At 46.1% G+C, this 127,049-nt stretch overlaps 1 protein-coding gene across 5 annotated transcripts; it reads left to right on the forward strand.

Annotated features, from left to right (window-relative positions):
• Nucleotides 1-3,441: 3,441 nt before the first annotated feature.
• On the forward strand, nt 3,442-104,049 carry Itpkb (inositol-trisphosphate 3-kinase B). Of its 5 annotated transcripts, none has more exons than XM_027954756.2 (8): nt 3,442-3,721; nt 5,037-7,187; nt 88,160-88,259; nt 89,581-89,794; nt 94,593-94,797; nt 97,161-97,262; nt 98,954-99,025; nt 100,719-104,049. In XM_027954756.2, the coding sequence occupies exons 2-8, from the start codon at nt 5,244-5,246 to the stop codon at nt 100,932-100,934; spliced, it is 2,853 nt and encodes a 950-aa protein (XP_027810557.2). In that variant the 5' UTR covers nt 3,442-3,721; nt 5,037-5,243; the 3' UTR covers nt 100,935-104,049. The 5 variants fall into 5 exon arrangements, with proteins under 5 accessions (XP_027810557.2, XP_071456118.1, XP_071456117.1 ...); XM_071600014.1 differs by lacking the exon at nt 3,442-3,721 and adding an exon at nt 4,382-4,506; XM_071600015.1 differs by lacking the exon at nt 3,442-3,721 and adding an exon at nt 4,682-4,902.
• Nucleotides 104,050-127,049: the final 23,000 nt, after the last annotated feature.

The following is a 127,049-nucleotide window of genomic DNA, read 5'->3' on the forward strand; positions in this document are numbered from 1 at the left end:
TTACAGTAAGTCTTAACATCAGATAGTATTAGCCCTTCCACTATGTTTTTTTTCAAAGTTGTTTTAACTACTCTAGATCTTTTGCATTTCTCTAAGAAGTTTATAAAATAAAACCAAGCCAGGCAGGTGGCACACACTTGTAATCCCAGAGGCTTGGGAGGCTGAGGTAGGAGGAGCTCAAAGCCAGCCACAGCAATTTAGCAAGGCATTAAGCAGCTCAGTAAGACCCTGTCTCTAAAGTAAATACTTAAGAGGGCTGGAGATGTGGTTAAGTGCCCCTGAGTTCAATACCCAGTACCAAAAAATAAAAGAAAATAAAGAAAATAAAAACTACTGGGATATTGTGATTATGTTGAACCTATACATAGATTTCAAAGTTTTTATGTTATTGTAAAGGTATTGTTGATTTTAAAATATTTTTTTTAACTCTCCATGGTTGGTACATAGGCATAGAATTAATTTTGGTATATTGATCTTGTGTCCTGAAAACTTGTTGTTATGGGCTGTTGTAGTTCTAATGCCCAGCACCTCAGAATGTGACTGTATTTGGAAACAGCGTTTTACAATGGCAATTAAGATTAAATGAGATGATCAGCGTAGATCCTAATCCAATATGATTGTATCCTAAAAGAAGAGGTTATGAAGTAAAGATGTACAGAAGGAAGGCCATAAGAAGATACAGGGAAAAAATGGTCACTGAAAAGCCAAGGAGAGTATTTGGGATATAGCTCAGTTGGTTGAATGCATGTCTCAACATGCACACGGCCCTGGGTTCAATCCCCAGCACCACAAAAAAAAAAAAAAAAAAAAAAAAAATCCAGGGAGAGAGGCCTTAAAATATATGAACCCCAGCAATACCTTAACTCCATATTTTCTGTCTCTGGAACTGTGAGAAAATAAATTTTGTTGTTTAAGTCACCCAGTGTGTGTTACTTTCTTATGGCAGCCCTCGAAAAACAAATCATTTGCTAAACTTACTAATTTTAGTAGTTTTTTTTTTAAGATTTCATGGGATTTTCTGTATAGACAATTACATCATCTAAACACAATTTTACATCTTCCTTTCCAGTTTGGAATCCTTGTATCTCTTTTTCTTTTCTGATTACACTGGCTAGGACTTCAAGTACAATGTTGAATAAAAGAGGCAAGAGCAGATGTTCTAACCTTGTTCCTGATCTTAGAGAGTGTTTAATCCTTCATTTTTAAGTATGATGTTGACTGTAGGTTTTTCTAGATGCTTTTTACAAGTTAAGTACGTAATCTCAATTTCATAGCTTTGATATATAAAATTCCATTCCAAAAGTAGGCACATGGAAAACCTAAAACATTAGTGAAAACTTTCCTACAGTTGTAGATAGCTAGTATAGGGAAAAGTTGTGACAAGCAAGGATTCTGGACCCAGGCTGCACAGGCTCAAGTCCTGGTTTTGCCACTTACCAAAGCTGCAGGATGTGGGAGACAAATGGCTCACCTCTTTGTACTTTTATTTATTCCTCTGTAAAATGAGGTTTGTAGTAATACCTACCTGATAATTGTTAAGGGAATAAAAATGTGCAAATATTGATAGTGTGCCTAGAACAGTGTCTGGCAAATAATAAGCAGTATATAAAAATGTTTGTGTTCATTTAAAATCATGGAAGACAACTTGCATCCTGTTGCAGGATGCAAGCCCACTCTGCTGGCTTCCAAACATGGGTTTTGCTCCATCTTTCTCCCATCCCTTGCTGCTCTTGGTGGCACAATTAGAATTTCAGACTGGTAGAATTACCATCAAGTCCTACCTCCATACAAGGCAGAAATTCCTTGTCACACCTGACAGCTGCTGGATGTTCTGACCAAGAATTCTTCATTCAGGAAGCCTGAGTTTTTCAAGTAGATAAGCCTGAAGATGTCTGACTGTGAGGTGACAATGATTGGGAAATTTAACTGTCCAAGGGTTGGGAAGCAAAGTTTCTGTGCCTCTTGTATATGTCGCTAGGTCCTTCGGTTGCTTCTACCATGACACCTGACATAGGTATAAAGTTAGCCTCTCGTAGGATGACAGTCCCTCAGACTGAACTCCAATAAGTGGGTATCCTGGAATCTGAAAACTCCTTTTTGTTATCATTAGAGAGCAAAATTAGGAAAAAATGATAGGGCAGGCTTCTCTTAGGAACTTCCCAGATCTTAAGTTTAACACCTAAATAAACTCAGGGCTTTTTCTTTAACCCCACCGAGGGTGGGAGGGGAATTAGGTTCAATCCTTTCATGGCATGTTTTTAAAAATTAGGAGGGATTCAACAGTCTCTGTTTTCCTAAGAATCCTTGGCTAGAAGATTTCATGGTTTCAGCATTGCCATGAATCTTTTCCTGATTGAGCAGCAGGTTGCTTTGCTCACTTAAACAGCATTGTTACATAAACAAGTAGCAGATCTGTTTGCTTCAAGCAAAGTCAAAATTTCCATCTGAATTTTAGTTAATCAGAATATAAGGACCGATTCAGCCTTTGGATTTTTAAATCTCCTTGCAGCTGTGTTTCCCTGTTACCACTAAATGCTGTAGTTTAAGATTTAAGGAATTATGCAAAACACACTTGCAGTGCCAGGGCCTAATCAGGGTTGGATACCCTTCCCAGTAATGTTGGCTGGCAGTTCCTTCCCCTCCGGCTGATGGTGGGGGAGAGATCTCTTGAAAATAATTCAGTCCTATAACAGACTGTTCAAGGGGTTTTCAGACATTGCTTAGGTCTGCTTAATTCCAGGACTATGCTTTTTCTTAAAATAACCTTGAGAATTAAAGTGCAAAAGTATGCAAATATCCCATTTACTGTGTGCATCTATAGATAAAAGTGCAACAAAAAGGCGAGTTTACACCTCTAACAATTGCACTGCAAAGCCTGTACAGTTCACAGCCCAACCAATCTTCCAAAATACTACTGTGGTGCACTTAAAATCTGCAACTTTGCAAGGAGGTGCCCACAAAGTACCTTCTTTACATTTGCATATTTTGTGTACAAGAACACAAACCGTTTTGACAAGCTTTTAGTCCATTTTAAATGCCAAAAAGTCCTCAGGAGCTGCTTTGTTTAGATCACACACTCAATACTTTATTAAAAAACATTTTTTTCAAAAGTAGTTTCATAAAGCTAGCCATCAGCAAGCCTTGAGAGAGGGGTGGAAAATGAATCGTATATCTTTAACCAGCAGAAGTCAAAAGGCTTTTTTTTTTTTTTTTTTTGGTTAGCTAACAATGGAAACTTTTTTTTTTTTAAGTGTTTCCCTCCCTCGGTCTTGCCAAGCAATAGAAAAAAAAAAAGAAAAGAAAAACTTGTTCCGCTGAGTTCAACCCCAGACGGGCTCACAACTTCCTTCCTGCTTTCCTCCCCCTAGCCCCCGCCTTCTGCCTCCTCCCCCCACCCCCGCCACCAACTTTTTTTTTTTTTTAATCTTACATTGAACAAACACTGAAGTAGCGCGGAGCAGACACTGACAGGGGTAGTATCTCCACCGCGGAGAAGGGCGTGCAGGGCCGGCCTGGCGTCGCCACCGCCGGGATAGCCTGGCCCTTGCGCGGCGGACCTCCCCCAAACCCTCGCTCTTTCGCACTTTTTTTTTTTTTTTTTTTTTGTCTTCCATAGATTGTTGAGGAAATCATTTCTGAGCATTTCTGCCTTAAATGCATCTCGACCCTACTTGGGTCGGCGTGTAGTCCACACAGGACCCGAGAATCTGAGAAACTGCAGGTAAGCTTGGCGGCTCTTCAATGGCTCTGGCCTCTGAGCCCTCTCTCCCCTCACTACGCTCTGGAGCGGATCTGCCATTCTGGGTTCTGAAACTGCGAAAAGGGGTGCGTTAGGGAGACGGTGACGAGGTTTTGATTTTTGGAGGGAGGCGTTGGAGTGGGACCTGGGGCCGGAGAAGGAGAGACGAATTTTCGGCGTTTGTTCAGCCCGCCTTCCGGGCTATTCTCTCCGCGCCACCTCCCCCAGGCGTGCTGCAGAGCACCGGGGCTTGGGCCGCCGGGAGGCTCGGCTGGCGGCGGGCGAGGCTGCCCGGGATGAGGAGAGGCCCGGCCCTCCGCTGCACTGCTCCCGGGGCTTATATCGCCGCCCTTAGATTGCCTTCCTCCGGGTTTGCGCACCTAGTCACCCGTCTGCAGCCACGCAAAGCCCGGAGTTCCTTGGAGCGGCGCGGGTCCTGAAGCCCGCAGGCACAGCGCGTCCTCGGTAACGGGGCGCGCGGAGGGTTGAGTAGCTGTGCGCGCGCGTACACACACACACACACACACACACACACACACCACCGCGGGGGGCGGCAACCAGAGGGGCGGTGAGTATTGGTTCCGGTACAATATACTGCAGAGTCCCTGTCCCGGGCGTGCGCAGGCGCGCCCCACACTCAAAAAACACTTGTTTGGGGACAGGCGACAAGGCCAGTGCTGAAAATGCTTGGGCTGCAGCCGGGCAGCTCTCTCAGGCCTTAGTAGGCCGAGAGACACAGCCCCAAGTCCAGGGTCAGGGTCAGGAAGGTACGCAGGCGCCCTCCAGATCCGGGCGCTGGCAGCTATTTGGGGAAGGCAGGTCTTGCTCAGGTTCCCCCTGACTCGGTCTCTGATGTCCCGAGAGGGTGGAGCAGGGCTGCGCCGTTACCCTCGATAGCCAGTGGTTGCTCAGGCCGAGTGTGACGGGTCAGCGGCGCTCCGCGCACAGCACCCTTGGGGACCAAGTAGTTGCACATCCTCCCTCGCCCATCCTCACGGCTTCAAGACTAATCTTAGAATTTGGAATTTGAAAGGACTTCAAAGCCGGTCCAAACCCGAGAGTAGGGGGGCGGGTTAAGCACACCGGGGAAACGCGTACCCAGAACCGCGCTGACTCTGAGGGAGCCGGGCATGGGTTCCCCCGGAGCCTCGTAGTCCCTATAGGTGAGACGTCCTATGGCACCCGGTCCCGAACAGATTGGGGTCCTAGGGCTCCCTCTGGGCTTTGCCGGCGGGCTCTCCCCACCCTCTCCTTCGCGCCCTCTGGGGTCCTGACTTTTCTCCTTGTGTCTCCACAGAAGCGCGGTTGTTTATGGAGCTTTGGGCGGGGGCCGAGCCCGCAGTTGTGCCCCCAGCCCGCCGCCGAGGCCATGCAGCCCCATCGGCGAGAGGAGCTGCTGCCGCCGGGCCTCCGGGGCTGATCCAGGAGCCGCGGGAGGAGGAGGCGCCAGCGGCGGAGCTGGAACCCGAGTCGCGGAGGCAGGCAGCGCGGCGGACCCAGTACTATGGCTGTGTACTGCTATGCACTCAATAGCCTGGTGATCATGAATAGTGCCGACGAGGTGAAGAGCGGCGGCGGCCCGGGGCCCAGCGGCAGCGAGACGCCCCTGCCCCCTGGGAGGGCCGTGCTTAGCCCGGGCAGCGTTTTCAGCCCCGGGAGAGGAGCTTCTTTCCTCTTCCCCCCCGCCGAGTCGCTGTCGCCAGAGGAGCCCCGGAGCCCCGGGAGCTGGCGGAGCGGCCGGCGCAGGCTGAATAGTAGCAGCGGCAGCGGCGGTGGCAGCAGTAGTAGCAGCAGCAGCAGTAGCGTGGGCAGCCCTAGTTGGGCGGGCCGCCTGCGAGGTGATGGGCAGCAGGTGGTGGCCGCCGGTACCCTTTCTCCGCCGGGACCGGAGGAGGCCCAAAGGAAGCTGCGAATTCTGCAACGCGAATTGCAGAACGTGCAGGTGAACCAGAAAGTGGGCATTTTCGAGGCGCACATTCAGGCGCAGAGCTGTGCCATTCAGGCGCCCCGAAGCCCACGTTTGAGCAGGGCTCGCTCGCCCTCCCCGAGCCCTTTCCGCAGCAGCAGCCAGCCCCCTGGAAGGGTCTTGGCTCAATGCGTCCCAAGTGAGGAACGAAGGACAAAATCTTGGGGTGAGCAATATTCAGAGGCTTCAGATGCCCACTCTGTGAGAAGAGGAGGGCTCAGTCTGTGCCCCTCAAAGGACAAGGAGGGAGTGGCACCTCTTCCTGGCCAGGCCACCACGACAGGATCTGGGGCTCAGAGTGCAAAGGATTCCGTGAGGATGGAGAAAGGGACCCCTGCTAGTACCCCTTGTGACTCATTTTTAGCTATGGAAACTAACAAGAGGGTCGCTTCTTCGGGAACTCAGAGCTGCCAAACTCCCCCAGAGGAGCTGGTGGGAAGGAGTTTAATGATGAACACAGCAGTGACTGCGACAGCCACATCCACTGGACCACACCGTCCACAGGATCCTGCTCTGGTTGATCCAGTCTGCAAGCTTGGAAGCCTGCACCCCTGGGAGGCCCTGGTTGAGAGGCAGGGGCAGTTCCTGGGCAGTGAGACAAGCCCAACCCCAGAGCAGAGCGGGTCCCAAGGTGGAGAGCCCCCTGGGAAGTTGGGGAAGGGAAATCTGCCCTGTGGCCTGCCAGGCTCCAGAGAGCCAGAAGTCGGTGAAAGGCCAGAGGATGCGACTGTGAATGCTCAAAGCTCAGAGCCATCTGAAGCCCTGAGCTCGTCCAGGCCTTCTGGAGACCTGGGCTCTCTAGGTCCTGCAGAGACCCAAAGTGAGGTCTCAGTGATCCATGAACCCCCGCAGCTCTCTGGCAGAGTGGGGGAAGGGTCTTCAACACTGGGCTTGCTTGGTGTCAGCTGCACAGTGCAGCCAGGGACTGGAGAAGTGGAGGCGGGAATTTCTTCTGGCAGAATGCTGGAGCCTTTGCCCTGTTGGGAAATGGCAAAAGATCTGAAAGAACAGCAGTGCCTTCCTGGGGACAGAGTGGATGTGCAGCCTGGGAGCTCCAGGGCTTGGCTGGGCCCCATGGAGAAAGCTGGTCTGGCTTGGACGTGTGGAACAGGGGTACAATCGGAGGGGACTTGGGAAAGTCAGCTGCAGGACAGAGATGCTCACCCCAACAGGGAGTGGCTGCCCCAGAATCAAGAGGACAAACCTTCTCTGGGAGAGACCTGCAGTGCCAGCAACATACCAGCTATACCTGCAGTCATCATTACGGATGTGGGTGCCCAGGAAGACAGGGGCTTGGAGGAGGTGCAGGGAAGCCCTCGGGGCAACCTGCCTCTGAGGAAACTGTCCTCTTCCTCTGCCTCCTCCACGGGCTTCTCTTCTTCCTATGAAGACTCAGAAGAGGACATTTCCAGTGACCCTGAGCGCACCTTGGACCCTAATGCGGCATTCCTGCATACCCTGGACCAGCAGAAGCCCAAAGTGGTAAGTCTTGCCTTGAGATTTTTCTAGAACTCTTGCTACTTTCAGCAGACCTTTGAATCCTTATGTGTCCCCAGTTTTATTACTTTTTAATGAGTAATGACTCTGACCAAGGTCCTGTGTCAGTCACAACTAATATTTCTCTTCAAGTGTCTCTGCTGGGGAATATATAGGCAAGGATTTTATAGATTGGACTGTGAATCTGAGTCACTCCCACTGTTATTTCCATGGACATCTTAAAAAACAAGTTTTTGAGGTACTTCCCATAGATCATCACTCCTCTTGGGAACATAATATTCATGTCATCCAAAACTTCCTGATTAATCCCCAAAGATAGTGAACAGAGCTGCTGAGTGTAGCTTTTGTCTGAATAAGCAAAACATTTTATTCTGTGATTCATTCAGATTGTTAAGGATGCCATCAAATTAACTCAGTACCCACCACTAGGCCAGGAAAATGAGTGATGTGATTCTATGACAGGGCTCTGAAACCTGTAGATGTGGTTGTGGCCCATTTATGTATGAGCAACCTGTGAGCCTTAGTTAGGATAGGACATTGCAATATTAGTGTGGTCAGTGTACTAAGGTGTAATTTGATGTATGAATTAAAATGAAAACCATGCTCTGGGCCAAGCAGTCAGTTTCTTTAAAAAGTTTTTTTGTTTAGTTGTTTTAAGATTTTTTTTTTAGTTGTCATTTTAATATTTTTAGTGGTTATGCGGTACTGGGGATTGAACCCAATGCTAGGCAAGCGCTCTACCACTGAGCCACAACTCCAGCTCCCAGACAGTTTCTTTCGTAACAATTTTATATTAGGTTGAGTTGCTTGAGATAGGCACCTGGGTGGCATCTCCAAAGGCAGGTGGGCTGGAACAGGTTCATTTCAGGTACATTTTCGTGTGCATCTCTTTGGAGTCTCATACAGACATCTTGTTCTGGCAATGGCAGTAGACAAGAGTTTATTTCTATTACATGGTTAATCTCAGCTGAAGGCTGTTTTCACTTTCCAGAGGATCAGAATATCTTTCAGAAGACATATGCATTGAAGCTAGCACTTCTTAAAAGGTCTGGCCTTTCTCTTAGCTTTTCCAGAGAGCATGGGGAATTTCCTAGCTCAGGGTGTGAGGGGTTATAGTGCTACCTTGGGTGAAAGGCTGAATGATAGGCAGCCTTCTGATTTCATCTTGAATGCCAAATGCTATTCATTGTACCTCAATAACTTTATTCACCATAACTGGGTGCTTTATATTTCTACTCAGCAGCCTTTACTATGATTTTGGACTCCAAAACATGTTTTTCTCTTACTCCCACCTCAGAAATCACAGTATGAATTTTTGAAGACCAGGAATTTCTTTTCCTGAAACTCTGCCTTCTGCTGATGATCCAGAGGCAAATATATATGCAAACTCTGATCCAATCAACCTGGAATTTTGTGACCAGGACAGGTTCCCAGGCATTGTGCACCTGTTGTCAGGTGTGGGCACTTTTCGGGGAGGGGGGATCCACCTGGAGGGAATGGTGGTAAACTGCAGGTAGAAAATGCTTCTCTTTGAAGGTGTGACCCAGATTTCTCTGCCCTCTTGCCCAGCAATCAGGGGCCTAGGGAATAACAGGTGGTCCTCTATCCACTCCTCTCATTTGCTTTTGAAACCCTGAAGCACTGCTGGCACACCCAAAATTGCTTTAACTTGTTCTCCAAGTTTCCATTTGCCCTTTCTAGTGGTGGATTAGCAGCTCTTGTTGGCTGGTTATTGAAACAGTTTATGTGTCCTGATGTGTGAAAAGAGGTCTTGTCTGGAAATAAGTTAAAGAGGAGACAAATAATGACAGGTGATAATTTTTTTCCCCTTTGCCAGAGGGATGCCAACTGAGAAACCAGAGGGATAAGTGGTGTTTTTCAAGTTAGCTAACAGGTCCAGAGGGAAATGAGGGCGACCTGTTGTCCAAACTACCTCCCACTTTTAAACAGGTTTTCAGACATCCATGGAGTAGAACCAGGGAAAAATTCCCTACCATCTCTGCTCTCTGTATCATTTGAAGCTAATGGGGGCTGGGCAGGGGAGGAGGGAGAGGGGAGAATGTGTGTGCGTTGGGGCAAGGATGGATAACAAAGTGGAAATTATGGGATCCTAGGGGCTTTTGAGCTTTAGTTGAGTTTTGCAGGATCAGCAAAAATTTCTTGTACAGATTGTGACACTGGAACCTTATCTGTGATACCAAAACATCTGCTCATTGGGTCAAAAAGTTAACCTGATTACCTGAGATTGATATTTTGTCTACCGAAGTCCAGACATCTTTATTGACCAGGCCTGTTGGCTGGGCTTGTCAGTGTTTGGTAGATAAAACTGAACCTGCACTGTCTGTACCATAATCTACATGGAGTTCTTTTTTGCACTTGGCTGTCTCTATCGACACTACTGTCTACACGACAGCTGGACACACTCTCACACTGCTCCGGCATGCTCATCCTCACTCTCATGATGCTTGCACCCACTCTAATACATGCTCACATGTGTTTGCACTCACACGTACCCACACTCATATTCACATTCATTCTTGTGCACACTTTACATGCAGGTTCAGTGTCCCAGTCACATACCCAATTCCTGGCCCTCAGACCTATATTAGACCCTGAGAATTATTCATTTATACTGCTCTACCTTCCTACAAAGTTACCCCTCTCCTGCGTACATCCTGTAGCACATTTTTCTTCCTGTTGAAGAATGATCCTGTGCAAGGTGATGTGCAGGCTGGGCGTGACAGCTTCTAAAGGATCAGACTCTTGAAGTTTGCTCAGAAGTCATATCACACACCTGATCTGCAGTGGCTTAAATTCAGGCACACTCGCACTGTTTTGAGCAGAACTTGATTCCACTGAGCAGGGATGGTTTCTCTCCTTTAGAACAACTAAGCCTAATCATCAGTTCTTTATTTTCCTTTATCACTCCATGTAAGAGTATCTGGGCCATTAAGACACCAGATGGAAAGTACTACATTAATATATGGACATTAATATAAAAATAGGTTTTATTGATTTGTTCCAAAAGTCTTTTTCCAGGTGTAAAAACAGCAACAACAACAAAACCTGGGGGTCAGTATTAGGAAGTATACTACTGCCAACCTCCTGACTTCTTGACATTTAACACTTTTAAGGGCCATTGGGATTTTTTTGGGGGGGGGCTAGTTTTGCTGTTTTTTTTTTTTAAATACTGAAAAATTAACTCTTACACATAGCAGAAATATTCAAGCAGTTTAAAATGGCTGTGGTTTTGAAAAGTATATACAAATTTTATTTTTAGGTAAACCAAACTAAACTTTAAGGGGCACTTAAAAGGATGCATCTGGTAGTGAGTATTTTTAAGTGGAAACTTCTTTTATGGATGAGAACGTTGAAGGCCCAGATTTGTGGGGTTATGAGTTCAGGCTGCACAAGACTGTTTTCTGAAGGTGGGGTAGCCCTCTCTCTGGAAAGGATTCTTCTGGCAAATCCTCAGCAGCTTCTAGATCTGGGAGGACTCAAGTCATTTATGTGAGTTTCCAGGTGTTACTGGTTAGGGATGAGGAAACCAAGACCTGGGAGGCAGCAGCACCCCAGGACACTCATGGGCTCTGCCTCTCTGGCTCAGTTTTCTCCTTTTGCAGGAGTAAGATCTCCTGGGGTCCATTTGTTATACCTCTCTATTTAATTGTAGACATGCTATTTGAAACCCAGTGTACATGAAGTATGCCTCAGGGCGATAAGAGGTGTGACAAGATTCGTCTGGCCCTTGGCACCAAGGCAGAAACTGAGCACCTTTAATTTTGTGCTTTTATTTGAGATCAATTTATTGATCTACCTGTCTTCTATTTCTTTACTGGAAGAATGGTTCTTTGTAATTTCACATTTAAAAAGCATCATCAAAAGAAATCAGCATAATATCTAAGGCTTTCATTAGTAATCCGACAGCTCTTAGAGACTGCTGGTAGGATGCCCAAACCGTTAAACTAAAATGTGTACTCTGTTTACCAAAAACAAAAACAACAACAACAACAACAACAACAACAAAAACGGAGGGAGGGGATCTTTGATTCCCTCCAATGTTTAAGTTTGGAAACTGAGGCTTTGCTAACAGAGTCAAAACATCACTTCAAAGACCGCATCTCATCAAAGATGAACGTATTTAGACAGCTTAAAATCCTTTCAAATAAAAAGAGGAGTTGATTCTCAGCATTTTCAGGCAAATGCTTAGATTTTTGCAAAAATATGGCTCAAGACTTATCTAGGCTTTAGGTTTTATAAGAAAACAGTAAATCATTTGGCTGCTGCTTTTAGAGAAATAGATTCCAGTTTGTAAATGCTAGTTTGAACTTTAGTTTGCTGCCGAGTCACTTTCCTAATTTTGTCAGGCTTCAAGTTATTTACCTAAAGTTAGATTTTTAAAGTATTTAATGGAAGGGATTTTATATCTTGGTAGAAAAAAAACAATAACGCTGTAGACTTCAGATATTTAGCAGGTGATTTCAGAAGTAACTAAGGAGCTCTTCTAAATTATGTTGGGGTACACTATTGGTGTGGCTAGGTCTGTAGATTTTGATAGGAGAGGAGACCTTGGCATGGGAGGTTTTGTACATTGTGCTGTCAATCCCACGAGAAGTGTGCCTATCAGTGATTTTTTTTTTTCCTCACTAGGTAAAATTGACATTGGGAATGACATTTTTTTGTGAGTCATTCATTGTTCATTGCCTTAAAAAAATCACACCAAGCCCAATTATGACCTCTTTGGTCATATGCAAAGTCCTTTAGAGTGCCAGCTGCCTGTTTAAGATTTTACATGACCGACCAATTCTTCTGAGTGTCCTGTGAAGGTATACTGTGACGGTATACTTACTGAACCAAGTAATGACGGTGCTACAGATGGTTTCCGTATACAGAGCAGAAACACCCAGCATTTCCATCAGAACCATGGGGCCAGACTATGGAAGGCCACATTGGAGAGCTGGAAGAATCTGCCAACCTGGTCTCCTGACTCTCGTCAAACTTAACTTGCTGTAATACTGTCACCAACCCCAAATCTCACCACGATCCTTTTAGACTCCTTGTTATCTGCTCACTAGTCCCCCTTCCTTTACCACATCTTCCTAATGGAGATAGCAGCCCTGATCCACTTTTCTAGGAGAAAACTCTTAGTTTAAAGAGTTCAAGTCTCTGGCTGAAAGACATTAGAATATATATGATCTCAATAGGGATTAGACCTTTGTGCTTGTTATGAAAAAACAACTTTTCTAGAGTTTCCATAGTGAACATTATCTAGATCTGGCTCTGGGAGAATCTTTAGAGCTCATTTTCTCCAACATTCACATTTAAAAAAAAAAAATACTTATTTTTTAGTTGTAGTTGGACACAATACCTTTATTTTATTTATTTTTAAATGGTACTGAGGATCAAACCCATGGCCTCACATGTGCTAGGCGAGCACTGTACCTCTGAGCCACAACCCCAACCCCAACATTCACATTTTAGAGATAAAGAAAGCAAAGCCAGAAAGATTCAGTAGAGTCACAGGACCCGCGTTTCCATTCTTTTCACTCAAGAAACTTCTTTAGTAGACAAGTTCTTTACTCACCTTGGAAGATCCACATTGGCTTTGAATACAGTGTGTGCTCTTGAAACATTTGTTAGAGGAATGAGTGAATGAATGAATGAATGAATGAAAGTATCTCACATTACCTACCTACTAACCACCTAAAAGATGAAAAAAGAGAAGGAAAAAAAAAAAAGTCCAGTCAAGGCAAATTCATTGCTAATTCCTATGACCTTGCTGCTTTAGTAAGTACGCTGTATTTGGGTTTAGGAGACCCAGATTGAAAACCTAGTCTACACCTGGCCTGGAAGCCCTCTGAAAAAGTGGCATGAGTCGGCATGACCTCATGGGGTGGCAAGAGTTCAGTGACATAATGTTTATGAAAGTGCCTAGCATAGCATCTGGCACTAGTAGAGGCTCAATACATGTTAGTGTACATGGAGTTGGGAGACATTGTGAGTACCAGTGAGGCAATGTCTGTCTGGAAAACTCATTGGGCCCCTTGGAAGAAATCCTGTAGTAACCCTAGGATTTTGTTTTTAGTTCCACTTTCATCCCAATACAATCCTGGAAAATTATTCTGCCCAGCCAGAAAGGCTGGGGTGAACTTCATTTCTCAAAGACTTATATTCACAAGCTGTTGTGGGACCATAGTTGTTTTCCTGAAATGCAATTTCATTGATTGTTTAGAATAAGGCTGGTCTTACCTTAAAGTTTCTGTTTACTAGTGTCTTTTCCTTTTGATTACTTTAAGGTTTGGACTCAAAGATGGGGGTGAAGGGCTTGGTCAGCAGAAGTGCCCACTGCTGTATATAAGTCTCAAGGTCAAGGTCAAGCATGCTACATTATTGCAGAGTGTTTGTGCAGGGCAGACCACTCTGATATTTCTTACTTAGAGACAAGGGCCTTCCAGGCTATGGGCGAGGACAATTGACTTAGGATAATCATTTCACTGGAAAGCCAACACTTCAGCTTGTGACTTACTTGTCTGGTGTGTTTCTCGATAATTCCATTATACTATTTTCTGTTTACTGTTAAAAATCTGATTTTCTCCATTTATTGAGCTTTACTTGGGCATTTTATTGACTTGCTATCATGTCATGGAAACCAATTCAACAAAAGGTATCTCTTTGGGCTACTAACCAATATTGCATTTAAAAAATTTCCTGCAATTATTTCTCTTGTTTTTGACCAGCCATTAGATTTTATAAGTAACCAGTGCTGGAGTGTTGCTCAGTGGTAGAGTCTTGCCTAACAAGCATGAGGCTCCGGGCTCAGTCCCCGGCATAGCCAAAAGAAAAAAAAAAGTAACCCAAAAATAGGAGCTATAGATGATAAGGAAACAGAATGAACCTCTGCAAGTCATACTTGTGTATGATTCTTTCAGAATAGCGGAGGATATGTTTTTATTTCCCCATCTCTGAAAAGTAGAAAAATGACTCAGTCAACTTGGAGTGGAGATGGTTAATTTTCAGCTAAAGAGGATCCTTCCTCGTGAAGCTCAGTTATCCTGTTAATCTAGCATTTTACTTTTGTGGTAAGATTCTGGGTGGAAAGGGAAAATGAAATGATAGAGGATCACAAACAAAGGCATTGAGATTATTTCCGTTGACCTGGTGACCAAGATTAACCCAGATAGAGTGATGTGTGTTCATGAGGCACAGGGTAAAGGCCAGACCTTGGCCAAGACCTTTCCCGAAAGGGTGGTCCATTTGCTACTTTTTCAAGTTGTTCTCAGTGAGTGCATCCCACGAGGGCAGGAATGAGGTGTTTTGCCCTTGGCTTTGGAGAATGGGCAAAATTTTCTTTCATTACCTCTCCGCATTTGGACCCCTCCCACTCCCATCCTTTTAATCAGAATGAATAAACCAATTGTACTGTTTTCCAAGAAGAAGCTGTAATAAATTTTATATTACCAGCACTTAATAGTTTCATACACTGCAGGGAGTGTTCTGCCTACTGTGGGAGGGAGGAATTTGGTTCCCTGGTGACTGGCCATGCACCCAGCTCTGATCTGCAATCTCTCTTGGTATGCTGTGAGCTGGTGGGACCTGGGCAATTACAAGGGAGGTCACTGCACCCCCAGGCAGTTCCCAGCAAGTGTTTTTCCAATTTCACTGACATTCTTTCCAGGCTCAGCTCAATTTGTTTTTCTCTTCTCTATGGCAATTGGTGACTGGGTGGTAAAATGTATAATTTGGCAGAATCTCCTCATGAGTGCTGCTTCTGCAGTTGTATAGAGCTGGTGTTTGTCTGATCCCCTGCTTAGGCATGGATGTATACTATTTTCTGTTTACAAGTTGGCTATCTAAATACTAGATTAAAAAAAAAAGAAAGAAAGAAAACAGGCCTTGTAAATGTGTGGGGAAAGGATGCCAGCTGGTATGCAGAGGAACTTGGGAGTATCACTTCTGTAATCCTTATCTAACCTGAATGTATTAGCAGGAAACTGAAAAAGCCTGTGTATGACAATGAGATAAACAGTTTAATCTCTTAACAATGTCAAGTGGAAAATCCAACCGCCTGCCAGTGGCTTAAGAAATGGCTAGGAGATTTTGTTAGGGACGAATAAGAAATTCTTACAGATTCAAAATGTGCTAGGGTTGGGGACATTTTGAATGTGTTGCAATTGATTTTTCAATCTGTATGAGGCTAGTGAAGCCTTTTCTTCTTTCTCTCATTTTCTTAACCTCCCTCATTCATCATCATAGTCATCACACCATTAAGCACTTACTAGAACAGAGCATCTTGCTAATTCCAAGTAATTTGGGAGACTCGGGGCCTTCCTCTAAGAACTTTTCTGGATGTACCCTAGGTGTGCAGTGTGCTGGAAGGACTAGTGACTCACATTCAGCGCTTGGCCTCTTTGGACTTTGGTATCCTCATCTGTAAAATGGGTATATTTTTGGACTTTATCTTCTTACCTCATGTGGTCTTTAAGAGTCTGGAATGAATTAGTGTGTAGAGAGACATTTTGGAAGAGTGTATTTTTGCCTTCTTAGTTTTAATTATGAATATTATGATATTGCTTTTAAATTTTCCTGAAAAGAGGATGGACCAGGGCAAGCACCACACTAGCATGAGGTAGTCTTGCCTTTGTGTGCTTAAAAGGAAATTGCAAAGGACTATATCCCAAACAACCTTTCTGCCCACAGAGAGCCAGTTTTGAAGGGTACATGGGGTGGAGGGTAGGGGAACAGGGAAGAACAGACATTCTAGATAATACCCTGGTTCCTCTTCAGCCGAGATATTGTCTCCTCTTGCCTAAGTGACCATTCCAGCCATTGCGGACCTTGCATGCAGCCCCCTCTAGCTGTGGTTTGCTCACTGTCACTGGGGAGGGACACAGGGTAAGGCTGCCACAAAGCGGGTGGGAGCCACAAAGTGCAGGTCCAATCTTCCTACAACAGGGCTGTCAGCTCCTGAATAATTGAGGGGAGAGTGCACAGAGTGCCCTGTGAGTTTGTGGATACTTCATGGAGCACTGATTTTTCTAGTACCTTGTAGTGGTTTGCTCATCTGTGTCCTGGAATGTGAAAGAGGAATTCAGCAAAGTCTTAAGTATTTTAAAGCAAATACTACATTCAGCAACTCTATGCTGGGTGCCTTTTATGTATGATCCTGGACTAGATCTAGAAACTTCGGTCTCTTTTTCTCATGGAGCCTGGGAGCTGCCCATGTTGAGAAGTGCACATTGCATATTGCAGCTGCCTAAACAGTAGGCACTGATATAACATCCCTGTCTGCAGGTACCTGTGCTGAAGAGAATGTCTTAATTGATGCTGTCCCTGCCCTTGGGGATCTGCCCTCGAAGACAAAGCTGATGCCCGCAGGCATACTTGAGATTTGCAAAACTCAAGAACAAGTTGTATCACCTTTGAACAAGCACATTCATTAAATATGAGTTAATAAATAATGAATCGGTGTGGGAATGTGAAATGCAGAAAACTTCGGTGTGTGTTGTGGAACAAGGAGCAGAGAATTGCATTTGGTAGCAGCCATCGGGGAAGAAGTCTGGGGAAAAGGCCTTGGGGAATTTGCTACCTCTGTTAGAAGTGGTCAAGCAAAGATATCATTCTGGATTCAGTGATTCTGGGAAGTTGGCATGGAAGAAGGCGCTGTCTCCACCAGACCTTGATACACAAATGGATGCTCAGTGGATGGAAGATGTAGAGTGTGGGCAGCTGCCCTGTTCCTTGTGAGGCTAAAATGGGCCTGAGATTGCCCTTAACTCCATTGCAGCTGATCAGAGGGACATGGTCTGGTAGTAGTGGGGCTTCTGCTCAGCAAGTGTTACTGAGTCTATGGAAGAGCACCGAGAGAAGAAGGGGTGGGAGCAGCATAATGCTGGGTAGAGAGCCTGGTCATGGAGACAGGGCAGTCCTGGAGTTGAGCTTCAACTCTGCCAATTCCTGACTGTGTGATCCTAGAGAAATGTCGTACCTTTCTGCCCCCAACTTCATCATCTGTAAAATGGGACGGATAATACCAGACTTATGGTTTTGTGGCTTAAATAAGGTAATGTGTGAAGTGCCTAGTACACTATCTGGTCATAGTAAATGTTCAATAAACAGTAACTGTGTGAAACTGACAGGCAGTCGTGATGTCCTTCCTCAGCCTTTTTGGCTGGGCTTGCAATCTCCACTATTCTCTTCCATTTGAAAGTGAAGCAGGATACTAAGGGAGTATTCTGACATATTTACCTCTTCCCCCTCCAAGAAATAACGAGGTCTGAGAGCTCTGATGTTGCAGGTTTTAGGAGGTCTGTGTTGGAGTAGGCTTGCTCTGCCAAGCAGAGAAGCAGGATGATCTTGCAGGAGAATGGGCAGCTGGAGCCAGAGAGACCTTCACACCCTTCACACCCTTGCTCTGTTTCAGACTTTGCAGAGACTTAACTTCTCTGAACTTCAGTTTCTTCATCTCTAACATGAGGATAATGTCCCCATCTCATGGTCTAGTGTGGACATAAAAATGAGATAATATGACTCAAGTACCACCTGGGAATAGAGGGAGTCCTCTTCTTCTGCCCCTTCTCTCAGTTGTGAAAAGTGCTTCTAAGTGGGTCCCTAACTTGCCTTCACCAAGTACCCTGAGTCACTGCAGGTCATCCCAAGTCCAGGATGCTGACAAAATAGGCAGCAGGAATTATTTTTCCAAGGAGGTCCACCAGGAAAGGCTCACTTTGTTACCAGGCTCAGAACTTGAAGTTTAAAAACAATCCTTGGTATTCAGCTGCTGGTAGAGGGTGTCAGGTTACACACCCTGGGACCCACTCTTTTCATTCTGTTTTAGAGGTGGAGACTGATCAGATCATCCAGACATAGAAGGCCCAGCATTTGGATGTGGAAGGCTCCATCTCTGCTCTCCTCCCTTAGTTCCTCTGTTTTCCTCACGTGTCTTTTAGAGTCACTATAGCCATAAGAAAGCAGGTGACTGAGCTAGAGATTGTGTGTGTGTGTGTGTGTGTGTGTGTGTGTGTGTTTTAAGTGGCTTTCTCTCCTCCCTGTGTCCAGTCTGGTGGCTGGGTGGGTGCGTGCCCTTCTGAGGTTGGAGAAGCTTTATTTTCTGTAGACAAGGCCGCAGCACATGTACCTTCACAGGGATTCAGGACCCGGCGGCTCTTGGGTTTTCAAAGCTCACTTTACACAAGAGAACCTGACCAGCACTTCCTCAAGTCCCAAGGCTGTGCTTTGCCATTGTCCTCAGATGATAGAGTGGAGGCAAAACCCATGCAGGCGACTGGTGTGAACCCATGAACCCCGAGCTCATCAGCTCACTTCTGAGTCCCCTCAAGGCCTGTGGGAATGCATGTAGACACTGCAGGAGTTGGCACTGTGTGGTGACAAGTTCCACCGGAGCAGCACAGACTGACTGCAGCTCTGGGTACCCCTGCCTGCCAAACACAGGCGTCTTCTCAGCTGTGGCTACACATGGATGTGTGATGTGGAAATCCCTCTTCGGTTTGGCCCTAGTATGAGGCAGAAAGCCTGGGGTGTTAACCCTTGGGGTTGTCCTCTTTCCTGCGCACAGGTGGTCCACTCAAGAGAGCCTGCTCCAAAGCCCATTAGGCTCATTTATCTGAGTGCAGCTTCCAGGCACTCAACTTGCTGTGTGGGGCTGGAGGCTCTTCTGGAGAGAATGACTCAGGCCTGGTTACACATGCACATCTCCTAAACCCCCAGCCTCCTCCTGCCCTTTGCAGGATGGAGGGGTTGTCTTCTGGGAGGAATGAGACCATGGAAAGAGCTGGTTAGCATGTGGCCATGTGGATCTCAGAGGTGGTCTGATGGCGAGTGCACTGGACAGTAGTTGCCTTATTGCCCCAACCTGGAAATGTACACAAAACGGCAATTAGTTTCGATCTCAGGCAAAAGCCATATGGAACAGTGTGGTGAAGCTATTTACCTTGTGGTATTATACTCTACATTAAAAATTTCTCCCCAGAGCTGCTTCCTGCCTCCTGCAGACTATGGGTTAACACTGAAAAGCTACAAGTCCTGCAAGTCTAGAGCTGTGGGTGTAACTCAGTAGTAGAAGACTTGCCTAGTATGCGTGAGGCCATGGGTTCCTAGCACTGAAAAAAAAAAAAGACCTGCAGGTCCTGAGGTCTTTCCAGGCATCTTTTCTTTGCTACTGTGACCTGGCCTAGAGTTTTTGGTCTCTCACCATTGGCCTCAAATGTCACAATCCCCAGGGAAGGCAGGAGAATCTCCCAGGGGTTGTTGCAGGGAACACTGAGGACCCATGTAGGTTATCCTAAAGGGAGTTCCCTGAATGGTTCAGGTGGTGGATTGCCGGGTGTCACAGTCTGTAGGCCTCTGACTGTAGTATGAGGATATGTGCCACTGACTTTGAAAAGATTTTAAGAACTTCAGAAAATAATTCAACATGCCTTCAAAGGAAATGTGAATCCCAAATACAGATTTTTTAAAAAAATCATTTGCATGGAGGGACAGGATGGCAGAGACCTGTCTCATCAAATATTTCTTAGGGAAACTCCCCTGGAATTACAATTTTATTGAATTAATCTAATCATGCAGCTGTTAAAAATGCTGATCAGCCTTAGGATGCACATAAGCAGAATAATAGAAACTATGATTTTGGAAGCATTTCTTGTATGCCAAGCATACCACATAATTGCTTCATTTAGTTTTTGGAAGATATGTATCAGTTTTCCTCCATTCACAGCAAGGAAGTTGAGTGTTAGAAATTAAATTGTCAGTCCCGAATCCACAGCTGGGGTTTGAACTCATCTGTGTTTCCCAAGTGCCTGCCTGGTTCTCTCTGCCACACACTGATGGTCACTTGGAGAACAGGGGAAGGTGGCAGGCTTCTGTGCAGAGTGAGCCCTGAGTTGGTTCTGGGCTTTGTGCTTTAGCTGGACTGGGGAATAACTGTATTGAATACAGAGAGAGATGAGCAGAGTGCTGAAAGCTGAACCTTTGTGCCTGGGAGATGGTTGAGAAGAATTATAGTTGCTTTGGAAATATTAGAGCTAAGGGGAAAAGTGTGCTCAAATAGTTACCCTGGAGAGTGTTTGAGTCTGGTTAAAGATCAATATTCTGTTCGCAGAAGTGGGACGAAGAGAGGATTCTTTTCTTTCTAAATGAATGGGCCTTTGTTTAAAAACATGGATTCCATAGATGCATCTATAGAAAAAGTGAACTTCTGGAGCTACCTCGCTGCCCCAGTACTAGTGGAAAGGAAAAGAGAACTCCTAACCCTAAAGGTCAAAAAAAGGTTAAAAGCTCCTGGCTGCTGCAGAAAGAGGTGCAGTGAGCTGACAGCAGGGCACACTCAGCACTGATTCTGCAACCCTGCCCCCCAGGAGGTCAGCCTGCCTCTAAAGGGAGTCTTGTCTGCAAGATGGGGGGCTCATCAAGTACAGAGGCAAGATAGGGGGGCTCATCAAGTACAGAGCATAGATCTTTGCATGTCCAATTGCCTCAGGCTGTGCTGAGAGAGCATCATGGGTCTCTCTATTGCACAGGGCTCCCTGGGCACTGTCATACTGTGTAGCACCCAGACATCCTGGAGCAAGGTGGTCCAGGCACCTCTAAATGACACTGACGTGGGTTTATAAAAGTAGCTCCTAAATTGGAATTGAATGCCATCCAGGTGGTTTACCTGCTTACAGATGTCACTTACAGATGCGCCACTGACTTTGAAAAGATTTAAGAACTTCAGAAAATAATTCAGCATGTCTTCAAAGGAAATGTGAATCCCAAATACAGATTTTTAAAAAATCATTTGTATAGCGGGACGGTTGGCGGAGACCTGTCTCATCAAATATTTCTTAAGGAAACTCACCTGGAATTACAATTTTATTGAATTAATCTAATCATGCAGCTGTTAAAAATGCTGATCAGCCTTGAGACTTGGGTGATGGAAGAGAGAAAGTTTCATTCAAAGGGGTCAGTAGATAGGAGACCAGGCCTTTAGTAGCTGATCACTTTGGGGTTCCTTACAAGAAGATTGGAGGGCCTGAACTCCAGGCATACCATTGGCCCCTCCTTAGAAAGGAGCATTTCAGCCAATACCATGGTGAAGCGATGGCTTCCTTGGGGGCATTGTAAAGGCCACGTGGGACAGTGAATGACCAGCCACTAGATGCGGTTAGTTCAGGTGGAGGACATCAGGAATTCCTGAATTTGAAGTTGGGTTACTCAGCCTCTGCCTTGTCTTCCTCTGAGATTTTGATTAAACCATCACTTTTAGGAGGAGACACCTATGTTATTTCCAGTATTTGGTTATTTTAAGTGAAGCTGCTGTGAACATTTGTGTGCTTGGTTTTGTGTAACTGTAAACTTTCATTTCTCTCTGATAAATGCCCAGGAGTGCAAATGTTGGGTCAGATGGATAGTTGTATTTTTACTTAGTTTTTAAAAGAAACTGCCAGACAATTTTCCAGAGTGGCTGGACCATTTTATATTTCTCCAGTAATATGAAATATTCTTGATCCAGGTTCTCAACATCCTCACCAGCATTTGGTGTTATTCATTTTTTTTTAAATTTTTTATTGTGGGTTGTTCAAAACATTACAAATTTCTTGACATATCATATTGGTGTTATTCATTTTTTAAAAAAATTTTTAACCATTTGACAGGCATGTACGGGTATCTCATTGTGGTATTTTTGTTTGTTTGCTGTGCTGGGGATTGAACCCGGGACCCATGTTAGGCAAGCACTTTGCCACTGAGCTATATAGCTATAAACCCAGCCTCTCATTGTAGTTTTAATTTGTTTTTCTATAATGGCTAATGATAATGAATACCTTTTTTTTTACATTTTCACAATATATTTATAAAATACCACTAAGGAAGGATTTAAAGAAAAACTGAAACTAAAGAAATGAACTAACTTTTTGGTAAATATTTAGATACTAGTATAAGTATATAATTATGAAAGCAATGGAGAATCACCAGAGATCATAAAAAGTACTCTTTAACAACCAGTGAAACTCCACATCATGTACAACCACAAGTATGAGACGTTATACTCTATGTACGTGTAACATGTCAAAATACATTCTACTGTCATGTATAACTACCAAAAGACAAAAAATTATGCTTCAAATAAAAACTGGAAACATAACAATGAAATTTCAACTTGAATATATATGCAGTATTCCAATCAGAAAGGCAATCACCAAGAATAAAAATAATAATAAATGCTGGAGAGGATATGGAGAAAAAGAAACATTTTTACACTGTTGGTAGGATTGTAAATTAGTACAACTACTAGGAAAAATCTGTGAGGAGTTTCCTCAAAAAACTAGGCATGGAACCACATGTGACCCAGCTGTACCACTCCTCAGTATTTGCCCTGAAGAATTCAAGGCATCATGCTAGAGTGATACATGCATATCCATGTTCATAGCAGCCAAACTATGTGACTAGCCTAGGTGCCCATCTGCAGATGAATGGATAAAGAAAAATTGGTGTGAACACCTTTTTAATGTGTTTCCCTTCCAGTAAGTAATCTGGCTTTAAAAGAAACAAACAAAGGGCTGGGGTTGTGGCTCAGTGGTAGAGAGCTTGCATGGGTACTGGGTTCAATCCTCAGCACCACATAACAATAAATAAATAAGTTAAAAAAATAGGGGATACTTTATTAAAAACAAAAACAAAAAACTAACAGACAAAAACAATTCCATCAAGGTGCTGTGAAAACGGAAGCAGGGTGTCCAAAGCCTTGGGCCTCCAGAGTTCTGCCTCTCAGGGCTTCAGGTGAGGGTGCTTGGTCATTTATGAGGCACCTTTGTGCCCTCCCTGTCCTCAGACTCCAAAATAGAATAGTGCTCCTTGGCGGGCACCCTTTGCAGAGTACAGTGTGTAGGGAGCCAGGGTGGCGGCCCCAGCCCATGTACCGACACTTCCCAGCCTCCACAGGATCCACCCAGGCTGATTCACAGGTATTTCAGGAAAGTTGTCTATGTATTGTCAGGCCTGGAAAGAAAAAGAAAAACAAAGAAAGAAATGTAGAGCGTCTTTCTGCTTCCTCCCTCCTCCTCCCACTGGAAGAAAACAGCCCTGGAGAGGAAGACAACACTCCTGCCACTTTAGGAAGTCCCCGTGTCTCTTCATTCTTCCCTGCTTTGGTGTTTGTGGAGCCTTCTATTCCATGTACTCTCTTCCCTTTTCTCTGACTAGGTGAATTCCTCTAAAATTCAACTCAGAAGTGTAAGAGCAGGCCCCACTGTGCGTGGGGCTCCATTCCTTCCCCTGAGGCTTCCTTGGAAGTCTCTATGCTTGGGCCTATGATTTAGGTTTAGTTTTGCCACATGGATGTGTGCTAAAAGCCCCCAGAAATGCTTTCACTCTTTCATTTTAATTAAATAGAAAAGAAAAAGTATGCATATAATTCAGAACTGCTAATAACAGCAGCTGGGGACTGAAATCATTCTTCCTTTTAAAACCAGCATTGAACTTCACAGTTTCACCATAGCCCCTACGAAGTGGTGTCCATCTCACGTCTGTTCACCTGTCTCAAGAAGGGACTGCAAGAAGTGGTCTTGGAATGGCTGCTAATTTGAGAACCAGCTGGAGGGCTTGGCTTCCCTTGGGCAACAAGGAGATATCTTGTGTTTGAGAATGGATTTGTTTTTCTGCCTAGTCCTGTACGAGGGGCTTCATAAAGAAAAGCATCCTTAGTCCTATTTCAATGAGTCATAAGAAATGAAAAGGTATGTTGTTTGTTTCTTGGTGTAATGAAGTATAATATTTGAAAGATCTCCTTTGGTGAATTTGGATAAACAGTCTATCAGAGAGAAAGTATTATTTTCTATGTGGGCTTAAAGGATTTTTGGAAAATGAGCAGAGGATTTTCACATGTATCCCCTGAGCCCAGGGAGTGGAAATAGTCTCATGAAGACAGATGATCACAGAGTTTCCACACAGTCCTCAGGACCCTTTAGAATTGTCCATCCCATTTTAGCAGTCAGTTGATTAGGCCCAAGACCAAAGGTGCAACTGAATCAAATAACGACTTGGGTCAGAAATTTTGGTTCATTACTTTTATTTTTTTGGTCCTGGGGATTGAATGCAGGGGCACTTTAACGACTGAGCCACATCCCCAGCCTTTTCATTTTTTATTTTGATTTTATCTTGCTAACTTACCTAGGGTATAGTTAAATAGGTGAGGCTGGCCTCAAACTTGCAATCCTCCTGTCTCAGCTTTCTGAGTTGCTGGGATTATAGGCATGTACCACCATGCCCAGCTCTGATTCATTACATTTTGAGGAGCTAGTTTGAGGTGCCAGTTTAATATTGCTCAATAGATTTTTAAAATTCTCTTGTTATATTTCTGACTCAAATTAAAATATGGTGTTTGTGCTATATTGCATTAGGGCTGTTGGTAAGTAGCTCATTTTGATTTGAGTCACTCCAGATAGCATCATTGGTATAAAATTTATTTTTCATGAACTTGCTTTTTTTTTTCAGGATGGTTGTGTGTGTTTATCTTCTGATTTCTTAAATATTCTTGCTGAGAATTTCTGTCCTTGAATTTGTACTTTGCAATGAACTACAAATAATAAATACACTAAAACCAGCAGAGGTTTTGCCATGACAGACTTTGTCTTTTTGGTACCTGGCAGAAGGTTTTACCTTTTCCTTGCAACTGGCTTAACTTTCAGAAAGGGGTGAATGCTTTACTTATATAGCCTCTGAACATTCATTGTGTGCTGGCAGGTAGGGATACAAACATAAGTAAAGCTTAGTCCTCCTAGGAATTTGCATTTCAATGGAGGAAGCAAATTATAATGCTTAACATCTATTACATATTTATTATGTGGCTGGTGTTGCAAAAGTGACATGCCTCAAATCACAGTAAAACAAGAGTCAGGATATGACCTCAGATAGTCTCACTTTAGAACAGAGTTTCTCAACCTTAGTACCATTGACATTTGGGGCCAGATAAATTTTTTTGTTGTTGTTGTGGGAGGCTGTTCTGTGTCCTATAGGCTATTTAGCAGCATTTCTGGCCAATAGCACCTCCTGCCACTGTGAAAACCAAAAAACTCCCCATGTCCAAGTGCCATGGTGCTCACTTGAAGTTCAAGCAACTCAGGAGGCTGAGGCAAGAGAGTGACTTGAGCTGTGGAGTTCAGAGGCAGCCTGGGCAACATAGTGAGGCCCTGTCTTAAAAATAAATAAATAAATAAATAAATAAAAATTATAGATATAGATATATATTATATATACACATACATATATGTATATAAATGTATATATACATATATGAATGTGTATACATACATACATATGTGTGTGTGTGTGTGTGTGTGTACAGAGATAAGTAAGTACAGATTCCTGCTGTAAGGGGGAGAATTTTGGAATAGAAGGACTCAAATGCTCAAAAAAATGAAAGCTTGAGAAAACAAAGCAGGTTCAGGGAATGGCAGGGAGTTTGCTCTGAACTCTTCTTTTTCCTCTTTATTGCCTCTCTCTTGTTTCCTCCTTGCAAGCAGCAAGCCAGGTTCTCAGCAGGTATATAATTATTACCTCAAATTCTGTATCAGTCAGGATGCGTTAGGTTATATTTCAGTGATAACCAGCAAACTCCATAATCAGTGGCTATAAACAACCCAGGGTTATTTCTTGATCATAATACTGCATACCTGATCTCAGTCAACTTTGATTTTTCTACCTGTTAGCCTCACTCCATGACCCAGGTTGATGGTGTTAGTCACCAAGCAGAGGGAATGAACATGGCAGATCACATCCTGGCTGGTAAAGCTGCAGCCCAGAGAATTGACAAATGTCACTTCTGCTCACATTTAGTTGACCAAACAAGACTCATACTGTCAATTTTAAGTGAGCAGGAGAGTAGAGCCCTACCATATGCCCAGGAGAAGAATTGAAAATATTTGGGGGATAGCATTAATGTCTACCAAGATGTTAAAACCTATACCTGGAATGTGCAAGCATGCACAACTCATTGTCTTCTCTCAGAGCCTTCTAGCTTGGCTTTCATAGATGGTCTTTTGCCAAACTTGGTGAGAAATTGACAAACAAAAAGAGAAAATGAGACTGTCAAGATACAAAAAAACTTTAATTTTCTAAATAATTCAGAGAAGGTCCTTATGGGTTAAGACAAGTTCACAGGCCTCATTTTTTATTTTTTGGAATTAGGACATTGGAGGCAGGATTGGTAGATTTTTTTTTTTTTTAATGTGAATACAGGCTGCATGCAGTGGATTGTTTTAATGAGGTAGGGTTGTTGTTCAGGACACTGGTAGTTATCTGAACACCCAGGATGTATTCTTTGGCTGGGAATGTGGTAGAAAGGACAGCTTTAAAGCCCGAGCCAAGTGTTAAGTAGCAGAATGCAATTCTTTGTGAACTATAAATTTATGGGGCCGTGTCTTAGATAGAAGACATGCCAACAGTAGCAACTGAGATCGTTTTAGAAGCCTAAACAAAATCCTCATAAACCAAGGCGTGTTCTTTTTGCTAGAAACTCCTTCGAAGGACAACTCTGCCCCAGGCCCTGGCTAAGGAGATAGAGAGGGAGCCTGGCTACAGTGGATCTAAAATGGGACGAGACCGGAAACCTGTGGGGAGGGCACAGTCCTTGTCACTCCCGACAGAGGGGGCACAGAGGAGGTCTTAGAAAAACAGATAAAAATAGCAGTTGTTTCTACTTCCCTCCCCAATGAACTGTTCTCTCCAAACCTGGTTTCCACTTTATTTCTGAACTGTTTCTCACCATAATGTGAGGTGGACATGAAGTGAGGGTGTGGGACAGAGGGTACAAAGTAGGCATTTGAGAACTCGGTGCAGGGTGGTCAGGACTGATCCAGAGAAGAGAAGAACCCGAAAAAGTCAGCTGGGTCCAAAGTCTCCTCACTCTGGGGTCTTATCAGAGTGTGTGTGTGTGTGTGTGTGTGCTTGTGTGTATGTGCATGTGGGTGTGTACATGTACGTGTAGTATATACATGTACACATGCACATGTGGTTATGTATATGGGTGTATACGTGTGGGGTGAGTATATGTGTATGCATGTGTGTTGAAGTATGTAATATGTGTGTGCATGTGACTGTGTGTATGTATGTTTAGGTGTGTGGCTGTGTTTGTGCATGCACCCTTGAGAGGGGTGCGAGGGAAGCTGAGTGCAGTTGGTGAGCGTTACTGAAGGTCCTGTGGTTTGCTGATAGCTGCCTGAACTGTGTTGCATGTGTTTCCTCCCTCCTCTGCCAGACACTCTAGGGCATGTTGTGATGCACTTAGGCTCCTGCTATCTTCACACCCTCAGCCTGTACTGTTCTTTTCTCATTGAGGGCAGCAAGGCTGACATTGACCTTTTGGTAGCTTAAGCAGGCTACATAGGACCATATAACACAAGAATTAGATGAACCTGAGAGCTGGTGGCCTAAAACAGATAGAAGGGCCTGTGTAAGGTCACAGCTGGGGAGTGCAGGGCCAGGACAAACACCAACTCTCCCTCCTCCAGGATAGTGCTCCCCACACCATGTTCTGGTCCCTTCAGCACCTTTGTTTTCTGCTGGAAAAGGGCATGCTGCATGCAGTGAGCAGGCAGTGTTTGCAAATGTCCAGGCTCTGGGAATTTGAGTATAAGAGGCCTGGGAGGGGTGACACGTGCAACCTCAGCTTCTTCCTCAGGTGCCCATCCCGTGGCATTGCTGTGAACACTTGCTTACCTTTGACCTATTCTCAGATTGAGGTGTGTCCATAGTGACCAGGAAGGCCAAGGAGCCAAATGGCTGGGGACCTTACTGGCGCCTGACATTCCCAGGAGAAGTCTCTGGGGTGGTGGGCCATGCTGGCAGCAGGACTCAAAAAGGGGGTTGCCTTCCAAGCCAGCCTCCCCATGGCAGGAGGGTGGTTAAAACCCTGCTTACCCCATGCTCTGAGGTCTCCGGAAAGCACAGGTGCTATATATAAAACCACGACTGTTATCTCACCCTTGCTAAGTTTCCACCCTCGAGGCTTACTGTACACTGCTGGGGAGATTTCTTGAAGCTCTTGTCCCAGAGCTTGGGGACCAGGCTGAAGGATGCTTTCTGTGAGAAGAAAACCTTTCCTTGGGTGGGGCTAGGGGAAGCCTGATGCTGAACTGGCTTCAGAAGAGGGAAAATAAAGGTGTCCAGGAAAACAAATGCCCCACCTTTCTCCAGTGAACTTCCTTCCCCTGAATGAGCTGGGGACCAACGTGGTGCCAGCCTGCCGGGAACCCCTCAGAGGAGGTGATGGGCAGTACTCCTGAGGAATTCTGTGCTGCATATGTCATCTTCATGACAAATGGTGGGAGGTCCAGATGGGTAGGTTTCCATTTAAACTTTGTTTACTTAAAGTTTCCCTGGGGTGGTTTTACCAAATTGGCTTGATTGGCATTTGGGGTAGGACAGATCTGGTTGTGGGGGATTGTCTAGTCACTGCAGGTTGCTTAAGGTCTTTGCTCCTTGAGTAACCATCTCAGCCATTGTGCAACTACATCTCCCCCAACCCCTCTTTCTCCCTCTTCTGAACACCCTCTAGGACTTGGGCCAGATACTGCCTCTGGTTAGCAACCACTGCAAGGAATTATTTTGGCAAAATCTCAAGAAGATACCCAACAGGATTGCAAGGATTTGGGGGGTGGAAAGGAGGTAGAAGATAGGCCCAGATATGTCCTGTTATCTTAGGGTGTTGGGTTAATTTTTTTAAGTGATAAAGATTTATTTTTCACCCAATTTATGAGCACAAGGCACCTGCAGTGAATTGGAGAATCTTTTGTTTTTTTAACTTTGTTTTCATCCTTTCCTCATCTTAATAAGCACTGTGACTTCTGGGGCTGCCTTCTTGGGTATATGACCAGTGCAGTCATGCAGGTCCTGTACTCAGAAGAAGAGCCTCACTTCTGGGGCCACATGCTCTGCAGTAGCTGACTGGAAATTCCCAGTAATTCTGTCTTTGAGTCTATGTTTCATAAGTGGTGGCCAGTGCGACAATGTAATATAAACTCCCTGGGTTGGGGGCCCAACTGGCCTCCCTCTTCCAATCTAGCAACTGCTGAACCTCTGACCCCATCAGGAGAGCCTGGGTAAGGATTCAGGGAGGGACACAGTTTTGTTGGTGTCCCAAGGTAAGCCCTAGTGGCCATCCTTACTCCAGGCTGGCAGGGTCACAACATGGGTAATTTGGTGGGGCCAAACCTCCTCTTCACTCCAGATCCAGATACCAAGCACGTCCCCGTATGATGGTTGCAATCGCTTGGGTGCTGCCCATCTTCTGGTGGGTTGGTGGGGAGAGATCTCTGTTCCTGGCCTAACACCTTTTGGGAGGAAAGCTCTATAGACATCCTGAACCCTGTAGTGGCCAGAGCCAAGGGATCAGCCCCTGGGTCCAGTGAGGGACTGCATTCACCCAGAGAGCATCCTGGTGCTCCAGGGAGAAAGGCATCAAATAGCAAGTAAGAAACAGGCATCAGGTTTGGGGTGGGGGCTATGGATGTGGCAGAAAGGATTCAGTTTGATATTTTGGTTCCTTTTATAAAACTTTTCCTGATTATTGAATGAGAGATACTGCAAATTATATAGCCAGTCTTGCTTCTTTCCTTCTTGCCTGCAGTTTCTGTTTGATTTTCCTCTCCCATTTCTAGAAAGAAAAAAAGACAAACTATTAAAAGGGATTGCTGTGAACATAAGTACTTCCATTTTCTTTTTTTGTTTTGTTTTGTTTTTTTTTTTTTTTTGCTTCTAGTCTTTTGAAGGTCATGGTCATCAGTCATCCAGCCCCAAATTTCATTTCCAGTGCTTCCTGTTAGCACAGCAACTTCCAGAAGAAGTGAACCAGGGAAGGAGACAGAGGCAGTGAAAACAAATTTATCTGTCACTGGCTTAATTTCGGGATCTCTTGGAGGTGAAGCTTTCTGTGAGGGAGATATGTCTTCACAGGTACTTACTATGTCCTCAGTTCTGGGGTAGTGCTGATCCTGAGCAGGATGCTGTGGGGACATGAAACTGGAACCATAAAGCAGAGTTCCAGGAAATGAAGCTCTGCTCTCATCCCCAAGCTTTATTAAGGGAGTGTTTTTGAACAGGGAGCCAGTGTCACACCATGCAAGTTAAACATTGTCCTTGGCCCCAGGGGGTCATGCTGTAAGACAAGGCCTGATGCAGAAAGACTGTGAGAACATGACCACAGATAAGGTAAGTCTATAGACTGGCCCGAGAGCACCAGAGCCCTGCCCACTGCCACTTCTCATCTCTGGTCCAAAGTCATGGATATCAGGGGATGCTCATCTCTTCTGCTTCATCTGAGAAATTCTTTTGAAAGAGAGATGGATGTCAGGAGCCACTGTGTCCCTCCCTGCTGCTCCCAGACCCATCTTGTCTTATAGCCTGCAGCATAGTTTCCAAACCTCCCAGGACCACAGTAATGTCTGCTCCACCCTTACATTCCAAGTGTCAGCCACTTCTTGTCTGTTGCTGTAAAATGCACTTCAGACATTCCCAGACTCACTGGAGACCTCAAGTGAGGTCTGGTGTGTGGGCTCAGGCCTTTGTCCCTAGCCTGATGCCTGGAGAAAGCATCACACGAGACATGCCTGCGCTTGGAGGTTATTCATTGTTTATCTGAAGTTCAAGTGTAACTGTGCATCTTGCATTTTTCTGACTTCCCTACCTTAGATGATAGTTTTAGTTGCAACTTTGTGAAATGGGTAAATCCAGAAATGAGAGTATTAGTGGTCAAGAGGAGCCAGATATCTGGAGCTCTGCAGCCCAGTGTTGCTGTCTGCTTGCTATACCATCTGGTGTTGTCCTCAGGCTTGGGCATAGCTCTTTTGTACACTAGGGGTGGACATTCCAGTGTCTTTTCTTCTCCCATCTCTCTTAGGCTGTCTCCCAGGACGGGATACAATGAAGTGTCCTGGCAAAATCCTGGTCCCCTCCTAGGATGGACTGGCCAGCCAGGCCTTCATGCTTGGGTTCCTGCCTCATTAGTTAAGATGCTTTCAGCTGTAGGGAACAGAAAACTGCAACTCTACTGATAAAGTTAACAATAAAGCAAACATATTCTTTCACCTTAATTAATAAGTCTCAGCATAGGAAGCTTCAACATTGGCTAATTCTTGGGCATAGAAAAGTTACTCAAAGACCTGTATCCTTTGCATCTCTCTGCCCTGTCCCCACAGCATATTGACTCTTCTCATGGTCACAGGGTGACTGTTGCAGGTCCTGCTGTCCTCTGGGGATACGATATGATAGCATACCATGGAGGAAAAAGAGGGGATGGCTCTTCCTGATGTCTAAGGCTAGGGCATCTTTCTCAGAAGGCTCCCAGCAGGCATCCCCTATGTCTCAATGACCAGAAGGTGTCACAGATTTGTGCCACAGTCAGCCTATGGTGTAGGAGTGACTTATAATAATTGGTATTTACGCCTGGAGTGATTCCATGCACACACATTTTTACTGAGTCCCTGGAGAGAGATGTAGACACCCAAACAAAATCAGGTCCCTTGTACTGTTCCCTGTCGCATTCTGGAAAATCTTTTAGGTCTTTTTCTTTATTATTTTTGGTTTATCATAAAAATTTAAACATTGCAGGGGCTGAGGATACAGCTCAGTGATAGAACAAATGCTTCACATATGTGAGGCTCTCTATTCTATCCCTAGCACTTAACAAAACAAGATTGCATAGAAAGAAGCTAATGAGAACCATGACTAAATGAATGATTTAACTCATTCTAAGTACACTTTGGTCTTTGATAAACTAATTTTATTTTACATAATTGTAATCAGATTGTACTAGTTTTATCTGTTGATGTTATCAGTTTAACATGATTTCACATTTTCATTTTCAAGTATTGACATAGGTCATCTATTTGCATTGTTTTTGCAGTACTGGGAAATCTGCTTGCAATTTTAAATGAACATATAATAATAAATTCAGCTAACCTTGGTCAAATACTTATGTGCCAGGCCCTGTTCTAAATGTCTTTCATGGATTATCTCATTTAATCCTCATAGCAACCCATTTTCAGGACAGGAACTGCACATTCCTCATATAGTAATGAAGCACAGAGTGTCCAGTAATGAACTGCGATCTGATTCCTGAGTCTGAGTTTTGAATCTCTACATCATTTACATTGTCCTTTTATTGTGTGGGCACCTTCCACTTTTGGTGGCAGTGGTTGCCATAAGCAGCAAAGAGCTTATTCATAAAAATTACCTCTTTTGCTCTCCATTTGGCTCCTTTCTTGAGAAATGTTCCCATAGGAGTAGTACTGAATCAAAGCCCAGGATCCTATAGCTTTGTTTGTTGCATCTTCCACACTGCTGTCTGGAAAGGCTGACCCAGTTCACTACAGCGGCATCTGCAAAGTCCAAGTGCTGCTCTTTCTCTGCCACCATTGGATCTTCTTTGTAGTTTGCAATTGTCCAATTATCCCTTAAAGTTTTAATTTGTAATTCTTCTGTTTTCAAGGAGACTCTACATGTTTCCTTGTGCTAATAGCCTTTAATTACTCACGTGTTAACTGCCTGTTTATTCCCATGGAGCAACCACTGGCCGCACATTGACAGCATTTTTGTATAGTAAATTATCAGTTACATTATTTACAATTTTTTTCCCATTCAATGATAATCTCTGGAAATTGTACTTCATTTTGCAACAAAATTTTTTTATTCTGGATTACTATAATAGGGCCCCTTTTTTTCTGTCATAAAATTGGTTTTAATTGGCCTGGCTTGGCCTGGAAATACAGACCACATGGTACTAGGGGGCGATGGTTTTTACTGATTTTTTTTCTTTATGCAACCAATCTTTGTAAAGTGTTCTTGGAGCATTCAACTGTGCCTCATTCTGTAAAGACTGGGCTTTTTGAACCCCCCCCCCCCCGATGAGCCCCCAAAAGTAATTTGGCTAAGAGCTAGTCCCTAGGTGCTAGCTGATTGGCTTTTGGCTATATCCAACCACCCCAGTCCTCTGGCCATCTCTACGCTTTGCAAACAGAATGACAACTGACACGCCCAAGCCCAGAAAGCCAGACAGAGTGGCGGCTGGAGACTTCACGGAATCTTGTAATTAGAAATGGAAAAGGCCTGTTGGCTCATGTGGTGTCCTCCTCCTCCTCCCACGGAGCCCCAACCAGCGTTAGAAGGTGACATATAATTTGCTCTGTCACCTGGAGCACTCAATTGAGTTTTTTGGGCAGTATCTGTGAAATCCAAGAATTGAACCAGATTAGTGGTTTCAACTCCTTTGGGGTCTGGTGCCATCTTGGAAAATGCTTGAAAGCCAGACACCCTCTTCCTGGAGAGATGAGCACTTCACAGGTCATTCTGCCCTTTCAGGACATTTATAATTAGAAGCCTGTTTCCATCCCAGACCACAGTCTGCGGGTTTAGAACCCAAAGATTTACTGATTTCTGACGTCTCTCTCAGTTCCCAAAACCCACATTCTAGGTTTCCCATCAAGGAACCTAGGGATGGAAGTGGAAAAATGGGAGTCTTTTGTAATTAACTTGGAGAAAACCACTGTTCAGGTCAAAGGGTTTTACTATCAGATATTTTTTTTAAATTTTTTTTTTTAGTTTGTTGATGGACCTTTATTTTTATTTATTTATTTATATGCAGTGCTGAGAATCAAACCCAGTGTCTCACATATGCTAGGCACATATGTACCACTGAGCTACAACCCCAACCCACTATCAGATATGTTATGTATTGTTTTATCATTTGTTATTTTTCAGTGTGGAGTTCAACTTTTTGATACCATGCTCTTTCCCTTCAATTTATTCTTTTTAAATTTGGTACTGCTTCTGACTGAAGCTATTGATATTTTCCAGTTTTTTTGGGGGGGTGGGGGTGGGGGTAGGGATGGGCTTGATGTGCCCTTTGCCTTTCACCTCACAGAAAGGGGAAACATCTGCTCAGGTGTTCCTGACAACTCCCAGAAGCCTCTGCCTGCTGACTTACTTAGCCTCCTCTCAAAGCCCTTTAGCAGCTTGGAGCAAGAGAGAACAGGCTGGTCAGGTTGATGTTTATATGAGCAGATGAGTGCTTAGGAATTGGAAGATGGGAGAAAAATTCCTTCCAATTGCTCCATGACTACTTTCCTAGCACTCTGGGCTTGCTTGCTTAAGAGGCTTTGCTTCAGTTCCCAGAGACTTAGAGTTGTAAATTCCTCAAATGACCTGTCTGACAGGGATCCTAAGGAATGACTTCCGTCTCAAAGATGTGTTCACAGAGGGCAGGAGGAAACTCCCAGTGTAAGTCGATATTGTTGGAGGGAAAGATGATTGCAGCCTCCTGCTGTGAAGACCAGCCTAACCTCCTGGCATGAATGGAGGCAGCTCTAGATATGAAGTCTTTCTAATGGGAGATTGAAGGTATATGTTCCTGTGTGTGCAAACAGGCTTGGGTTTGAGCCAGAAATTGATAGGGTCTGGGGTGAGAAGGACAGAATCAGAACCTTAACTGCAGTTTTATTTTTCTGGAATTTCTTCCCTCCCTCTGGTTACTAGACTATTTCTGGAAAATGTGTAGTGAAAATAAAGGAATTAGCTTTTAATATTTTATAAAATTTTAGGATGATTTTGCTATGTGAGAGAGTGGCCTCAAATGTGGGGAGCCTTTGGGTCATTGACTTTGAGCTTATTTGCTACCTATTCTGGAATTCAACTCTGAACATTTAACACTTTTGGCCAGGCAAGAGTAATGCTGTGATTCTTTTTTAAAGCACATACTTTTTGCCAGTAATTCTTTCAAACTCTGCGTTTTATGAGGAGTTTGTTCCACAGTGCAAGAGAATCTATGACTTTACAAAAGTTCATTCCAGCTCAAGATTTAAAGGAATTTGAAATTGGACAAAGTTACCAGTTTTCTCCTATGGCCTGCGAAGGTGAAAGTTTCTTATTACTAGACAGGGAACAGCATTGTTGAACCGTCCATCACTTACTGTTTAAGTAGCCAATGAACTCTGAATAAAGCTTGGCTGTCAGGTTGCCAGAATTATGCACTGCTTTGTTTCAAGCTCCTGCAAAGACTTTCCTCTGTCATTTTTACCTCCAGTGCTGTTGTCACATAGCTTTGATTGTTTCCCTAGAGAGAAAATATTACACTCTCCAGAAAAGGCAATTTTCATTGTTGTCTGCTACATTCAACTTTTCATAATGACCCAGGAAAGGAACTAGCAGGGCTCTTCTCCATCTTCATACATCTTCATCCGGACACACACATTTCATACAGGAAATGTTCACAACATTGACCAGTTATGTTGGCTGTTGGGGTGTGGCTGGCCTAAGTTATATAACGTTTTTAAAAGATAAGTTGGTTTCTTGGTCATGTATAATTACATTGGGAATCTAATATAAATTATTAATAAGGGTTAATAATTTATAATTGGTACTTAATGGCATGCCCAACATACTGAAGCGCATTTATTCCTAATGTTTGTACTAATTAGTTTAGCGGCTTTTTTTAAAATAATGCAAAGGTAAGTTTACTACATCTTAAGATTCAATTATCACAAGTTCTCCGCATTCTAACAAATACTGTTTAGAAACCGACCCTCATAAATCTGGGGAAACAGAAACTGGGCTGAGTTGTCGGTGGCATTGGACATTGTGGCATCCGAGGAGATGAAATAGATTTTTAAAAAATCAACCCTTGCACAAAATTACCTCATAGTAGGACCAAGAGCTGTTGCTCCTGGGGTGAAGGGATTGTAGAGAAGACTTAAGATTCAAGGGCCCGCTGACCTACTGTGTCCCTTTCTCAAAAACCCTCCAAACGTTTTATACCCATTTTACAAATTTACTTATTTATTCTTCCAAGACCAGGGAGCTGGCATTAGCCTTGCTGGGGTGGTTTCCCTAAGGTGCAGCGCATGGCTGGACTCTTCTCACCAAGAGGGCTCGGAGAGACCATTTCAGGGACCCCTGTTGCCTAGGTTACCGGGCTGGGCCCCCTCCCGGCCACGTGACCGCCCCAGCCGCGGAGCATGACGGGAGGCGGTGCCTCCTCTCGGGCCGCGGGCTTCCGCGCGTGGGCGGCGCGGCGGGCTGGGCCAGCGCAGGAGGCGGTGGGGGCCCGGAGGGCCTGGCCAGGCTGAGGTGGGGGAAAAGCGGCGGAAAGGCAGAGCTTGGGCGGTGCGAGCCGCGCCTGAGTTGAGGGCGGAAGGCCCGCGGGTCTGTCGGTTAGTTGTAAATTGGCTAATTGTAAATAAGAGTAATGAGAGATGAAGTCCAGGCCTGTCCCCTGTCCCCGGGGTCTCCTGGTGCGGATGCCTTTCATTTCAGAGAGGTGCAGTGCTTCACTCTGGGGTGCCGACATGCGGTCTTTCTCATGCTTAGAGGCCAGGAGTATGAGTGCAGTCAGATTTTCTAACAGTATCTGCACATTTTTTTCCCCTTCACCCACTCAGACATTCCCCGTTTTCCCTCATAATCACTTTCTCTCACTTAAACATACACACTTAGCCCTTGGCAAGCAAAGTGGAATCTCGGGTCCTTGTTAGACCTCAATGTTTAAGCTGCTGAAAACACAGGGCATATTTGGTTTAGATATTTTACTGTTATGAAAATAAACCACCTCTTGCAGTTACACCAGCTCAGATTTTTCCTCGATAGGTCAGTGTAGATTATCTATTGGGTGGTATGTGTGTAGGGGAAACGCTTAATTAGAAAGGAATAAAAGTGTAACTCCTAGTTCTTGAGGTTGGGGGAAGCTGGGTCAAGAAATAGAGATAAGCAAAGACAAAAAAAAAAAAAAAAAACCAGGGATAGATGAACCACTACCGCAAAATCTGCTGGGGAACATGGATGGACTTTCCTTAAGCTTTGCTTTTTTTGATCTTGGCATACTTCCTCAGGTTTCCCAATTCAGACTAGTCTTGGAGGGTTCTAGATTGACAAAATGGTTAAGGCATCCTGTGAATGGGTCTTCCTTACCACCGGCTTAGTAAAGAGACTGCTAGGAGATGTGTTTCATGGGTTTCTGGGGTCAAATGCTTAGTCACTTAATTGATTGATTGAAATAGAGATAAGCAAAAAAAAAAAAAAAAATCTAGACCCTTTGAATGCCAAGTTTAGCCAACTCCAATCATCTCTCTGTAGGCATAATGCCAGTTGTTTTGTAATAGACATAACTCCCTAAAAAGAGTATAGGCAGCTCAGGAAAACAGAAACTTTTTTTTCACACAGTGAAATAGGGGGAGCCATCAAATTGATCTTTCTCTTGGAACATAGTAATCCTACTCAACCAGGCCTGATCCAATCGTCTTGCTGTTTTCTGTTCTTTGGCATTTTCTCTGCTCTTAGGCAAGAATTTTCTGCCCTTTTTGGTTCCCTCCTTGTGTGTACTTGGGTGTTAGGGGAAGAAGGAGGAGGAAGGGTCTTGATAAGAGAGCCACTGGTGAGCAGGAAATGTCTATTTGGTACTGATTGTTCGGAAGAAATTAGGATTGCCAGTGCTGGTGAGGAATCAGAAGCTGATCATGACATGGAGCCCTCTGTTCACAACTTAAGTGAGTGTCCCTTATGCATTCTCTTTCAGGCCTTGTCAGTAGCAGGCTTAGGAATAGGTCTTCCCACACCTCTCTGCTGGCTGACAGTTTACTGAGCTGATCTCTTTGGATCTTTGAAGCATTAGTGTTAAGGTCCTTGGAGCAAATGGGATAAGTCAAATTTTTGAAGTGGAGCTATTGTTAGCAAGATGTAGAGCACAGGGATCCTTAGAGGAATGCTCTAAGGATTGTATTTGTCGAACTGTAGAAATGACACTCCTTCCAGAAACAGAAATTCTGGGCCTTTCCAGCAGAGAGTCTCAGTGCAACTCACACAGACCCCACATGGCTGTCTGCTCAGTGTCAAGAGCATTTGTAGCTCTGGGGAGTATGTTAACATGAACAATATCATTGGGAAACTGGGACATGGGGAGAAGTCTTATTCAAGCCCATGTTCATAAAAAGTTTCAAACTTGCTGAATTCTCATTGCAGAGTTGCCTATTGTGCCCTGTGTAACCTAAAATCCGAGTTAAAGGAAAGGTGCAGATGATGAGAAGGCCACAGGCTTTGACAAGGTAGTGAATGTCTTCAGAAGATCCCTGTGTCTCTTGCAATCTCCTCTCTTGCTTGAATTCTCCTGGGGAAATTGCTTCTGTCTTGCTCTATTCAGGTGTGGGACTCCAAAGGTGCGGTTCAGCAGTCAGGCAGTGCAGCCTTTGGGAAGAAGTAAACTTTGGGGTTAGAGGCCAAGTTTTGCTCACAGCCTGGCCAATCACCAGCTTTATTTTAGGTAAGACACTTACCTTCTCTAAAAACACTTCTCACATTGTTTTTTTGTAGGTACTGAATGATATAAGTTAAGTGTGTTGCATATGTAGTGAATACTTCTTGTTTATTTTATTATTATTACTATTATTATTTTGATTAATGAGGCTGTGCTACCCTGGGTGCTCTGGAGAATATCCCAGTAAGGACTCTTATAAAAAAAAATTGCCTGTAGCTGGGTACAGTGACACTTGCCTATAATCCCAGCAACCTGGCAGATTGAGACAAGAGAATGGCAAGCTTGAGGCCAGTCTGGGCAACTTAGTGAGACCTTGTCTCAAAATTTAGAAAGGCTGGGGATATAGTTCAGTGGAGTACTTTCTTAGCATGTGGAAGGCCCTGGGTTCAATCCCCAGTAACCCCCCCCCCCCCCCCCCCGCCAAAAAAAAAGAAGTGGAGCTTTGGGCTGGAGCTGAAGTTCAGTGACAGAGCGCTTGCCTAGCATGTATGAGGCAATGTGTTTGATCCTTAGCACCATATAAAAATAAACAAAATAAAGGTATTCTGTCCATTTACAACTACAAAAAAGAGTATTTAAAAAAACAACCAACAAACAAAAAAATTAAAGCTGCCAGTAACTATGATACTTCCCAATGTTTCTTGAGTGCTTAATGTATGCCAGGTACTATTCTGAGCTTAATTGTAAACTTTCAGTACTTTGACTTATTCAATCCTTAAAATGGCCCTGAAAGGTAAGTGCTGTTCATTTGTCTATTTTGCAAATGAGGAAACTGAGACAGGTTAAATAATTTCTTAAGTGTCAGAGAAAATTCTAGTATGTGAACATAGGCTGTCTGGCTTCATAGTCTGGGTTCTTAATGGCTTTCCTCTACATTGCCTTTAGCATAAGTGATTGGGTTAGGGAAACAGTGTTTTCAGCAGCCTGTGGGGATGTCTGGTAGTGCTGAGGCCCTTAGAGATGATCCTCCAGATCCACAGCCTGAGCATTCATCCTTCCTTTCTGTCTTAGTGCTGCTTGACCAGGAGGCTGCTGCCTTTGCCATCCTATCAACAGCCCGTTTTACTTTCCTTTTGGCTGAGACCTTTCCCTCCCTCTTGGCCCGATATGCCCTTATTATCAGCATGTTAGAAAGCCAGGGCTGTTTCCTCATGGGAGGTGGTGGGGGCGAGAGGAGGCCAGAGGGCCATGAAGAGTTCAAGGAACCCAGGGAAAACTTAAGGCTTTGTTCCTTACCCAGCAGCTCTTCCCTGTTCTTCCCTGCAGCTGTTAGTGTCCAGATGAGACCGGTTCAATGCTGGTTTCCTAGCTTTTTCTTGGGCTGGCAGTAGCTCAGTCCTCTTAATTTTAAGCAACTAGGTACAGCAGTGGGTACCAGCTTGAGAGATGAGCAGAGTAGCAGAGGTGGCCCTGCCCAGGACTCTTCCTGGAGACCCAGTGGACCTGTAAGTATGCAGTTAGCAGGGTGCTGGGCAGGCGAGCAGCCAGTGGGAGGGGGTTTTCCCATCTGGAATTCCACTTTCTATCACCTCCTGCACACCTTGCTTGTACTTTTTCTGCTCTGGCTTCATTTAGCAGCTACAAAATTTGGAGATTGCCCCTTGGCTCCCTGAAAGCCTTCCATTCTTCTCCAGCCTTTGGTGATTTAGTAAGGACCCATTTATATATAAGCGAATAATACCTGTCACCTGGGGCTCTGTCTTTTCCAAGGATGGTTTATTTAGTTCAGCCTGTTCTGAGCCTGAGGAGAGTCAAAACGAAATGTTGAGGCCTACACTTCCCAGTCTTATGATTCTGAGTGGTGGATCCTCCTCTAACTGGCCCAGAGCACCTATATTATAAGGGACGTTTCTCAACACCTGTGTTGCTGGCTCCCTTGCCCTGCTCTTCTGGCCTCTGAGGTCAGCCCTGTTCATTCCAGAAATGAGCTGCTGCTTTGGGGATCTTAAGGAGTCAGTGACCTTTCTCATCTTTCACATCAACAGAAATTTCCTGAACATCTGCCTTATGCCAGGCACCATGCTAGGTGCTGTGGAAACAAAGGTAAATCAAACAGAACTTCTGCCCTTAAGGAACTGTCCAATTTGGGTGATTCTCTTTGGCTCCTTGACAGGTATACCCATGACACTTAGAGGACAGAAAACAAGACTTAAACTGGTAAGGCAGACACTACCAGAGCTGTTTTTCAGCCCACAGTACTGTTTTGTGCTTGGGGCAATGTTTCTTTGTTTGTGTGGACAACATGGTGCATGAGACCCTATCTCTGGGTCCGGAAGCTCCCAACCTGCAGGCAGCCCTCTGTGGTGGTGACCAAGATTTCCCCAGGATGATTTGGCTTCTCTAGGGGACCCCTTAACACATCTGCCAGTCAAGGCAAGAGAACTGTGGCATTCCTGAGGCAGCTTGTATGAACAGTTCTGGATTCTGTGCCTAGGAAACCAGAGAATTCTTTCTTGTACTAATGCCACTTGCAGCAGGTTGCCAGTGTCTTCACCTGGAATCACCTTCCCTCTAGCTGCTGTAGTCACAGGGAAATTAACTTAAATGCCCATCAAAGTGTTTAGTTTTTACCAAAGTCCAGTTTTTACATGAAAGTTGTGTTCAGCTTCAGCTTATCCTTCAGTAGAAATATGCAGCCATTGTTTGCAGAGTTGGAGAATTAGGCACAGATTCCCCCACTTGACTTCCAGGTATCCATCCTAGCATTCCAAGAGTGAGGAGAGCAGGAGCTAGGTCCCTTCATGGCTGGTGTGGAGCTATGTCTGCCTTGAATATTTGCTTGTCAAAAAGGGGAAAATGTTATTTCTCATGTTTTTTGGCAGTGTGTATTTTTGATCTTTTCACATGTGCTTGTTGGTTGAGAAAGGGGAAAAACCTGAACATTTCTGGAATATTTGCCAAACACTGTACCATGCCCTTAAATACATCATGTCTTAATCATTCCTTACAACAACTATTATTACCTTCACTTTTCAGACAAGGAAGCTATTTCAGGAAGATTAACCAAGTGGCAACAGGCACTGTAGCCTGATTCAGTGGATTTATTTCTGGACCTACCAACTTTATTGGATGCTTGCCCATCGAGGATTCTGGTTTGGTGGATAATTCTATGTTGCACTCAGATCATAATACCTCCAGAGTAGAGTGAACTAGTTTGTTTGGTGGTTGCTGGTGTGATTTGTTCCCTAAAATCCTGGAGTGATGAACTTCCTGGATGTGCCTTCTTCTTAATTACCTATTCTATGTGTAGGAAGTGGATGTTTTGATTGATTCTGGGCCTATATGATTTTTCTTTTTACCCCTAGTAAAGCAGTGCAGGGAAGACTCAGGTCCCAGGTCAGGCCTCAGGGGAAGGCTCCAGCCAAATCACCTCTGCAGTATCTCAGTTCTGAGATGCTGGGATTTTAGCAAGAGTGATGAAGCTTAGAAAATATCCAGAGCTCTAATTGGATATAAAGGTATTGTGGTCTCATTGTTTTTTCTGTTTGCTAATGCCCGTTGTGATTCTTTGGGGGAAGTCAGCCATCTTAGTTTTGTCTCCATACCAACCCTAAGAAAAAATAGCAGCTGATATTGCTGCAAGCTAGCAATGCTCCACCTAGGAAATGGTTCCCTCAGGAAACTGTCCTCAGGGGCCAGGCCTATGCTGTTTCCTCTCTAAGACTGGGCCTTATCAGAGGTGGAAACTTGTGTTTGAGATAGTAAAATATACGGTTATTATCTACCTGCCAGTATTGTATGTTATAACTAATTCAAGCTACCAGAGAGTACTTTCTGTGTGCCAAGCACTCTGTGTACACACACATACATGGAGCTGAACAATTGTATATGTATAGATAATTTAATTCTTGTTTAATCCCATGCCCAAACCATGAGGTAGATATTATTATCCTAGCCTCACAGATGTGGAAACTAAGACTAGAGAGATTAAATAATTGACCCAAATTTACACAGCTAGTAATTTGTGGAGCCAGGATATTTTTTATTAGTTGCTCGAAACATTACAATGATCTTGACATATCATACATTTGATTTAAATGGGGTATGAATTCTTATTTTTCCACATGTACAGATTGCAGGATCACATTGGTCATACAGCCACGTTTATACATACAGCCATACTAGTGTCTGTTGTATTCTGCTGCCCTTCCTATCCCCCCTCCCCTTCCCTCCCCTCCCCTCACCTCTCTGTACCCCATCTACTATAACACATTTCTTTCTCTCTTTTTTTTTCTTCCCCCTCACACCTTCTTATATGTAATTTTGTATAACGATGAGGGTCTCCTTCCATCTTCCGTACAATTCCCCTTCTCTCTCCCATTCCCTCCCACCTCTCGTTCCTGTTTAATGGTAATCTTCTCATGCTCTTCCTCCCTGCTCTGTTTTGAGTTGCCCCCCTTAAATCAAAGAAGACATTCGGCATTTGTTTTTTAGGGATTGAGCCAGGATTTTTTACTGAGTATACTGAGTTACAGAGATTCCCAGGTTAGAGGGTTAATGGTGGGTTGTAGGCTAAGCTGGGTGCCCTGGATGAGAGGCAAGAAGAAACTGGATAGGAGAAAAATAATGTGGGAATTGATGTTGGAGGGCAGAGCAGTATCAGTCTTTTCCTTCTGCTCTGCCTTTGTCTCCTCCTTTTCCCTCTCATGGTCCTAAGTCCCCTTCCTTTCTCCTGCCCTCCCTTCTTCTTTCTCTTTACCCTTGTCCTACATTGGGGGTTTACTATGGTGTTGTAGGCTCTGCCGTAGTTACTGCATTTTCCTTCTCTTCTCCTCCCCCATTTCTCTCATCTCCTTCCTTTCCTTCTCTTCCTTCTTGCCTTCTGTCTTCTAATCCAGCCATAGGCCATGTGCTGGTGCCACCAGAAGGGCCAGGTTAGGATGGTCAATGCCCCATTCTGTAGGAGGGGTGGGAGACTTCATAGGAGGTGTCGGGGTCTGCTGCTTTGGATGAGAAGAGATAAGAGGTGGTAAGAAATGCCTTTGACTGGCCTGGGTTGGAGTATGGGAGATACCAGGGTGCTTTCTTCATCAGGATAGCCCAAGGTAATGTTGGCATCTGCAGAGTCATATGGGGCTGCTGCTTATGGAGCTGAGGTTCAGTGGATCCCCCACCCCATACATAATTGCTGTGAAACCAGTGCAGCCTCCCTTTTCCCACTTGATTTTCTTAAAACCAGAATATGAGCCTTTGCACTCTTCTGTGGCTGATTTTGGCCTTGCATTTCCATCAAGACAATTTTGACTCTTGCTTCTGTGATTTATTGTATTCACTGTCCCTCCCAGCTTCTTGCAAGGGAAGGAAACATAAGGAGCCTATGGTCAAATACTGTCCTGGCAACATTTTAATCCTGGACCTTGATCAAGGCTTGATTAACCCAGTGGCTTTCACTTGATTAAATCACTTGATTAATCCAGTGGTTTTCAACTGGGAGTGATGTGGGCCCCTAGAGCATGTTCAGCAATATTTGGCGACATTTTTGGTTGTCACAACTATAAAGGTAGTGCTACTGGTCTATAACAGGTGGAGGCCAGGGATGCTGCTACCCATCATACAGTGCACAGGACAACAGAGAATTATCCAGAATGTCAGTATTGTGGAAGCTGAGAAATTCTGGTGGCTGAGCTTGAGTGTCTTCAGTTGTAATGTGAGCATAATGATTCCTGGCTCTGTGACTAAACAGGCCCACATGAGATAAGATGTAGAAATACTTGATGCAACTGTACAGTGTCACCCACTCATCACTTTTTGTTGATAGAGCATTCTATGCCAATTAATACTGTTACTCTTCACAAATTAAAGTCATTGATAAACAGGTTGACTAGGATTAGACTCAGGAAGGAACCTTCTAGGTCCCATTAGAAAAGTCTTCAGGTTCTTAAGGCCTTGGGAGTATAGTTGTTCAAACAATTTTAAAACTACTCAACCACATTTTGATACAGATTTTATTTTTTCAGTCTTTTATGCAGTTTGATGAAATCTGAACACATCCTGAAGCCTGCATCAGAAGAAGAAATGAGATTGGTTTATTGAGATTTTCTCAGTGAAACCATGAAGACTGTTAGTGATTTCTACCTTTCCCTGTAAATGCTCACAAATCACTTGTTGTATAATCGTGTCCTATGTTTGCCAATCTGCCAGAATCCAGTTTGACAAAACATTAGGCAAATATTTACCCATCTTTAACATTCTGACCCTTCTCATATTCTCTATGGTATCTTAAAATTTATTAGCAACAGCAGGGTGCACATGCCTGTAATCCCAGCATCTTGAGAGGATAGGCAGAATTCAAGGCCAGCCCGGGCAACCTAATGAGTGTTAAGGGCTAAGGGTGTAGCTCAGTGGTAGAACACCCCTGGATTCAATCCCTAGTACTGGGGAGAAAAAAGGAAAAAAGGTTGTTAGCAATGGTTTTGTGAACATATAGTCAAATTCTTTTAGGGTTGCCCTTGGTGAGGTCTCTTTGTGCCTAGGACCACTGAATAAGTTGAATTCTCTTAAAAGCATTGGTGGGGGACTTTTGGATAAAGTTGAATTATCCAGGACAGGAAAAGATACAAATCAACCTTCTGTCTGGCCCATGATGTCAGCACAGACCTTTAACTCAAAAAGGTCTCTGCTCCCTCCCTTACCTTCCTTTTGGCTCTCCTTAGACAGTATATTTAGGACATTAGTGATTCTACATTTGAAGACTAAATCCTTTGAACAGCATGCTGCCCTTAGCTATCACTCTTGGGAGCAAACAGGCTGGTGGTTTGCTGTGACTTTTCCTTACAAAAATAGCCAGCACAATTATCACCCAGACCAAAAGGCTGTGCGGGTAGGACATAAACACTGGGACACAAGTGCAGCCTCAGCTGCTCTGTGGTAATGGAGGGTGAGAACTGGAAGTGTGTTATGGTGAGGAGCCCAGAGCTATAGACGGGAGAGGGCTTCTTTAGATGCTTATTCCATTACAGATGCTTATTCCACTTTACTATCTGTTTAAGGAGGCTTTGGGACTTGTGTTTTTGGAATCTCTTCTTACTATTTCATGTGACTTGAGAGGCAGCAGCTGGGATGATGCTCTTTTTACCCAGATGGAAAATTGGGCTGGGCTGGGGCCTATGGAAAACTTGGAGAAGCCGAGAAGCCAGGCAAACAGGATTAAAAAGAAAAATTCATTCTGAGAAGTAGCCTCATGTAATGGAAAGAGTCAGATGACTTAAGGTTGAATCTTAGCTCTGCTTCTTGGGCACATTGCTGAATTCTTCTATTTTATCATTTATAATACTCAAACATTATAGGATTTTGAAGGTCCAATGAAAATATAGTTTCATACACATAATAGACTGTCAGTAAATACTGATTGACTTGCAGATGTTTTATCCTTGTTTCCCCAGGGCTATTATTTTTCATCCTGGCTTATAGGTCACTTGTTTAGGGTTCAGCAGGTACCTGGGAATCTGCAGACTCCTGGGGAGCTCTGGGCCTGAGCCTGGTGACACTGTGTGTTCGTGATTAGGGCCATGCAACACAATGCTGCTTCCTGAGCTCTTATTGGCTTATTTTTGGTCTGGGGTAGTTCATAATTGAACTCATTAAGTACGATTATGAGGTGAGAAGGGGTAAATGGCAACACAAACAATCTCTGGAGGCAAAGTCAAATTGTTGAGATGTCATGACCGACTACTTAACATTATTATAGTATTGTGTTTTTATTAGGAAAAGTTGAAATTGGTCAGAGAACCAAGTTCTTCTAAAAGAGAGAACTTTAGGACTACCAATCTTTTTTCATTGTTTCTTCATTTTTTTTTTTTTTTTGCTCCGCCCTATATTGGGCCAACTGCATTAGCCAGACTACTGTTTTGCAAATTTGGGGGTAGAGGGGGATGTTTGCTAATTCTAGTTCCTCTCTTTCCTGCTACTGATTCAGGCTCAGGCTAAGGAGTCCATATATATTTGGGGGATTTTCTGGGGTTGATTTTAGAAAACCTGCTTACTGTGTGTGTGCAGAGATAACTCCTAGGACTGCCTCTGCCCAGCCTGGTTCTTTTCTCTTTCATTTAAAGCCTCAGGTTGAAAAGAGAATAGAAGAAACTGGTTGAATGTGTCTGAAGTTCTTTTGAAGAAAAGAAACAATTTTTTTTAAGCTATGGTAAAATAAAACATAAAATTCACCATTTTAAGAGTATAGTTCAGTAACATTAAGTCCATTCATATATAACTATCGATCCTACTATTCAGAACTCATTTAATGGTACAAAACTGAAACCCTGGGGGCTGAGGGCATATTTTAGTGGTAGAGTATTTCCTAGCATGCATGGCCCTGGGTTTAATCCCCAGCACTGCAAACAAAAACCTGTACCTTTAGTTAATAACTCCCATTCCCCAGTCCCTAGAAGCAACCATTCTACTTTCTGTCTCTATGAATTTGATTACTCTAGGTACCTGCACAAGTGGAATCATGCAGTATTTGTCCTTTTCTGTCTGGCTTATTTCGCTTAGCATGTCCTCAAGGTCCATCCATGTTGTAGCATGTCTCAGAATTTTGTCCCTTGTGAGAAGGCAGAATCATATTCCCTTGTATGTATGTACCACATTTTGTTTATCCATTTGCCTGTCAGATGACACTTGGGTTGCTTCCACCTTTGGGCTATTGTAAGGAACTAGTTTTGACGTATAGAAACAAAAGCCTGATGTCCCTGCCTCCTTGTATGGTGGGCAAGCTGAATAGACAAACCGTCCTCTGTGTGAGTGAGGTATGTTTGTAAATGTGTCTGTGTGTCCAGCTCTTTCTCAGCTGACGTAAATAGTAGGAGTATAAAAAGCTCTGTTTTTTATCTGAAGAAACTCTCCCTTCCCACTAGGCTTGTCAAAGACTCTTGATGAAAGGTAAACAGGAGGCCAGTGCTTGACGCAGGACGAGACACGTGGCAAGCGACCCAGATCAGGTTGCTCTGCTCTGAGGCCTCTCCTGAGTCAGCCTCCTGCTTGGAAGATCTGTTTATTGCTGGGTGCTGCCCTGGTGTGGTGACAGCACCAGCATTCCTATGACAGCCAGGTCCAGGACCAGTCCTGTAATTTTCTGGTTGTGTAACTTTGGCTAAGTCATTTTAGCCTCTCCAGATCTCAGTCTTTGCTTTTAAGATTTTGGGATGCATATTAAATATAACTTATCAAAATATGTTGCCCAGGACCTGGCTTATGGTATATGTTCTAAAAGCCCTTGTTTTCTTTTTCCTCCATCCACTATTAGACAGCCATTGCCTTGTAGGAGAAACCTTGTTTCATTCCCCTGTGGGAGCCCTCCACCCCAGGCCTACCACAGTGCCTGGGACGTAGAAGCACCTGCCAGTTGAATGCTTGTTAACTGTATCCTACACAATGCTATGGGAAGCAAAGATTGTTCCATAACAGGACTTTTCCAAAAACATTCTAGGCAACTACAGCCCCAGGGGAATAAGTGCATTCTCATAAGGGGAGACCACTTTGAAGAAAACCTAATTTTTTGGATGGATAAATTCTGGCTTGTTTGAGAAACAAAAACCTAATACTGACCCATTAATTTTTGGTCATTCATTGCCTCTTTGTGTGTAGAGTGCTTTTAAGAGATCATTGGTTAGGACTTTAAAAATAGGCCAGTTGTCAGTTTTGGCAAGAGAACATATCCCAGTGGCTTTAGGAATTTTTGTAAAGCTAAACATCTCTCCTTAGAGAGAACTGTTTTGAACACTAGTTGTTGAATACCCTGAGGAGGTCACAGAACAAACTCAGTCCCAAGTGAGGGGTATAGACTCTAGATATCAGTAAAGTGGGGGAAAATTTGTATGTTGGGGGAAACTGAATGGTTATTAATGGAAGCAAGGAGATGTTCAAATCATTTTTTTATGGCCCCCTGACCCCCTTCCCTATCCTTATGCATCTGTCTGTGGTTTGGCCAATGATAGGACCAGCCTCCTTGGGTAATTTGTGGCTCAGGTAGAGAAAAGGGGACGAAGATTGTTGATGTGGTTCCAAATAGGAAGGCTGAGGAGAAAGCTCTAGCATCAAAACTCTGCTCCAGCACATCTGAATGTCACACCAACCCTGTGGTCTGGGCTGCCCCTGAGGCGCCTACTAATTTTGATGGGCATCATTATTAGCATTGGGCAGCCTCTGCCTGCTTGCAGTTGCCTTGGTGATGGAGACTTTCTTGCCTCTCTTGGCTCACATTATTGTGCATTGCCAAACAGCAGAGTTAGGGTGACTCTTTTCTTGGCTTACGTGGGACCCTAAACAAATGGGCGGTCCTGGCTGACCTGGAGGTTTACATCCTGGGTCTCTAGAAACAGCTCTATAAAGCAGCTCCCCAAGGGATGTTGTCTGATTTCGTCTTTGCATTACCAGTGCCAGCATGTCACCTGTCACATACAGGGAAATGCAATTAAGAACATTCTTTACTTTTCTGGAACTATCAAGGGCTATAGAGATCTTTTATTACAATAACACCACCAGCCTGGTTTGTCATTTCAGAGGGACTCAGAACACTCTCAGGGGTGTTAATGCTTTCAGAAATAAATATTGTATCCTTTTTTCCCCTTTATTTTCGGCTTAAGCCTGAGACTTGGTATTTTTCCTAAGGAAAATTTAGGACCACTTTCTTGTTTAAAATAGGAGAAACTTATAGAAATGAACATTTCAAAAAGCTGGAGGAAAGAATTTTGAAAGTTTTTACCAAGAAGAAATAATACATGTTTGAGGAGACAGAAATGTTTAATGTGATTTAAACATTACACAATGCACCTATGTATTGAAACATCTCATGGTAGGTAGCCCATTAAAATGTACAATTTTTATCTATCAGTTAAAAATAAACTTGATTTTAAAACACAGAACCCATTCTCTGTAAATGTTATTTGTATGACATTCACATAAAACATACAGTAAAACAGAGTAAACATGTAACGTGTACAAAAATAGGGGGCAGGGAAGTTGTTGTAAAGTATGCCTTGGCTAGACTTGGCAAAGAGCCCTGAGGTCTAATGAGCAGCCCTATGCCCCTCCCAAAGTCTGTGGAACTCATGAGCTTGGTGGGTGTCTTTTTACCTCCATCTCTGTTGGTTAGGGAAGAGGACCATATGTAGGTGGCCCCTTGAAAATTAGGAGCAATTATGGTGTTGCCCAGGCTGGAGGATTTGCCCCCTCCCTGCCATTGGCATCTGTGTGGTCCTGTGTGTACCAGGAAGGTCCAAGGGAGAGGAGGTGTCTCTGGGTAGGTGCCCAACATGGTGCGGAAGCTGCTGGAACTGGGATTTTAAGGAATTTTTCAATCTTCTAGCTCCAAGTTGGCAAATTCAGAGGCAGATTCTGTTGCAGTTCTTGCTTGTGTTCCTTTCTAGTGTGTCTTTGTTGACAGAGCTGTTCTTAGGGATAGAAGGCAGAGTATAACTCCCAGGCTGGTACCTGAACTGGGAGACCAGAAACAAGGGATCTGTGTGCATAGAATCAGTGCAGACTCCAGGCCCTTGTACCCTCTTTTTAGGCTCACTTTTGGTAACTCCATGTGGACAGTGGATGAGACTTTTGTTTTCATCCAAGATTAGAAGTCGTAGGTCCTGACTCTGAGAGTGTTCTGTTCATGAGTAATTTATGGTTCTGGATCTCATGGTCTAAATATTTGGCAGTATTCTGCACTCACTATTTCTGCCTTCTCTTCTTGACCAGAGTTTATTTTGCTCCACACTGAACTTATTTCAGCTCAAGTGTAAATGACGCTATAGAAAGTTTCCTTTTTTAGGTATTCCTTTTTGCTCACTGTCTACAAATATATTAGAAGCCCATGGAAACAAATGAGTTGTGCCACATCAGTGAGGCAGGGAATTGGTCCAAGGTTATGTCACTTTCTGGAGGTTTCAGACTGAGGCAGTTGCTCCAGGGGGCTTGCTTGTCAATCTTCCTGGGCAATTACTCTTACTTTCTTTGCAAGCCTTTGGGCATGTTGAGCTCTGTCTGCTTTTTCTCTCCCCTTCCCATCACCATATAAGCTAGCCACATATAGTCCCTATGGTACTGTGGCAAGCACTCACTCACCACCCCAGGACAACCCTTAGGAAAAATGGACACACACCCAAACCCTTTGAGATATACTTTTTCAACATGGTGCATAGCTAGCTACATATTGTTTTACCAAAGAATCCCAGTTAGACAGGAGGCATATGGCCAGAAGTTATCCTTTTACCTCTGAGTAGGTACTAAGATTTCTGGCTGGTCATCTTTAATAAGGCTTATGTTGTGTTAGGTCTGTGCAGGGGTGGAGGAGGATCAGGGCCCCAGAGGATAAAGAGAGGTGTACAAGATACTTGCGGTTTCTATACTAAGCTTAAGGGTACTTGAGTAGTTTGATCCTTTTGAATTTCCCCCATTTTCTCCAAGGCGAAGTTGGATCCCCGGCTTGGAACTTGTCACTTACCACTGCAAAATGCTTGAGAGGACCTGAATCTAGTAATAGTAACTCTGTGAACCCCAAGGAATTTTTCCACTATTTTTGCGGGGGTGGGGGGCTGCTGGGGATTGAACTCAGGGGTACTCGATCCCTGAACCACATCCCCAGCCCTATTGTGTACTTTATTCAGAGACAGGGTCTCACTGAGTTGCTTAGTGCCTTGCTGTTGCTGAGGCTGACTTTGAACTTGAACTCCTCCTGCCTCAGCCTCCCAAGCAACTGGGTTTGCAGGTGTGTGCCACCGCACCCACTTTACTTTCTTTTAAAACTAATCATTTCCTCCTTTCCAATCAATTACCAGACATGCCCAGAAGTGAAATTAGGCCCACTGGATAGCTAAGGAATTGAGAGAGATTCTTTGGCCAGGAGATCCTCTCTGTGAATTCAAGGGCAGATGCTTCTGTGACCCTCCCCCTGCCTACCCACCTCCAGCACTACATTAGAGCAGACAAAACCAGTTTGGAAGCCTGCTGGCCCACATGGCTTTCCCTTGGGTTCTCCTCAGGTTCCCTGCTAAGTGCTCTGTGTGTATGTGGATGGGCTGTTCTTGTTCCTGTAGCAACTTGTCTTGTTAATCTGGGGTTGGTTTCAGCACTAATGCCTCCCATTGGTATCTTTATCTTGCCCCATTCTTCTCCTCTTCTTCCCCATGCTCCTCCATTATCAGCTATAGGACAACAGTAAGGAAAACCTTACTGTTGTCCTATAGCTCCCTGAAGCTCTCAGCAGCAAGCTGCTTCACATCTCCAGCTCTAGAGTAACCAACAAAGTGGAATTTTTAAAAATATTTATAGGCTGAGCATCCCTAAACCAAAAATCCAAAACCCAACACATTTTGAGCACTGACATGATGCCAAAAGTGGAAAATTCCACACCTGACCTCCTGTGATGAGTGGCAGTCAAAATAGACATACAAAAAATGTTGTATAAGTTACCTTCAGGCTATGTGCATAAGATGCATATGAAATAAATGAGTTTCATGTTTAGACTTAGGTTCCATTCCCAAGATATATTTTTATGTATATGCAATATTCCATAATCAGACCAAAATAATAAAAAATCCCAAACACTACTGACCTCAACTATTTTGGATAAGGGATCCTCAACTATAGTGTCTTCAGGCTTTTGTTAACTTGTATGTTCATTTTATAAACATCGAACTAAACACCTGTTACATGCTAAACATTCCAGGCTGAGTGAGTCCTAGTACCTGCCCTTGGGGAGCTGGAGGTGTTGTTGGTCATAGACTACTGAATGGCAGAAGTGGTAAGGAGGCCTAGGAGGGCAGGGCCAGAGTGGTGTGGGCACAGACAGGGAGTGGTGACTTCTGCCCCAGGGCTTGCTGGGAGGCGTCCCGTGCCAAAGCTCATCTGTGAAGGCTCTGTGGAAAAGGGGACAGGAGCAGGTGTGTACTGCTGAGTTACACTTCAGTGGCTGGACACGCAGGGTAAATACAATTCCAAACTGAAAGATCTGTGAGAATGGCCAAGAGACCAGAGAGAATTCGACAGGACCGGGAAATGGTGAGTGGGCCAGTGCTACCAGGACCTAGGAGCAGGGGTGGGGCTGAGCTGGCATGTGTGGTGTAAAGAAGGATACTGAACATTAAACTTGTCATGAATTAAATTTTGAAGTGCTACATTTAAGGCAGTTAAAATATCCTTTGGATGATAAGAGGACATGTCCAGTTTTGAAAGGGACGTTAATAGGTAACTCTGTTGTCACTGACTTCTAGATGAATACCACATTGTGTTGTCCCTGTTGAAGGACCTTTTCCCTCCAAGCACAGGGAGGAAAGTTACCTCCTTCCTTCTCTACCTTCTCCACCATTCAATGTCCTTGCAGACTTAAAAGGGAAAAATAATTCTGGTGCAGTGATGGGCACCTGTAGCCCCAGCTAGCTACTCAGAAGGTTGAGATGTGAGAATTACTTGAACCCAGGAGTTGGAGGCCAGCCTAGGCAATATAGGAAGACCCTGTGTTTTAATAAAAATATTTTTTAAAAGGAGGAGGGGGAAAGAAACAAATAGTTTCTCCTTCTCTGTGGGGAACTTTCAGATTAGCTGATTCTGGGTTCAGTATTCTGTTGCCTTGGGGGATGCTGGCCCATGGGTGTGAATGGTGGAGATCTGGAGGCTGGTTGCTATGATCAGCGAGGCAGCCCAGTGGCCTTGGCAGAGTCGGATTCTGGTTCCACCTGTGTACCTCCAGGCAAGTGGCCTGGACCCTCAGTGTTTAGGCTTACAAATGAAATCATAGATGAGAATATCATTTTAAAAGCATCAGGCCTGAGACCCTTGCATGCATTCATCTGCGTCATGTGGCTGATTGCTCCGAGGAGTTGTTTACCAGTGTCCTCTGTTGTGGAAAGTATTCCACCCGAGAAGAGGAACTCTTTAGGATCCAGGGTCAGGTTTGTATATACTACAACTGTGAGTGCCCCTCTCTGAGATATATATGTAAAATAGTGCTGATTCCTCTCCCCGCTCACTGAAGAAAGGATGCTCTGTGAACCCAAATGTAGGCACTCCATAAAGGCCCTTGAGAGAGGCCAGTGGGATCTGTAGGCTGACCGCTCTGTTCGCAGGCCGGTATTTCTTTCCTTCTGGAGAATCATGCCAGGCAGGGTGGTTGGAGAGGGTCTGGTAACAGATAAACAAGTGCTTCCCCTGCTCTGAGTTCTTTGAGGTCCTTCTTCCTTGCTCCCATGCTCCCTTCTGGTCATATTTGTGCTGCTTCCATTGCTGCCTTCTTGGTTTTGTTCCTAGTGAGTCTGGCATCAGTACATCATCCCAAGGGTGGGAAGATAAATCCAAGTTAGCGAGAATTGGGGGCCATTTTTCTCCTTTTCCAAGTTCTTTTACTCTTTTGACTAGAAATTTCCTTGCTACTCAGAAAAACAGGTTTTTCATTATGAGACATGCTGTGGGGAATTAGCAGGCTATCTGTACTTTCTTTGAAGGAAATTTAACATTGCATGCTTTGGTCCACCAATGAATAATCTATCTTTGTAAAATATTTTATGATACCCTCATTTCTTTACTTGTTTAAAAAGAAGTTTGGTAAGATAAAAGCTACGTTCTGGGGCACAGGTGTTGTAAGATGCTTGGTGGTTGAGTTTTGGTCTTCTTTCACCCTCCTTGGGCAGGTGGCTTTGCCATTTTCTCAGATGAGGAAAGAAGAGAGGCACAGAAAAGGGAGAGTGATGTGTTGCCCAAAAATCACAATTTCAGGACAAAATATCTAACCAAGGGAAATTTGAGCTTGGCTAGAACTTAGATTAATTCCAAATCTATGCTCCCTTGCTTCCACCATCCTCCCCATTTCACAGATGGCTTATGCTGTACAGCTTTCAGTAAGGTCTTTGAAATGGGTAGAGGGCAAGGAGGCAGAGCATGATAGAATGGGTTCTCAGTACTAAGACATGGATTCAAGTCCTAGTTCTGCCTGTGATGAATTCTAGGACTTTGACTAAGTCCAGGAAACTGAGATTCTGTTTCTTTAAGGGTAATTTTAATCCTTGCCATCCCCTGCCTCACAAGGCTATTTTGAGCACCACAAGAAATAATGTATGCAAAAGGGTTCTATCAGCTCTGTAGATGTAAAGGGAGAAAAGGAAGAGGAAAAGGAGAAATAGTCATGGTGGCAGCAAGTTATTTTGTGCTGGGCTATTTAGAGCATGAATGGGGAGCCATTGTTGCAGGCTTTGATGAGGCTTTTTCCTCATCCTCTCTGCCTTGGGAAACCTATTACAGATCCCCAAAGTATGTCTCTTTTAGCCAGGTTCACACAAATTTTTAAAAAACTGGTAACAGGTAGCAGTGCTGGCTGCCCCTTCTGGGCCTGGCTTCCCTCAGTACATCTTGGTAAAGGAGGAAGAAGAAGGTAGGCGTGAGTACTTGGGCAGACAGACCTGTCTTAGGCAGAATGGCATAGGATGGCACAATACAGTGTGATTGCCACCTACTTTGGGAGGTAGAACTGTTGGACTCTCCCTCTAAATATACACCTCCTCCTGAGGCAGAACTCACAAGTGACCTGGAGGTGGGGAACAAAGGCTGGAGGTGTCCTGGATGCTTGAGCAGTTGCCTGGCCTCCTCCCACACCACTTTTAGTTTCTTTTAGCTCCCGTAGCTCCTGTCGAGGAAGAAGGAATCTCCCTCACTGAAGGGGTCCCCTCGAAAGGGTACTGTCAGCCCATAGCATCTCCATCTATTTCAAACACAAGTTAATCCCAGGGGCAATTTGTTTATTCAGAATCATAGAATCATTTACTTGAGACCTAGTATGGTGTCAGACAATGTCCTAGTACAGCTAATTCTTAACCTCAGCCTTGCCAGGCAAGTATTATTATCATTCCCATTTTACAGATGAGGATGTTTAAGTGACTTGTCCTTGGTCACAAAGTGGGCAAAGTGCTGGAATTAGGATTCAAATTTCTGCCTGCTTTGCTCCCAAGGCTTTGCTCTACCTTGCCACTTCACCTTCATTGCCAATACATACAAGTCTCTTTGGGTGTTGCCTGTTCTCAAGAACCAGAATGTCTTGCTGAATGTTATTTATGTTTTTCTAGCTCTCTTAGGGCACTTTGACCAAACACCAAACCAGTGGTTCTCACCTAGGCTGCACTGAGACATGCAGGAGCTTTAACAAATCCCTGTGCCAGTCTGTACTCCATGCTGATTAAATTAGAATCTCTGGAATTGGGACACAGGCACAGTGGGTGTAAAGCTCCTAGGTGATGATGATGAGCACCTAAGGCTAAGGACCACAGTACTGCCCACCCGGCCTTCGGCTGATGATGCTCCTTTGGCTAATGGACATGTGAGCTGTCTGGAATTAATTGTGTGTGTGCGGGGGGAGGTTTGATTCATTTTTTTTTTTCAGCCAGCCCTTTAGGTGGCCTACTTACATTGCTGCTGTACCATTTCCAGATAGTTTTTTTTAATACTTATTTTTTAGTTTTTTTTTTTAAATGGATACAATATCTTTATTTGATTTTTATGTGGAGCTGAGGATTGAATACAGTGCCTCAGGTGTACTAGGAAAGCACTCTACCACTTGAGCCACAACCCCAGCCCCCCCACTTCCAGATAGTTTTGTGAGTGACTTTTCATTTAATGACATTGTTGGTCTTATAAATTACAAGCAGCATTGACCTCCCAGCTTGGACTTCTGAGACACAGATGCTGGAATATAGGCATTTTTTTGAAGGATGAGGTTGAATTATTGCCTGGAAAGTTGGAAATTGTGTTCTGCATGTTGCTAAAAATGATGGCCAGTTAGTAGACCTGTATTTGCTCTTTTTTTAGTGCCAAGGTGAGACATTTAAATATTGTTGAAGGTGGGAAAGAATAAAGCACAACTACAAATCTGCACAATGCAAAACTATGTAAATTGGGTTTAAAATAAAAGATTATGTTTAATTTTGGAATCAAATCTTTTACCTTGATGTGCATGTTTTTCCATATGCCCCAGGTAATTGCAGGAAAGCAGTCTGACATCCTTCAGGTCTCTGTTGGATCTGAGCTCTGGATTTATCAAATGCTCTACACTTGTGACTCTGTCCTCTAGCCAGGATGTCTGTGAAGCAAACTTAAGATACAAGCTCTCTTGCATAATGCCAGGCACAGGGCATGTACCCAACCCATACTAATTCCATTCCCTTCTTCCTGTGAACTAATTTAAAGATGGAGATGTCAGCAATAGTCTAACCTAAAGATAACAAAATACAGTCTAGTAAGAGGAAAAAAGGCTGGTTTTAGATGGGGCTGTTATTTCCTGGTTGGCAAGAAAGGAGCCACCTAGCTTCTCCCTGGGAACCAGCAGCAGGAACTATGGGCTGCAAAGTACACTCTTAGGTCTCTTTAGGCCACTGGGCTTGATGGCGTGAGGGGAAGCTGATGGTTAATTTTTCTGGGCAAGGCACTCAGCTTGAAAGACCACCACCACTGGCATGAATAATTTTTGCTAAATGGAGTTTTCAGAGGGCTAGACTGACCACTTAGCATTTGGGGCCTTTTTCTTGGCAAAATGAGATAACACAGCCACTTAGATTATTCACAAGTTGTGTTCATGTTGAGGGTGGGAGAGGTCTTGGCCTTAACCAAGATAGGATAGAACTTTTCCCCTTGTTTACCCTAGGGACAGGCTAGCTCTTCTGTGCCCAGATAGCTTCAACACAATGGGCAGGATGAATCCTCCAGGTGAGCAAAGGCACCTAAAATGTCTCTCTGACAGCAGTGCCTTTGACTTTGGCTTGAGTTGCATCTCAAACTAGGCTGGGTCTCTGAGAAGTTCCTATCACAGAAGTCGGGCTTTTGTCCCTGCTGAAAAACCTGATCATCTTTTTTTTTTTTTCTTTTCTTCCTTCCTCTCCCTACTGTGGGGTTGTTGCTTTCCTTTTTCATAAGAATCGTGAATAACTTCATACTAATCCTGGTAAAGGTGCCTCGTTCCCCAGCTGTTCCCGGGGTGGGGGTGTGTGTGGGGGAAAGCCCTAAACCATTTAGCATTTCCTCTTCTAGGGGAAAAGGTGACATATTCTGCTGCTTTTGTTTATTCGCGGGTGCCCAACTCCCACTTTTAAATAGGTTTAAAACTATACTGCCTTTCAGATCTCAAGGAAGGCGAATTAAATTTCAGGAGTGCGGCTACTTTCAGAGTCTCCCTGATTCGGGACTTTGGGTCGCCCGGCTTCGCTTGCTCCGCCTCATCCTCCTAGCGCTCTGGCCCTGTCCCACTTGCTTCTCCCCATGCTCCGCCCCGCCCTCCACGTCCTGCGTCATGGAAAGGCGGGGCGGGGCCGCGCTCCTGTGGTCGCGGGAGCCGGGAGGCGTGCTATGGCCCCTCCGCTTGCAGAGTGGGGAAGCTCCATCCTGATCCCTGTCCGGGACCGCGGTAGGGTTGACCCCAAGCTGTCAGTAATCCGTGTTAAAGTCGGAGGTGGTGGGTCTTCGTGAGGTGTCCGCATCAGTAGGAAGACTACAGAATCTTCGGACAACCCCCCCCCCCCCCCCCTTCTGCGTGGCCATCACTTTAACCCTCCTTAGGTTTTCTTCCTGCTTGGGAAATGAGAGCTTTTACACTAATAAAAGGGATTTTCCAGAAGTCACACGCTTTCTTAATCCTGTCTCTGGAAAAACAGAATTTAAAACAAATAACCTTTATTTAAAAAATGTTATATGTACATTGTGATAACAGGATAAGTCCAGAAGACTATACAGTGAAAATCACCTATATTTACCCTCTTAGATTTTCCCTTACCATTGAAAACAAAAACAAAACAAGAACAACAAAAAACTGCTTTTATATTGTCAAAGTTAAATTTTAAGTATATTGTTTTTAGTTGCTTTCCTTTTACATAAAAATCGTGGATAATGAAGAACATGTTCATTCTCATATCTTTCACCTTCAACCACCAGTTGAAAAGGGAAATAGAACATTGACTTAAGTTAGTCCTCACAATTTAATTTTTTTTGGAAACCATCCCAGGACCACGGGATTTCAGAGTTCAGTAATATTTTTGAGTTTATGTGGCTAATCCTTCCATTTTCTGGACCTCTGCTCAAGTGAAATGACTAGCTTGGGGTTGCCAGATTAGCTGCAGAAGAACCCATATTTCTGCCTGCAAAGTCAGACTCCTCCCCAAACTGTAGGAACCCGAATTATCACAGCTCACTTTTTAGGTCATATTTAAAATAAGATCAAAGGCAGAGAAGAGAGGAGACAAGGCAGTCACATTAGAAAAGGGGCAGTTTTTCTTGGAATTTTGGTACATTTTCAATTCCTTTTTTACAAATGAAGCAGAGTGATGTTTTCTAAAATACTGAACAGATAGATGCTGCCACCATTGGAAGCAAACACCAGCAAGGAGATATGTTGAGAGGCAAAGAATTCTGCCTTAGAGAGGGACCCATATCTTTGGGACAGATGCACCAGTCCCCTGAAGATGTTGGTTCTGTGACTAGGGCCAAGTGCTGACACCTATATGCCTTCCCTTACAAGCCTGCACTCTGCACAACCAATTTTCCTCCTGTGTCAACAGCACCTAGCAGAGACTTGCTCCCTGGGTTTCACTTCTTGGCATTTGCTCTACTTGATTGACACCTCTGTCTTTTTGGGGAGGCCTCACTCTTCACACAGGAAACCTCCTTCCTGAGAGCAGAGCTTGACCTAGAATAAGTCCACTGTGAATGTAATTGTTGAAATCATGTAAAAACCTCATCAAGCCTTTGCCCAGTGCCGGCTCTTTTAGGAATAGATAAATCACCCCCCCCCCCCAACAGGGACTGATCCTGGTGATAATAATAAACTGGTAGTGTTTAGTACTAGACACTTTACCTATTAATACTCAGGTGTCCTGGACTCATTTTACTTATATAGAAACTGATGGGGACAGGGACAAGTTCACCTGAAGTTACACAGTTAGGAAATGACAGAGGTAGAATACTTAAGCCTCCAGAGACCGTGTTTCTAACCTTTAGACTAGATTAGATTAGTTGGCTTCCTGCCAGGACCCCAGGCCCTTTGTGGCAGCATACTCTTAAGAGACTTGTAGCCATCTGCAGGAGATTTTATTTTTTTCTTCTTTGAGTAAGAGTCTGGGGGCTCCCCTAAGTGTGCATGACCACTAGTTTTTTCTGTCATTTTATTTGATTTTCCATAGGCTATTTTGTCCAGTTTAATAACTGTCATTTAGGTATCCATCTTTTGTAAAAAGAAAAAAAAAAAAACGAAACTTTTTTTTTTTTTTGTAAGAATAAAGTTCTAAAAATAGTCTTTGTTAGCTTCCATATCTTGGTTTGGCATTTGGACAAATGTGACCAGAGAGTATATTCTGGAGTTGCACAAAACTATCTAAATCTAGACCCTGCTATTGACTGGTAACATGTCTTTTTTTCTTTTTCATTCCTTCATTTTGCGTTCAAAGTATTCAAGTATTGCCTGCATAGATGTATCACAGCAAGTGAAATAGTACAAGTGAAAATACCTGAACAAATGAAATAATACATTTTAAAGAATATAAAGATGTTGCCACTCATCTCCCCCTCAATCCTGACCTTCTTAATCAGTGTTAGCTACATTCTTCTCCTGGAAAATTTACTTAATTTCTCCAAGATTGTTTCTTATCTGCAACAGAAGGGTGGTGCCCACTTCTGTACAGGACTGAAGGTGGTATATGTACACGCGTATGTTAATGGTTGTGATCAGGTGGAAGGAGCATAAGTGTATTATAGCTGCAGTAAGTTGCATCTTCAGCATGAAAGAGAGGTTCTCCAACTTTCCCCTTACTTTGTTTTTCTAGGTTTCTCTAGCTTGCAACCTCTGGTGCAATCCAAAGCCCAAAGGTATTGGCAGGGATGGTACTGCTTGACTCTGAGTTGGACCCAGAAGGGGCAGGGGGTGGAGGTACATCCAGGGTGGGTCTGAGTTCCAGGGCTTCTAATCTTGGTGCTAGGCATGTCTGAGGTTCAGATGGGGTCCGAGAGCTGAGGAGGAAGGAGAGGTTGCTTGAAACCCCTGTGTACTCAGTTGGTTGCTCTCCTTCTCTGGAGGAAACCTCACAGTTCACCTGCTTTTCTTCTGCACTTCTTTCTGCTTCCTCCCGTTTGACACAAAGGGCTGTCCCCAGCCCTGGTGGCATCTTGCCTGGGTTGCTAATAATAGAGTAGGGTACATCTGCCAGGCAATGAAGCAGAAGGCCATCCCAGCTCTGCTCTTTCGCACTGATCCTGGCAGACTTCTGTGGGCTGGATTGGTAAATATCCTTGTGAGCAGAATAAGTCTTTGTGTGTCCTGGAACTGGAAGGGCTGATGGGGATGTCTTTGGCTTCAAGATCTTAGCTGAACAACGTTTCATATACCTCTAGGCTTCCAAACCATCCCCAGGGCAGGGAAGAGAGGGTTTGCAGGTTTGGAGAGAAAGCTGTGGGAACTGGAAGGGTTCTAGGAGAGTATGTTTAATTTGTACCTGAAAGGCAACATGGCACAGTTATGTTGATTCTTTTTCAGGGCTCAAAAGCCAAAAGAAGAATAGTAAAAGCTCTGCAATTTTCCTCTTATCCCCCAAGCTTACTATCCAATTCAGTAGGTTGCTTATGCAGCTTGCTTGGGGAAACATTGTTAAAAATTATTTAAGAATACTGAAGCAGCTACCTAAATTATTTCCAAATCAAGATGTGATTTTAGTCTTCTTATGAATTAGAATAAAATACTTCCAGACTTCTGGGCTGTTCTCAAGGCAATTTTGCTAGATAACAATAACTTGCACTTAGGACCTGTTTTGTGGTTGCAAGGTACTTTCACATCTGTTTTCTCACTTGGTGTCATGATAACCTTGGGATACGGGCAGGGCATATTTTCTTGTTATCCCTAGTTTGCAGAAGAGGAAGCCAAGGTTTTTAGGAGGTTGAGCCACTGCTCAAGGTCACATCAGAGTGAGGGATGGAGTGGCAGAGAGGGCCATCCAGCTGTCTTCCCTAAATCATCTTGCCCCACACTGAGATGAAATAGCAGGGAGCCTCTGGGACCTACAGTCCCTTTTAACTCTTATATTAAAGAACTCCTCAGGGTTCTTAGTGAGTTGTGTGCACATGCTTGGAGTGGCTTTTCTGAATTGCCATTCTCTGCTTCCTTAGAATTGCTGTGTTAATATTGAAACCAAGATGGCTGGCTTTTACCCATCAGACTTACCCTTTTATTGCAAAGTGCCAGAGTAGTATGAAGTAGGCTGGGAGTGTACCTGATTATTCTTTCTACATTGCTTTGAACATCAAAATTATCTTCAGATAACTGAGTTAGAAGACTGTATTCAAAAGTCATCATACAGCAGCCAGATGTTCATTTTACTAAATGGAAAATATGACTCAGACCTGAAGTTAGCCTGACCCTTTAAGCAGGCAAATTAGCCATTGAGAATGAAGTCTTTGCTTTTGGATTATAGAGAATGTAGGAGCAGGGATCCCAAGTTCCAGTGGTTTGGTTGAGTCCTCCCTACTTCTGTTATTTGGACTTGCTTTTGCTCTGACCAGACACTAGAAGATATTCTACTGAAAGTGTGCCAAATTTCTGATGGGGCTCAGAAGGGTAACTGGAAGAGTACTTGAGTGGCACTGTAGCTGAGGGGATGATATTGAGGAGCAAGGTAGAGACTCAAGAAAACTATGTACATTCTTTGCTCTTAGTTATTGGATGAACCAGCATTTGTACATGAGAGCTTTATCTGTACTCATTCCATGTGATCCTCACAGTGCTCAAGGATGTGAGCAGAGCAGCGAATACCATCCTATCATACAGAGGAAGTAGACACTAAGAAGCAGGAAGGTTGAGCAATTTGCCCACAGTTCTACAGCTAGTAAATGGCAGAGCTGGCACCAAAACCCAGGTCTGTTGGCCCTTAACTGTTCTTTGCAGGATGCCATCCAGGCTTCTTCCCCTTCCTTCCTTTCCCCACAGCTCCCCAGTGGCTCCTAGCCATCCAGCTGGCTAGTGGTAAGGGAAGTGATAAAGAAAACTTTTCCAGTTCGGATATGTTTCTGGAAACAAGTGAACCCATATCTATGTCCCGATCTGTGCTTAGGATTTGGGGGATGATCTGACTGAACCTTGATACTTAGCTTAGGACCTCCTGAGAGTGCTTATGTAAGTGTTTCCAGTGTGGCCAGCTTCTTGAAGGCTGCTAATGGAAAGTAGTAAGAGTTCCATTTTCCTGTTTCAAGCAAGCATTTCCCCCTTGGGTTATAGCAACCACTTCCTCCTCAGCACCCAGTGGGACATGGGTAAACACCCATTACAGCAGAGTATTCCCTTCTGAGAACCTCACTGGGTTCCTTTTTTTTTTTCTCTTTTTAAAAGTCTTTAAACATAGTGGGTTTTGCAGGACAAGTCTGCTTCCCCTCTGGTTTAGAGTTTTCAGAGTCTTCTACAGTGGCCTTGGAAACAGAAAACCCACACAGAGGTCAAATGCAGTTCCCCCATTGTTTTGTCATTCTGCTCTGTTTGGGAGGGAACTGGGCTGGGGTCACCTTGGTAGGAATGTGGAGTCATTAACCATTATGGAGAGTACTGGATCAGCCAAAGGCTTGTGGGTAAACAGGAAGGTGACAGATTTGGCGGGTCATTAAGAATGGTCAGAACACTAGAATAGTGGTTCTGAAAGTGGGGACAGGGAACAGAGCAGGCCTGGTGGGCAGGTACTGAGAAAAGGAAACAAATAAGGATTGTGAAGAAATTGGAAGGGCATGAGGGATTTTGAGAAAAGATGATTAAAGGATTTGAAGAGCATCGTTAATTTTAGATCTTTTAAAATACTTGTCATTGCTCATTTGGGATCTAAAACAAACAAACAAACAAACAACAACAAAAGAAAAAAATCTTCTAAATCCACCCTAGTTTTTCTTAGAGCCTTGAAGTCCATGGAATGCTATCACCAGAAAAATCATTGTGGTGTGGAATTTTGTTACTTCTGAATTTATAGGGTGGCAATTGAGATCAAGTTGGGGAATGGAGGAGTTTGGAGCATATATGGGCCATAAAAACCTTTCACCACTGTCTCTTAGCCAAAAAAGGGGAAAATAAGTCAAGCCACCCTTTGTGTGTTTGTGCTTAACCTTTATGCATTATTTCACAGAACAATGAAAGAGTGGGTCCCTGAGCCTATCTGTCAGGGATCTCTCAGCAGCATAAGCAGGAGCTTCCTGCAGCTCTGACGGATTTACTAGACTGTCCAGATATAGAAACTTAAATTGCAAACTGGCTTGTCGTGTTTCTTGCTTTGTGAAGACAGATGATAAAATTGAAAAGCCAGGAAATGTAAACATTTAACATGTATCTAATGTATATGGATGGGTCAGTCTTTATCTACACAGTGTCTGTAGTTTGTGTTTATACTATGCCGTCCTTACCTCCTATATCTGCTCTATATCTAGAAGCTTCAGAAAGACCTACCTAAGATGCTAGGGAATTTCAGAGGATCCCTTTATAAGTGAGAGTTTTATAGGTGAAAGCAAGATACACAGATACAAGATACAGAATACAAGCAAGATCCAAACAGAGATACACAGGCCCACTTTTTCCCAGAAATATCTCAGTACTGGAAACGTCATTATCACTTTCACTACAGGTTGGAATTGGGCAGCGCTTGTTGCCCACCTGGTTGCTGAGATTGTCTTTAGACCAACCAATGGCCTTGTGTTAGCTTTCCTTAAATCATCTCCCCCTCTAAGCAAGACAGAGCCTATGTTTGCATGGTTTGTCCAATTCATCTATTTTAAATGGGACTTTCTAGAAGAATGTCCTTGCCTTACACTTGGTACTATCTAATGCATGCTTATCACTTTCACAAGCAGGATTCCAGTTAGGAAGGGCCATCATTCTGGGTATGACAGGTTTTGATTTTTAATTACTGGAATTGAGGCACAGAAGCCAAGGGCAAGATCTCTACCTGGGCCTATTTCCCTTCCCAAGTTCACATCTGTCTTAGGAGCTGCAGTGTGAAGACAGTGAGGTTGCTGCCCAACCTAAGTAAATCTGAGATCCATTCAGTGATACTGCCTCCCACCGAGGAAGGACATATACTTCTTTATAGCATACCTGGCACGATGCTCCCCACCCCTGCCTGTGGACCAGTTCTTTATCTGTGGCACAAAAATGCTCTTCCCACTTCTTTATTGGCCTTTGAAGGCATTTTCTTTCAACAGATCACACCTCCAGTTTGAAGGATTACTAAAACAGAACATGCTCCTCATGAAAGAGCCCTGGTCTAAAGTAAAGGGTTAAAAAAGAAATCCATCTTCTTTTCTCCTTTGGACAGTTATAGTGGCCTCACATCTGATCTTTGTTGTTTTCACCCTTTCCCATCTGCTTTCTGTTCCCCAGGTTCACTCTACACACAGGCAGAATGATCCTTTAGAATGTAAGCTGGATTATGACACACCTCCCTTAAAACACTTCCTTGGCCTTCCACCTCACATAGCATCCCAAATCCTATTAACAGCCTGGAAAACTGTGCAGGTACTGATCTCTTTTTATTCCACCACCCCTTTTGCACACTCCATTCATACTCCATTTGCTGTTCCTACCAGCTTTTAAACTTGCCAGCACACCCAGTCTCAAGGCCCAGGTTTTTGGCCGTTCCCTCTACTGCCTTTCCCTTCTCCAGTGCGTGGTCCAGCCCCACATTTCCTTCAGAAAAGGCCCATCAAAGACATCATACTCTTCTCATCATACCCTCCAGCTGCTCCCTTTTCTTCTACCTGACTTTATTTGTCTTCAAAATATTTATTGCCACCTGATGCAATATATGCTTATTTATCATCTCCTCCCTCCATTTACAAGGGAAGCTGCTTCAATGGTAGGGACTGTGTTGTGCTCACTGCTAAATCCTTCACACCTAGAATGGTGGCACATCTGCAAATATTTGTCTAACAGTGAATGAATGAATGAATGAATGAATGAATAAACAAACGAATCCATGAGCAATGACATTTGTTAAGTCTCTTTATTGAGTACTGAGTTTCTAGTAAAGGGTACAAAGATATCATGAACCCTGCTCCCAAGCTGCTCACTGCTTTGATCTTTTTTTTTTTTTCTTTGTGGAAGGATTTCCTATGTAAGTAACTTCCCATTCCTGTTCTTGCCATGCTTTTGAATGTTGGAAAAGTCTCCTTCACCTTATGGTTCTAGATGTCTGTTATCAAAATGGCCCTTCACTAGTGTTCCTAGGTGTCTAGAGCAGTCAGCCCATTCAGGGAACTTTTCAGTCTTCACCTTGTGGAACCTTCATAGAGGGGAAGGAAGCTCTATTGCTCCCTCAGATGAAGGGAGCTTTTGGAGGGGACCATGTTCTCAGAGCAGATACAGGAAGAGGCACCAAAGGAGCTGAGTGAGATATGGCTGCGGTTTCTTCATGTCATCTGTTTATTTGGTGATCTGTATAATTTTTAAATTGTAAAAGTAAGCTAACCACAGTACATAAAATTTGAAAATAAAGAGAAAGAACATCTATTAGTATAAACTTACCATCAAAACTAAGCATGTGATTCTGTTGCTTATTAATTAATTGGTCAGTTTATATTTTACTTGACTCAAAAAGGATTTGAGGATGCTTACACATTTACTTGCATGCAGTACAATGGAATATAAATCAATAGGGATCAAAAGTTCAAATGGTTTATTAAAGTCAGTTTAAAATTAATGTGCAGGAATACCTACTACTGCAACCATAAATTTGTTTATTTCTACTCAATCTTTGAAGTATGTCCATTTGGGGGCTGGGGGTTGAACACTGTGGAAGAGTATTTGCCTAGTATGTGTGAGACTCTGGGTTTGATTTCCAGCAGTGCAAAAACTAAAATATAAAGTATGTCCATTTTTCATAGCCCATCCCTCTCTTCCCCCATTGTAGCAAAAATTTCCATGTTTCTTTCTAATCTTTATCATTAAGGACTGAATGATCAATCCCAAGGATGTACCCATAATTTATTTAGTCATTCCTCTATTGTTGAATGTTGGGCTATTTTCAATACTATTGTTATTAGAAACAATGGCTTAATTAACATTTTTGTGCTTGTAACTTTTTCCATATTTTAAAGTATTTCCTTAAGTAGATTTCCAGAAGTAAAATAAGTAAATGAAAGGTTGAGACATTATTATGGGCCTTGAAACATATTCCTGAGCTGTTTTCCCAAAAGATCATGGCATTTGGGATGTGTCCCAACAGTGTATTTGTGTACATCCTGCTGTAATCTTCTCACCATCAATAGTCTTTATTATTTTTCTGTTTTTGTGAATTTATTACGCAGTTTATTGTTTTCATTATATGTATGTTGAATCATATGGATGTAATCAGGTTATCTATTGGCATCTTACAGTTTTTCTTAGGCATTTGCTTGATTCTTTATATTCAAAAATCTCTTTAAACCTTCAACCATAATGTTTTATAAGACAATTTCTCCAGTTTATTTGAATTTTGCATTGGTTTGCAGATTTTTTTTGCTTTTGATTCTTAGAAGTATTACATTTTGGAGAGTCAGAGTTCATGGTAATTTTGTCATTTATCAAGAGTTGATTCCAAGTTCATTAGCCCAAAGTCAAGGCCTTTGCTGATCTTCACTTAGTTATTCCAGAAACTTCCCCTTCTGTTCTATTAACACCTTCTCATCAGAAATCTGAACCAGTGGAATATCTAGTAGATGATTTTTAAAAAATATTCCCCTCTTCTGTAGTGACAAATTTATTTTCAGTAAATAATTGAGAAATAAAACAAATAATAATGGTTAGAAAAGAAATACAAGCAGTGAAATTTTTCTGTTGTTGAATTTTGTGTATATGATCATGCCAGTAAAAAAAGGGGGAAGGGTTAGTAATGGATTTAATACTTGATAATCACATTATGCTTATTTTGGAAAATTATACTTACATATATTGGTCTATAGCAGTGATTAATAAGAATCCTACAGTTTCAGTTTCTGAATCTTCTGTAAACTTGTCAGACTTCATGAAAGTCTGTCTTCTTTGTGTTTTCAACACATTTAGTAGACAGAACCAGATTTGTCAATCTCCTCCCATAGATGGTTGTAAAGTATTTTTTATTCACACTCATTTTGAAAAGTTTTTCACTAAAAAGCAACAGATATACAAGTAGATTTAAAAAAAATCTTAAACATAAAGGAGATCTGGCAAAAATTAACAAAAATGCCATGACACAATAAATTCCAGATGTTGCAATACTGTCCCTGTCTTTAGTTCATCAGGATTTTAACGGTCTCTGCTGTTGAAAAGTTTAAAACACAAATTGAAACTCCCAGTGGTCTCCTCAGGTGACAGGATGGGTGCAAGAAAATCAGGCTCAATGTTTTGTCCTTATAATGCCTGTGCCTCCACTTTTATGTCTGATCTGGGCATCTAGTTCAGGAACATGTAATAACACAGGATCTGGGTGACAAGCCACACTAGAGTGAGCTCTGTTGATATAGAATCCTGTGAACCTCTCTTGAACATGGGGAACTGAGTCTGTGTGTCAGTGGCTGACTATAACTGCAAGTTCTCTGAAAGAACTTCAGTATAGAATTTAATATTTGTTCAAGGACAGGTAATAAGTCCATGTGAATTCAAAGCTTACATATATTATTAAAAGTCTATGGCTGAGGGCTGGGGTTATGGCTCAGTGGTAGAGCACTTGCCTAGCATGTGTGAGGCATACTAAAAAGTCTATGGTTGGGAATGTAACTTAGTGATAGAGCCCTTGCTTAGCATGGTGAGGCACTCAAAAGAGAAAAGTTTAAAGTAGAAAGTAGCGCAGTTGTTAAGGATTAGTCAAAATGTTGGGTGAGCTGGAATATGTTAATTTGAATTGTCTGCTAGTCATGATGATAAAAGTCTATCAGTTTTAGTATTGTTTTAAATTCCCTGTAGGCAATGTACCCTCTTATCTCCTGCCTCTGCAGCCAGCTGCTTCTTTGGCCATCCCTGCCTGCCGAGCTGTGCTGCTTGCTATTCTCTGTGTGCCTTTCTGTTTTTCTGCTTTGGCTCTTGCTTTTCCCAGGCCTAAAATCCTACCCTCAGTCTCTACGCTTACACATACATGCTATCCATCTTAGCTTTCAAGATTCAGTTTAAATACCACATTTTCCATGAAACTTCCTTAATTTATCCCCCTTCTTCTGAAGTATTACCCCCTTCTGATTTCCTGTAGCACAATATCTGCACTTTTCTTTACAAAAATCATTACTTATTTTTCTACCCTCCATTTCAGTTCTTGAGGCCCATGTTCATCCTATTAGTGAATGGTGGGCCTCCCAGGATTTAGGCCTGAACTAGAACACAGTCTAGATTTGAATGGATAAATTACGCAATGTGGTAATGTGCAAAAGGAAGGGAAAATAGGCAGCAAGGGCCACTGGAGTTCCTAGACAGGAGGAATGAGTGAAGGTTGTCATAGTCAGAAAGGGGTTGGGAGCCTGGGGAGAGCCTAGCAGGATGGGTTTGCTCTCCCTAGGTGTAGACACCTGTGGAGGGAAAGGATAAGGAAGAGCAGGTGGCCTGCTGTTCAGGCAGCACTGAGGTTCTTCCCTAGCTCCTTCTCTGCTGAGTTGTGGTCCTGGGTAAGTCCCTTCCACTCCCTGGGCGTTGATGGATGTCATTACCCTAGGTATATGTATGACTGCACAGATGGTGGGACACTACATTGTGTACAACCAGAGAAATGAAAAGTTGTGCTGCAATTGTGTACAATGAACCAAAATGCATTCTTTTGTCATATATACCTACTTATATATATTTATTTATACCTACATATATATTTATTTATTTGTTCTAGTCAGTTATACATGACAGCAGAATGTTCTTCGATTAATTGTACACAAATGGAGCAGAATTTTTCACTTCCCTGGTTGTACCCAAAGTAGGGTCACACCGTTCGTGCAATCATACACATACCTAGGGTAATGATGCCCATTTTATTCCACCATTTTTCCTGCCCCCATGCACCCTCCCCACCCTTCCCTCCGTTTTACCCAAGGTTCCTCCATTTTTCCCATGCCCCAGCCCCCCATTATGGATCAGCATCCACTTATCAGAGAGAACATTTGGCCTTTGGTTTCTTGGGATTGATTTACTTTGCTTAGCATGATATTCTCCACCTCCATTCATTTACCTGCAAATGCTATAATTTTATTCTCTTTTAATGCTGAGTAATATTTCATTGTGTATATGTACCACAGTTTCTTTATTCATTCATCCATTGAAGGGCATCTAGGTTGCTTCCACAGTTTAGCTATTGTGAATTGAGCTGTTTGAACATTAATGTGGCTGTGTTATTATAGTATGCTGATTTTAAATCCTTTGGGTATAGACTGAGGAATGGGATAGCTGGGTCAGACGGTGGTTCCATTCCAGGTTTTCTAAGGAATCTCCATACTGCTTTCCAGATTGGTTCCACCAATTTGCAGCCCCACCAGCAGTGTATGAGTATGCCTTTTCCCTCATATCCTCGCCAACATTTATTGTTGTCTGTGTTCTTGATAACTGCTATTCTTACTGGCATGAGATGAAATATTAGAGTAGTTTTGATTTACATTTCTTGAATTATTAGAGATGTTGAACATTTTTTCATATATTTGTTGATCGTTTCTATATCTTCTTCTGAGAAGTGTCTGTTCAGCTCCTTAGCCCATTTATTGATTGGGTTATTTGTGGGGTTTTTTTGGTGTTAAGTTTTTTGAGTTCTTTATATATCCTGGAGATTAGTGCTCTATCTGACGTGCGTGTGGCAAAATTTTGCTCCCCAAATGTAGGGTCTCCCTTCACCTCATTGATTGTTTCTTTTGCTGAAAAGAAGCTTCAGTTTGAGTCCATCCCATTTATTAACTCTTGGTTTTATTTCTTGCACTATAGGAGTCTTGTTAAGGAAGTCAGGGCCTGATCAGACGTAATGAAGATTTGGGCCTACTTTTTCCTCTATTAGGCGCAGGATCTCTGGACTAATTCCTAGGTTTTTGATACATTTTGAATTGAGTTTTGTGCATGGTGAGAGCTAGGGATTTATTTTCATTTTGCTGTGTATGGATTTCCAGTTTAACCAGCACCATTTGTTGAAGAGGCTATCTTTTCTCCAATGTATATTTTTGTCTAGTATAAGATAATTGTATTTATGTGAGTTTACCTCTGTGTCTTCTATTCTGTACCATTGGTCTACAAGTCTATTTTGGTGCCAATACCATGCCGTTTTTGTTACCATAGCTTTGTAGTATAGTTTAAGATCTTGTATTGTGATGCCTACTGATTCACTCTTCTTGCTAAGGATTGCTAAGGCTAATATGGGTCTCTTATTTTTCCAATTGAATTTCATTATTGCTTTTTCTATTTCTATAAGGAATGATGTCAGAATCGCATTGAATCTGTGTAGCACTTTGAGTAGTGTGGCCATGTTGACAATATTTATTTTGCCTATCCAAGAGCATGGGAGATCTTTTCATCTTCTAAGGTCTTCTTTAATTTCTTTATTTAGTGTTCTGTAGTTTTCATTATAGAGATCTTTCACCTCTTTTGTTAAGTTGACTCCCAAATATTTTGTTTTTTTTGAGGCTATTGTGAATGTGGTAATTTTCCTAATTTCTCTTTCAGAGGATTCATCACTGATATATAGAAATATATTTGATTAATGAGTATTGATTTTATATCCTGCTACTTTGCTGTATTTGTTTATTAATTCTGGAAGCTTTCTGGTGGAGGTTTTTTTTTTTTTTTTTTTTGGATCTTCTAAGTATAGAATCATGTTGTCAACAAATAATGATAGTTTGAATTCTTCTTTTCCTCTACTTTCTATCATTTAACCCTCTCCTTATCTCTCTACTGAGAAGCCCATTGGTAGCTGGCCCTCCATGGTCATTTCTGTCATTTCTTTCTCTTTTGGCAGGCTGGTGGGGAAGAGAGAAGATGGCCACACCTTTGGGTCAACACTCAAAATACAGTTGGCTGGTGCACTATGAAATACCAAGACTTTCCTCTGGCATTTTGAGTGTTGAGTTTCATGGCCAACATGTTTGACTTCCTCCTAGGCCTGCCTTAAAGGTTCCCCTGAGAATCTCCTTGCCCAGGCTGGGTCATAGCTGGCAATCCCAAATGCCATGTGCCCCCATTTATAAATTCCCACCTTGGAGGCAGGTCAGTCAGAGTCGTGCACTATGCAGCTGCTATGTGAAGATATTCCCCTTTCCCTACTGAGCAGCCAGTAGAGCAAGAAAGACTGGGTCAGGTGGATTTGGTGGTCTGTGTGCTTTATCCTGTAGACCTTGAATGGTCACGTCTGACTTTGCATGTGGTATAACATTCAGTTTCCCAAGCACTTCCTTGCCTCCCTGCCCAATCCTGCGTACAGTTTAACAGATGTTGCATGGCTGTGCGTTTTCATCTCTGTTTGCGTCCCAGCAAATCAGGTGACTTGACTACATTTATGTGGCCTGTAAGAAGACCACAGTGGAAGTCTTATGGCTTTCCTCAGCATTTTCCTTTGTCTCTAAATCCAGTGGCTAACTCCAGATGCTGTCAGAGGCCAGCTGACAGAGAAAGAGCATCCCAAGGTGCTGCTGCTCAGCTGCGGCCCTTCAAAAAGGCATTGGAAATCTGGATTTTTTAAATGTTGGCAATGAATTTAGAAAAAAATTAAAACTGAAAAAAGAATGTCTGCTGTTCTTTGACATGAACCTTTTCCCTCTATCATCTGGTCACTTGTTGCTGATGGATTTTTCGATCCAGGCTTAGGGGGAGCTTTGCTGGCTGGTTTTTCTGTTAAGGGGAAAGGAAAGAAGTAAGTTTGGGAAAAGGGAAGAGGAAACCGTTTGAGGGTTTTCTGGTCCCTTCACATCCTGCTGGCCAAGTGGTGTGTACATAGCTCAGCTGCCTGCATTCCCAGGGCACATACTTTCCATTTTCCTCGGTCACCCTGAATTCTGGAATTCTTTGGCAGTTTATTGACTTGCTTCCTTTTCCGAAAATTGAAGTGACGACTGTTTAAAACTATTTTTCTCCATGTGGGTTTTTCCTTGGTGACTTCACTCAGAGACAGATGTGCCCTATTAATAGCATCAAAAGTTAAGGGGAAGAAATCATCCAGCTGGTTCTGTTCCCTAGAAATGATGTTACAGTTCTTACATGCTGGCTATCCCCAGAGACCTCGGAGGGGCTGAGCCTGCAAGAGGGCTAGAGTCACTGTGAAAGTCCGGAGTCCCTCCCTCTAGGATGGAGTCCTTGAGTGAATTGCATTGCTCACCTAGCGTAGCTCTCAGACCCTAGCCAGACTCCCTGCTCAGAAGCTGCTCTGTGACTTCCACTGGGATATATATACAGTGCTTAGCAGATAGCAGGTAGACTTGCTAAGGATGTTCGCTGGCTTCATAGATTGTCAAAGGCACACATTCAGATCCTGCTTCCTGAACCTGGAGGCTTGGAGCCAGTTAAGGATGAAAAACCCTGTCTGTGAGAGCAGACCATTCTTCCAAGTGACTCCGTGGTAATTTCAGCTCAGGATCTCTGGCTGCAAGGACCTCAGGGGTCACCTTTGTTTCATCCTCTGCCATTCCAGAATGCATTCTTCAGAGAAATATGTGTGTCCCTTAATAATGTTTCCTTTCCCCTTCTCAGTAGGAAGGACATGGAATGGTCTTCTTTTTAAAAATAATTTTTTAATGTTGCATTATAATTATACATAATAGTGGATTTTTTTTGTGACATGCAAAGAATTCTATGTGGTATACTTGCACATAACATAATTTGTCAATTTTATGCCCTGGTGTCTCCTCTTTCCTCCCCTCTGTTCCCGGAATCCCCTTCCTCTACTCAGCTGCTCTCCCTTCTAATTTTATGAGATTTCCCCACTCCCCGTGCCACCCCCCTCTTTTTCTCAGTAGCTTCTACATATGAGAAAAGATACATGACCCTTGACTTTCCAAGTCTGACCTATTTTGTTTAACAAAATGCTCTCAAGTTCCTCCATTTTAACAAGAGTCTAATGTAAGCCATGTAGGCAAGAGGTCCAAGCTTGAAGATCCTTTAGATAGAAAAATGAATGGCATATATGAATGTTGCTGAAGGTTTGTTGATTTTTCCTCCCTGTCAGTCTGAGGGGAGGGCAGAGAGGGCCTGAAATGAAGCTTTTTGCCCCTTTCTTTTACACTGGAGGGCCCAACCTCAGTTTGGTGAAAACATATTCTGTCTGTAATAATCCCAGGAGCTACTCTATAAAATTGCAATATAAAATATAGCCTAATGCAAAAAATGAGGGAAACTGTGGTGAGCTGTCCCTGTTCCCACTGGGTGAGAGAACCTGGCAGCAGTTGAGCATGTGGGCTTTCAGGGTTAGGAGTTTGAGCAGGACCCCCAGGTCTGCCCCAGATGGGAATACTTGCCTGGGAGATCCCTCTGCCCCTGTCTGTTTCTCTGAGAAAGGGAGGCCATTGTGCTTCCTGCTTCTTAGGGGGGCCCTGGGATCCTTATGCTGCAGGTGATAGTGCTAAGTAAGCACCCTGCTGCCACTACCAGGCCCCAGTCGACAGATGCATGAGAAAGGGTGATGAGTCAATCTGTTTATGAAAATCACACATTCCCACAAAGACGTCACCACCACCCGGGGGACAGCCTCGTTCCCAGGGCTGATGGCACTTGTTCATACTCGGGGGTTCACTGGTGTGCCTTTTTGGCAACCCGTTTCCTGTGCCTCCAGCAGTCTACACGTGAACAGATGCATGGCTGATGAAGTGAGAAGGGGACTCTGGCCTGCACAGCTCCAGCCAGCCGGGAGAGGGAAGCTGGGTGACTCATAGCACAATTCTGAGCTGTGCATCAGCCTCTTCGGGGCCAGGCTGTACAGCCTTCTTCAGAAAGTAGCTCGGGGTTTCTGGTTCTCTGCAAATCTGTATTACCATATGCTGAGCGCCAGTTAGCCACAGGCAAATCAGTATATCTTTCTGAAATATGAATTGCACCAATGTATCTTGCTTGGAAATAATTTTCTAAATATAGCTAAATATTTGATACCACTTGTAAGCTCTCGAGTCCTTCCTGAAGAGTTTCCTTGTTAGAAATTCCTTAGGTGGGAGTTTCCAAAATTCCAGCTTTGGAGTTACTTCAGGGTAACACTCTTAACCAAATCTCTTACAAGCACTTTCTGCATTCCCAGAATCAACTTAAGAGGTAGTATTTTGTCCATGAGTGTCCGTAGCGTAGAGGGTATAAGGGAGTTTCTATTTTTTTGAGGGGTGTGGGGGGGTACTGGGGATTGAACCCAAGGGTGCTTAACTCCTGAGCCACATCCCCAGTCCTATTTATTTTTTATTTTGAGACAGGTTCTCATTAAATTGCTAGGCCTTGCTAAGATGCTGAAGCTGGCCTTGAACTTGTTATCTTCCTGCCTCAGCCTCCAGAGCCTCCAGAGCCACCACGCCTGGCAAGGAGCTGTTAGCTCAGAAACTGGTTTCCTTCAGCAATGCTGTGCTTATGAGAGTCAGTGGAGCAAAGGTGACATTTCAGATCCTTTAGCATTCTGCATAAAATTCCCTTTCAGATTCCTGAATTTTTAAATGTTATCTTCAGCAAATAATAAAGCAGTGTTTCTACAGGTGACTATCCCATAGAGTTTGGGTCCTGTTGCCAAGCCAAATCTCCCTGGGGAACTAGCTGAGTTACTTACTGCAGGCCACACAGATCCCTGGATGGGGAGTGGGGTCTGCAAGGACTCAGTATTATTGGTGGTGACCTTTGTGCCAGGCTACCTCATTGTCTTCATGCTCTCTCACACTTGGCTTAGTGGCTCCTGAGCTGGGTGTGGTGGCACAAACCTGTAATCCCAGCAACTAGAGAGGCTGAGTCAGGAGGATCACAGGTTTGAAGCCAGCCTCAGCAGTTTAAGGAGGCTGTGGGCAACCTAGCAAGACCCTGTCTCAAAATTTAAAAAAAAAAAAATTAAAAAGGGCTGGGGATGTGGTTCAGTGGTTAAGCGCCCTTGGTTCAATCCCAAGTATTAAACAAACAGTGGCTCCTGGGTGTTTTGAAGTTTCAGAAAGACCTTGCTTAATTAAGGGAGGAGTCTGCTTTTGTTAGGGAATAGACTGTTAGGAAGGACCCACTTCCTGTCAGCTGTGGCCTTTGCCTCAACTTTCCTCCCAGAAAGGTGGGATTCAAAGGCTGGGGATGAGAGAGAGAAGAGGTAGTCTGGCCCCACTGCTAATATCCACTGAAAGTCTGGAGCTGTATCCCCTAGGTCTCATCCTACCTGCGCTGTTGCCCTTGAGAGCTCAGAGACCAGATTGTTCAAGTGAGAGGTTGAGCGCTCCTGTAGCCGGCACAACACTTGGTTTTATTTAATCCTGAAAGCATCACTGCAGGATAGGTGGTATTCCCACTTGGCAGATAAGGAGGAACCGAAGCTTAGAGAAGTTTGGTAACCTGCCTAATACCACTGGCCAGGAATAACAGGATCTAAACTTGAGTTTAATCTGGCTATAAAGTTACTTATTACAAATGGCAAGAAATGAGGTAGTCAAGCAGGTGACACAGAGCTTGGACCCTGGAACCAGTCTGCCTAGATTCAGATCCCAGTTCAGACATACTGTCCATAGAACCTTGGATGAATTTTCTAATCTCTTTGTGCCACAGTGTCCCCTTCTGTAAAATGGGATAATGAGAACAGTTCTGTGGTAGGTTGAGGCACTTTTATTATTGTACATACACAATGCATATCAAATACTTAACACTGTGTCTGGCTGTGGTTGGCTTATAATGCTTATCAGCTGTCTCCACTGTTACCAGAACAGCCCATGTACTCTGGCTCTGCTTCACTCCTGCAGGGGCTGAGAAGGAAGGATTAAGTGGCTCTAGCTCCCCAGGCCAGCAAAGCCCTCCCAAGGTGTTGGGGTGGGGTTGAGGTCTCACATCCTGACTGGTCCTTTTGAGGGATTGGCCCAGAAGAAACTCTGGGGTGCTTAGCATTCCATAACTTTAGCCTTGATTGTCTGTTGCCAGTGAAAGCCCTCAGTAGATTTCCACCCTATGTAACTCAGGCTTGTTTTTTGCATTTACCAAAATAAAAATAAAATCTCTGGGGAGGAGTGGAAGAGGTGAAGGGCGATGGTGGGGGAGGGGGAAGGGGGAGCTGGTGCATGTTGCAGGGGTGGCCCTCAGCAGCTGGGCAGAGCCCCAGGCGCCCTTTCCCAGAGGAAAGGCTGAGACTCTATGTCCTCTGGGCTTTATCCATTAGGAAGTGTGGTGTGAGAGTCTGCCCACCCTCGGGCTCCCTTCCCGGCCCCCTCCTCTGTTGCTCCCTATTTCCGCCTATTGTTGGTTCCCACCCGGATGGCCTCCTGGTGTGGGAGCCATACTGGGCTCTGTGTGGACCAAGGCATTTCCTAGGGCTCCACATCATTCTCAGTTTCCCCTCTGTCCTCTCGCCCTCCATTATTTTTAGTTCTTAAGAGGATGGACTCCAAGAGGGAGGAGGAGGGAAGAGCCAAGCTAGTGACCTTCTCACCAGAGATGGAACATTTTCTGGGCCCTGTCTGGTGGGGAGGGTTAGGAACATTTCCATTTTGGGTGAAGGACACCTCGATTCTTGGATAACCAAAAAAAGACTAGTTTGGCAAGACTACAGCCCCCTTTGATGCCAGCTCCTGGAAAATGAGGACAAGGGATGGAGGGTGAATCTGAAAGAGTCTCTAGTGGAAGAGCCTTCTTTGTTGGTGTCCCCTGTGTCCTGGCTGTGGATGTTATCCACCAGCAAGGACATCCCAGAGCAAGGAGAAAAGCAAGGTGAACTAACCTGAGTGAAAGGTGATCCTCCAGATACTCTTGTGTGTGGGGCCAGCCAGGTTGCCAAACTGTGGGGCACATGGAGACAACCCCAGGCAGACAGAACAGGAAGTTTGCATATGCAAGCCCTTCCTGATATCTGGAGGTGTCTCTGGAAAAATCCAGGTGTGAATAGGTGAGGGTACAGCAGGGTGAACATTGGTTTGGGTATGTTTTCTCTTCTAGGCTTGAGCCCTTACTGTCTGTTGGACCCTGAAGAATTTTCTTAGGAGTATTGCAGATTTACTGGGAATCCAGCTTGGGGATATACCAAAGGGTTAGGACAGATTCCCAGTCCTCCAGGAGCATTCCCACCACTGACAGACATGACGTGTGGTACATAAGAATCACTTGCACTCAAGGGTAGAGCTGTGGGGAGGATCCCAGGAATGCTGTGGGGGTGCAACACCCCAAAAGAGGCTTCACCGAGAAGGCAGGGCAAGTTTGCAAATTCCAGAGGGATCTGTGGAAGGAGAGGTGGGATGTGGATGCACAGAAAGGAGAAGGGAGAGTGGGCAGGCAGGGCAGAGCCCACTGCAGAGCAGGGACCTGGAGGTGGACAGATGTGGGACAAAAAGATGGCCTCCTCTGCTGGATCTCAGAGGGTACCTGAGAAGCTGAGGGTGCCTAGTGAGTGCAGGGAGGTATCTGAGGTTGGTCCTGTGGCCCTGGTGGAATCCTGCTTCTTCCTGCTCCTAAGTATTCCGGGAACTCAGATGAGACTCTACACGGGCAGCCCTGTCCTTGCCTCCTGGGTCTAAGACAGCCTCCTGGGATGATAATGGAGGAGGGAGAGTGACCAGGTGGAAGGACCCTCAAGGTGCCAGTTTGGGTGCTACCCATGGTCTAGAAACTGAACTGTGAGTTGTAACAGGAAGAAAATAACTAATCAGGAGGGAACAGCTGGGCAGACACTTAGGATTTTCCTGGATATTACCAGAATATGCTGCTAGGAGTGAACTGAGCCAGGAGGTGGCCCTCAGTAAGAGTTAGCAGGGGCTTGAAAATTGCATCCAGAACTTCCACCTCCTGTTTGACCAGTTCCACACACCGCACACCCCAAGTACGGTGGCCCTAATGGTTTGCTAGGAGTGGAGAAGACAGAACACTCACCCCAAGAGGACACAAAGCCAGTACATGCCTCTCATGCCTGTGGTAACCAGGGCATCTGGCCTGCAGGGGTTGATCTAATACCCACCATCCTTGTTTTCCTGCCCCAGACCAGCACTGATTTTTAAAGGAGGTATAGAATTAACATCCCTAATCCAAAAATCTCAAATCCAAAATGCTCTAAAATGGAAAAGCTTTTGAACACCTAGGTGATGCCACAAATGGAAACTCCACACCTGACTTCACATGGCATTCGCAGTCAAAACACAGGTGCACTAAAAATTTGTATAAAATTACCTTCAGGCTGTATGTACAAGGTATATATGAAACAGAAGTAAATTTCATGTTTAGACTTGGATCCCATCCCCAAGAGATCTCATTATATGTTTGCATATTTTCCAAAATCTGAAACACTCCTGGTCCCAAGCATTTTAGAAAACTATCCTCAACCTGTACAAGCCCAGCTGCAGCTTGTGGCATAATTCCCCCCTACATGGTGGGGCTGAAAAGGAAAGGTGAGAAGAAGTTCCAGCTGGGTGGGCAGCTCTGGAGAAGCTCTGGGCCACCCGGATGTGGGAACATGGTGAGAGGGCTGGGTCAGGGAGGGAATAAAATAAAACATAGACTAAAGTCTTCTTCACACAGCATTTTTGCAGTTGGTTTTCAGGGGATTCTTGTTTGCTAATGGGGGAAGGCAGTTAGTCTTAAATCTAGATTTTATTTTTAGCTGGAGCTACCTGCCCTGCCAAGTCCCTGGGCTTTATTTTTCCAATCTTCGGTGTCTTGGTTTGAAAGGCCTGGCCTTCCTCCTCTCAGCTCAGGGCTCCTTTTTGGCAGAGCAAGTTGTGCATTGGGCCGCCTCCAGGTTTCTGCCCAGGGCCCAGGAGGGAGCTGTTGAGCCCAGGGCCCTACCTGCCTGGGCTCGCACCCTGCGTCACTGCAGCCTCTGCCAGGGGAGAGCACAAAGAACAAAGTTGGCCCCTGCAGCCTGGGAGAAGCAGAAGGCCTTTCCCTTGTGAAGGCTGCACTGATCACTAGGGAAACCCTAACTGCTTTTTTAGAAAGACCAAAAGAAGAAGGAGGAAGAAAAAAACATTTTTTTTCCAAACATGGAAAACTCAATGACTTTCACTTAGACTTTTGCAAGAGCAGAACAGGAGCTTTGACACGGAACGGACCCTCCCTCCTCTGCTTTTAGCGCTTTGTCAAATGTGCCTTCCCTAAAGCCTGTGTCCGCCAGGACCTTCTGGGAACGGACTTGGAAGAGGGGAGGGCAGGTCTTTATTCAGGCCTCCCCCATCTGAAAGGTCACTCTTGTGACAAAGCACTTGCTGTTTATGTGTGATTTTGTTTTATTTATTTATTTATTTATTTATTTATTTATTTATTGGTACTACAGGTTGAGCCAAGGGGTGCTCTACCCCTGAGCTGCATCTCCAGCCCTTTTTATTTTTATTTGGAGGCAGAGTCTCAATAAGTGTGGGAGGCTGACCTCGAACTTTCAATCTTCCTGCCTCAGCCTCCCAAGTCCTGGGATTATAGGTATGTTGTGTGACACTATTTTATAAATGGAGTAGAGTCAGGTAGACTGAGAAACAGGAGAAACATCAGGGGCCCAGTCTTCTGTTTGCTGAAGCAAAAATCCTCAGAATTAAATGGCATAAAACTTGGAAGCTGTGTGACCTGAGGCAAGTTACTTAATGTCTCTGAATGTGTTTCATAATTAACAAAATGGAAATACTGCTATCAGTGCTATAAGGTGTCCATAAGATGTTACCACAATACCCAGAAATGCATTAGGCATTTAAATGTGACTTCTTTGCATGTGCAGACTCAGATCCCCGTGCATACACACACAGCAAAGACTTACCCTAGCTGTGTTGTTTTTGGAGTCACAGAATACAGAGATTATTTCCCTTTTCTGATATTTGACAGATTTCCCCATCATCTCTTTTACTATAAGTAGATGGAAATTCTTTCTTTATAATTATCTAAAAATAGAAGTTAGCAGAGTTATCAAACTATTTAAATAAAAAGGGAAGTGCTGGAGGAAAAAGTAGCAAATTGGAGGAATGAGTCAGTTGGGACAGGGGCTAAAAATGGTCATAATCCCCCCTTATAAAATGAAATTGAAAACTCTGACTATTGACCCTAAGAACACTGCTCTTTAGTGGTGCTTAGCAGTGTTCTGAACACCTGAAATGGGTGGTTTGGGAATTCATTCTCTCTCCTTTTTGCAACTTCTTTGACCTTCTGAACCAGAAACTGATATCGACATAGCTGGGCTCACACCAGCTCAGATTCTCCTGGAGTCATAGATTCAGAGGGCTAAAGCCACCCTGTGAGAGTTCTGGAGCTGCTTCTCACTGGAGGGGAAGCTTCTAATCAATTAATCACACAGTTAGCTTATCTGATTGCCACCTGGCAATATGGTCTCCTGGAAGGGCCCCACTGGACTCTTGCCAGTTCACTGTGCCTTGGAGGAAAAAGTATTGCATTAAAAATAATAAAATACACAGAAGTCAAAAACAAAGTGAACAGAAAATTATAAAGGAAGAATTTCCTTCTACTTATAGTAAAAGAGATGATGGGGAAATCTGTCAAATATTGAAAAGGGAAATAATCTCTGTATTTTGTGACTCCAAAAACAACATAGCTAGGGTAACTCTTTGCTGTGTGTGTATGCACGAGGATCTGAGTCTGCACATGCAAAGAAGTCACATTTAAATGCCTAATGCATTGGTCTGCCCATCCACCACCACATGCAGAGCACCTGTGTATGGTTACTGCCTCCTTGAGTTCTCTCTGTATGGATGCCCAGTTTAAAGATGAGGATGCTCGAGTCTGGGCCCAGCCGAAGAGGGAGTTGGTAGAGCAGAAATTCATTCTAACCCCCAAACTGGAATTGTGCTCTGCTTTATCATGCCGCCTTCTAGAACTCATTTCTAGGGCTATGGGCTGCCTTTTTACCTCAGAGGCAGAGGATTTTGGACAGAATCTGCTGGAGGGAGAGAGGGGTCCTAGTTTACAGGGTGGTGACCAGCCGTGGGCCCATCAAAGCTGGCCAGAAGGGTAACTGGAGGAGGGGCAGCCTGCCTCAGGGTAGACTTGGAACTGTAAGTCACTGTCTTCAGGAGGCCTGCTGCAGCTGTTGGGAGAAGAATGACAGGGACTCTGGTAAGAAATAGAGCAAAGCCCACACCTGCCTGGAAATGTAATGCTCTCCAGGTGCCTCTGATCAGGTTCCCAGAGGGTTGGGTTTGATCTCCCTCCTCCTAGCTGGTTAAGATTTGGCTCAATCTCTAGGGCTGGCTGGGTAATGGCGTCACTCAGAAACTCAGAATTGGACCAGGCATAGTGGCGCTTGCCTATAATCCCAGCAGCTAAGGAGTCTGAGGCAGGATGATCACAAGTTCAAGGCCAGCAGCAGCAATTTAGTGAGATTGTAAAAAAATGAAAAGTGGCTGGGGATGTGGCTGAGTGGTTGAGCAGTCCTGGGTTCAATCCTTGGTAGAAAAAACAAAACCCAGAACTGGGATGGAGCTGTATTGAGGGCGAGTTGGAAAAACCCAGAAAGTAAAGTTAAATCAGAGAGAAAGTTTTCTGGGGCTGGGGATGTGGCTCAAGCAGTAGCGTGCTCGCCTGGCATGCGTGCGGCCCGCACCACACACAAACAAAGATGTTGTGTCCGCCGAAAACTAAAAAAAAATAAATAAATATTAAAAAAAGAAAGTTTTCTGAGCTGAGTTTTTAAATACACACAGGGAGGGCTGGGGATGTAGGTCAGAGATAGAGTGCTTGCTAGCATGTGCTTGCTAACATGTCCTAGATTTAATTCCCCAGTAACACATGTGTGTGCACACACGTGCAATAGCTTATAAGTACTCACAGGGTTAGCTAAATCCTGTGCAATCTGCAGCCACTCTTGTAAAAATCCTTAATGGCAACACCTTTAGGAGTCTGAGGCTAGGGTGGGAAGGGGTGTATGGAACCAGAAGTTAGTTGCCTGCAAAACCTCACAGGCCTGAAAGAGTTCAAGTTTAGTGGACTGCAGATATTTCCAAGTGTGGATAGGGGATGGGACCCGCTGGGGCTGCTAATCATCTTTTAGTCCTCACAATAGAGGAGTGTGCACCTCTAACCTTTCTGCCCGCCCCCCACACACATTGCATTGAGAATTACCATGTTGTTTGGAGGGTCAGGAAGTAGCTAGGAGATAGAAGCAGAACCCAAGGGCATGTGGGTCCAACTGAGGATAAGAGAGTGCTGACCCTGAGTGGTTAGTCCTCCTGAGGGGGCACTGGAGGGGTGTCCACTGAGTGGCTCAGACATACCCCAACAGCCCAGAAATAAAAACATGCAGGAGATGAATGAGTCGGAAAGCTGAGGACTTGCCACCCTCCTCATCTCCCCTGCTAGGTTTTTTCAGGAGGCTGCTCTGAGCCCCACAAGGAGATCGGAAGGCACCTAGCCTTGAGCTCTCCCCCTTCCCCCAGCATTGAGGAGCTTCTGATCACTGTCAAAGTACACAAGTCAGGACACTGAGACATGAAGACCCAGGGTCACCTGCCACCACCAAACAATGGGACCATTTTTTTTCAAAGCACCCCCCACACCCCCTTGGGAGGCAGGACAGCATCCTGGGCATGCTTGAGAGCCATGCAGTGCAGAAGGCCTGTCAAAGGGCCCCACACATGGTTAACACCCTGCCCTTCCCATCTGGACACTCTTGTTACATTTTGGACAAGGGGCCCTTCATACTCATTTTGGGCTGGACCTGAATATCACGTGGCTGATCCTGATAATGGCTAAGGCACACATAAGTGGATGGCCCGAGGTCCTTTCTTCCCCACAGCCCGTGGCTTTGGGTCCTTGCTTCCCCTCCCTCACTTCCTGCTCCCCACCATTTCTCTTTTGCCTGTGTTATGGAAGACAAAGGCCAGATGTGGAGGTTATGCCAGGTGGCCTTCTTATTTGTTTAATACAGTGTTTCCCTGTAGCACAACTGGGGATGCCTGACTGGGAGAATCAGCTAGAGGATTGCATATCCCCAGGGACCACGAACCTCATTGGGAGGTTTGGAATTTGGTCTGCATAGCCACATGGAATTGGAGACCCTGTCTAGACTTCCTCCCTTGGGCTCGGCCTGGGCTAGGGCAGTCCCACTGGAGGTTAGATCATTTCTACCCTGGGTTCTTAAGGGCTCTGGGCAATTCTGAGCCTAGGGCCAGAGGTAAAATGGAGAAAATGCTCCCCTATCAATTATCAGGTTGTTGTGAAGGTCAGAACAAGGTCATGTGCCCCTGGCCCAGTGCCTTTCACATAGCCAGACCTTGGCAAATGACAGTAGTTACAGATGCACACACCAGACCCTGTGCCGGCTGTGGGGTTGGAGGATTCGTCTGGGAATCTATGGAAATGAGCTCTTTTATCTCCCAGTGAGATGACAGAGCTATGCCAGCCAGCAGTGAGTCCCTCTGCACTGCAATGCTCAGCAGACTTAGGAAGACCACCCATTTACTCATTGGATAGGTAGATCCCAGAACTGCATGCCAGCCAGCAACATGACCCAGTAGATCTGGTCAGTCAGCTAGCTAATGGCCTCAGATTCACATTAGGAGGACCCTGCAGCCCAGTGTGCCAGTGGGGACTGGGCATGCCAATGGAGCTGTTGGGGCACTCTGGGAAGGGTCCTCGGAGGATGCCCCCGAAGGTTGGGAAGTGATGGAGGAGCCAAGCCGGTGAAATCAGTAGGTACCCAGGTACTCTTTGCCAGACCACCACGTTGGAGGCATTTGAAGGTCGCTTTGATGTTGCTGGTTGCTCAGCTTCAGAAACCAGAAGTCTGGGTCTATAATCTGGTTTCGGACTAGAAAACCATGGAGTCTGCTGTTGAGAATCTACCCTGGAGGAGGGCCAGGACTGACAGTGCTACGTTCCCCTGGATGAGATTCCTCCGGGTTGTCTGGCTGCCTTCCTTCTTGCCTCACCACCTGTCAGCCAGGGGAAGAGGCCCGAAATCCATTTCTGAGGACTGTGGCTTCCTTCAGCAGCACAGGGCTTGGAGGCAAGACCATCTGCCTAACCTGCCCTCACCCACTACCTGGAAAGCAGCTTCTACCAGAAGTAGGTCTGACTTCTGAGCTGGATGCTATGGTCTCAGGACCATCAGAAGGGAATGATCCTGTCATGTCCTCTCATCCTTTTATTTTTCTCCGCCCCTCAGAGCTAGGGCAGGAGGGTATGTTTCACCCTGCACCTTCCTCTCCCTACCCTGGCCCTGGATCTGGAAAGAACTTTTTTTGCTTAATGCTTGGCAGCAACTTGGCCACTGCCTGGGTGCTGCTATTTTACAGCCGCCCCCCACGCCCCCCTGGGAAAACCCCTGCATGCTGCTGCCAGGAAGAGGGCAGGAGTCTCGAGGGCAGAGGCATGGCATTCCTCGCCAGTGGAATATTCCACAGTCCTTGTCCAGGCAGAGCAGCCTTGGGATGGCCGGACTCTTGAGAATTTCTGCCCATTCTCATGGTGAAGAAATACTTCCAAATGGAGGGAGGAGGTATGGGAAAAGGGAAATCAATTGGAAGGCTGCCCCACCTCCTCAGAGCTCAGGAGTATTGGGAGGCCCTTGAACACGCTGACCTTGACAGGGGCTCCCCACCCTGGAGTACCCCTCTTTCTGTTTTGGACCGCTGGTCTTTAGCCTTGGAAGAAATATTGGGGAAGGAGAGGTTTCACAGCTTCCAGTGCCTCTGCTGGGCCCATGTCCTGCTTTCTTGTCCAGCATGGTTCCCTCCAGCCTCCTGGGGTCACAGGCTCACTATGCCTGGTGTCCTTATGGGACTGCAGGAAGCTTCTTACCAACAGCATGGGTCTGAACCAGTCGGAGGCTCTGTTGTCTTTATTCTCCAGTCCCTATGACAATACCTCTGTTTAGCCCAGAATGATTGTTTCCAGGGTATCTTCAGAGACCCCTGTGTCCCTTCCTTGAACACAGAGACCTAAAGGCTTCTCCACAAATACCCCTGAGCCCATGCAGTCTTCTAATAGCTCTATCTCCTGGGAGAAAAGGGTCTATGCATTACTCCCATTTAATAGACAAGAAAAGGGTCAGGGACTTGTTCAAGGGCCATCAGTGAGGAAGGCCAGGGTCCTAACTGCAGGGTCCTGGCTGCCTTCCCATACCCATCCCTCACTCTCGAGTCCCAATTTCTCCATGGGGCATCTACAACTTCCTCCCCTGCTTGTGCTCCCTTCACTTCCCAGCCTCTGTGCCTGCTTGATCTGGTGCCAACTGCTTCAGGTCTGTCCTGCTGGAGTTGTCTCCTTCTGTCTCTTGAGTCTGTCCTCAAATTACCTGTGACCCCATGAGGACTCACCACACAAGATCCTCCCTTTCTGGTAGTCATCTTTGTTTTGCCTTGTTGCATGAGGGAGATCATTTTCCAGGGTCCTTAGCATGTCCATCAGTCCCAGGAGCCTGGTGGACCAGCTTTCTAGAGGAAACAGAGGCCCTGAGAAGGGCCATGAAGGAAGATTGTGGAGTTTAGCTATTCCTTGCTGGGGAAGGGCCTGGGATAGGGAGCACCTCTTCCTCCTTGCAGCCCACAGCCTGTCAGACCCTTGTCCTCTGCTGCAGGGATGTGCCCAGCAGGTGGTGAGGGCCTGTGCATTTTTCCTTTGGACCTACCTTAATGGCCTCTGAGAGCGCTGACTGAGCTCCTGCTTGGTTCTCCTTGTGTAATTCTGCCCCTCCATTGTTGCCCTCACCATTGTCTGCCTGATTGTTTACGCAGCCTTCTGGGAGCTTAGATAAGAAGTGCTGCAGCCTTCCCAGCCTTCTTTGGCCATCTCCATCAGAACCATCTAGGAAAAACATCCTTGTCAGCAGAGGCCGGCCCTTTGTCACATGGCCTTGCACTGTGCTGCCCTCACTTAAGAACCAGTCAGTCTTGGTGGCAGGGTGGAAGTTTCTGGGAAGGGGACGGAAGTTACCAGGTTGAGTGGGAAAGACTTCCTGTCCTTCAACAGATTTTCACTTGAAAACTTGATGACAGAGCAGCGATGACCGAGCAGTCTCACCAAAGAGAAACGCAAAGGAGGCTGATTTCACCTTGAGATTCCTCAGCCTCCACTTCCTCCACGGGTGCTTTTGAGGACTGGGAAAGGAGAGGTCCCGCCGACCCATCATCTCCCTCTTCTGCACAGTTCCTTGTTTTTCCCAGCTCAGAGCCTTGCTTGTTGTGACTTTTGCTCTCTGATTTGGCTGGTCAGGGACCCACTTTCTCAGGACCTTGAAATGCTTCCTATTACAGGTTCTTTCCCTCCCTTTTGAGCTGGAGTGTTTGGGAGGACATTTGATCCATTCTTTTTAAAGTTAACATAAGGATTATTTCCCCTGCTGTGGACATATTTCTTTCTGGAGGGAAAGGGATTTTTTTTTTGTAAGGAGCTATATAGATGAGGTTAATTTATTTATTTGTTCTTTTTAAATATACATGAAAGTATACATACATACTTGGAGTATAACTTATTCTAATTAGGATCTCATTCTTGTGGTTGTACGTGATATGGAGTTACTGGTCATGTATGAGCAGAAGAAAGTTATATCCGATTCATTCTACTGTCTTTCCTGTTTCCATCCCTTCTTCCTTCCCTTTATTCCCCTTTGTCTAATCCCCTGAACTTCTGTGCCTGCCCCTTGTTGTGAGTCAGCATCTGCATATTAGAGAGAACATTCAACCTTTGTTTTTTTTGGATTGGTTTATGTCACTTAGCATGATAGTCTCCAGATCCATTTATTTACCAGCAAAAGTTATAAAGTCATTCTTTTGTATGCCTGAATAATATTTCATTAGGTATATATGCCACATTTTCTTTATCCATTCATCTGTTGAAGGGTACCTAGATTGGTTCCAAGATGAGACTAATTTAAATCCCAATTTTCTCTCTTATGACTTGGAAGCTCAGGAACAAATGGAAATATTAATAACTGCCTGTATGCTTGTGGTAAAAATAAAATAAGGTTAAACCTTAGTTTTCCTTTCTGTCCAAAGGACACCCCCTCCTCCACTGACGTTTCTGGCCATTTGACTTAAGAAACGTCCTAAGAAGAAAGTAAAGGAGAGAGCTGTGGACTTTTCACCTCCTTGGACACTGAGGTCATGGGTGGGAAGTGCTGTCCCTTTAAAGTCCTTTTAAAGTCTTTCTTCAAACCACTTGTAGGCAGGAGCTACTTCTGTTGCTACCACATCTGCAAATAGAATGTGCAGTGCAACACTGCAGCTGGGTGACAGTGGCCTGCTGAAATCATCCTCAGAGGAGCATTGCACTTTGCATGAGGGAGGTCGTTTTCCAGAGTTCTGGTGCCCATTCATCCCAGAAGCCTGGTGGAACAGCTGTCTGTCTCTCACTAGACAGCGAGGAAACCGAGGCCCTGAGAGGGACCACAAAGAAGGGCACATACTGGGGAAGGATCCGAAAAGGGGAGCACTGGATTGGGAGCACTTTGCCTTCCTCCGTCACCTATCCCTGACCCTCGTCCCTGGAGACCCCCTGAGCATCTTGCTAAGCCTATTTATAAAATGGGACAATGCCACATGTGACTGCACCATTTGGATGACACCAGGAAGGTGCTTGAAGTGTCCCAAGGGCACCTGTGCTGTGGACGTGGCACCCCTGCCTTATGGCCCCATTGATTTACATCCTAACCAGAAAGTTGTGGCTGTCTTTCTAATGTAGAACTTTTTGTTTGCTTGTTTCTAGAGCAAATCATGGAGAAAAATAAAAAACATGGTGCACTGGTCTCCCTTTGTCATGTCCTTCAAGAAGAAGTATCCCTGGATCCAGCTGGCGGGACACGCAGGTAGACGCGACTCTCCTGGATTTGCTCTGTGTGTGGGAAGCCACACACCAGCTGTGGGAGGGGAGGACCTGGCCCTGAGGCTCCTGGGGATGGAAGCATCAGAACAGCTTCCTCTCCAAGAGACTTTCTCGTCTGCAAGTACAGCCACAGCAGTGACAGATGTGACTTTGACACTGCCTTGCAAATGAGCATGGACAACTGACCTCTGTAGAATCCATGCCACCCTGTCCCTTGCCTCCTCCCTTTCTCTGTCCCTCTCTCTGTCTCTAACATCTTCCAGTCTCTCTTTCTCTCTCAGTCTCTCTTCCAATTTTACTCAGTAAAACAGATGAAGTCGCCAGTCTTTATAGCTGGGACACCAGTGGTCACACTGGATAAAGAGACGGAGCTAACCAATTCACTGAGCTCCTGTTGTTTGCTTGCATCACTGTGGTGCTAGGGGTTATGACTTTCATGGACATGTAGTCTCTGCCCTAAAGGAGCTGGAAGCTGTGGAAGATGTGGACAGGTCACCCCACAACCACAGCTTGCCAACACCAGGTGGAAGTGGCTAGGGAACCTGGCTAGAGTGTGATCTTTATTCCACCCATCAGCGACAGAAGAAGGGAACATCTGACACCAAAGTCCCCAGGATCATCTAGTCCTCTGGGGACCCTTTGGCATGCACTGTCCTCTGGGGTCATTTTAGTGGATTTAGGCTTCATTGGCCTGCAGATTCTTTTTGGGCCAGCACATGGGCTGACTTTTTTTTAAGTTCCCCAACCACATTGGCCCAACCAAAATTAGGCACAAGGATGGACACGCTTTGTAAATACTTACCCAGAGGAGTGGCTTGGCAGGAACTCTGCCCATGTAACCCAGACCTTAGACCTCTACTTCTCAGCTCACTGTCTCTCCCTTGTCCTGGCACTAGATCCTGTCTTCTCAGGGATTTTCCTCTACTGAGACTGGGAGACACCTTCATGTTGGAGAAGCAGGTTGACCATGAGGATAGGGACGCTAATAATAATACCATGAAGTGAAGAGATCTCTCCTGTAGCCCTGCTAACCCTCCAGTAGTGAGCACTGGTAGTCTCCATCTCAGATGAGGAGGTTGAGGTCAGGGAAGCTGGAGAGCCAGTCCAGGGTTACATTTGGTGAGTGGGGGAACTGGGTCTCATCCCATTCCCCTTAAAGCACTTGTCTTTAACCCCAGGCTTAACCAGTACTGCAGCATCCCAGGGAGACCCAGGTGCTGTGATGGAGGAGCTGTCCTCTGGGTGGAGAGTACCTCTGTGGGCTATATCTGGGGACCAAGGGCCTCCTCCCATTTGCTCTGCAGGGAGTTTCAAGGAGGCTGCCAATGGCCGGATCCTAAAGAAGCACTGTGAGTCAGAGCAACGCTGCCTGGATCGACTGATGGCTGATGTGCTGAGGCCCTTTGTGCCTGCCTACCATGGGGATGTGGTGAAGGATGGGGAGCGCTACAACCAGATGGACGACCTGCTGGCTGACTTTGACTCTCCCTGCGTGATGGACTGCAAGATGGGCATCAGGTGGGCCAGACTCCTTGTTGCAGGAGTATTTACCCCAACACCACATCTGGCCATGCAGCAGATACCTGGCAGCACTTAGGGTGTCTCAGAGATCTCATGTGTGCCAGGACAGGCCATGGGGGCTGCTTGACCAACTATAACCTTTCCCACCCCAAAGTCCACTCCCTTTATGTGTAGAAGGCATAGGGACCCTGGTTTTTTCATGACACCTCCTTTCCCACTCTGGTGAGCTGACCTGAAGCACGCACCAATAGCAGGAGCCAGAAAGAGGCCCTGGCTGGATGCCAAGCCCCCCAGGGAGGGGCAGATAAAGCTGCCCTCTGACAGGTGGGATGGCTCCTGGGTGTGGGGGAGGTGAGGGAATACCAAGTAGGGAGGTAGGAAGATGGTGACCTCCTGTTATGCAAGCTGCAGGGGGCTCAGGAATAGAGAGGAGTAGAGAGAACTGGCTGGCAAACATGTTGGTCTGCCAAAAAACAAAACAAACAAAAATCGTGTGCCCACTGTGAGTATGACTAGGGAGGGAGCCCAGGAGCTTGAGAGGTAGGTCCCCATTGTGGATCAGCCTACAGATGGCCTCAGCCCTGAGTAGGGTGCTTCAGGGGTCTGACCTTCCCGAGACTGGGAGGGTCATTGGACTTGTGGGCATAATTGGCACGCCCTGCCCTCCAGATTCCCAACTACAGGGCCCAGGCTCAGCCTGCCTTCTGTCCAAGGAGATAAGCTGGGAGAGAACCCAGGCAGGAAGAGGAGACAGGAAAAGGGGCAGGAGGAGGCAGGGCGGAGAACAGAGCAGGAGGCCTGAGACCAGGGCAGTCCTGAGCCACTGGTTTGGCTGCAGGGTTTTCTTATTTCTTCTCAAACTTTGGCCATTCCAACCCAAGAACCCCCCTCATGGCTCCTTCTCCTGGGAGACTGGTATAACCCCCTGAGTCTATCAGCGCAGGAGGTGTTCAGCACCATGTGCTCACCCTGGAGAACCTGGCCTTGGCTGCTGATGCCCAGACTGGATGCCAGACATGGGCTCCTCCATGCCACTCCCAAGAGAGGCCAAGTTCAGAGCTGAAGCCTGTGTCTGCTTTGAATGATCTACTTCTTCTGTGAGATTGAGAAAGAGGGGTGTGTGTGAGAGAGAGACAGAGGCCAGGAGAGAAGTAGGCCAAGCCAGCCAGGTTTCTTGTTCTTTCTCCTTGCTTCTCTTGGGAGTTGTGTCCTAAAATCAGACCCTGCCAGCTGGCTGCCTGGTGCTCCCTTGCCCTTGCCCCCCAGGGCAGGGACAGGGACATGGAGAAGTACAGGCCTCTTTGTTTTTTTCTACTCCGTGCCCGGTCACCCCCTACCACTATCCAAGGCCCTCAATATCTCCAGCCCACAGGGAGCTAGGCATGGGGGGGGGGGGGCGGGCAAAATATCCCTCTAGCTACCACATGGCTTCTCCTCTTTTCCAGAGTCTTATTTTGTCCCTGGAAGACCCTTCCCTGGCACACCAGGATGTGCTTTCTCAAGGGAGGTACAATCATTCCTTCCAACCCAAACAGCAGAGGGCTCAGCCTGCTTGCAGGGAAGGGGCTTCAAGTTGCTGCATGAACACATGGAAAATATTCTATTTAGTGTTCACTTGGTGCCCAAATAAGTGTACCCTGAGTGATGAATTTGGGGCTAGTTATTCCTGGAAGACAGAAGCCCCAGAGCTTCCTGCTGCAGCTAATTCCAGGGCCAGGCTTCTCTGTGTGCCTCTCTACTCCCTGAGAGACTGCAGGGGACAGGAGACCCATCTCCCAGCCCAGGCTGCCCCCATCCCCTGACTTGACAGCATCTCTCCCATTGCACCCTGGGTATCACCAGGGCCATCCGTCATGCCATGACAGACTTATCTGCAGCCTGGTGCCTGCCATGGACTCAGGTTCCGTGGGATCTTCTTAGTGTGCTAGTCTAGCTACATTTGGAAAGTGGAATGTGGCCTCCCAAATACTTTGATCCAAAAACCTTGGCCTCAGAGTCTGTCCTAAGACCAACACCCATTGGTCATCCCTAGAGTATGGCTCATCCTTCCCAGAGAGAAGCTGGAGCCTGGGGCCATCTTAAACACTGGGCTTCAGAATACTAGGGACATGTTACTGAAGTGGTAGGAAGGCCCATCAGCAAGCCCAGCTACACCATGGCAGGGCTGGAGGGCAGGAGGTGGGTGTTGCTCAGGAAGAGGCCATGCAGGTGCTGAAAGTGTCTTAAACTTGGAGCTTCTTAGGTCCTCAGTTTCACATGGGCATATGTTCAAAATGCTCTGGGGGCTGTTCTTTGTGGAGAGTTGGTAGTGTCTTCCTGTCATTTGCAACAAGGGACAGAGGGGGAGACTGGAGTTGGGTTTCCAGCACTCTGCCCTTGAAAAGCTGTGGGTGACTTTGGTCTGCCACCTGTTGGCTCCCCATGGGAGCTGCCTTCCTTCTTTTACCTAGTCTTGGGTCACTTCCTCTCCCAGAGTCCAGCCATTGGGTGAGCAGGTTTCTGCTCCTCTGTATGAGATGGAGCTCTGATCTTCCCTCTGGGGTGTAGGTGAGTGGGTGCAGGGAGGCTCACCTTTCAGTGGACCCAGAGTCCTACTATCCAACTGGCTACTCTTGGGGGCATCTCCCCCTAGGCTCCTTCCTCTTCTGGGGTGTGGCAACTCTGTACAGATGGAGCTGCAGGGTCCCTTTTAGGAGAAAGGTCCATGTGACCAGGGATTTAACACTACTAAAGGCTACTTCCTGTTTAAAGAGCTACTGAGAGCCCTTTGCAGAAGTGCAGCCACCCACCCACCCATCCTGCAGGCCTGTACAGGGCCCTAAGGAGCATTTGGAACCCTTGACCCAACCTGGCTGTCCCCTGTCCCAGCCACACAGTACCTACAAATTCATGGACAGCCTGTTGTCATTGACTTGGCTTTGCATGTGATGTTGTGTGTATGCATGTGTACAAGGACACATATATGTATGTACATGCTTGCACATGCATGGAAGTGCCCAACCCAAAGCTAATGACCTCCCCCTTACAGTTTTCATCATCTCTCTGAATGAGTAGGTCCAAGTTCATATATCAGAGGCCAGTGTATTATTAGGGCTTCTTCCTGCCCAGGAGGGTGTAAGCCACCCTAAAACTTAAAATCTTAAATAATTAGTGAATAACAAAACACAAATACTCAGAAATATATTTACAAAAGGCGAAGCCCTTGATAGATCTAGTCCACATGGGTTCTGGAACTGGACAAAGGAAAGATGGCTCCGTTGGTTTATTTAAGGGGGTACATCAAAGACAGGGTTAAGGTTTCAAGGGTGGAGCCTTGCTTCTTGATGTCTTGCAGTTGATTGATATCTTGGTAGGTCACATCCATTGCAGGTGCTGTGTGGGCCACAGCAATTGCATTGTCCCTGAGCAACTGACCAGAGGAAATGTCCACTGGACATTCCCAAACACCAGATGTCTCTATCTATGAGGCTTCCATGTGTGGTACCCATGGACGGCTCCTCCAAAGACTTGGGAGATTTTGTTTTCTTTATTTTCAGTGCGATATCAATTGATAAGGTGGTTTCGGAAACCTATCATCTGTAAGATGTAGATTTTCATTCATTCTGTTATGGGTTCCTTACCAGCAGCCTAGATACCCTGTGTTGGGAAGTGTTGGAACAAGGCCTGGGGGACAGACAAGAAGAGAAGAGTAGGGGACTGGGAAGGAGGGGCAGCCTCTGAGGGCAGCTCTCACCCACGCCAGGGGAAGGGGAGAACACTTCCCCATCCTGCAACGAACACTGCTGATTTCAGCCTCTTTAAGGACCTTGGGCAGAATCTGAACCTGTTGTGGGGGGACAAGGGAACTTTAAAGGAGGATATGGGGAAGAGTGAATGACCCCCCACTCCAGTTTGGGGTGGTGATGGAAGTTTGGCAATATGTTCTGGAGCAGGGAGCATGTCCCCACAGCCCAAGACCAGTGATTCAGTCTTGGGCCACTTAAGACCTGTCTCTCTGCCCCTGTCACCTCCATCAGTGACCTTTGCTAGTTGATCCAGCATGAAGCAATTTAGTGGGATACATTTTCTCAGGCTTTCTGGGCTCAGGGATGTGGAGGGGTCACCAAGCAGGTCTCTGGGACAGAGCAGAGGCTAAGAAATCCAGATCTTTACTGTGGAATATGGGTTTCTCCAACCAGCATTTTGGCCCCTTCATAGGCCACCTCTGGTCTGTCCTTTGTGCCTAGAAATATTCCCCCCTTTCAGAAAGAGCCAGAGACTTAAAGGCAGACTCAGCCTTGCAGGCTGCCTGGGAATGGGGATGTGGAGGACAGAATGAGTTCTCCAACCAACACAGGTCCTGGCTTCTGAAGCCCTCACTTTATGGGAGGGTTCCAGGCAGCCAGGGGGGCACCCCAGGGGTCCTGAGTGGACCCTGCCATCAGTCGTCTCTCCCGCCAGCATCCTAGCTAGAGGAGCTGGACAGTCCACCCAGCTGCTCTGCCTCCTTCTTCCTCCTTCTGCTGGGCCCTGTGGGGGTCTCACTTGAAGCTCCTACAGCTTGCCAGGTCTTCAGGGTGGTCCTGGCATGGAGGTGCTCTGATCCAGCAAGCCCACCCCTTTCCCCTCGGATCAGCCCAAGCTGTACTTGGCTCATCCTGGATGATGAATGTGCCTCATTTTAGGGGCTGCCAGACTGACTGTGGCCCTTGGACAGGGTAGGGGCTGCTCAGAGTCTTTACTCAGGCAGCCAGAGGGGTGGCAGGTGAGCTGTGGGCCAGACCCTAGCCTTCATGCAGTCTCACCTTCCATGCAGGACATACCTGGAAGAGGAGCTCACCAAGGCCCGGAAGAAGCCCAGCCTGCGAAAGGACATGTACCAGAAGATGATCGAGGTGGACCCTGAGGCTCCGACCGAGGAGGAGAAAGCCCAGCGGGCTGTGACCAAGCCACGGTATATGCAATGGAGGGAGACCATCAGCTCCACTGCCACCCTCGGCTTCAGGATAGAGGGCATCAAGGTGAGACCAGCAAGATATGACCCAAGGCTGCCTGGGGTGCTCAGTTCACAGTGGGGTGATGGGGGCCCCACCAGCATCCGACTTAACATTATTAAGTAAAAGAAGGGTTACTTGAACACAAGCCCTGGGATATAGCAGTAGTCACTCGGATACCCAGCTACCTGCCAAGTGACTAACAGGAGGGTAACATATATAGCAGGGACCTTTGATGGACAAGTCCAGGCCCCTGAGTAGAAAACGATGCTGTTTCCCTCCCTCAACCCCTGCTGCTTGCACTCAGGACACAGGCTCAGGGCTCCTGCCTGTTCTCAGAACCCCTTAGGGGTTGCAAGCTTTGCCTGGCTCAGGCCCAAGATGCTGCCTTCAGCCCCAGGGACAGACATTTGGAACCGTTGGCCTATTTCTCAGCCTGAGGTACAGGTGGGGTGGCCGTGTAGGGAGTTTAGGCCTTGGAGTTTATTCCTTGGGGTGGCTTCTAGCCCTGTCCAGCAGTCAGTCCTGTGAGAAATGGCCACTTAACTCAGCCCTGCCCAACACAGAGAAGCCCAGACAGGAACCAGCTAGTGAGGTGGCAGTTAGGGAACCTGGCTGGTTCATGGGCTGCAAGGAAGGGGCCCTTGGAAACCTCATTCTTCCTTCTTTCCTCTTCAGTGTCCTGAGAAGTGTCTAAGAAGACTCTCCTGTCCCTGAGCTGCTGCCCAGGACCCTTGCTGTTAGATTTGCTAGAAAGATTCAGGGCACCTCCCTGCAAGAGGCAGGGCTGAGAGGTACCCCTTGGGGGTCTCAGGCAGACCTGAGCAGGTAGCAGTCCCCACAGGGGCTTTGGCTCTCCCCTTCTCTGTCCAGTCTCAGCCCACTTGCCTCCAGAGTCCAGCTGTGGAGTCAGGGTTGGGTGTCTTTGAGTCCTCACTCTCCAGCTGAAGGGAGCGGAGCCTCCTGTCAGCCTCTTCAGATGGCATTAAATGTGAGTTTCTGCAGTTTCCAGTGTCTCACTTGCTGCCCACGGTGGCCTGTGGGAGCTGTTTTCACCTTCCCCCAGGACAGCTGCTTTGTGTGCTCAGGGCTGAGAAAGCCCTTTGCCCCTTCCTCATCTTCTGAAACTAGCCTTCCCTCATGTTTGCAGCCTCTGACCCTCAGAGTGGATGCAAGTTACATTCTCTTCATCCCCCTCCTTTTCTTCCTCCCTTTCACTCTGCTCCCCACCCCCTCTATCTGTTGAAACAGTGTGCCTCCCCTGCACCCAGCAGGATGTGCTCCTGGTCTCTGTGCAGCTACAGGTACAGGCAAAGCCCATCAGCTGGCTCAGAGACTGGCTGACTGTGCATACTATCATGGGCACCCGCTTGCCCATGGCCAGCAGAGGAGCCCCATGGGGAAGACTCTTATTCAGGTGCCTCCACCTAGTACTCCCTCCCATGCATCTTGGGAACTCCCTGAGCCCCAGTCATCCATCTGTTCTTTTAGAGACTACTGTTGTGAAGTTATAGCTATCTCCAACCTGAGGATGGACAGGCCCAAGATCGGGGCTCTTGCCAGAGCCATCTTTTCTTGGAGTGGACCAGGGAACAGAGGCAGAGAGATAAAATTAGATCTTGGCTTTCAGGGAAACTATTCAGCAGTCCTCCCAATCTGTGGAGGTATTCCAAGGCCCAAAACAAATACCTGAAACTGCATACTATATCAAGTCCCTTGTACTATGTTGTTGCCTTTACATATATGTCTGATAAAGTTTATAAATTTTGCAGTTTTAGTTGTAACAGTAAAATCTAGTACAAATTTCTTTTTCCTTCTTCACAACCTCATAGGTAGATTTGTTTTTATTGGAAATCTTTGCAACCTCAGCAAAGAAGTTACATTTTTTTTTTTCTGTCTTTATTATGTCAAGAACTTTCACCTTTCACTTATAGGAAGGACTTATAGTTTCTCTTTGGCATATCCAAATTTATGGCATCACTACTCTTATGCTTTGGGGGTAATTATTAAGTAAAAGAAGGGTTACTTGATCATAAGCCCTGGGATATAGCAGTAGTCACTCGGATACCCAGCTACCTGCCATGTGACTAACAGGAGGGTAGCATATATAGCAGGGACCTTTGATGGACAAGTCCAGGTCTCTGAATAGAAAACAATGCTGTTTCCCTCCCTCAACCCCTGCTGCTATGTGATAATCACCGTGCTCCTGGTTGCACCTGCCTCCTTGTACCATACCTGAGTATTTGGCTGCCTCCATTGTCCCTAGAGCATCTTGAGAGTCAAGATGGGTCTCACCTGCTTTGTAGTTGTTGAGTGGATGAGCACAGTGTCCACCTACCTGTGGGCTCTCTGCTGACTACATCCTGGTGGGGTGTCATTCTCCTTCTCAGAAAGAAGATGGCTCGGTGAACAGGGACTTTAAGAAGACCAAAACGAGGGAGCAAGTTACTGAGGCCTTCAGAGAATTCACTAAAGGAAACCGTAACATCCTGGTGAGTCTGGGTCTTGGGATAACCATGACATGCTTGTCCAGGCCTTGCCTAAGTCAGGCCCACGCAGAAAAACCAGGCCCCAACTTCTGCTTGGAAGGTGAGGAAAAAGTGATATGGCTGTTCCCAACATTCATGGGTGCACCGGGAAGCTCTGTGAATAGTCACTCACTTGCCTTGGCCTCCCACCTCAGAGCTCCCTAAAACATTTTCCATCCCCTGTAGAGAGAGAGAGAGATCATTGTTGGATGTCTTGAGCACTTGCCATCCGGGTATTGTACTAAGTGTTCATTACATCCTCTTGTCAACTCTCTGGTGCCATGGACATTCTTGTCCCTATTTTACAGAAGGGAAACTTGAGAGATCAAGGACACACAATTAGGAAGCATAAACTTTATAGAGTCATACCCAAGTCTGCCCGACACAGAAGCCAGGCAGCCTCTGGGACCCCTGCCCAGCACAGCCAGCAGCCTGCTGGTCCCTGCACCCCCAATGCCTTCAGGCCTAGATAGGCTTCTGTTGACTGTGAGGCTGAAGGAGAAAGGTATGCCTGTAGGTCACACTGCCCTCAACAGCAAGACCTGGCCAGCTGTCAGCCTGGGAGGTGGATACACAAGCTTATGATAAACTTATTCCTTTTATGATGGCTGCTGTAACAGCCAGCAGGCTGGGACAGATACTTTGCCCACCAGGATGTGCTGACCCTCCCAACTGAGTTGGGATGTGCTGGGCCACTGCACCCCAAGCATAAGTGCCCTATGACAGTTGGAGATCCAGGCATGGCTGGAATGTGAGCCTTGAGCCCCTTGAGATGCACCTTCTGACCAGAATCTAGGAGCAACAGAGGAAGGGGCTCCAGAGAGCTTCTTCTCCAAGAAGACAGTGTCAGCTGGGGTTGGGAAGTCTCCTTCCCTCCCTTTCCAGCCAGGGAGGCTCCCCTTGGCCCCTTGCAAGCCCCCTGGTTACAGGTGTGGGGAATGCACTGGACTTCAGGCTCACTGGTTCCTGGGCCACCTGTTGGGGAGGATCTCAGCCCCTTAGCAATGCTGTGACCATGTATTTCATAGCAAGAGGACTCCAGAACTGTGAGCAGCCCTGCCAAGCTGTGTCACTGCTATCCCTGTGGCTGTAGAGGGACGCTGTTTACTTGTGTGCTACAAGTTTCCTAATTGGCCCTGCAGCCCTGGTGGTGAGACCCACAGAGCGGCACTTGGGGATAACAGGGCACCCCAGAGTCAACATAGCACAACTGGAGTTGTAGGGCTCTGGAGAGAGGCCACTGGCAGACATGTTTGTGGCTCCCCCATGTACTCTGTCTTTAAAAATCAGCATGGCAGTTTGTGTTCAGGAAGATATTATGGTCTCTTGTTGTTAGATTCCACTTCCACACTGCTGGTGTTCAAGGACCAGCTGGCCTCTCACGTAGGAGCTCCTCAGGGGTTTCTCTGGACTATCTCTCTTCTGTGCCTCCTGCTTGTGAGACAGTGTGGGGTGGGAAAAGGTGGTAACCAAGGCCCACTCAGGGTCTCCTTCTTGGCTCAGTTTCCTTGTTGGTAGATAAAAATGTTGGAGTAAGTGATCAGGGTTAAGATCACTCCCACTTCTAATTCAGGGATTCTGAATGGGGTCAAAGGGTCTGAAAACCCACCCCCTTGCCTTCAGTGTGTAAAGCCTGACCATCTTTCTGTTCCCAGATCGCCTACCGGGACCGACTGAAGGCCATTCGAGCTACCCTTGAAGTTTCCCCCTTCTTCAAGTGCCACGAGGTAGACGTTTGGCTTTGTGCTCTTGGGCAGAGAGCATGCATGCTAACAGACCCCATGGTTGCAGAAGCCTGAGAGACATTTAGGATAGCTGTAGCCATAAGCAGGCCACTGAGGGTCAACCCCCTCACTACAAGAAGGTAGCACATCTGTGTGACTGTGCTGGGCTCCATGATGACCACATAAGTTGTCCTGCCAAAGATTAGTTGTCATTGCCCCTTTCTTCTTTCTGACCCTGCTCTGAAGTATGTTCAATTCTGGGCAGCTATGGCAGGATGCCTGTTCCACCACACCAGGAGTCTCAGGGAAGAAGCATTCCCAGATGCTTCCTCCCCACCAACCTAGGATCTTCAGAGGAGACCCCGACAAAAGTGGGCGGGTCTTCAGATGCCACTCAGAGCTGGTCTGGAGCTTTCCACCTGCTCCCACCTTTACAAATGTTGCTCGACAGCAGGCTGGGAACTGAGTCACCTGGGAGAGGCTTTGCAAGTCATCGGAGGTTCCCTGAAGGGGTTTATATGATCCTGACATGGGAGTCCAGGACCCCTAGGCCCATGCATGCACTCTCACTGGCACATAGCGTGTGCACGAACATACAGAGCTACAGCCTTCTCAGCTCCCAGCACTCCCTGAAGTGGTTAATGTGGTAGCTGTGGGAGGGGCTGCAAAGCAGGACCCCAAGGCTCCCTGCAGGCTTGTAGCTCTTTCAGGACACAGTCCCTTAAGGGGTCTTGCATGGAGGGATTCTCAGCCTGAGCCCCACCTATGGAAAAGGTTGGGGATCCACAGTGGGAAATTGCAGACGGGGGTCTTGGGGTACCTACCTGGGGGACCATCCCCAGAGGGCAGAGCACTTTCCTGTACCTTCATGCAAACCTTACCACTGGCTCTTCCCAGGGAGAGACAACAGGCCTTGCACTTGGATTGCATTCCCCACTCACTTCTCCACTGGGTACACCTATCCCCCTATGTGTGACAGCCTTGACGGGGTACCTAGACATGGGGTGGGGTACTGGGGGGTCCCCAGAGGGCTGAGCCTAGCAAGACTTCAGGCACTGAGCCACCCTGGCCTCCCTGCACTGGGTGGAAGGATCTCCATATTCCCACACTAATGCTCTGACCTTTCACAGAAGGGAAAGGGTCCTCTTGTCCCTGAAGACACTCCCTGGCTGGGGCAGACTGAGGAGGCCTTGCTGGGCATGTCTGGCCAGAACCTGGCCATGCTGCTGGGGCAGGAGGATGGTGTGCACTGGCACAGGGTCCTTCCTTGGCCCCCATGGTTAGAGTGTGGAATCTCCTTGGCACCTTCCCTTTCACTAGAGCAGTCACCCGTCACTCATCACATGGGGGTCTCAAGGTTGGGGGTTGGGGACTTGGTCCCCAGGTTTAGTTATGATCTAGAAATAGTGGGAAGAGTGCAGGCCAAAATTGGGGGTGGAGAAGTGTTGTCTGCCATCCCAGACTTCCCCATGCCCCTGCCCACACAGAAGGCTGGTCACCATTCTCAGAATCTGATGTCTCCTGCCCCCAGCATGGCCCACTCTTGGGCCAGCTCCACTGCCCTGCTGAGAAAAGGGGACAGAATTTCTGGCCCACACCCTTCTTAGCTTCATGCAGGCTACAGGCCTTTCCTAGGCCCCCTCAGGTGCCAGGGTGTGCCAACTGGTCCCCCTCCTCTCTGCCTGTTCTCCTCCAGGTCATTGGCAGCTCACTCCTCTTCATCCACGACAAGAAAGAACAGGCCAAGGTGTGGATGATTGACTTTGGGAAAACCACGCCTCTGCCCGAAGGCCAAACCCTGAAGCACAACGTCCCCTGGCAGGAAGGGAACCGGGAGGATGGCTACCTCTCGGGGCTGAACAATCTCATCGACATCCTGACAGAAATGTCCCAGGGTTCCCCGCTCGCCTGAGGCACCCACTTCATCCCTGCCACCTCTGCCTCTTCTCTTCTCCCTCGCCTCCCTTCTCCTTCCTAATTGTTCCTCCAATCCTTCCTGGGTTCAAGCCCCAGAACTGACCCTCTTGAACTGCACTACAAGACACTTTGTAGAAGAGGAGCTAAGATGAGAGTTTCCAGTTCTTTTCCTGGATAACTTAAGGGCTTGGAGGTGGTATTCCCACTTCTCTTTGTAAATAGAATCACCTTCTGGAAGAAAACCTCCCAAACCTAGGCTCAGTTTCCTGTACAAGTCAGTTGGGTTTAGAATTTGGGGGGCCCTGAAATCCCTGGCTGCCAAGAGAACCCTAGGAGATAAACCTGCCTATGGGTGGCCCCCAGAAAGTGCAGGCCTAGATGGGCAACCTGTGGGAGTCTGCTGCCCCCTGGTGGCCAGTGCCATCAGCGCTGCTGCCAAGCACATTTATCTCTGCCTCACACCCAGAGCCCAGCAGCCCAGCCAGGTTCCTGGCTTCCTGGTAGTTGGGACACAAAAATCTCTGGGAAATTGCATATTGTTTGTGAGCACAGTTCCTTCCTATGAGCAGCTCCAGAGGCTTCCAGAGTTGCTGTGGTGGCCCTTCTAGGGCTACTAAATCACAACCCCCACTCTTCTGATATTGAACCCTCCAACTTTGGGCCAGACCCAGCTGGGAACCAGGAGAAGGCTGAAGTCAATTGGCTGTGTTCTCTGACCTAGACCTTCCCAGAAGGGGGCAGGCAGGAGCTTCGTTCTTCTATCTGAAGTTGCTACCCAAGAATGCAGAGGTGACATTCTGCCAAGTTGAGCTTCCAGGGATGCCACTCTGATCACCCCAGAGCCACTGCTCAGTGTCCTCACTGCCCTGCTGTGACAAGATCTAGGTGGCTGGGTAGGAGAAGTCAAGGTGCAGACAGCCCCCTTGAAGTTGGGCACGAATCCTTCAGGATCTCTGGGACCCTGGCCCCATCGAGGGGAAGAAGTTGATCTCTTGTTCCTTCATGTCCCTGGTGCTAGTTGGTCAACCCTGTCAGCATATACAGGGTCCTTTGTCCTAACAGTTACAAGGTCTGGGGGTGGGGATTCAGGGCAGCACCAGGCCAGAAAGAAGCAGGATTCGGGGTTACTGGCATCATTTCTAAATTTTCCCTGCTATAAGTCTGATAGCCTGAGGGCTTAGACCTGTTTCCCCATGGAGTGTGGATGGCTTCCAGGAACATGTTGGGTACCTGGGGGTGTCCCAGGCCCCTCTTCCTGGAGTCCCTGTGCTGTGTGAAGATTCATGGAGAGCCATTCTGAAGCTTCATTTTAACTGTAAAGCAAGGAAGTCTGTATTACTGAGAAGAATGTACTATTTGTATGACTTTTTAAGAACAAAACTCCTAGCTCTGTTGCCATGTGGAGCTCTACATCAGGTCCCTGGGGCTTACCACCCCCTGCTTTGCAGAGTGCAGTCAGAGGAGCCCTACTGGGTACCAGGCCACTTGAGGGACACTGAGGGAAATCATGTGGACCAAGAACTGCTTTAGGGTTAGGCTGCCCACCCTGGCACCTCAGGGTCTGAGGGGGGATGCTGTTGACCTGCCCACGTGACACATATGTTTCCTCTTCCATGTTGGGTGGGTGAGTGACAGTTGGCTGGGGGTGGAGGGCGGGACACATGAGAATGTATAAGTACAGATTTTAAAAAAGGAAATCACTTAAACTTCCTGGCTCTTGTTCAAAACGGTGGTGAGCTCCTGCGTGGGCTGACTTGCTAAAGGTCACACCCCCGCCCCGGCTGAGCCTGAGCCCTTGTGACAGCACGTGATCTGGAAGGCAGGCAGCATGGGGGTGGCATTGAGTGCCACATTAAGCTCTGGAATGCCCAAGCTGCAGTCACGGGATAGAAGGGACCCTGGTGGTCTGGGCTTCAGATCTGTGGGGAACAGGACATGTTAATTCAGACACAAAAGATTCTACAGCTATGAACTGGCCAAAAGTTACCCCCATTCTATGTATGAAAAACATTTGCTAAAGCAAATTAATGATATGAACAAAAATTGCAGGGACCAGAGTAACCTATATAAGTGAACAAAACTTCCCAAGCGCTTTAAGAAGGCACCAATTGTTTGCAAACAATGTGATAATATGCAGACGACCATTTATTCACCCGTGGAACCTCTTAGGCAATATTTTGCATTGGGTTTAGTGTGTGTGTGTGTGTGTGTGTGTGTGTGTGTGTGTGTGTAGAGAGAGAGAGAGAGAGAAAGTGGTATAAGAAGGCATCTTTCTAGGCTCATCCTATTACCTAGGGTGTTTTGTCTTTGTTAGGTTTTATATTTACCAGACTAGCTCCCACACCTGCTCTGTCTCTCAAGCCATTCTTCCACTCTCTTGCTATCTGGCCCTTCCCTCTCCTCTTGGTGGAATATATGGGTCCTGAAATAGAATTTCCCAGAACCTATTTCCTGGAGGTCCAAAAGACCCAGCCCTGGTCCTGGCAGGGACTCCTTATATCCTGGTCATGCAGGTGCCAGGAGGTAGCGCATGGGTGAGAGGGTGCTAGGCCCTCCTGCTCTGTCCTTGTGGGCCCTAGGGGTTCTTGGCAGCGAGCACTGCTTGGAACACTTGGAAGGTTTCCTTGACTGTCCTCCCCAGACTCACCTCTAGTGTCCTGTAAGAAGTTTTTAAGTTATATTTATTTTGTTGGTTTTATTTTTAAAATTGCACAAAACACTAAGATTGAAAGGCTGAACTCTGTTTTATCCTTCAAGCTTGGCCTTCTTTCTGAACTTCCTTTCCAACTTGGTGGGAAGAGTCCGGAAGCAGCTCTGCCCCTGCCCCCGCTCCAAGATGGACAGTTTCCCCTTTGGCTGTATTTAGCTTTGAGTTGCATCTGGTCAACCCATGTGTATAGAGCCCGGCCCCTTTGCTCTAGGATGTTCATCCCGTCAGTGCCTTTCTTCTGGAAGAGAGGACCCCTCTGTCCTGCCCAGACAGGTGCCCCTCCTCTGCACCCCTGTCTCCATGGATCTTGGGGAAATGGAACTGTTACACTCCCTGCACAGTGCCTGTCCAACAGACTGCAGACGCTCTCTACCTTCCTGAATAAAGACCTTGGAGACCAGTGCCGCCTGGGTTTCATCCTTCAGCACTCGAGCCACCCTGGAGACGCCCTTGAGTCACCATGGCTGAGGATGGGCTAAGGGCGTCTTTGGAACTTGCAGGAGCCACATGGGGGTTATGACCATCCCCAGAAAGCGGCATTAGATTAATATTTTAATCTGCAAAGAGTTTAAAACACGTTTCTACCTTGTCCACAACACCTTTAAGTAGTAGCCCTGGTATGTCAATCAGCAATGAAGAAGAGTCCCCCTGCCCCTAGCTGGAGGGTCTCCTGCATGGCTGAAGCTTGTGGAGCTTTACTGTGTTCTGGGCTTGGGCTGAATGCTCATGTTTGTGCTTCCATTTTACCCAGATCACCTCCGTGAACACGTTTCCATTGTACAGTGGGGTACACTGAGGCCTAGGCAGATCAATTTGACCTGGGAAATAAGTGGGGATTTGAACCCACAGTGTGCCTGGATTAAAAAACATTCCTGGGGCTGGGGATATAGATCAGTTGGTAGAGTGCCTGCTTTGCATGCACAAGGCCTGGGTTCAATCCCCAGCACCACCGGGAAAAAAATAAATAAGTATACTGACTACTAAAAAACATTCCTGCTGTCCTCCTCGCTCAGGGAATGTCTGGAGGGCAGAGACAGACCTTGACTTCTCTGTGACCTGGGTCCCAGGCACCAAGTACCTGATTGTACATTGTAGCAACCTGGTGGCGAAATAATGGCCGTGTCCACTGGGGAGGACCCTCCAGGAAAAGCCTCTGCCACACATCAAGGATCCAGCGTCATCTACGCTCACCTCCTTTCAGGCTTCTCCGCAGCACTGGATTGTTGGGGCTTCATTTGCAGAACTCAGAATTCTTTATCTGGGGACCGGGGTATATTCTTTCTTCGTTGCTGTGAGAAGTTTAAGATGGAATTACAGAAAGTAAAAGCCTCAGAGCCTTTGCAGGTTCTGCCCTTTGCCTGGGGTGTGTGCCCCAGGTTAGCCCATGGAAACTGCTCACTTCATATGTGGGTGCCTTCCCGTGGACCATGTTCCTGGATCCATAGCAACCAGCTCTGTGGGTTCCAACCCATCTTCACGCAGGTATAACTTGACAGCACCTTGAATGCTTCCCACCCTGTACCTGAGTTGCTTCCTGCCATAAGGTTTCCCTGTTGTGTGGTCAGGCCTGAGCCTACATAACCTTAAAATTTAGGGGAGCTTGTCCTTCATGGTTCAAACTTTTCACCAATAAGAGACAAGAACAGGAGAGAGATTTTTTTTTTTCTTCCTTCACTTCAGGCCCAACTGATGGCTGCAGTCTGACTGCTTCTCAGAGAACAATCCCACAGATCAAGCAACCTGCTGGACCAAGTAGTGGCCCCTAGATCATTATCCCTGTATTGGGGCCCCTCTGTCCCCATCCCTGTCCCTAGGGCACTATAGGAAAGATTCCATCTCAGGTGTAGCTAACAGGTGAATCAGAGTCAGGATCTTTCAGGTGTTGGCTCCCAGGCTGCCTTCTTGTGAAGGTCTCTCAGCCCCTGGGCTCCTACCCCCAGCCCCAGCAAAACCACCCCAGCCCTCTACCGCATTTCCCTGCCTTCCATGTAGCCCACGACTCTGGTCTGTCCCCTGTGTATCATGCTGCCTGAGGGCACAGACTGGAGCTGGTAGCTGCTATTTCTTCAGTGTCTGCCAGTAAATGTTGGTTGACTAAAGTGCCTCTGACTGTCCCTGTGACCACAGCAGTCAGGTCACCAGAGAAGAAGAACATCTCACAGTGGGAGTGGACATTCCCTGGCCTCTCACTTCCTCTCCTCCAGTGAGCTCTTCCAGCACCCTCTTTGGCCATCTGCTCTCAGTGTCCCACTCTAGACCTTGTCCTCACCAAAAACCCATCTCTGGATTGACCTTCAGCAAACACTTTCTGGTCTTCATGAACGTCACTCCCCTACTCATAGACCCTTTCCCCTGGAGCACCCCAGGGTTTTATGATCAGCCCCAACCCATGTGAAGCCTCTGAAGTCAATAGACACCACCCACCTGCGTCTGCCTAGGGCTCCCTGCTTAGCCTCCTAGTGCCAGGCCACCAGGTGACAGGGATTCCTCTCCAACCCTAATTCTCCCAGAACCTCAGCCCACTCCACCTTTTCTTCCCAGAATGCCAGCTGCCCACTGCATGGAGTCTCCTTACTGGTGCTGTAATTAGGGGCCAAAGAACATCTCCCCTTCCATATCCTCTCAACCTGTAGCCTGGGGCATCTGGACCCATGTGTGCCCCAGAAGTTCTGACCATGGAGAAAGGACCAGTCTCCATCTTGGAGGAGGGACCTAGATGACCCAGCTACCCACAAGGACACATGGCCTGGAATGGGGCAGAGTTGTCCTGCTGGCTCAGAGAATGGAACCTTGGGTTTTTCTGGTTATGAGTCAATGCCCAAGGCTGTCCACAGAAAAGCTCTATCTGCTCCTGGACGAGGGGAGTCACCGGTTGATCCCAGCTGTACTAGGCACCCTCCACATCCAAGGGCGGATCCAGGTGGAGCCTGTGTCAGAAGAGTCTGACCTTGGTCCCCATTTGCTGCTTCTCTCCTTCATCAGTCAGCACTGGTGTCTTCAGAGTCAAAGCCTCGGTGCATGCGCTCCGAAGACAGCATGCCTCCAGTCCCTAGGTGAGGAGGGATGTGCGAGCAGAATGCTGCTGGCTGCAGGTGGACCTAACGCATCTGGGAACCGAGGAGCCACAGATGGCTCCATGGACCCACTGGACTCCCCACAAGATGAATTTCAGCCAAAACCCCTGTACCCCATGGGCTCTGTGAGCTCCCCTCTAACCAGAGGACCATGCTGGCCTTCAGGTCGCTGGGAGCCTTGTCATTCAGACCCCAGCCCACTGACATGGGCTGCTGGAATGGGAACCTGCAAACTCTTGCAGAACTAAGTCAGCTCACAGACTGGAGACCATTAATTGAAGGCTAGGCCAGGTCCCCTTGAGGAACAACCCTGAAATACCATTGCAAGTATATATGACATTGCCCAAGCACCCAGGCCCTGGGCAATGGGAGCCCCTTTGCAGCAGGCCTGTGTTGGCCATGAGTGGCCATCGGTGCCCCCAGTACTGTTGGAGCAGCCAGACCACACTCTGATCCTCATCCCTGTCACACAGAGCCAGGCCTTGGCCACCACATGCCCCAAGGCCTCACTTTCCACCTGCGCCTCAGTCAGCTACCCACAGATGCCATGATCACTGGCCCACCTCCTAGCTTCCACTAGCAATTCAGCCCTTCTAGTCTGCACACAGGGACAGTCCAGCTGAAAATCCCACCCTGAGAGCCACTGACTATTCCAGGACAGGACTACATGCATCTTAGGAAACCTCCATGGTCAGTTACCTGTTCCTTATCTGGACCACTTGTGGCATCAACTGCCTTAGCCTGGGTTCCCTAGAAATGGGTCACTGTGGGCACTGCTTAGCAGTAAGTGCTATCAATTCCTCAGTCTCATGGGACGTCCTCTGAGAGGCCATCGGTGAGCCTGCTTATGAAATGGATTCTGGGGTGGAGCACCGCCTCTCCAATAGCCATGGGACCATTGGCACAGAAGCGGATGAATGGTCAGGGCAGAGGTGGCAGCCACACTGATGATCTGGCTGAGATCCACTGAGTTGCTCCAGCTTCCCATGTCTTGTAAACTAAGTTTGGTGAGGACTCTTTCTGGCAAATTCGAGCAGACCAGGCCATCCTGCCCCAGTCCCTTGATATCACTTGACTGAAGGCCTCATCCCCTTTCCCCATTGGGCAGGCAGCTGGAATCACATGAGACTACCCCACAATTCTGCAAGTCTGAAAAGGGGAGAGAAGTTGAAAATAAGCACTCTGTGGGGGTTGTACCATAGGTAAACTGGGTGACAGGATTCTGTGTCCAGCCAGGAGCCACTGAAAACACTCCTTGAACCATTGATCAAGGAAAGGCCTCAGGAGACCAGGGTACTTCTAAGTAGCTGTGGGCCCTCTCAGTCCTGTGACCTCTTCTCCCCACATCTGTAAGGACCCCACCATCACTGGGGGTCCTCACGGAAGTCTGAGGAGTTGCTTGATTTATCTCAGTGGTTCTTCACCTCTTAGGATCAAGACCACTTAAATAATTGAGAAGAAGCTGTGAGCCTTTTCTCCAGAAAAATGCCTATATGCATATACACAAACAATATCATATACAACTTGAGGTTTGCATCAACACTCCCAAGGCCTATTGGGAAATTCCCAGGTGGCGTCTGGGCTCCAGCTTAAGAATCCTTGGCCTATAACAATGTTTCCAAGAATATATATGGACAAGTGTTCCCTTTGCCTGCTCCCTGCACTGCATGGGCATCTCTGTGCATCGGAGACCTACCTGGCCCCTGGCCTCTCCTTCCCACTCCCTCAACCATCCAACCTTCTGAACATATATCACCTGGAAATATGGCCAACCTGATTTTATAAATAAAGTTTTATTGGAAACAACCATGTCACTACTTTCTGCATTGCCTACAGCTGTTTCTGCACTACAGTCAGAGTCGAGCTGAGCAGTTGCCAGAGACTACATGGCTGAAAAGCCTAAGATATTTACTGTTTGGCTCCTTCAAGAAAATGTTTGCCGACTGCTGCCTGAGAATAATGGAAACCATCGATTAAGAATCACATGTCAGGCAACATAATAGCTGATTTAAGGCAAAGTAGTTTAATGCTCTTAAAAACTCTGAGATGAACTTTATCAGCTGCATTTTGTACATAAGAAAACAGAAGCTCAGAGAGGGTGAGACTTATCTAGGATCACATGAGCCAGGCATTGAACCAAAGTCAAGATCCTTCCGTGACTGCATGCTCTATTCCTGAACAGTCCAGGGAGTCTCCTGAGCAGCAAGGTTTGTCCTGGCATCTGGCTGTGTCATGGGATTGCTGGGACAGCCCATTGGTAAGCCGTAAATCCTGCTATGGGGCATGATACACATAACCAGCCCTTGAGATAGGAGGCTGAGCTGCACCAAAACTTGGCCCTAGCCCCCAAGTTAAGACACACACTTTGTGTCTTAACTGTCCCCAGTGGGACGTGCTCTTGAGCAGGTCTGGGGAAGTGAGGTGGGGACTCTGGATCTCTCTAATAAGGCACTGTTTGTTCTGGGCTCTGAGCGACCCTTCAGGGAAGCACAGCCTTGGTGCCTATGACACCCCAACCCTCTGTTCCCCCAACAAACTGATTATGCAGAACAAAGTTTACTTGCCAGTTCGCAGGCTGGCTCACATGCCCTCCCACAGAAAGAGAGAAGACACATCCTAGTTCCTGCAAGTGCCAAGAAACAATGTGTGTGTCATTTTTCTAAAAAATTTTTTTTCACGATGACAGCTGTGGCCTCACTCCTGGCATTTAGTGCACCATGCACAGGCCTGAGATGACACATTCAACAGAGAAGTGAGAAAGGGAATGGAAAACCAGGAAAGAGAAGACGCATTTCATGCTTTAACAAGATCTGAGGGTTTGCAGTTAGATTTTTTTAAAACAAGAAAACAGGGCTGGGGTGTAGCCCAGTGGTAGAGAACATGCCTAGCAGAAGACCTGGATTTCATCTCCAGCACCACACACACACACACACACACACACACACACACACACACAAAAAGAGAAAGGAAATAACTAGTTTATATGATAATGACAAAATAATATAAAAGAGAGCCAAAGCACCTTCCCTGAAGAGGCACCTTTCTCAGTCCACTTGGGCATTAACAAAACACCACACACTTTATGTCTTAACTGAAATTTGCTTTCTCTCAGTTCTTAAGGTTGGCAAGTCCAACCTGAGGGTCCAGCTGGGTTCAGTTTGGGCAAGGACCCTCTTCCAGCCCACAGACAGCTAGCTTTTCACTGTCCTCACATAAGAGAGAGGGCTCTGACATCTCTTCCTCTACTGAAAAGGGGCCAGCCTTCTGGGAATAGGGCTCTGTCCTCATCATCCCCCATAGAGTCACATGGGTGGGGGGAAGCGGGGTTAAGGGCTTCACTATGAATTTGGAGGGACCACAAACATTCGTTGGGTGCCCTGTTGTTAATTAACATCACTGATATTCCCATCTTCCATCCAGTACCTTTCCAAACTTGTGAATGAGTAACAACATTTTGGGAGGGGAGGGGGCAGAGACGTGCCCTGTTAATTTCTGTGGTTTTTCAATGTGGCAACACGTGTTCGGTCTAATTTAAAAATAGTTTCTGCAAATTATGGACAGACAGTGTCTGACTGCGACCGTGTACTGTCGACAGCAGCCCTGCTTTATTTAAATGGAGGGGGGAAATGCCCAATTTTAGTCACAGTGTCAGAGAACAGCGTGCTGGGGTGACTTCAAGACCGCCGCCTACAGCGGCTGCGGCAATCGCAGGACCCCACCCAGCGAGGCTGCCCCCTTGTGGACGGTCGCGTGCACTACAAGGTACCCGGGGACGAGGAAGGTGGGCGCGGGAGTGCCTTTAATTTACAAAAGGTCTGGAAGCCGCATTGTTCAGAGAACCTCCTCTTCTGTGCCCCAGGAATACCTCGGGCAAGATAGTTTCCAGTATTTCATGGCCTCTTCTAACCTGGCCACATCTATGGCCTGACACTGGTGCAGTGATCTTGGCAAAAAAGAATCACCAATAACCAAAGGGCAGGTGGTAAGCATTGCACATACATTTCTAATTTCGTCTTGAAAACAACCAGTTGACGGATGGACTATTGGTGTTGTTATAATAAGTAATTTTAGTGTTGTTATAAATTAAGAAAGTGATGGATCAAGATCACACAGCTAGTAACTACCAGAGCCAGGATTTGAACCCAGACATAAGGTTTAGCACAGGAGTGGCCAGGTAAGCGGGTATGCACAATGTACGTGAAGGGTATCATGGTGGGAAGAGCCTGAGGCTCCGCAGGGCAGAGAACCCAGGACAGGGACAAGAGAGTCACTAGGGGAACACTTTGTAGATGAGGTGCCATCAAGACTGGATTAGTGGTTGGCTGTGAATTATCCAGAGGATTGAGGGGAAGAGGGAACATAATCCAAAAAAAATCCACAGTGACACATGGGAGGACACGACATCTAGAGCTGCTCCCCTGGTGTTGAAACAGAGGGTCTGTGTGGGGCTGGTGCAGCGGTCGGGGCCAGATTGCAGGCCTAGGGAACCGGGGTGAAGCGTTTGGTTTCTGGAGCCTGAGTCACCCCAGGAACTACTCTAAGGGCCTGTGCTGGAGGCTGGCCAGATATCACACAGGGTGTGATCAAAGGGTGACCTGAGTCCCCAGGGAAGTGAGGGCAATATCTAGGAAACTGACCAAAGGGAGATCAGGATTAAACAGTGCAGGGCCAAGTAGAGGAGTTCAGGAGGCAGGGGGTGAGGACAGCTGCTGGCTCGAGAACTGGACAGGTTGTTACTTACAGGTGAAGGGCCAGACTCACTGCCAGAACTTTGTTGGACCCCATAAAACAGAAAGAGGGTTCTTCCTCACCATTTTCCTAGAAGCTGCCTGGAATTTTCTCCCAGGTCCTCCAAGCTGCTGAGACCTGGGGTCTCTGGCTCCCTGGCTGCAGGATTCACAGGCCTGGCTCCCGTGGGCTTGGGCCACCAAACACCAGCATCCCTAGGGAACAACCTTTGTGAATTATGATTTCGGGGTCTGTACAGGCTCTTACTTCTGAGGCCTGTATGTCTGCAGGAGGCTGGGTCAGCCTGGACGGCAGTACAGGAGTAGTACACTCAGCCTCACTCCTGGGGTCGACATAAGCTTAGAAGGTCACTGAAAATGAAGCACACCATCACAGATGCTCAGGGACCAGGGGCAGGAGAGTGTGTTCCTGTGTCTCCTCCCTCCTTGCTGGGATGGTCCTCTGTGCCTCCTTGTAAGTGATCCTGTGCGACCTCTCTTTGTGCTTTTTGTGTCCAAATCTGCCTCTACCCCAGATAAGTGGCCCAGGAGCCGGGCGAGGGATGGGTAGCCTGAAGAGCATGGATGTTGCCTGTCTTCGTGCCCTACCTGCTAGAGCTGGGGGCAGGAGTGGGATGAGAAAAAACAAGAAGCCCTGACCTGAGAGATGTGGTAACCCAGAGAATGGAGGAGCACCTTGGCTGTTGCCAACTGGAATGCAGCTTACCAGGGAACTCATAGATGTCCTTGTGCCTCTGGGGGACAGCAGCAGAACAGGCCTGGAGGGCCATCGGGGCCACCTGGAGAGCAGCCAGCCCCACCCAGTCCTATAAGAAACCTCCAGACATTGATGGAGAAGAACAAGAGCAAAGGTGAGAGTGAACAGGAGAGTCCCGGATGAGGATGCGGGGGTGGGGGTGGGACCACTGACCGAGCACAGATGAAGAGCAGGAGCATCTCAGAAGCTTGCCAGCTCAGAGGGTGGGGGGCCCCAGGACCACAGAGACCAGTTACTTCTCACAGGAGGTTAGTGAGACTGATAGGAGTCTGAGAAAGAGACACCCCCTCCCACCTAGAAAGACACCCTGCCCTTAGTCTCAACTGAGGGGGATGAAGGTAAAGGAAAAACGATCCTGAACCTGACAGGGTTTTCAACCTGAAGTGACAATTAAAAAAAAAAAAAAAAAATCACTGAAGTTGATTGAGTTCATCTGGAAATGACTGGATTAACTTTTCTGCATTAGACAGAGTGGGGATCATGGATAGAAAATAAATCCCTTCATCGGACAATAGTTAAATGAGATTTTTTTTTCACATGTGACTTTGGAATTTAAAATCCATACCCCAACACATGCCCTCCATAATTCCATTGGTCCCATGGTGCTCCCTGCTTGGTCCCAGGGGATCTTGTATTCTCTAAGTGGCCTTGCCCCAGGGGTCCTTCTCCCAGATGTGGAGAGAGGGAGACAACAGGTGGTAACCGGGTCCTTCATGCCACCCTCTTTGTGTAAACCCTGACAAATATCCTGGACACCCCAGTGGCAGACCTGCACAATCCTCCTCACACCCATCTACTCTCCAACTCAGTCAAGTTCTAAGTGCAGCTGGAGCCTCTCGGGAGGAGTTGACATTCACTTCTTTCTTCAACAAAGGTTGGAGCTTGCCCCAAACCAAGAGCTGTGGGCTCCAGGTATATCTACTTCCTGCCTGAGGACATCTGCAGGATGATGGGGGGATTGGGCTACCATTGCTACCATTGCCACTGGGGAGGGCCAGGCTGGAAACAGGCCACAGAGGTCCCAAGCTCCCTGCTGCTGTGCCCAGGGCCCCAGCCATTTGAACTAATATCACCACTACAAAAGGACATTGGATCCTATGTGGACAATTGGATTTCAAGCTGTGCTCATAACACATCACCATTATTTTTAAACTGTCAATATATAGTCTTATGACTATAATTTTCATTAAAAAATTATTAGAGAAAGGTCAGCTTTCTAACTATCAATTAAAAGAGAGAAAGTTAACTTTAAAGAAGCAAAACCTAACCAAATGTCTGGAAGAAACCAACATTAAAGATAACCTATTGCATATTACCTAAAGTGTAAATTTTTCAACAAAATGTTATTAGAAGTAGAAAGAAAAAGGAAAGTCAACCTATACGTAGAAAGTACCGTGAGAGGGTCAGATGTTGAATTTAAGAGGCAAAACTTTAAAATAATCATTATAAATATTTTATTTTAAAAATTTATATAAATATGTCCTAAGGAATAAAAGAAACTACTCGTAAAGCAGTAGAGGAAGATATGATGACGGAGTCTATCTAATTTAATAAAAAATATCAATAGACAATAAAGAAAAGACATGATCACATTAATAAATAAAAAACATATTTTTTAAAAATCAATTTTAAAAATTTAAAAATAAATAAGTAAAAATGAAAAAAACATTTAAGAATTTCAACATCTGTTTATTCATAACAATGTCATAGACCAGAACTAGAAGGAAGTTCCCTAACATGATAAGAATTTTTGCAAATAATAATAAACCTGCAGCTATTCTTTTTTTTCTTCTTTATTTATATATGACAGCAGAATGCATTACAATTCTTATTACACATATAGAGCACAATTTTTTATATTTCTGGTTGTATACAAAGTATATTCATAGCAATTCATGTCTTCATACCTGTACTTTGGATAATAATGATCATCACATTCCACCATCATTAATTACCCCATGCCCCCTCCCTTCCCCTCCAACCCCTCTGCCCTATCTAGAGTTGTCTATTCCTCCCATGCTCCCTCTCCCTATCCCACTATGAATCAGCCTCCTTATATCAGAGAAAACATTTGGCATTTGGCTTTTTGGGTTTAGCTAACTTCACTTAGCATTATCTTCTCCAGCTCCATCCATTTACCTGCAAATGCCATGATTTTATTCTCTTTTATTGCTGAATAATATTCCAATATGTGTATGTGCCACATTTTTTATCCACTCATCTAGGTTGCAGCTAACATTCTTAATGGTAAAAGACTAAAGGCTTTCCTGCTAAGAATGGGGACAAGACAAAGTGTTATCTCTTGCTACTCTTATTCAGCATTGTACTGGAAGTGCTATCCATTACAATAAGGCAAGAAAAAAGTTAAAAACATATATATTGTAAAGGGAAATGCTAAATGTCACCTATTTGCAGATGATATTATGGTTTATTTAGAAAATTTTAAAAACTTACAAAAAAGCAACTAAAACTAACAAATAATTTAACAAGGTTGCAGGACACCCAGTAAATATAAAAAATCAATTACATTTCTATATAATAGCAATGAACAAATGTATATCATATTTTTAAAACAATATCACTCACAGTACAATTACATTAAAAAAACATAAAATACTTAGGTATAAATCTAACAAACTGCAGGCAGGATCTGCCTGCTGAAAACTACAATATGTTGATGAAAGAATTTGAGTGACTAAATACATGGGGTGGAATACTATGCTTGTGAAGGAGAAGACTCAAATCTTGCTATAACTTGGATGTTCAATGTCCCCCAAAGACTCATGTGTTAAATTCTTGGACTCCAGAGTGGTGCTATTGGGAGAAAGGGGTTCTTTTGAGGTGGGGCCTATTGGGAGATCCTTAGGTCTTTGGGGCTGTGCCCTTGGAGAGGATTGTGGGACCCTGGCCCCTTTCTCACTTTTTTTTTGCTTCTTGGCCATGAGGTGAGTGGTTTTGGCCCTCCATGCATTCATTTGGCCCTCCATGATTCATCTCAAGCTCCAAGCATAGGGCCAATTGACCATGGACTGAAACTTCCAAAATTGTAAGCCAAAATAAACCTTTTCCCTTTAATAAGTTGAGTGTCTTAGGTATTTTGTTATAGTTATCTAAAACTGACTAATATAAAATGTCAATTTTCAAAATCTATCTGTCATTTGAAAGAACAGCCAAAACAATTTTGGAAAAGAACAAAGTTGAAGAAATCATACTACCTGATTTCATGACTTACTACATAAAGTGACAGTAATTGAAACTGTGTGGCACTGATACAAGGATAGACACATAAATCGGTGAAACATAAGAGGGAAAGAATTTTTAAAAAGAGGTCTCGTGCATACATATAATTAAATAGGTTTTCAACAAAAATAAAGAGTAATTCGGGGGAGGGAGAAGGAACATCTTTTCAACAAATGATGCTGGAACAACAAATTTCCATATATAAAATAAAATAGATCTTACCTCAAACTTTGTATCATATGTAGAAATTAACTCATGTAAACCCAACTCATGCCAATGTGTGTAAAATTTATGGCCACATTAGATCGTGCCTCTTTGTCTCACAGTGAAGAGAGAGCAAAGCCTGTTAAGTTAGATACTTTACTAAAATTGCAAGACACTTTGGAAATCCTTGTCAAACTACCAAGATGTCACCACCCTTTCCTAAATCTTGGCTTTTCATATTCTTGCAAATGTTTGCTCTCTTTCTGTCGAACTTCTTTCAGGTCCAAATGAAATTCTCAGAGCCCCTAGGTAGTGCTTATTTGCATGGCTAAATAACCAACACTCCAAATGGGCGGGAAGCCAAGAAAAACAAATTCTGCTTTAACATTAGGTACAGAGGATTCTTTGCATAAAGCATTTTCCATTTTAGGTAGGAAGGTGGGAGGTGGGGGAAGGGGCTAATATGCAGGTGTGCTTCACATCAATTAGCAGTTTGCTACTTTTTAAAATTTTTTAGTTGTCAATGGACCTTTATTTTATTTATTTATATGCACTGCTGAGAATCAAACCCAGTGCCTCATATGTGCTAGGCAAGCGCTCTACCACTGAACCACAGCCACAGCCCACAATTTGCTACTTTTAATTCTACATTTTCCATGAAATTAAGTTAGCTGGCACAGGGCCTTGCATGCCAAGAGGAAAATAAAAACATCACAGAAACTGGGGGCTATATGGAGGAGTTTCATGTTTGAGAAACCTGACCCTTTCTGTAAAGCCACTTGGGCCATAGCCCCTGCTTTGTGGAGAATTTTGCAGGAATGACTGGCAGGATGCTCTCAGAGAATTCCCAAAGATTTTTGGACTCAGCTTTCAGGAGGCTCAGACAGGAGATGCTTAGACCTAGGTACTAAGACTCCATCAGTTTCTAATCCTTCACTGGCTCCTCATTAACCAGCTAGTGATTCCCAGTGTACTCCAAGAGGGTGCCACTTTGGGGGAGCAACTGTACCTACAGTAGGGGACATGTCTACACCCCAGGTTGATAGGAAGAGGGTCTGCACATGTATGTTAATCTTTATGAGAACTTGTTTATATTAAAAAGAGTTTAAGCTGGGCATGGTGGTGTGCACCTGTAATCCCAGTGCCTCAGGAGGCTGAGGCAGGAGGATCGTGAGCTCAAAGCCAGCCTCAGCAAAAGCGAGATGCTAAGTAATTCAGTGAGACTCTGTCTCTAAATCAGATGCAAAATATGGCTAGGGATATGGCTCAGTGGTCAACTGCCCCTGAGTTCAATCCCTGGTACCTCCCCCCCATAAAAAAATAGTTTAATTGTAATTTTGTGCATGAATACATCCATACCTTTTTCTTCTAAATAATGTTCTCCACTACTGTCATTTGAGGAAGGAGGGGATGGGTAAAGTGGGAAGGTGGGGGAGGTGTTGGAGAAGATGAAAACTGGTAATATAGAAATGCCCTTTTCATCACTTGCCAAGTTAGAAAACAAATATACATGTGCCCAGGTGTGTGTGTGTGTTGTGTGTGTGTGTTGTGTGTGTGTGTGTGTGTGTGTGTGTGTTGTAAAGATATTGTGCCATCATCTGAATCTGGAATGTCTCCAAAGGCTCATGTGTTGAAGTTTTGGTCCCCAGCCCAAATGGTGGTGGAACCTTTAGGAAGTGGGGCCTAATTAGAGGAAGTTAGTTTATTGGGGGGGGCATGACCTTAAAGGAGATTGGGACCCCAGACCCTTTTTCCTTCCTCTTTCATTCCTGCCATGAGGTAAGTAGCTTCCTCTACCACATGTTTCAACCATGGTATGCTGACTTTCCATAGGCCCCAAAGCAATGAGGCCAACTGACCAGAGACTGAAACCTTGGAAACCGTGAGCTAAAATAAACCTTTCCTCTTTTTAAGTTGATTTATCTCAAGTATTTGTTATAGTGATGGAAAACTGACTAACATCCTTGGTTCAGATCTGGCCCATTATAGAAGCTCAATAGATGGGGGCTATTGTCTTTAGGTGGGAAGAGAAACAGTTAAGACAATTAGTCAAGGGAGGCTTTGGGGAGCAAGTACTTAACTAGAATGTTTTCTTACTGTTATTAATGAGAGAAATAATGAGTTTATGGAAAGAAAGAGAGAGGGAGGGAGGGAAGGAAAGAGGAAGAGAGGAGGGCAAGAAGGAAGGGTTCCTTCAGTGTCAGCTCCTGTAGTTGGGTAGAGCTAGCCCTGGCCTTGGGGGAAACAGAGTGAGACAGTCTCCCTCCATCTTTCCTTTCTGTCCTTCTCTGCCTGTTGGCATCTTTCTCTGTGAGGTGGGATCCTTGGCCACAAGTAGCTTCAGATTCACCAACGACATCTTCAGGTCCAAGGAGTCTTTCCCATAACCCCAGTTAAAGAGACCTCAGGGAAGACCCTGATCATTCCAGACTAGCTCAGTGAGCAGGTCACACCCTTGACCTGGCTGGGATCACAGACCCATTGTTTCTATGGTGTGAGTGGAGGAGGAACTAGCCTCTGGGAAATGAGAGTGGAGAGCAGAGGGAACAAGACAAGCCACGTGTCACTCTGGTGGAGGCGGTTCCCCAGCTGGGCCTGAGGAGCAGGGTAGGACTTGGAAGTAAGGTGAGGAGGGCTGTCTCCAGGCAGAAGATACCAGGTGAGGACTGTAGGGGCATTATCGTGTTGGAGGACAGCATGCTCAAAGCGCCACACTGGTTTATTTGTAATACAGCCCATACGTCACCACCTCCACTTTTCCCAAGGTCTCTGGATGTGTTTCAAGCAAGATCAGAAGCAACTTGTTATGTATGGTTTGTATGTAAGGTGTCCCCAAAACTCACAGTGAGACAATGCAAGAGAGTTCAGAGGGTTCAGATCAGGTTGTGAGAGCCTTAAAGTAATCAGTGACTTAACCCCTAGTGGGATTAACTGAGTGGTAACTGGAAGCAGGTGGGGCGTGGCTGGAGAAGGCGGGCCAGGTTGGAGGAGGCGGGCCATTGGGGGCGTGGCCTTGGGGTATATATTTGTATCCGCCCAGTGGAGTCTCTCTCTGCTTCCTGGTCATCATGTGAGCTGCTTCCCTCTGCCACACTCTTCGGCCATGATGTTTTGCCTCACCTGGAGCCCTGGAAAATGGAGCCAGCTGTCTATGGACTGAGACCTCTGAAACTGTGATTTCCCCAAATAAACTTTTCCTCCTCTACAATGGTTCTGGTCAGGTCTTTGAGTCACAACAGCCAAAAGATGACTAAAACACAACCGCAAAGGTAAACTCTCTGTCCCCTGACTTCTGGGCTCTCCTCCTGGCCTGGAACCCCAGAGGAAGGGGATAGCTCTTAGAGGAAGCTTATTTCCTCTGCTGTTGATATTCCTAGTTTTAGACATTTCTTTGCCTTATAGAGTTTTTTGTTTTTTAGCATTGCTATTTTTGATGAAAAATATAAATACCCACCCCTCTGACTGGGAGGCAGCTGCATGCTTCTGCTCTGAGCACAGCCTCCTCCTCCTTCTGACAACTCTCCTCAGATTGAGCAACTCTTTGGGGGACCAAAACTCTGTCCAGTGAGCAAAAGAGGCACTAACACCACAGGCTATTCACAGGGCGGCCACACCCTGGCAAAATATGATGCCTCTCCCAGCTGCTCAGGTCTCCAGGTTTATCCCAAGGACACTATGGCCCCAGGAGCAGCTGAACAGCTGTGCCTCACAGTCACAGGGAGCGGGGTGGGCTCCAGAAGTACCAGAGGCATCCCAGACCCCAGGATTTGCCCCTGAGACATGCAAGTGCTGCCCCACTCAGGCGGCCTGCCGGTGCTCTGTCTCCTGTTTCCTTGATGATCCCTCTTTCTCCTCCTATTTCCGGCCAAGTGACCATCTCAGTAATTCCTGATTTGTGTCACTGTATTCATGTCACCGTGTCCTCATGCAGTCTTCCCTCTCTGTGTTGAGAAACTGATGTGACTCCAGTTTTGAGAAACCAGCTTCTACCTCAAGGCCTGTCCTAAGGAAGGGGGCGTGACCCTTGTCCTGGGAAAAACCCACAGAGCACTCCTAGGCACATACCCACCCTGCTGAGTTGTTTGTCTGTAAATAACAGGAGAGGTCTGCGCGCCAGGTGTCCCTGACTCAGTTAGGCTAGGTGAGGACCCATAGCAACCCCCTAGCAATGTCCAATCAGCATGAGACAGGGAAAATACCTGGGATGCCAGATGACCCCCTAGTAGTTAATGGTGGTTGATAACATGTTGGGAAACCATGTAGTTTAGCACGTACACCCCTCACGGCTTAAACCAATCAGTTCAAAGGAATCCCCCTCTTGTACTAATCAATCACCCCTACCCAACTTGTTCCCACCGGTGAATGTGCTAATCAATGTTAAGAGTTGTTGTTTGACTTTCCCGCGGTGTGAAGTGATTTGTTGTGTGATTTTGTGATGCATAGAGTATCCCCCTAAAAACCTATAAAATCTCACTGAATAAAGGACCGGGACTCACTCCCTGGGACCTCTGCGTTGGAATCGGTTGTGAGTCCAGGCTCGAGCTTGCAATAAAGATTCTTGTGTGATTGTATTGGATTCAGCTCCTGGAGGTCTATTGGGGTCCCACGAATCTGGCATTACAGTGTATCTGTGATTCTTCCTGTCTCATAAGGACGTCAGTCAGACTGAAATAGGATCATGCTAATAACCTCCTACCCTCTTTGGAGATCTTGTCTCAGATACAGACATATTCTGAGGTGCTGAGGGTTAGAACTGTAACATATGGATTTGAGAAGAGGGACATAATTCAGCCTATGCAGCACAAACCTCTCCAGAGCCTGGGGTCAGGGGGTGCAGAGAACTCTGGGGAGCAGATACCTTTGTGTTTGTCATGGTCTCTTCTCTCTAGGTCTGAGAAGAGCTCCCATTATGGGGCCTTTATTAACACCCCAAGAAAGAGGTCCCTGATGGCTCAACCCATGTCACCCTTCCTAAGGATATGAGGACTGGGGCTGGGAGAGGAGAAGGGACCTTAGTGACTTGAGGGGTTTGGGCTAGAGGGTGCTGCTTGCTTCATCTCCCATCATGCCTTCTGGTCAGTGCCTCTGCAGCTGAATGACTGTGCAGACAGACTTCTCTGACCAGGAGCATCCTTGGCTTATCTGAATACAGGCAGCATGTGAAAGATGTGCACAGTCAGGAAGTGCTTCCCGGAGTGTCTGGGTACCCTGAGAGTACCTGGGCTCATTATGCCTCCTTGGATTTTGGGTCTTGTCTTTGCAGTGACTAAAGCCAACCTGATGCCTAGATGCCATTTCTGGAGCCTTGAAGGGACCATTGCTGTTGAGCTTGAAGTCTCACCAAAGATTTTGTTTTGAAACTGATTCATTTTTTGGCAGCAGCAACAGCAGCAGCAGCATGTGGCATCTCCCTGGGGAAAAAAAAATGGACCAGGACAGCAGGTCCCCAGGGTTCTGGGCTGATTGGAGGAATTCTGAGGAGCTGACAAGGGCCAGGGCCTTTCCCTTGGGATCTGAGGAGCAGGGATGACAGCGGGCCACTTGCTGTGCGAGCACTCACCTCCGCCATGGCACTGGAGCTGCAGGCAACACCACAGACGTGGTCTCATTCTGGGCCCCAGCCTTCTGCTCCTCATGCATCGAAATCCAGATGATCTGTTTTTCAGCCCCATCACGATGCTGATGAACGCCAAGCTGCCTGTCAGCTACTCCCTAGGTATGAAGGCAGGCGTAGAGTGTGGCTGATTCCAAGCAGAACTTTTTCATTTAATGTGATTAGATTTCATCTTGTTAGATTGCCTCTGCCTGTCAAGAGCTTTTAGGATTCTGATTTGTTCATCTTGGATATTCATTTCCCCTCATCCACAAATTTAATAAGTCCTTAGGTCTTCACTGAATTATTAATGAAGGTATTAGCCAGGCTGTGGACGACATCCTGCAGTTCCCTCCATGGTCCTACCAAACCCTTGCTAGGGTGGAACAGCTCGCTGTAAGTTCTCCTAACCACTCTTACTTACCCCGATCCAGAAAAGACATTATCAAGTATGTAGATCAAACACATTTCCCTCTTCGGCCAGTCCAACAAGCATGAAAGGGAATGGATGCCAGTTCTACACCCAGTCTAGGTCCTGATGCTCAATCCATTGTCCGTGTTCCTGGTTGCAAAGGAATCAGACGCCCAAAGATGTGGTGGTTTGAGGAGTGACTTGTACCAGGAAAGGGAAAGTGGGGAAAACGACCTGAAAGAGGACAGCACAGCCTTCATAATGGAAAGAAGGCCAAATGGAAAGGTTGGGGGGAGAGAGAGAGAGATTTTTTTTTGCAGGAATCAGAGCCCCATCTGATGATGAGAACGGGAGGACACAGAGAATTGAGGAAGCTCCAAAAAGGTCACGTGAATGTTTATTACATAGAAAAGAGGGAAAGGGAGAAAAGATTCCCAAAGCCGTATTTCCAAGGATTAAAAAAAAACAACAACAACTACACAAAAATGGAATGCCAAGGAGATACCATGCTTTATATATTTATAATAGGAACACATGTGTATGTATAAATATGTACATGGAGATATGTACACGGGTTTTAGTGTCTACATGGGATTTTTTTGTTACACCGACAGCAATGCTGTTTGAGTAAAGGAGTTCAAAGGTGGCGGAAGGCTGGAGAAACTGGAACCCTCTTTGGCATCTAGAGGGCGCTGTGGAGACCCCTGATAGACAGCCGGCAGGTCTCAAGCCCAAGGGTGCTGAGGAAGCTAAACCGCAGGCAGGCTGGGCCCCAGGCTGGAAGCTTCCCCAGGTCCCCAACATTAGAATCTTTCTTACAAGAAAGGTTCCAGTCTTTGGAATGGGCTGGGAATGCTCCCTCAGCTGGATTGCGGTGGGGTCAGGGGGCTCCCTGGGGGTCTGGGTGGAAGTGGGATAAGAAAGCTCCAGGAGATCAGAGTGAATTTGTCTGAGGGTGACAAAAATGTACAGCAATTAAATTAACAAAAAGAAGAGAGACCCAAACAGAGTCACGGTATCAAAATACTGCAGTTCACAACACAACACTCATCCATACCTATGTTCAGCAGATACACACAGAAGCATTGGTCTTATTTTTTACATGTGTTGTTTTTTAAAATGGTGCCATGTTCAACAGCATGGCTTAAGAGCCCATGACAAGGGCCAGTCACACAGGTGCCCACAGAGCCCCCATCACCCCTTCTCCCTGCTTGAAATATACGTCTTCCTTCTTTCCTCTCTGGATCCTATGCTGGGGCAGGTGGGTGTGTTGTAGGAACAGAGAGGGGTCTCAGAAGAGAAAATTATCTGTATCCTCAGAGGAACCCCAGAAAGAGGACACTCTTCTCTGGGCAGGCCCCCCACCCATCCCTCCCCCAGAAGGCCAAGCAAGGGATGTGGTGGACAAGCACAGGCAGGATTGGTGGAGTTGGGGTTGGTGCTGAGCCCCTGGGCCCCAAGAAGAAGAGATCCACAGGTCAGAGGCCCTGGAGAGAAAGAAAACAATGTATGCCTGTGTGTAAAGGTTGTGCATGGTGAGGGTGTATGGAACCATCAGCCAGAGACCACCCTGGAACAGGGTATGGGGGCCAGTGGAGATAAGTCCTATCCTAGGTCCCCAGGCAGACCCTGCCCTGCTTCACCCATTGTCCAGGGGCTGGAGTGTGGGTGTGTGCACGTGTGTCCATACCTCTGCCCTTTTGAGGTGAAAATACACAACAGGGCAGGTGGTGGAATGTGGAGTCCAGACCAGCCCGGCTAGTTGGCATTTTGGCAAATCCAAGCAGAAGAACATGGAGAGATTTGGGGACCCAGGTTTCCCAGCTAAATCTGAATCAAGGGACTTTTGACTTGTTCCAGAAACTCAAGACACATACAAGTTGGGTCTCTCTGCCCTCTGACAGCATTGGGAGGGGACTGTGGAATTTCAGAACAGTGTTTCTGTTCTGCCAGAGTTGTGGCTCTCTCCACTCTAGGACTGCCAGTACTTTGAGTCAGAAGGCGAGGCCTTGCGAGAGCCCCCAGTGGGGCTGGGCCCTCAGAGCCCTTTGCTTTGACAGAAATAGGAAAAATGATGGCTTCCCAGGTCCCATTTGGTTCCCAGTCTATGAATGGTTCCTTCAACTGTGGCATGAAGCGGGTGGCGAGAGGCGGGCAGCCCTAACAGTGCTGGGGCCAGAGCCCCCTCCCGGGGGGATGGGGGGGCATTTGGCTTCACTCTGGTTAGGATTCATCTGGTCTCTGCATGTCCTGAGAATTGGGGTGGGTTATGCTCTGAGCATGAACATTCAGGAGCTCTAAGAATTCAGTGGGGAGAAAGCTCAGGAAAAACACAGCCCTGAGCCTCTCACGCACCTGCTCAGGTTGACCTTTTTAATTAAATTATTATTTCAGAACCTAGCTGATCCAAAAGGACCACTGTCAATTTCCTTGGCCAAGATGACCTCCTCATCCCCTACACCAGCGCTTAGAATGCTCTGGAAGGAGAAGGGGCAGCGTGTTCTTTGAACAAGGTGTCCCCTACACCCTGCTGTCCCCTGTGGGGACTAGGGTCAGCAGGCATGTGGAGGTGAGGGCATCTTTTGTCCCAGCAGGATCTGCCAGAGTGCTTGCTGACTGAGAGCCGAGGTGGCCCATGGTGGACTTCCTGAGGCCAGCAAATGGCTTCTACTGAGCCCTAGGGAGGAGGTGGCATGTTGCTTCAGCCTCAGGCCCACTTCTGTCCAGGGGTGGGGAGGTGGGCAGCAGGCTGGCAGCAACAACTTCTAACTGTTCCCAAGCCTGAGGCCCCCAACCACATGCAAAGCCACGGAGAACTGGCTGGCGGGGGAGGGGGCTTTCAAAGGCTCCCCAGCTCCAGTCCCTCTGAGGAGAGCCCTCCACACAGTGCCAGAAAGAGGGACTAATAATAACTGTAAATAATGTCTCCAACCACTAAGTCAGAATGTACGTTTCAATTATCCATCCCCAAGCAGTTTACACAACGTTCCAAGCTTTCTTTGCCAATATCATTAACACAGTAAAAAAACAGACCCAGAGTATGAAAACCTGAGCGGGGGCCTGGGAGCCAGGATGGGGCCCTGAGGAGGCCGGACTCTGTGTCCAGACCAAACTGAAGCGAACCCCTGCAAACTCACCCCAGGGAAGGGGTTAGCTAAAGGAAAAGTTTGAGAGTGGGGTTTTAGGTTTGTGTTTTCAAAAGCCGAGCTGGTGCAGGAGGCTCATTGTCATTCAGCTGTACCTTCCCTATCAGGAACATCAGGGCTCTGGAGGGCCGTTGTCCTGGTCCTGGGGTTTCCGCCCCACTGTGTGCTGGCCTTGGGCTCCGTGTTTGGAGTGTGGTTGATTTGGACATCTAGGCCCCTTTTCCTTCCCGGGGAGACTGTAGCTCTGTAGATTCCCTGGGAGTTCTCCCCAGTGCTCCTCAGCCCACAGCATCCTGCATGAGGCTGAATTCACCCCAACTCTCCATCATGTGTCTGAATGGCTGGAACCCCCCAGATGGGAAAGGAGTGGTCTTTTGAGTTAGGGTCAGATAACTCCCAATACCAGCTCTCGCTCTCTCCCTGACCACCGTCATCTTATCTTTCCATAAGGGGCATCCCTCTGGACCTGACCCCAGCAAGGGAGCGTAGGCTTGAAGGCTACTCAAAATGGTGAGAACAGGCAGCACGTGGGACAGGGTGGAGGCCCTGTGGTTTCTTCCCGGAAGGTTACTTTCTATTTGTTATACCTTATACTTCTGAGAGGGCCCTTCCCAGGCCCCCTGCAATCCCTTCCTCCTCCGGGGCTGGGCTGCCAGGAGTTCTTTGGCTCTGGTTGTGGGAGGAGCCAGACCTGGCCACTCCCTACCTCTGCCACATGAGCCATACATCTGGGGACATGGAACTTACTCTCTTGAGGCCTCACTTTGACATTTGAAAACTCAGCACAAGGATCTCCCCTCCCAGGCTGTTGAGAAGGGTGACGGGAGATAAAAATGCTGGGTGAGGGTCCCTCATGTGGAGGCTATTCACTGGAGCTGGGCACGGGGGTCTGGGAGGGAAACCATGCTGCATGTCCCTTCCTTCTGTTCCTTCAAAGAGACTTGGCCAAGGAAAGGCCAGTGGCTTGTCGGGCTGGGGCTGGGGCCCAGCAGCACAGCAGGCCCCAGGGGTGCCAGGACCAGTACAGGGGTACTGTACTGCCTCTGCTGTACCCATGGGGTCCTGGCTTGACAGTTGCTACTGTCCTTGGGACATACCCAGGGTGCCAGGTACCTCAGTCTTGCTCCAGGGTCCCACTCTGGCCAAAGGGAAATGGCCACCCTGATCACAGTGTCACAACTAGGTCCTTGGAGGGTCTTATTTACAAGCCTGTGACTCTTGCCCCACACCCTCCAGCCAGGGAGCATCCTGCCGAACTCTGAAACGTGTCTTGCCACTCCTGAACCATCAGCCTTATGCCATACCATCCAGGCAAAGCTCCAATTTGTGTCACCAAAGGGCTGTGTGTCAGTCAAGCACTCATTGGCGCAAGGACCCTTCTTTCCATTTTGCTTAATCAATGAACTCTGACCATCCAAATGGCCATTTTGGATGACTTGGAGTAAACTGGCCACTGTCCTTATCTCCTGACAATGCTATGACCATGGTCTAATTCAGAGGGCCTCTATTCTCAGCTGTTCCCACCCACATGGCCACCCCTGCCTTCTCCCACACATCCTTTACCTGGAGAGTGGCTGCTTCCTCCTGGCCTGATGTGTTCCCAAATGCAGAGATGCAGCCCTCAGATGAGAGGACGGTGCGGGTGGGGAGGAGGTAGCCTGCCAAGCTCACAAACCCCTGTATTAAGCCATCCCACACACGGTGACACCTGCCACTCAAGAATATCCCACCCGCGTCTGGATCGTGTCACTAAACACCCAACACAAATTGCTACCTCTCCTCTACTCCTTCAGCAGCCACCCCCAGCCCCAGCCAGGAAAATAAGCTCCTGCTCTCTCACTTGTGGGGGCAGCCCCCTCCCAAGACTTGTCAGCACTCAGGGAGAGTCAGGCAATTTGGGGGGACTGTTGGGGATGAAGGGCTGTGGGTTGGTGGGTTGTGGGAGGGGGTGGCTGGGACCTCTGCTGATGCCGTTTTCTCTCATTTGAGGGGTGTCCCTGTTCTCTGATGCACCTTCCTGGAGAGCAGCGGGCTGCCAGCCTCTGGCTATTTGGGTAGAACCAAATCTGATCCCACGACTGAAGTCACAGAGGGTTCCAAATAGGAGAAAAGCAATAAAAGTTGGGGTTGAGATCAGGAAGAAGGGGGCCCAGGAAGACGTTGAGACACTGCCTGGTGCTCAGAAAGTGCAGCCCAGCCCCAGGCGTCAATGAAAGAGGCTCATGA

Source organism: Marmota flaviventris, chromosome 12 (assembly GCF_047511675.1).
Source record: "Marmota flaviventris isolate mMarFla1 chromosome 12, mMarFla1.hap1, whole genome shotgun sequence".
Classification (NCBI taxonomy): domain Eukaryota; kingdom Metazoa; phylum Chordata; class Mammalia; order Rodentia; family Sciuridae; genus Marmota; species Marmota flaviventris.

Coding starts and splice junctions, on each gene's coding strand:
- Itpkb (XM_027954756.2), top strand. CDS start 5,244: ATGGCTGTGTACTGCTATGCACTCAATAGCCTGGTGATCATGAATAGT. Junction 7,188..88,159: donor ACCAGCAGAAGCCCAAAGTG/GTAAGTCTTGCC, acceptor GCTTGTTTCTAG/AGCAAATCATGGAGAAAAAT. Junction 99,026..100,718: donor CCTTCTTCAAGTGCCACGAG/GTAGACGTTTGG, acceptor GTTCTCCTCCAG/GTCATTGGCAGCTCACTCCT.